The following is a 125,510-nucleotide window of genomic DNA, read 5'->3' as shown; positions in this document are numbered from 1 at the left end:
CATCCGACATCCAGACTACTGTTTGGGGCCTGTAGATGACTCCCAAGAGGGTCTTTTTACCCCTGGTATTTCGAAGCTCTATCCACACTGACTCTACATCTCCTGACTCTAGGTCCCCCCGCGCAAGGGACTGAATATCGTCCCTTACCAACAAGGCCACCCCACCCCCTCTGCCCGTCAGTCTGTCCTGATCTCAACTTCACTGAAAGATGAAGTGTAAGAGCATTAGGCCTTTTTGCTTTATTGTTCATTTGACAGTTGATGCTCTGTAAGTACTGACTACATTATGTCTATTTCCATTTTTTTGCTGCTGACTTAGAAACTGATCAGACAATTTCAGGCTGAAATGGATCATTTGGGCTTGACGTATTTTAACATTTAAGTTTACTTGACTGCGTGGTAGGAAAGAAACTGAACAATTTGGGAACAAAATGTGACCCTGTCACTTTCTGCTTTGAAATACACAATCATGCGTCAAAGTAGGTCAATGTTTTGAAATTTTGGTAGGAAGCTGATTCCATCAGCGTTATTCGATGGCATAAAATGTGTGACCATGATCGGTTTGGATAACTTCACAGTTATTGAGGATTGATAAAGGACAAGGCTAACCATAGAAAATTGTGTCGCTTATGCCTATTTTCTGCTGTCCAATCATAATCTTAAAATATTTAGGGAAATCGATGGAACTGCAGAACAGTGACGATGAACTCAAAGTCTGTCATATTGAAGGCGGCTAGTCAAGCTGTATAGCTTGCTCTATTAATTCTCATGTACATATGCTAAAAGCCAGTTTTGTACAGTGTTAACTAGGGTTTTATACAAACTTTCATTTCAATGCATGAATAGCTTGATTCAACTATTTTCAGGTCATACTACATTTCTATGACAGCCCCTTCCTCAACTAATTTTCTCCCTTTGCATGACTTGCAAAGTTCTTGTGCGTTCTTGCAAAAGGGCAAGTTCTTGTTTGAGATGAAAGCCTGCTTCCAGGCCACTGACAATTATTCTTTTAACCAAGATCTAGCAAGCAAACAAACTAAAATGTTTTTAAAGTTCTGGTGCGGAGTGCTGTACGGACTAGGCTTAACAATCCCCATCGTTGAAAGTAGACAATTTTATGATTCTATCATTCATCAACATGCCAGGCTTTACAATGGAGCTGCTGTGAACTTATTTGTGTGTTTGTGTCTCATCTGATTCAGTTTTGTTGAAATATGTTTCATTGGAATTAGGAATAGTTTCGATGGAGATTACAGAACTGACACTGTCACAGCCTAGAAGATATTCTCCTTTAGAAACCTTTAGCAGTTGTAGCCAGCCCATTACTCGCAATGGAAATTCAAAGATTCTTGCATCCGAGAACTTCCAACAACTTACAACTGATTAACCATACCAATAGCAGTGTGAAGTTCTCGAATCTTAGGTATTATAGCTTATAAGACTTTCACAATAAGAGGAGAGCTGCTGGCTGCACTACCTCAACAGGATGATTCCCCTTGGGTAACAATTAAATCAACAGTTGCTGTGAAATTTCTAAACAAAAATATATTCTGCAACTAATTCTTTTCATAACATAAAGAAGTGACTCAAGGTACATCTTTATGGAATATTAGTGTACAAGGACCTTTCCTCATACAGAATTTCCATGTCTTCAAAATTAGACTTTTTTTTTTATAAATAAGCTGATTTCACCACTTACTGGTCAATTGAGATTAGTACTGCAATGGTCCTATCAGTATTCTTTTGTTACTTGAGTGTAGGGTTAATGTTCTGAATATAGTGCTGCACACTAGATGTAAAGTCAAGCAACTTTACGGTTTTAAAGTGTATTTTAACATCTATGCATGAAGTGTTATACTGTGGATCATTGAATTTTACTTGCAGTTATGCTGTATCAACATGACCAAAGCAAATTAACTATTTTCATTCTGCTGGTTAGGGGTGCTTGTGTGTGCATATTGCCTGCTGTGTTCCCTATGGTGACTATATTTTGAAAGTATTTCACTGGCTTTAAAATATCTAGAGTTGATGAAAGCTTCGCTATCAGCTGAAGGTACAAAGATTAGATGTGAAAATTAAGGTTTTGGCTAAGAAATGCAGAGGGGATTGTTAAGGAAGAACGTTTAACCCAATGAATTAATGAACTGGCATTTGTTACTGATTAGGGTGATGGATTTACAGATGGTGAATTATTCCAAAATGGAATTGGACAGGCATTTGAGGAAATACATTTGCTGGGTTATATGAATGAAGTAGATGAATGGGACTGACTAGATTATTCCACAAAGAGCCTGCATAGAGTTAAAGGGCTGAACAGCTTTCTTCTATGCTCTACTAGTCTATGGACAGAATTTAATAGTTTCTCCTTTCTTCCCCCCGACTCCTGGACGATGGGGAAATGTTGTGTGATCAGATGGGAAAGTGTTGGAATGGCGATTAAGTCAGTGGTACTATAACTGGTATTTAACCATTGTTCACTGGGATCATACCTGCTTAGAATCCCCTGGCAGATTAGGCCTGAGACCTAGTGCCATGTACTCTGTAGTAAAAACAATGACTGCAGATGCTGGAAACCAGATTCTGGATCAATGGTGCTGGAAGAGCACAGCAGTTCAGGCAACATCCGAAGAGCTTCAGCAAAATCGACGTTTCGGGCAAAAGCCCTTCATCAGGAATAAAGGCAGAGATCCTGAAGCGTGGAGAGATAAGCTAGGGGAGGGTGGGGGTGGGGAGAGAGTAGCATAGAGTACAATGGGTGAGTGGGGGAGGAGATGAAGGTGATAGGTGAGGGAGGAGAGGGTGGAGTGGATAGGTGGAAAAGGAGCTAGGCAGGTCGGACAAGTCAAGGGGACTGGAAGTTTGAAACTAGGATGAAGTGGGGGAAGGGGAAATAAGGAAGCTGTTGAAGTCCACACTGATGCCCTGGGGTAGAAGTGTTCCGAGGCGGAAGATGAGGCGTTCTTCCTCCAGGTGTCTGGTAGTGAGGGAGCGGTGGTGAAGGAGGCCCAGGACCTCCATGTCCTCGGCAGAGTGGGAGGAGGAGTTGAAATGTTGGGCCACGGGGCGGTTTGGTTGATTGGTGCGGGTGTCTCGGAGATGTTCCCTAAAGCGCTCTGCTAGGAGGCGCCCAGTCTCCCCGATGTAGAGGAGACCGCATCGGGAGCAACGGATACAATAAATGATATTAGTGAATGTGCAGGTAAAATTTTGATGGATATGGAAGGCTCCTTTAGGGCCTTGGATAGAGGTGAGGGAGGAGGTGTACTCTGTGTCTGGTGAAGGTAACCACCAACAAAAGGTTGGTTCTGGAGTAAGATCAGGTGAAAGTGAGGACTGCAGATGCTGGAAATTAGAGTTGAGAGTATGGTGCTGGACAAAGAATCCTGATGAAGGGCTTTTGCCCAACACGTCAACTCTCCTGCTCCTCAGACGCTGCCTGACCTGCTGTGCTTTTCTAGCAACACGCTGTCGACTCTGGAGCAAGATCACCCCATCCTGCCTGTCTTCCTTGGTGCATCCTATCTGGTCCCGCTGAATCTGCCCTGAGTGCCATATCCCCGGGATTCCATTGCTGGTTCTTTGCCTACCTCACACTGCAGTACCAACCCCTGATCCCAATGATGTTGAAGATGCACCAGTGTGCTGCTGGCATTTGGTTGATCAGAAACTCTTGGAGGTGGGCTATCTGCTGTGTACAAGGATTTCTGGGGGAAAATACCCTAATAGAAGCCAAGAAACCTGATGCCAGGACCTAAGCCCATTGAAATGGCTACAGCAGGGCCTTCAAGATGTGTACATGGTCCCCCACCATAACTATTACATTCTATCCTATAGCTTTGTAAATGTAAGCCTTCCTTTTCTGTGGGAATTCACAAAAACAGAGATTTGAAACAAAAGGATTAATATTTCAATGAATGTTCACTTAAGCATGTTATAAATTATACAGTTAAAGCCAGCCCGGTGAATATTAAGTGTAAAAACACTGATAAATGTTCTATACAATTTACAAAGTGCAGAAGCAGTGTTCAGTGATTTTTATAACATGCCACATCTAAGTTAAGTAATGGTGCTCTTTGATAACACATAGGATCCAGTACTTAAAACCAAATCTATATAAAGTGCTTCTTTTAAATCTTTACTGTAATGTCTCATGTTTATTTCATGTTATTGATTAAATAATTTTGTTCTAGGACCTTTGCCTTTTTATCTTGTTGGCATAGTACGGGAAAAATACTTTTGATTTAAATGTTGCTATTGTTGTCTCCATTTATTTCTTCCCATTTAGACCACTTTATCCAAGGTTGGGTAAAATACTATATTATTGGGCTAGTAATCCAAAGGCCTGGATAATGATATGGAGACAACTCCAATCATAGCAGCTTATGAATCTATATTCAGTTTACTAAATAAATTTGGAATTAAAACAAAGAATAATGGCAAAAGCAATGTTCATGAAGCTATAGGATAATCATGAAACCCATCCCATTCACTAATGTCCTTTAGAAATGAACCTTTTATCCTTACCCACCCTGCTTACAAGGAATGACTGATCCAAAACAATATAGCTAACTCTGAATTGCTCTTGAAATGGCCTAGCTGGCCACTCCATTATATCAAACTGCTATGACAAAATATACTAAGCATCATGTGGATGGCAGTGTTTCGTGAAGGTGGCTCTGTGTGACTTTTTTGAGGGCAATTAAGGATAGACCATAAGTTACTTTGACAACCTGTGAATAAGTAAAAGAAGCAAAGTGAAATATTCTAAATAACAACCACTGAACATACTACTACAGTACATTTCTAGCTGAAATCAATAACATCCTTGCAAGCCAAGTTAAACTAAACTACCTCTCTCTCTGAAAGGCAAAATCCATTATCCAGAAGGAAAAAAGTGATCTCCAGTGCATTTATTTTATGGGTTTTAGGATTTGAAGTCTCTTGACTGCCACTAATCTGTGAAACCTTGTCAGAGCATTCTAAAGTAGCTTAATAGTGAAAGAATACACATATACAATATTAGATCTGCGTGCATGTCACATACAGAATTGAAGGACACAAGTAACTTGCAAATTCCATGATAATTTCTGTGAAATGCTCAATTGTGTTGTGCATTGGAAGGACTCTGTAATGAGTGTGACTTAAGCAATATGATGCTGCAGCAAGAGAATTATGTTAAATGCTGTTGCAGAAACCACCTTAGTCCTAGCTTTCTGTTTCACAAAGAGGCAGCTAACCCTCACTTTTTTTTTCAGTTGCATGGATTACCTTAGTGCACAGAATATTCTAAACAGTGATTTACAATTGTTGCATTTATATATTGCTATAACAACACAAACATCACAAATTGCTTCACACAAGGAATGACTTCAGAAGATTTGTGTTATGCAACTAAACATACCACCTTAAAATAGTTCTCAGTTACAAACAGCTTTAGTGAGAAATATTTCTTCTGTACATAATTTGTTTTTCTCTAAAATATTCTGTATGCCACAGCAGTAATAAACATGACTGCATACATATAAATACTTGTGTATAAAATAATTTGTTTTGGGTATAACACAATGATAAACTGTCGCATCAAGATAATGGATCATTGAGTGGATAGGAAAACTCTTCTCACGTTGGAAGGACTGAGAATGAAGGGTTCATAAGGTAATTCTCGAAAGAAGCAATGGGTGACATGAAATGTTCTCAAACAGCAAATGGTTAAGATCTGAAATTGCTGCCTGAGAGTATCGTGGAAGGAGGCTCAATTGAGGCATCAGGAGGGAACTGGTTTGTTAACTTGCAAGGCAGAATGTGCATGATTTATGGGGAGAAGTTGGGGGAATGGTAGTGGATGCATACTTATTCAGAGAGCTTATACTGAAGGAACAGACCTAATGGCCCCCTTCTATGCTGATTCTGTAGATGAGTCTGGAGTTAATTACATCAGATTTGGAGATTTGATCAACATAAAGAATTCTCTCTTCATTAGGGAATGCTTTACAAAGCACATGGGAAAGAATTATGTTTGCAGATACACAGACTTTTACGTGAGCATTTTACAAGTCCAAAAAAGATCACTGTTAACAGTGCAGAAAATATTTGAGCTTAAGGGAGATTCTAAGTATTAATTTGACTGTTCAGTGGGAATTTGGAAGAAAAATGAAAGGGAGCCAAACTTCATGTAACCTCTGGACTGACTCATTCTAGACAAGAATATGGATACCCATGTCAAGCACAATGTTCTGTTCTGGCACATCATAACAAGTATGAATGGTTAATAAAAGGTTAAAGGACTTTTTGACTCAGACACAGCTGGCTTAATTATGGAGAAAATTCATAGGAGTTCATTGTACATGGATATTTTATGCAGTGGTGTCATGATACATTGGGTGAAATTGTGATGAGACAAATTTGGATAACCTAAAATTCCAGTTGTCTTAAAGTTGTCAGCTGTTCCTGTCAGCAAAATAGCAATTGCGATAGAATATGTCTGTCATAAGCCAAAGTTTTGGAATGCTAACTCTGGATTAGACAAACTCCTGAAAACCTGTCATATGACTATATCAAACGTTCAGAACTGAATTGAATCAAGCTAGATCCTGAAATTATCAAACATTGGGCGAGCCATAATCTGACTTTGAAATCTCTTTGTGAGTATGGCCAGACCTGTGCGAAAGTTTAAACGTTTTGTCAACCAGAGAGAAATAAAGTTGATTTCAGCAAGCAGAAAACACTGGCCAAAAAACAGAGATTGCCCCAAGAAGTGGGAAGTCCTGCCATCAAGTTTGTCACCTATTGAAGCATAAAGCTCACTGGAGTACCAACAGTGAAGGCATGTTTCATTGCACTGATGACATGAAGGACACCATAAAATGCATCCAATAACAGCACGTTAAGCAGAAAAAGATTATTGAGTTTTTCCAAATCGAGCTCAAAACATTTTGCAATGTATTTTGCAAAATAAAGTCAGACAGTTGTGAGATGTGAACACATTGAGAATAAGGGTGCTTTCCCCCCATATTTGCTGTTTTACTGTGTTTTCATTTGCAACTTTTCTCTGCTACATAGCACATTTATTGGCAAATCCGGTTACATTGAGATCTTCTCAGTTACATCGAAGCTCCACTCAACATGAATTTGTGGCAGTTCCCCTGCAGTTCGAATCACACGTTCACTGTATTCGATGAAGCCTTGAGTTTTTGTTTTAATCTTGTAGCCAAAGATTTGCCAGAAAAACTAAAGGTTGCGGGTATGGCCTGGGTTTTAACACTCAGCCCAGTGGGAACATGACAGAATTGAGGTACAAATCAATCTATCCTCCTCTATTTCAGATCCTTTGATAATCCATAACTAGTGAAAAGCCTCAGAGAGAATACTCAAATTTAGACAGCAAAGATCAAAGCATAATAATGCCATTTGTATTTGAATGGAATGCTCGATTTTATATTTTGCATTTATATTTCAGCATTTGGAAGGGGAAGTTGGATGGCCCCAATTTAATGTTTAGCTCTGAAACACGATGCAGTTTCAATGCAATTTTACAATTTTGATCTGTAAACTGAACAGTTAAAATAAATCAAATACAAAGGTTTTAACATTTTTCTGTTAGTGTTTAAGCCCCTATATTTTCACAAACCTGAGGGCACTGTACAATTTATCCAAAATGGTACATAAACCCTGGATGCAGAAGTCTCACTTCCATTTCTGACAGATCCTGTTTTCCCTCAGTTAGGGGAGAAAGGACGTCACTCTCAGATGGGAGAGAATCCAAACAGCAGGACCATTTGAATTCATGGTTGATTCCAAGCAGACTATATTTTCACTGGAGTGAGGGTGTCATTCTACAGCGTATGTTACGTTTGTTTTTTAAGTACAAATATCTGCTCAGTGGAGGACGTTAGTGGAACTGTCAAGTAGTCAAGTTATTCAAATACTCAACCGTTTAAATTTTGAAAACGTCTCAGCCAAACTGTGTCTGAGAGTTGGAAAGAAAATGTGCTTGTTGACTTAACCAGAAGTGCTATCGTTGTAACATTATTACTACTTGACTGCTTCCACAAAGTACCATTATAACAGAATGGGGGAAGGGGTGTGGGCATAACTGCATAGTATGGTGGATAGCTCCAAATGGATTAGCTATCTTGTGCTTTATGCAGTATTCATAACTGAAGAAAAATATTTGTTCTTTTGAAAGGCTGAGGTGCTTGAAGGGATTTAAATGTATTGAATTTGTTTTTATGAATGGGAGTTTCTTTTAACATGGTGGGGTATGTGAGAGCAACGAGGGCTAGAGGACCGAATATTTAACAACACAGTTGGGTCAAAGACTCCGAAGACTGAGGCAGTCCTTTTAACCAGTTCGCCTAAGCACTCAGAAGTGGCTCCTCCAAAGAGTGCGGTCCCAACTCCAACAGCTACCTACACCTCACCACCAGGAATGATAGCCCTAACATTTGGGGCTGATCCTGAGGCAGATGTCGCAAGCCAGAAGATTTCTCAACTGTGCATCCACCTCAGGAGTGATAATCCACACTTCAGTTCCATCAGAGCTACATTGAGTATGAATGAAATGACTGGGAGCATATATATCAATACAATCGTTTTTGTGCTGGTGTCTAGCAAACCATAATATGCTTTAGCAGTGAATTTAGAAACATAAGATAAAACATCTCCTAAAAGCTTCAATCCCAATTATAATGATAATTTTAAAGCACAGCCACGAACATGTCTAAGGGTCACTCCAGGTACATGTTTCTCATTACAGATATCACTTTTATATGTCATGTTTGCCTCTAGTCAGGAAAGATTAGCAAATGGTTGTTGTACCTTGAATAAATAAAAACAAAACATGGATTTTGAGAAAATTGTGTGCTTCAGAGATACATGTCCTAAAGTTTTATGAAAATTTCATAATGTACATTAATTATATTCTGAAATATGCCTACATTGGTAAAGAATCTATGATTTGTATTCATTACTACAATGTTCTCTCCTTTCACATTTGATAGAAATCCACGTTGCAGTTACAAGGAACAAGAGTAAAAGAAAATTCTCAAAATGTCTAATGTTTGTGGCTAATGGTATGATCATTCTTTATGTTCAAGTGAAAGGTGCTCTCTTGGTTAAAGAATTGCTGTTTAAAAATGTACCTTTACACTTTTTTTTCCCTTTCATGGAATCTTGGGAAAATGGTGGAGGGATTCTGTGTTATAACAACCTGTTGAACCCTTTTATAAAATCTCATTCTAACAAGGGGACGTGGCGTAAAGGTAGCAGTGTTACCACTGTGCCACAAGACCCCCGTAAGAGTAACTGAAAAATAATTACACAGTTGTTATAAATATGTAACCAAATATTTTCAGAAACTGGCCAGTTTTAATTGGTCACGGGCTGAAAGAAGTTTTTTTAAACTTAACGGAAGTGCTACCACTTTGTACATGCCTTTCATATTTCTTGGCAGACTTCAAACCCAAAATATAATTTTTTATAAGCAAACTGAGTGATAATATCATTGAAGGTAGTGATAAAAATCTAATAGTCATCATCTTTCCAATAAAGTTGTTCTTGAAACTCAAGTCATCTAGCTAGTTTTCTTGTCGAAATGAGAGATTTGATTATATTAAGCCATTTCTGTGGATCCATTTAAGAGCTTGTTGCCCTAAACACATTCCTGTCTGTGAAGAGACATTGAACATTTAAAATATGCACAATAAAATTGTTTATGATCCACATGACAATCTTCAGTATTTTGGATTTCTGAAACAGCATTTGTCAACTGTTTATAATTGATCCGATGAAATGTTAGCGAGAAAACTTTACATGTAAGCAACCATTTCTTAAATTGCTTATTTTTGAACTAGCAAGTCCCTTTGCAAGAATGCAAAGATAAAAATCTTTGTTAAATTACCTTTTGTCATGTTATACAAAACTTTAGGGCTTTTCTTTTTCACAGATGAGAAATTAAATGATCTCCTATCCTTGATGAAGATGAACATTTCAAACAATCTTGATTGTTGTGTGCTTTCAAATCTATTTATGAAGCAGTACTTTGCAACGTAAAAGCCAATGCTTCTTCCCAAAATAAACCAGGTTAATGGATTAATTAAACCATCTTCTTTGTTGACAGCAGTCAGGCTTCAATGATATTTACAGAAGGCTTGTTCTTTGGAAACTGAATTTTAAAAAAAGAAGGATGAAATTGTTATTTAGAACAACATAATTTAAACTAGCAGCACTTCAGACCATATATTGTCAAGTCTGGCTGTATGAGCAGGGACACAATCTGTATGATCTCTGCTCATTAGAGAGTGCAAATGTCAAAGTTAACACACTTGGTTGGCATTCATCAACAAAATGTCAATCTGTCTTGGAATCTTAAACAGTTACAAGAATAGGTGGAGGCTGATTCAACCCATTGATTCTGTATCAGCTCTATTGAAGAATCAGCCTACTTCTCCTTTTGCAAGATTGGCTTTACTGTTTTAGTTTAGGTTTTCAACATTTGAGACATGTTTCTTTTAATTAAAAAAAACCCTTGCAAAGTTATATTATTCTCCCTTTGGTTAATAATGTTATTACTATTGCCACACTTTCTGTTTTTCTTGCTTAAATGTTTGGCCAATCTAGATCACACCCTATGCTTTGTTGAGAAGGTGTTGGTATCTGATTGCCAAGATTGGGTCTGAAATCACCTCCTGCTTGAAACTCTTCACCGTGTACACAAAACAGTTGGTCTGACTCTGTCAACGCATACTCTGATCTCGGGCACTGTTTACAAGCATTGAGAAATACAAATTAAATTTCCTGAGTACAAGTAGACTACACAAGTTACCACCTTTTTGAGAGCCATTTGAACACTTTCCGGTTCTCACTCAACTTTTTTGGGAGGGTGCGATGGGGGAAATGGAGGGGTGGAGTTGCATAGAGGGAGGAAGTGATAGTCATAAATTTAGCTATTTTGTGTTAATTCTAAACTGGGTACAACGTACATTGCCACATTCAAGCTGGCCATAAAATGATTCATTACCAAGAAACCCATATTAAACACCTTGAATGTTTACATGAATCCTGACTTCTGTTTGGTGACAAAGCGAATGCCTCTGACATCACTAGCATTATTTTGGCTGACACATTAGCAATAGCTATACAACCAGCATATTCTACAAGTTATCCATGTAGCCATTTGTCTTTAGTTGCAGTTAACATGGTATAATTTAATGCTTGGATCATGTAGATATTTGACATATGTCACTTTTTACCGTTTGCTTCAGACCAAGTGTGTTCCAAAATGAAAACAATCTTTTGGCTACCGCCATAGTTTCATCAGAATGCAGAACATGAATAAATATCTTGATCTAAATGATAAACTTGTTTTTTTCTTAAACTTCTGATGAAATACTTCCTAACTGTTTTAGCATTATTTGTTTATTTTGAATTTACAAATTGTTTGGTTTTTTGAGAAGCTTTGGGCCTTTTGATGTAAAAGCTCATGGCACTAACCCAAGGCAAAGTTGAAAAATACAACTTTTTAAATGGAAATATACTTACACCTAGACTTTCAAGGTGAGGTCCAACAGAAGGTTTGTTATCATATTACATTCTGTACCAATGCAGCAGGGTAAATCACGCAAGATGGAACATTTCTGAACATGAGTCGTACAAACTCGAAATGTTAACTCTGTTTCTCTCTACAGATGCCACAGACTTGTTTGAGTTTCTCCAGCATTCTCCTAAGTACTTGTACTGAAGAATCTGTACCTTAGTACCTTGTACCTAAGATGATGCCATAAATAGCAACTTGCAAACTTTTCACTGTATTCAGTGGGATTGGAGTATATGAAAATAAAGCTCATTCACTTCAATTCAATCCAAGTGTATTGGTACTTGTAAAGGCTCTCTCTACATATTTCAGAGGCACTGTGTAAATTGCAGAATTTTCCATGTAGAGGTATTGTAAGTATCCATAAATATTATTGCACAAAATGTAATTTGCCCATAATATATAAATAAAATCTATCTGGACATTCTTCCCTTTTGAGACAAAATAACCTCCAACTTAATACCTTTTCAGAATATCACAAAGTGAGCTCTTTTAAAACCTCATGAAGTTTGGATTTGAGAAAAAGGCATCAGTGCACTTTCCAAATTTGCAACCTGTGCCACCTAGATCATCAAGAGCAGCAGCACCTCTTGCAAATTGACCCAAATTGCACATCACCTGGACTTGGAAACATATTACCGCTCTTTCATTGTTGCTAGGCAAAATTCTGGGGAACTCCCTTCCCAGCAGCTCCAAGAGAGTTTGCAATTCATGAGCCAGTCATTCTGTGTCTGCTGTGTGGTGGTGAAGAATAACTGGAGAAGTAAGATTGATGAACAGCAAGTCCTGACAAGCAATGATCATCTTTAGTGAATTCTGTGGAAAGGGGGATTGCCTTCTTTGCTTTTCCCTTCACCCATAGCAACAACCTTTATTTTTGTCTGTACGTGTTTTTATAAGGAGTTTTAAGGGTTTAGAATTTTAACTAGTAGAGTTGGTGTCGATGATTCAAAGTTGTTTACCTCTAGATAGAATCCATTTATTTGCAGTAAATAGTATTTCTTAAGTATGAAAACCTAGTCTGTGTTTCCTGCCAACCTGGGTCTAAAAGACAGGTAAACTGGGGAATTTTACATACTGTGATAAAACATTTAGCTGCTGTAATGATTCTGAGAATAGTGGGGCTTTATTTCCAGTGTGCTAGCCCAGTGAGGCATGACAGCAATTTTTTAATCAAATGAATGTCACATGTTCCTGCAATATTCATACCTAACATAATGAATTCGGCAGTTTCTTTTTGATGTCAGCACTTGTTGCTTAGCACTCACAATATAAAAGCTACTTTAAATTAATTTGAGATTTTGTGCTCTTACACTACTTGGAGATCACTTCCATATGCTGATTAAGCTTCCAACCATCAGCCTTGTATTTATATTAAACTAATTTTGGCTTGCATCACCCTGTTCTACAATCACGATTTAGTCAGGAGCAATGGACTGAATGTACTTTTCCATGACATGTACAAAATAATAGTCAAAAAAACCTTAAAAATCAGGAATGAAGGTTACCTTTATTTTTAATTCACTGCAACTGCTAAGTAGTGTGCATGATTGCAAAGGCAAATTGTCCCCTCTTTTCCTTGTATAGGCTTAATAATAATTCTAATAACTTCAATACTGCAGGAATGTTTATGTCTTCTGCTTACACCAGCAGCCTGTGGAAACTTATTGCTATGACTAGCAATATGATCTACAATGCTTTGACTTGTGTAGAATGCATGGATTAACCTAATGTCCCCCTCATTCTGTTAGCAGACTGCAACAACTTGCATGTTTGACACCATCTTTAATGTAGGAAAATATCCTAAGGTGTTTCTCGGGAGGATTGTTTGCTTTTATTTACTTGTGGGATATAGGTGTTATATAGCTTTATGGCCTATCCATAATTGCCCTTGAGAAGTTGGTCGAAAAGTGTGGCACTGGAAAAGCACAGCAGGTCAGGCAGCATCTGAGGAGCAGGAGAGTTGATGTTTCGGGCATATGTCCTTCATCAGGAATGATAGATGGTGGTGAGCTAGCTTTTTGAACTGCTGCAGTCCATCAGGTTTCAGTAGACCCACAATTCTTTTGTGGTGTGGGGCGGGGAGAGGAGGGAGGGTGTGGTTGAAGTTTCAGGATTTTGACCCAATGGAAGTGAAGGAATGGTGGTATATTTCCAAGTCAGTGTTTTGAAGGGGAACTTGTAAATGTTGCTGTTACTCAAAACAAAATATGACACTGAGCAACATTAAGTTACATTAGGGTTGATGACCTTGTCTTAAGAGAGAGGTTCCCAGGAAAATATCGGAACATAAGATTTGAAAGCTGGTGTAGGCTATTCGGCCCATCATACCTGTCCTGCCATTCTAGAAGATCATGGCTGATCTGCCTCAGGCCTCAACTCGTCTTTTGTGTCAGCTCCTCATGGTCTTCAATTCCTTGATATTTTAAATATCTACCTCCTCTTTAAATAATTTCAGTGATCTAATCTTTGTAACCCTGGGATAGAGATCTGCAGGCATCTACTACCCTCTGAAACAAGAAATTCTTTTATATCTGTTTTAAATGCATTTCTTCTTATTCTGTCATCTAATTTGTGATTCCCCTGCTAGTGGAAACATCTTTTCAGCATCTGAGGCTCCCTCGGAATCTTGTATATTTCAGTAAGTTCACTAAAACCAAGAGGTTTAGAGATGGAATTCCATAATTTATAACCAAGTGACACAAGTTGTACATTATTGAATAGCAACAGAAGTTAGCTAAGAAAATTAGTTTCTTCATGAGTCATAACAATTATTACTGCCTTTGCCATTCACTTATACTTCACATATGCTGTTGGCAAATATAATGTCATCAATTTGTAAAGTGCTCAGGAGCTATGAGCATTTTTTTCCTCTATGGTTTCCTATATTGCTCCTTTTCAGTGTAATCACTAGTTGTTTCCCCAGTGGAATCAACTTCAGCATGAACTGTTGTGACAAAGTAAACATTGCAAAATGCTGCATTTATGTTTAATACCATGTCAACATTTCAGAATTTGTCAGGGACTGAACCTGCAGCATGTCTCCTGTTGTTCTGTCACTATGGCGACCCTCACTCAGGTCCCCATAACTGTTTTTTATGCTGAGTACCTCGAGTATCACTTCCTAAACCCCACTTTGATGTTCCATGAAATTTGCCAGATATTTATGGAGAGGATAAAAATGAGCTTTCTATGGTGATTCAGCATCATTAAGGATTCAGTGCAGAGTAATTCTCATTCAGTTATTAACAAAAACATTCTGGAGAATGTTCTATTCTGCACAACTATTCACAGTCAAATTGGATCAGGCCAGATAGATATTCAAGTCATTTACAAATACAAATGTTGCTGGAAAAGCTCAGCAGGTCTGCCAGCATCTGTGAAGAGAAATCAGAGTTAACATTTTGGGTCTGGTGACTCTCTCAACCAAGGTTCAGAACCAGATTCAAGCCATTTATCTTGATTGCCTATACTGAATAGGTGTTGATGAGACAACGCTGTGAGGTTTCGGATGGAACAATAGATCAGAGTTTTGGGACAATTGTTTTTTAGACAGTCTGGATTCTCACATCAGCTCAGCCTATAGGGAAATTACAATATCAAATATTGCCTTTGTACTGAAAACAAAAAGTGCCAGAAATCACAGCTGGCCAGGCAAGATCCCTGGAGAGAGAGCAAGCTAACGTTTTGAGTCTATCTTTTGTGTAGCACCTTTTCCTGGGACAGAGACTCATTCATATAGAGTAGTTGAATTTATGTGAATTACAGCGGCATGGTGGCTCAATGGTTAGCAATGCTGCCTCACGGCCAGGGACCCAGGTTCGATTCCACTCTTGGCCGACTGGCTGTGTGGAGTTTACACATTCTCCCCCGTGTCTGCGTGGGCCCTCTCTGGGTGCTCTTATTTCCTCCCACAGTCCAAAGATGTGCAGGTTTGGTCAATTCGCCATGCTAAATTACCCATAGGGATGTGTAGGTTAAGTGCATTAGTCAGGGGCAAATATAGGATAGGGAAATAGGTCTGGGTGGGTCACTCTTCCCAAGGGTTGGTGTGGACTTGTTGGGCCAAAGGGCCTGTTTCAACACTGTAGGGATTCTAAAAAAAAAGTTACATTGTTGTATCAAACTGCTGTAACTACACAGGAGAAATCTGCATGTTGGTTATCATGCCGACATAGGTACATGATCCTAAACAACTGTACTTGGGGATGGCTCAAAGACCTGTGTTTAAAGAGGCCGTTCTAATCAGAGGGTGGACGTTCCAGAAACAATGCCAGTGCAAGAAGCAGGAACCTTGAGAGAGAGAGAGAATAGCCTTAGCCTCCATTCGGCCAATTGTAACCAGGGTAGCATCAACGCCTTTAACATCCTGCGCTTCCAAAACAAATTTTAAACCAATGTCAGAACATAGTAGTTTTAGAACTGTAAGGTTACTTGGAAAGTTAGAGGGAAAAGTGGGTTTCACAGAATTGCTTGGATGTTTTCAATGATAATAAACCATGCCCCATGGTAAACCACATCTTATTACAAGTGTAAAACGAATACCACAGAATAAGTAAATCAGACGCATGCAAAAATAATGTTTACAGAGCTTCAGCTGGGCACAGTATGGGCTAACAGGATGGATGCTTCTCAGCATACCTGCTATTAAAATTCCAGTGCTCGCAGAAGGAATGCGTTTAGAAGTCACTAACTGACCACATAAGGTCCCCAATTGGCTCAAGAGCAGATGAACCACCCAATGCCTCCCCTGCTGCTAGTAAAGTACAAAGGGAGTGGGTTGGCAATGGGCATGAGATCACTATGACACCCAATTTTAGTGGCACTGCCCCTCTCCCCGAGGGTGGATGGGTGCCAATTTCATTTGCACCTAAATTGAAGGAAAATTGAAAGAACAAAAAATTGAAGCATAATGATCTTATTTTCAAAAAGCAGCAGCATTAAGACTTGGGCCTAGGAACTAGTTACTATTTTCTGCCTGAAATTAGATGTGATCTAATCCAATTTCTAAGTCATGATCTTTATATATTGGGGCACTGAAATGTGGTTAGTTAAATCCTTACGTCTGCAATGCTCTCATCTCCTGCACAGTAAAGGTCAGGGGTGCTATTATTTAACTTGAGTACAGACCGAACAGATGGAGCTGCCCTTTTACAGTCCTGTACAGTTCATTCACCATCCTTAAAAGCCAGCCTGAAGTTAGGTTTTCTGCAGATTATTAAATCTTCTCAGTTGCTCCCTAATCGATGTAATTATAGTGGAAAGGGCAGGAGAAATTTATTTCAAGGTCTTCCCAGATGCTGCTCTGAACCAGGCTGCTAGGAAGTGCAGGAGTCCAAGCTATTTATAACGGTCTTCCTAATTATCCTCTCATTAATGCTTGTGGAAAGGTATCTAACCTGTGTGCAGTGATGCAGTTGAGATAGAAACTCAACTGCATGGGGGAAAATTAAACCAGCGTGTTGTCAACATTTTGTTTCCTCGGTACTAAACTGTCAGCAACTTGTGTTAAATAATCAGAACTAGGCTTCACTCAAATAGATACCAAACTGCCTGTAATTACGTCTATAATAGATATAAATCTACTTATGAGTGATATTAAAAACATTTTAAGATAATTGGCAAAAGAACCTGGAGGGTCAGGAAAATACTTTATGTAATGAATAGTTCTGATATGGAATACATTGGCTGCAAGGTTAATAAACGTTAGCGACATTCACATCCCAAAAAAGAATTGAAAAGACGCATTAAAGATATGACTTCCAAACAAGAACTGGATGAAATCTTGAAGGGGAAATGATAGAGGTGCTGTGGGGCAAAGAGCAGAGAAGAGAAACCATTTTCACAGTTCACAATGGATCAGATGTAGTCCTTCTGTGCTACAATATTCTATGATTTTATAATAATTTTATATCAAGTTGAAACAATCAGAAAAAAAAATGTCATGGGCACAAAACGCCCTGATTAAAAAAGTAGCGCAGACTCATTGTAACAGAGCAACCTTTATAACTTCAGAAATGGTGCAATTCACACAGCGAGGTCACAACTGCATTAGGTAAATGCAGGCTGATGGCAAGCAGAAGAGTTAGGTATACTTAATCAGAAAGCATTAAATGACAAAAGCTACTCTATAGAAAGTGTTTGAAAATCTTTGCAAACAACTATTAATTTTCCATCAATATTGCCGGTCTCTGATTACAAAGCATGTTGTGACTGTCTTAGGCAATGCCATCCCCTATATTGCCATGCAAATCATCGCCAGGGTCAGGGACTCAGGTTCAATTCCAGCCTCGGGCGACTGTCTGGGTAGAGTTTGCACCCGGGTCTGCGTGGGTTTCCTCTGGGTACGCCGGGTTCCTCCCACAGTACAATACTGTACAGGTTAGGTGAATTGGCCATGTTAACTTGTCCATAGTATTTTGAGATGTGTAGGTTAGGTGCATTAGTTAGGGGTAAAGATAGGGTAGGGGGGAATGGGTCTGGGTGGATTACTCTTCGGAAGGTTGTTGTGGACTTGGGCTGAAGGGCCTGTATCCGCACTATAGGGATTCTATGATTCATCACTAATTTTAAAAAAGCATTGGCAAGGGCGGCTGATAACTCACTCTTTCTGCAGTTTGTTTCAATTAATGTCATACATGTCCCAGAGAAAACCTAAGATTTGATTACATACTTCAAACTTTGCAGCGTTTTCATGGGGGTCAAGTGATACATTGCTAAAACACTGGAACCTTACACAGTAATCGCAAGAATTCATTGCAATGGCAATGGTTCAGAATTAAAAATATTATTTCTTTATTTTTATCAGTAGCTTGGAGGTATCAAGCAGGAGCAGGCCTGAAACAGCAAATTTCTACTCTGACTTGGTTCAGGCCAGCAAGCCCAGCAAAAATACTTAAATGACCCTGAAGTTGGCTATAACTGCAGAATCAGTAGCACATTTTTTTTGGAGGGCAGAAATCTAACTGGAATGAAAGCAGGCTGCAATTCAGCAAAGAATGGGACACTTGGACCTGCGTGTTCATTCTTGAGGCTAGCAAGTAAAGGCTTTTGGTGGTGGTTTGAAAAGGAATGGCATTAATGCTGACAAAAAGGCAGATTATAACTCATGGTCAAGAAAGGAAAATTGGCTGTTTAGAAGCTGTTCAGAAGTGGGACACAAGAACAGGTGATGAGCCATACAGAGGAAATAAATCCTGTGAAGCCTTCACGGAGATGTGACATTGAACAGTCTGGAGGATGCAGCTCACGTAGGAGTAGCGGAGTGTTGTGCGCAGGAAATGCAACAATGGAGAAGTCAGAGCGAAACGCAACATAGGAAATGGGAGCAGGTGTAGGCCATTCAACCCATTGAGTCCACTCTGCCAATCAACATTCTCTATCTCAACATCTATTTCTTTCTTCAACATATTCAGTGACTTCATCCCCACAGCCTTACGTGGTAAAATAATTCCTCAGGTTTATGTCCCTCTGAGTGAAGACACTTCTCCCTATCTCAGTCTGAAATGGCCCATAGGGTATCCTGAAGCTGAGCCCTTGTTCTGGGTGCACTGGCCAAGGGAAATTGATTTTACATTCAAGATACTCCAAGCTGTTCTACATAGGATCAGCCATTCTTATAATTTTATTCCAGATTTTATTGAAGTTCATCTCCCTTCATAACATTCATTAAGTGTCATGGCGAGTTTCATTGATTGCATGATGGAAAACAGTGTGAACCATTATATAACTTATTGTCATCCTCGGCACATTTTCATTAAGTATGTGTGATGCTAAAGTGATTAATGATCTAGCCATATGCAATAGTTTGCAATATTAAGGGGAAGATACAGAGTTCGCCCCATTCAGAATTCATCCCCAGGGTCCTTGGCTTTGCAATAAAGAGCAATAAAAAATGATAGAGAATCACAGCCAAAGTGTGGGTTGATGTGTTCAGTGGAGACTGACTCACCACCCACACCACCAAGAAAGCTTTCAAGTTTGTGAGCCAACCAATTTGTTAGGGGCTGTCCCACAAGTTTCTCGGACCATCCCAGGCCTCCAAGTTTGTGTGCCACCTTGCCAGATACCAGCCACTCAGGGCCAGCAGCTTCATGGGATCCATCATCAAGAACAGAAGTGGCTTTCTTTTGCTTCTCAAAATGTGGGGCTCTGTGCGGTGAGATTGCAAGCAGGTCTGAAGCATGAGATGCGTAGATTAGCTTTTAGAGGTCATCCTCCTGGCCCCCAATATATGCCTCTGATCACCCCCAGACTGAAGCAAACATAAGCTTCCCTACCTCAACCTGGCAGGCAAATCACCCTGGTTACTCAGTCAGGAAAACAGCCACTTGGAGAAAGGTACTTAGTGGTTTATTAAGGCCTTTAATTTTCTATTAATTGACTGATTTAAGAGTCTTGTGTGTAGTGCTGGAAAAGCAAAACAATTCAGGCAGAAGAATTTACATTTTGGGCATAAGCCCTTCATCAGAATCCTGATGAAGGACTTATGCCCAAAACGTCGATTCCCCTGCTCCTTGGATACTGCCTGACCTGCTGTGCTTTTCCAGCACCACACTCTTGACTCTGATCTCCAGCATTTACAGACGTCAGTTTCTCCTGATTAAGGGCCTTAATTATTGGCAGGTTGAGAAAGTCTAAATGGAGCTTCTCAATCAGCAATTAATTTTCAAGGTGATGAGAAGGGGCTGAGTATCTCTTGAGGTCAACTAACCCAATTATTCCCCCCTTTATACTCCTGCTCTTTCTACCTCCAGGAAGGGGAAAGGTTTAGAAAGAATCTTCCTGTGGAACCAGAGGTGCAGGAAGTGCCTCAACTCCAAGTCTGGCCTAAACAAGAGAAGAGGAGAAAGTGAGGATGCTGGAGATCAGAGCTGAAAATGTGTTGCTGCAAAAGCGCAGTAGGTCAGGCAGCATCCAAGGAGCAGGAGAAATGACGTTTCGGGCATGAGCCCTTCTTCAGGAATGAGGAAAGTGTGTCCAGCAGGCTAAGATAAAAGGTAGGGAGGAGGGACTTGGGGAGGGGCGTTGGAAATGCAATAGGTGGAAGGAGGTTAAGGTGAGGGTGATAGGCTGGAGTGGGGGTGGGGCCGGAGAGGTCAGGAAGAAGATTGCAGGTTAGGAAGGTGGTGCTGAGTTTGAGGGGTGGGACTAAGACAAGATGGGGGGGAGGGGAAATGAGGAAACTGGAGAAATCTGAGTTTATCCCTTGTGGTTGGAGGGTTCCTAGGCGGAAGATGAGGCGCTCTTTCTCCAACCATCGTGTTGCTATGGTCTAGCGATGGAGGAGTCCAAGGACTTGCATGTCCTTGGTGGAGTGGGAGGGGGAGTTGAAGTATTGAGCCACGGGGTGGTTGGGTTGGTTAGTCCGGGTGTCTTCAATTTCCCCCCAGACGTGATCGACGATGCTCTCCACCGCATCTCCTCCACTTCCCACTCCTCCGCCCTTGAGCCCTGCCCCTCCAATCGCCACCAGGACAGAACCCCACTGGTCCTCACCTACCACCCCACCAACCTCCATATACATCGTATCGTCTGTCCTCATTTCCGCCACCTCCAAATGGACCCCACCACTAGGGATATATTTCCCTCCCCTCCCCTATCAGCGTTCCGAAAAGACCACTCCCTCCGTGACTCCCTCGTCAGGTCCACACCACCCACCAACCCAATCTCCACTTCCCCTGCAACCGCAAGAAATGCAAAACTTGCGCCCACACCTCCCCCCTTACTTCCCTCCAAGGCCCCAAGGGATCCTTCCATATCTGCTACAAATTCACCTGCACCTCCACACACATCATTTACTGCATCCGCTGCACCCGATGTGGCCTCCTCTATATTGGGGAGCCTAGCCGCCTACTTGCGGAACGTTTCAGATATCACCTCTGGGACACCCGGACCAACCAACCCAACCACCCCGTGGCTCAACACTTCAACTCCCCCTCCCACTCAACCAAGGACATGCAGGTCCTTGGACTCCTCCATCGCCAGACCATAGCAACACGACGGCTGAAGGAAGAGTGCCTCATCTTCTGCCTAGGAACCCTCCAATCACAAGGGATGAACTCAGATTTCTCCAGTTTCCTCAATTCCCCTCCCCCCCACCTTGTCTCAGTCCCGACCCTCGAACTCAGCACCACCTTCCTAACCTGCAATCTTCTTCCTGACCTCTCTGCCCCCACCCCACTCCGGCCTATCAACCTCACCTTAACCTCCTTCCACCTTCCTCCTTCCACCCATTTCCAATGCCCCTCCCCCAAGTCCCTCCTCCCTACCTTTTATCTTAGCCTGCTGGGCACACTTTCCTTATTCCTGAAGAAGGGCTCATGCCCAAAACGTCGATTCTCCTGCTCCTTGGATGCTGTCTGACCTGCTGCGCTTTTCCAGCAACACATTTTCAGCTCTAAACAAGAGAAAAGTAATATAGAGAATGAGGAGCCAGCAATGGGAGATGTTCCTTCAAAGCGGAAGTCTACAAGCTGGTACTATAATAAATAGAGTTCTTTTGTTCAAATATATGGTGAAGAAAACAATTTATGTGCATCTGAGTGTTATTTAACATGCAAACAAACGTTTCTTCATTTTATGTGAAATATTATGAATTCCTGAGAAATGCAAGTAATTAGAAATCCACAATTTTGCTACCTATCGGATTATGCATTCATTCAGCTATTGAAAGAATTTCTGTGCCTCTATACATCATGGAGTTTAGACACAGTTACTCTTTTTTTGTATGTCAGACAGTAGTTATCCTACCTTGCTGCGTAGTAGACCTCCTGTTGGGTGCTCTGGTGTGCTGTACTCTGAAGAGCTCTTGGCTTTGTCCTTATTATTGGTAGGTTCATTGTCCTTGATGATATCATATTGCCTACAAAATAATGCTATTACACCTGGCAGACAGATGAAAAAGGAATGATTCTTAATTGATATGGATAACGCTTCACTGTCTCAATAACTTGGTACCTGTAATGTAAATGTCCCAATGCATTTCCAAGAGGCAGAATGGGTAGTTGCTGCAGATGAATTAAAGGAGGAAAAGGAATGCAATGTTGTGGATATTGAGCAGTTTTTGAAGGTGTAGAAAGAATAAACAACATTAAACAGAATACCAGATGTATTGGCCTAGAAGTATAGAGGAGCTCACAGATGTAAAGCAATGATACAGTAGTGCCTCGACATACGAACGACCCCGTTCACGAGCAAATCGGTTTACGAACAGGATTGTACGTAAAATTTTGCTTCAACGTACATACGAAATTCAAGGCATGAATGAAGGTACGAACCCAAAAAGCCCGTGTGCGACCACGTGGTTTCATTGTTCTGCTTTGCTAAGCGCTTGTTGAACACAAAAGCTCTCGGGTCCTGCATAATCTCATTCAGTTCGTCTTTGGCCCATGCGCTGTGAACAGCGTTCGTTGCTACATCTAAGCATTCTTACGCTATCCGAACAATGGGAGAAATTGATTCTGTTCGCGAACTTTTTGGTTCGTGAACCGGGTCCCGGAATGGATTAAGTTCGTAAGTCGAGGCGCTACTGTATATTAAAGTGGTTGAGAATTCTGAGTTCAACCTATTCGAGATTTCTGAAGGTTGTTGAAAACAGGATTAATGGGAAACATCATGAAACACAGGCAATAGAATTTAAAGTTTCTGGCCAAATTTAAGGTAAATTGCATCATGGGGGACTGACCAGGACAATGTTTCAGAAGTGAAATTTAAAGGTGACAATGGAATAGATGAGAATTTTGTCAGAGAGGTGGAAGTTGTCAAGAAGGTATAGGGAAGAGTTAACAGTACTGAAAATGTGTTGCTGGAAAAGTGGAGCAGGTCAGGCAGCATCCAGGGAACAGGAGAATCGACGTTTCGGGCATAAGCCCTTCTTCAGGAATGAGGATGAGATTAGTTAGGATATCTAATCAGCATGCATGAGTTGGACCGAAAGGTCTGTTTCCATGCTGTACATTTCCTTGACTCTAAGTGATTTAGAGATGGAAATGTGTTGCTGGAAAAGCGCAGCAGGTCAGGCAGCATCCAGGGAACAGGAGAATCGACGTTTCGGGCATTAGCCCTTCTTCAGGAATGAGGAAAGTTGGTCCAGCAGGCTAAGATAAAAGATAGGGAGGAGGGACTTGGGGGAGGGGTGTCGGAAATGTGATAGGTGGAAAGAGGTCAAAGTGAGGGTGATAGGTCAGACTGGTGTGGGGGCAGAGAGGTCGGGAAGAAGATTGCAGGTTAGGAAGGCGGTGCTGAATTTGATGGATTTGACTGAGACAGGCTGGGGGGAGGGGAAATAAGGAAACTGGTGAAATCCGAGTTCATCCCTTGTGGTTGGAGGCTTCCTAGCCGGAAGATGAGGCGTTCTTCCTCCAACCGTCGTTTCGCTGTGGTCTGACGATGGAGGAGTCCAAAGACCTGCATATCCTTGGTGGAGTGGGAGGAGGAATTGAAATGTTGAGCTACAGGGTGGTTGGGTTGGTTGGTCCGGTAGTCCCAGAGGTGTTCCCTGAAACGCTCCGCAAGTAGGCGGCCCGTCTCCCCAATATAGAGGAGGCCACATCGGGTGCAGAGGATGCAATAGATGATATGTGTGGAGGTGCAGGTGAATCTGTGGCGGATATGGAGGTTTCCTTTGGGGCCTTGGAGGGAGGTGAGGGGGGAGGTGTGGGCGCAAGTCTTGCACCTCCTGCGGTTGCAGGGGAAGGTGCCGGGAGTGGAGGTTGGGTTGGTGGGGGGTGTGGACCTGACGAGGGAGTCACAGAGGGAGTGGTCTTTATGGAATGCTGATAGGGGAGGGGAGGGAAATATATCCTTGGTGGTGGGGTCCGTTTGGAGGTGGCGGAAATGACGGCGGATGATGCGCTGAACATGGAGATTGGTGGGGTGGTAGGTGAGGACCAGTGGGGTTCTGTCCTGGTGGCGGTTGGAGGGGCGGGGCTCAAGGGCGGAGGAGCGGGAAGTAGAAGAGATGCGGTGGAGAGCATCGTCGACCACGTTGGGGGGGAAATTGCGGTCCTTGAAGAAGGAGGCCATCTGGGTTGTGCGTTTTTGGAACTGGTCCTCCTGGGAGCAGATGCGGCGGAGTCGAAGGAATTGGGAGAATGGGATGGCGTTTTTACAGGGGGCAGGATGGGAGGAGGTGTAGTCCAGGTAGCTGTGGGAGTCGGTCGGTTTGTAGTAGATGTCCGTGTTGATTCGGTCACCTGAGATAGAAATAGAAAGGTCGAGGAAGGGGAGGGTGGAATCTGAGACTGTCCAGGTGAATTTGAGGTCGGGGTGGAAGGTGTTGAAGTGGATGAACTGTTCAACCTCCTCGTGGGAGCACGAGGCGGCGCCGATACAATCATCGATGTAGCAGAGGAAAAGGTGGGGGGTGAGGCCAGTGTAGTTGCGGAAGATGGATTGTTCCACATATCCTACGAAGAGGCAGGCATAGCTGGGGCCCATGCGGGTGCCCATGGCTACTCCTTTTGTTTGGAGGAAGTGGGAGGATTGGAAAGAGAAGTAGTTCAGGGTGAGGACCAGTTCAGTCAGTCGAAGGAGGGTGTCAGTGGAAGGGAACTGGTCGGTATGGCGGGAAAGAAAGAAGCGGAGGGCTTTGAGTCCTTCGTGATGGGGATGGAGGTGTACAGGGACTGGATGTCCATGGTGAAGATAAGGCGTTGGGGACCGGGGAAGCGAAAATCATGGAGCAGGTGGAGGGCATGGGTGGTGTCCCGAACGTAGGTGGGGACACCACCCAGCCCTCCACTCCCTCCGTTCCAACCCCAACCTCACTATCAAACCAGCAGACAAGGGAGGCGTGGTAGTAGTTTGGCGCACCGACCTCTACACCGCTGAGGCCAAACGCCAGCTCGCAGATACCTCCTCCTACTGCCCCCTTGACCATGACCCTACCCCCCACCACCAAACCATCATCTCCCAGACCGTCCATAACCTCATCACCTCGGGTGATCTCCCATCCACCGCCTCCAACCTCATAGTCCCACAACCCCGCACCGCCCGCTTCTACCTCCAGCCCAAAATCCACAAACCTGACTGCCCCGGCCGACCCATTGTCTCCGCCTGCTCCTGCCCCACCGAACTCATCTCCGCATACCTTGACACCGTCCTGTCCCCCTTAGTCCAAGAACTCCCCACCTATGTTCGGGACACCACCCATGCCCTCCACCTGCTCCATGATTTTCGCTTCCCCGGTCCCCAGCGCCTTATTTTCACCATGGACATCCAGTCCCTGTACACCTCCATCCCCCATCACGAAGGACTCAAAGCCCTCCGCTTCTTTCTTTCCCTTCGTACCGACCAGTTCCCTTCCACTGACACCCTCCTTCGACTGACTGAACTGGTCCTCACCCTGAACTACTTCTCTTTCCAATCCTCCCACTTCCTCCAAACAAAAGGAGTAGCCATGGGCACCCGCATGGGCCCCAGCTATGCCTGCCTCTTCGTAGGATATGTGGAACAATCCATCTTCCGCAACTACACTGGCCCCACCCCCCACCTTTTCCTCCGCTACATCGATGATTGTATCGGCGCCGCCTCGTGCTCCCATGAGGAGGTTGAACAGTTCATCCACTTCACCAACACCTTCCACCCCGACCTCAAATTCACCTGGACAGTCTCAGATTCCTCCCTCCCCTTCCTCGACCTTTCTATTTCTATCTCAGGCGACCGAATCAACACGGACATCTACTACAAACCGACCGACTCCCACAGCTACCTGGACTACACCTCCTCCCATCCTGCCCCCTGTAAAAACGCTATCCCATTCTCCCAATTCCTTCGACTCCGCCGCATCTGCTCCCAGGAGGACCAGTTCCAAAAACGCACAACCCAGATGGCCTCCTTCTTCAAGGACCGCAATTTCCCCCCCAACGTGGTCGACGATGCCCTCCACCGCATCTCTTCCACTTCCCGCTCCTCCGCCCTTGAGCCCCGCCCCTCCAACCGCCACCAGGACAGAACCCCACTGGTCCTCGCCTACCACCCCACCAATCTCCATGTTCAGCGCATCATCCGCCGTCATTTCCGCCACCTCCAAACGGACCCCACCATCAAGAATATATTTCCCTCCCCTCCCCTATCAGCATTCCGTAAAGACCACTCCCTCCGTGACTCCCTCGTCAGGTCCACACCCCCCACCAACCCAACCTCCACTCCTGGCACCTTCCCCTGTAACCGCAGGAGGTGCAAGACTTGCGCCCACACCTCCCCCCTCACCTCCCTCCAAGGCCCCAAAGGAAACTTCCATATCCGCCACAGATTCACCTGCACCTCCACACACATCATCTATTGCATCCTCTGCACCCGATGTGGCCTCTTCTATATTGGGGAGACAGGCCGGCTACTTGCGGAGCGTTTCAGAGAACACCTCTGGGACACCCGGACCAACCAACCCAACCACCCTGTGGCTCAACATTTCAATTCCCCCTCCCACTCCACCAAGGATATGCAGGTCTTTGGACTCCTCCATCGCCAGACCACAACAAAACGACGGTTGGAGGAAGAGCGCCTCATCTTCTGCCTAGGAACCCTCCAACCACAAGGGATGAACTCGGATTTCACCAGTTTCCTCATTTCCCCTCCCCCCACCTTGTCTCAGTCTAATCCATCGAATTCAGCACCGCCTTCCTAACCTGCAATCTTCTTCCCGACCTCTCTGCCCCCACCCCAGTCTGACCTATCACCCTCACCTTGACCTCTTTCCACCTATCACATTTCCGACGCCCCTCCCCCAAGTCCCTCCTCCCTACCTTTTATCTTAGCCTGCTGGGCACACTTTCCTCATTCCTGAAGAAGGGCTTATGCCCGAAACGTCGATTCTCCTTTTCCCTGGATGCTGCCTGGCCTGCTGCGCTTTTCCAGCAACACATTTTCAGCTCTGATCTCCAGCATCTGCAGACCTCACTTTCTCCTCAAAGTGTTAACAGTCGAACCTTGTAACCATCGAATAATAAATGATGCAACTAGCTAAAGCTAAAGGACTTGTTAATTGTTAGAGTTCAGACATAGCAGATAAAGAGTTGTGACCGTATGACCTTTAATTTGATCTGGAATACAGAAAGCTGTTACTTTTTCTTAACTGACAATAAAAGCTTATTAAATAGTGAATGAATAGGTTTTGTAGCATTGTTTGTAACATTCCCTAAATGTGCAAAAATGCTTCTTTTCAATTTGAAATGAAATCACAATATCTTCTTGCCTTGTCATTCTGAATGGCAGGTTAAACAAAACATATTTCGTCAAATTCAAAGACAAATGGTATAGAGCAAACACCCACCTGCCCACATGACGAGCACAACCAGAATAATGATCATCTCGCCCATCCTTAGTTGTGTATAATGTTGCTGAACCTCCTCTGTAAGACAGAGATCAAACAGCTCAGCCAGTGAGAAACATTGGATAACATTGCAAATCAGTGTGTAAAATTATAACGACTGACAAAATATCTATTACTTTAATAGGATGACTTATTTTACTGTTTCAATAAATAAATATTTAACAAACCTTTGAAAAACAAACATTGCCCATCAACTGCAGGAAAAGTACTTGAAATTGTTAAACACTGTTTATTAATTGTAGGTTGTGGCATTATAGAGAATAAACTATAGACACATTTCTATGTACGCAAGAAGAAAGATTTTGTCTGTGTAGGGTGGCACAGAATTGATAAATTATGTACTTGTAAACAGGTTGTTTTGCTATATTTGCAGCAACAGATGCAGCAAGTCTTCCTCTGTGGTTTGTATCACATTAATATGTCTCTCCCAACGTCTCAGCCTACTTGTCTCCTCTGTGTTCTTGTCCCTCACCATCTGCTTCTCTGTCCCTAACATCTTCTGCTTGCAACTTTGTTTCTATCTTTCTCACAGTGAGAATGAGTGAGCAAACACTAACAGAGCCAAGTTGGTACTGAGGTGAAACCTGCCTCTTTGGAATTTTGGGAGAGAGCTGGGAAATGGTAAGGATTTTAGTAAGAAACAATGGAACAGGATGGAATAACAGAGGGGAGGGAGTGGGAGGTTGGGGTCATATCATATTCTGTTTGATTATTTTATTGTAGATTTAGATATGTGTCCGGAATGGTGAAAGTGGGTGCCTGTAGACAAGTTGGTCAGTTTAATACTGCTCTGAAGGTTGTTTCAATAAAAGATACCTGAAATTAATAAAATCGTTTTAAAGAAAGACATTTTGCCATGTTGATCTTTTCTTAAAGAAATAGAAAGGGGATAATTTAATAGATTAAATAGATAATTTACTTAGTTCTAGACTTTCCTGACATTGGAGTTTAGTTTCTTAGCTTTTATTTAGTTGTATGCAGTGCAAGGAGCTGGAGCAATAGGAAATACAGCACCTTCCAGTCCAACTCGTCCATGCCAACCAGATATCTGAAATTAATCTAATCCTATTTGTCAGCATTTGGCCCATATCCCTGAGAAGACTTCCTATTAGTGTACCCATCCAGATGCCTTTTAAATGTTGTAATTTGTACTACTTCCTCTGGCAGTTCATTCTATATACACAACACCCCCTGCATGAAAACATTGCCCCCTAGGTCCCTTTTAAATCTTTCCCCTTTTACTTTAAATCTATGCCCTCTAGATCTGGACTCCCCTATTATGGGGAAAAGACCTTGACTATTCACCCTATCCATGCCCCTCATGATTTTATAAACCTCTATAAGGTCACATATCAGCCTCTGATGTTCCAGGGAAAATAGCCCCAGCCTATTCAACCTCTCCCTATAGCTCAAACCCCCCAACCTTGGTAACATCCTTATAAATTTTTTCTGAACCCTTTCAAGTTTCACAACATCCTTTGTCTAGCAGGGAGATCAGAATTGAATACAGTATTCCAAAGGTGGCCTGTTTCCATGTTGTACATCTCTATGACTGTATGACCACCTTTTGGCTTACTACTCTTAGTGTCCATTAACCTGAGCTTTCCCCTTTCCTGCCTTCAAGGCTTATCTGATACTGGTCTTGGCATCAATGCAAACCGATTTCAACAAGGGGTCAACCAGTGAGCTATAGGGTGTTGTCCCACCTGCCATCTTCATGGGAATACGACCTTAGGTGCAATTTGGAGGGGACATGGATGCATCGATGTTCAGAGGTGAAGGCTCGAGTCATACATTCCACATTGCGCCAGTTGTTGGTACAAAGCAAATTTCTCAGCCTTGATCTTGAATCTGGTGCAAAGCCATAGAGAATGCCTAATACATTAAAAATTCTATTTCTGCATGCACTTGCAGTCTTCAAAGCCATTGTCCTTGATATTACCTGCCTCTGTGGGTAGGGATATTGTGGGAAGGAATGGAATTTCATTCCCTCCCTATAAATATCAGAACTCCAATGTGATAGGTCATATGAAAGTGAATAATAAACTACAGCAGGCACATTAATATGGTCTAACAGTTGTGAGTTGGGTAAAGTATATTTCATCTTCAAATGATCAACACTGTTAATAGATATATATGAGATGCTGAGCAGCAATGCATCACTAACTTTGTTCTTCCAAATCAAAAATAACCTTGGTTTGTAACCATTGTGGGATAGTATGAAATATGAGATCACTTTCACAAATGAATGCATCAGTGACCACATGCGGTTTAATATTCAACACACACTACTTGTCAAAAACATTGCATCAAATGGGATAAACATTGAAATAGGTGATAAGTTGCTTGCCCTCCAATTTCTCCTCCCTCACTTGGACGGGAGATCTGATTTGTGCTTCAGCATTGCTGTGATAGGGAGGATTTTGACTCAGAGATTTGAAGCATCTTTCACTAACTGGGAGGACCTTGATACATGATTGGATTCATGGATGTGTAACAGTATTCCACTCCACATAAGCATTCCTGTGTGATGAGGCATAACCTGGATAATCTGATTTATGTGCGAGTTTTTGAATGCATCAATTCTGTTGAATTGCATTAGAAAGCTGTACAACTAAAAAGACACAATTGAAAAAAAACATTAATTCATGAATGAATATATAAATTATCTGTAGTGATAATAGCATAACAGTGTTTGTGTGCCAAACGACACAATGAGAAAAGAACTTTTCTCCAGCAAAATTTCATTGGAAAAGAACTGACAAGGGTGGAGCACAATCCATTGTATGTTGTTAAAGTGTTTGTATTCAGCCAACAAAAGATACAAACGAATATCGGACTACTATTTGAATGTTTTCATTAGGTTAGAAAATGCAGTGTGACTGTTTGATCTGAATATTTGATAACCTGAGCAAGACATAGCATTGATTTTTCAATTATCCAGATTTTGTAATGGTGGCAAAACTGTCAGCAATCACTAGAATTAGCCTGTGGAACTGACAATAACCTCCAGGGGCAGAGTTTCACAGCATCGGGAAGACTCTGTGGATCTTTAAAAAATGGTGGACGAGACCTGAAAGCAGAGATTCTAACCCAATTTTCTCCAGATCCTGTTTTTACTGGTGGATGAAGAAGGTGAATCGTGAATCGCACAGTTCAAAAACCCAAATTCAGCGGAGCCATCTGAAGTTAGTGCTGAGTTCAAACTGGTCTGATTTGGCTGCTCTGAGAGCTTTAACCTTAAAGTGTGGGAATCATAAATTTATGCAGAGAATGCAAATAGCCTTGAAGGGCGGAAGAAGTCAAAATATCCAGATTTAAGAAGATATTTTCCAATCTTTAAAAAAGAAATAAAAGGTCAAACTGTCACTAAGATTTAAAAACACCCCTACGAGAGTGATAAGCTGTCTAATGTGGGTTAGAAAAAAAATCATAAAATTATGCAGTTTCAAAAGATGTATTTGTCGACACTTCCTAAAGGCTATGATTATTGTATCATAATGAATGCTGGGGTGAGCTTCAAAAGTTGTAAATCTCAACAGGGAATTCTCAAATCACAGTTTTAGTGACAATTTAAAGAACCTATTAAAGGATTAGATGTCTTTAATTTAGGGTCTGATTAAAAGTTTGTTTCTTTTTATGAGCGATTGACTACTTGGAGAAGTTTAAAAGGTTTGAAAGGGTTTCTTGAATGGGAGTTCTTTTCACTAGAGAATGTGAGGACTGCAGATGCCGGAGATCAGAGTCGAGAGTGTGGTGCTGGAAAAGCACAGCAGGTCAGGCAACATCCAAGGAGCAGGAGAATTGACGTTTCAGGCATAAGCTGTTCATCAGTTCTTTTCACTGTCAAGTGGGCATGAATGATAGCTATTTTAAATTGTTAGCTTTTTTACTTTATCTCCATAAGACACCTTAGGTTGCCATATGGTAAGTAGTGGGCTATGGAGGTGGCACATTAATTAGCACGGAAGTGACACAGAAGTTATGAAACATCATGAGGTGAGTGGGTAGCATGAATTGGTGTAGGGGCAAGTGAATGGGAACTTGAGGTGACATGCATGTGACATAGGAGTATGAAAGGTCAAGAAATAGTATGAGAAGGGTGAGGACTAGATCGCTTGACAGCATTTAAAACAGCTAACATTCATTTGGCCACTTATCTCTCCTTCTTCTCGAGTTGACAGACCAATCTGATCCCGCCCGTTTTCCCGGGGTGAATATCAGATCTAATAGAGGCCTTTCAATTGAGGCAGGTCTGCCATGTCAGGACATTTCCCAATTTGATTCCGGAACTTAGGAGCAAAATCCTGGCCTGAAGTGTCTGTTACGGTCAGTGATTCACAAATTATAGTTAAGAGATGAATCCAAAAAGATAAATGTTAAAAAAAATGAATAAATCGGTCACTGAATTGTTTGTGACCAGTGGATTGTTTACCATGTTGAACACTGCGGCCAATGCAGTAGCATTGACGTTGGTAGTTTACCAGTCAATTTTAATAATGCTGGCTTTGTGGGCTAAAGGAAACTCTGTCCTGATTCCTTTTGTTATGAACTTGTGGGTGTACTGTAACTTTAAGAAAGTTAAAAGCTAGCAGAACTACTTGACAGGATCAAGTATTTTGAATAAGATACAGTGAAACCTCTTGGTCCAGCAGCTAGTGTAGCTGCTTGCCTGGAGACAAAAACAAATTTGAATTAGGCCAATCAGTTTAATTTTTACACCCCAAAACAACCAAACTCCAATCATGTTTGAATTCAGCATATTGACAATCTTAAAAGCCAATGACACAATCCAATGCTGTGGGGGTATAAGGCTGGGGAAAATTGAACAGTTGGGGGAGAACTGCCAAGCCACCAACACATGCAGACTGCCCAGCGAATAGTCTCTTAAAGGTACCTTTATCGATCAGTGACCTGTGAAACAGAAATCCTTAAGAAGAAGAAAAGAAGACAGAGCAAGATATAAAGAGCAGATTTGATAGCTGGCTGGTTTTGAAAGTTGCATTTTTCTTAAATCTTAATCAGGGGATTTTATCGGACTAGTATTGTAGAAGGGGAAGGTAAAATATAGGTTGGAGGAAGAGTTGTAATAGTTAGTTAATTATTCTCTGTTATACTTTAAGAAATAAAGTTGTTAATTTTTACTTTAAATAGTGACGTTTGGGATAGTTCTTGGCCTCTCGAATTTTCATAAATTACCGCATGGGGTAAATCTTTTCTGTGTGGCTGGTTTAAAATAGCAGTGGTGGTGATGGGGGTGGGTGGTGTTTAGTATTGTAACAGTTCCAACAGTGGGTTGCTGGTTAGTTGGCTTCCAACACTCAGGATGAGAGACGTGTATTTTCTTTTTACTTCCATTGCAGGTTTACTCAATGGCAGTTCTCAAGGTTGTGACATCAACAGTACACTAGTCCAAACATTAGGATGTCAGGCCATTATACATAAAGATAATCATTACTTTTGGTTTTAACCACGTCAACAAGAGGTAGTTTTCTGATGAGGTGGCAGTGGTGATGAGGTCTGGGGGTCGGGGTGGGGGGGTGGGTGTTGGGGAATAATTGCCGCCCCCCCCCCCCATAATATCTTCCTGTTAAGTTTCTTACTGTTTAAAACTTTCTTGACATACAGAAGCAGCATTCCAGAGGTCTCACAGTGGACTTTTCCAGACAGCACCTGCATTTTCATCCACAGTCATTTGTTAGTGGCAGATATCTTTTAAATAACATTAAAAGGCTAACAATGTCTATGGTACTTTGGGATTCTGATCTGTGAGCATGCCATTTCCTCTGCAGGACAAATGCAATGACATCCATTCTCAGTTCGTTACTAAAGAGAAAGTGAACAACAAATTGAACATAAAGCCCCCTCCCCCAACACTCACACAAAGTTCTGGGCAGGATGTCTGTGATCACAGATTTGATTTCCCAGCAATGTGGGTGATGTTTTAGTGGTACAATTGAAGGAACAAGCTCTAACAGAATAACCTGGCATTGTGTCTTAACCCTTTCCACAAAAGCTGATAGATTGTGGTCAGTATTGCTGTGGTCTCTTTGTATCCATTATGGACATATACTTTCAAAGTGATTGAGAGCCATTAGCAATCCAAAGGTTTCCTTCTCTACTGTGGAGCACAGTTCCTAACATTTGTTTAATTTTTTGGATAAGTACTGAATTGGTCTCTCCATTCCAGATTCATCTTCCTGAAGGAGGGCAGTTCCTGAAGGAGGGCAGCTTAACTTGGAGGTGCACGCAGCACAGGGTCAGTTCATACTGATTTTGCTTTGCCCAATGGTAAGTCTATCAGCATGGCTATTGTGCTAAGGTTTAGGACCACGGCACAAGAAAAGGTTTTCAACTGATGAAGTGCTTTTTACTACCCTTCTGATCATTTTAACTTCCCAGCTAATGGGCAACATTTCTCACTAAAAAATTTTGAACTCTTCGGCATTTGAGAATATGTCACTTGAGAAGCATGGCTAAAAACAACAAGTATTATCTTCCTGATATCTCCCAATATTGCAACTTTCAAACATAATGCTCCTTTCTAAACTTTTTTCAATGCTTTCTTTGCCTAAATAATTTATTCCACCTTGAGATTTTTTCAAAATTGTACTCAGCTGTAATATTTCAAAACTGACATCTGGCCTTGTTAGGGTGCCCAGCCAACTCAGCGATCCAATTAGACCTCCCGTCCTTCATTTCAGTTTTGGAAGCTGCTGCATCTTATTCTGACGTTCTATTAGACTAATAGCAATAGGGCTAATATTTTCCAAATGAGATTGCTGATGTAAAGTGACATTTGTTCCATCCCACTTGGTTTCCAAGCCAATGTACTTAAAAGCTCAGAAGTCTGACTTCCAAGTTTGAATTTGGCTTAAGTCCATTTGTCACAATGCTTGCAAATTCTCTGCTCCCACCCTGCAAAAAAAATCTTTATGAATCATAAAGATGTCTGGAAGTTGCAACTCAGTGTCAGTAAAACATAGAAGACAGCCCAATCTTAATAAGACAGACCTTAGTATGAATAAGCAAACTCGAGAGGCATCATTCAGGCCATATACACATTTCTTCAGATTCCAGAATGTCCTCAATGTATTTGGTGCCTCTTTTGGAGGGTGAAGAAAAACTTTCCTCTTAACTTGACCTCCCTACAGAAATGCAGCTTCAGCACCAATTGATCTAAGCCCCCAAACATTAGCTGCTGATAAAGCCAAGAAAATTTAAAAATTGCTTTTCCAACCATGAATGAATCTAATTTTATCTTGATCCCATTTACTTTGGTCTTATAATTCTCAACAGGAAATATCTATGCTGTGCATAGAATGTAGAACATTACAGCACTTCAGCCCACAATGTTGCACTGACCTGTGAAATCAATCTGAAGCCCATCTAACCAACATTATTCCATTTTCATCCATATGTTTATCTAATGACCATTTAAATACCCTTAAAGTTGGCGAGTCTACTACTGTTGCAGACAGTGCGTTCCATACCCCTACTACTCTCCAAGTAAAGAAACTATCTCTGATATCTGTCCTATGTCTATCTCCCCTCAGTTTAAAGCTATGTCCCCTCGTGCTAGCCATCACCATCTGAGGAAAAAAGCTCTCACTGTCTACTCTATCTAACCCTCTGGCTATCTTATATGTCTCAATTAAGTCACCTCTAAACCTTCTTTCCAATGAAAACAAGCCTCAAGTCCCTTAGCCTTTCTTCGTAAGACCTTCCCTCCATTCCAGGCAACATCCTAATAAATCTCCTTTGAACCCTTTCCAAAACTTCCACATCCTTCCTATAATGCAGTGACCAGAACTGTACGCAATACTCCAAGTGTGGCCGCACCAGAGTTCTGTACAGCTGCAGCATGACCTCATCATTCCAAAACTCAATCCCTCCAGTAATAAAAGCTAACACACCATATGCCTTCTCAACAACCCTATCAACCTGGGTAGCAAATTTCAAATATAGAAATGACAAACAGCAGTGGACCCAAAACAGATCCTTGTGGTACACCACTAGTAACTGAACTCCAAGATGAGCATTTCCCATCAACCACCATCCTCTGTCTTCTTTTAGCTGGCCAATTTCTGATTGAAACTGCTAAATCACCCTCAACCTCATGCCTCTGTATTTTGTGCAATAACCTACTGTGGGGAATCTTATTAAATGCCTTACTGAAGTCTATATACACCACATTGACTGCTTTATCCTCACTCACCTGTTTGGTCAACTTCTCATAGAAGTCAATAAGGTTTGTGAGGCACGACCGACCCTTAACAAAACTGTGTTGACTATCCCTAATCAACTTATTCCTTTCGAGATGATTATAAATCCTATCTCTTCTGCCCTTTTCCAACACTTTACCCACAACCGAAGTAAGGCTCACTGGTCTACAATTACCAGGGTTGTCTCTACTCCCCTTTTTGAACAAGGGAAAAACATTTGCTATCCTCAAGTCTTTTGGCACTATTGCTGTAGACAATGATGACATAAAGATCAAAGCCAATCTCCTCCCTGGCTTCCAAGAGAATCTTAGGATAAATCCTATCCAGCCTAGGGAACATATCTATTTTTACCCTTTCCAGAATTGCTAATACCTCCCCCTTGTGAACCTCAATTCCATCTAGTCTAAGAATCCTAAAGAAGGGCTTATGCCCGAAACGTCGATTCTCCTGTTCCCTGGATACTGCCTGACCTGCTGCGCTTTTCCAGCAACACATTTTCAGCTCTGATCTCCAGCATCTGCAGACCTCACTTTCTCCTCAATTCCATCTAGTCTAGTAGCTTGTATCTTAGTATTCTCCTTGACAACATTGTCTTTTTCTAGTGTGAATACTAATGAAAAACATTCATTTAGTGCTTCCCCTATCTCCTCTGACTCCATGCACAACTTCTCCGTATTATCCTTCATTGTCCCTAATCTTATTCTAGTCATTTTTTTATTCCTGATATCCCCATAGATATCAGTTTTAATGAGAGGGCTCTTTATCCCCTATTTTGCACCTCAGTGTACATCACTAACTTTCTCCAACTTTGTAGTTCTCATTGTTTGGCATCTTTCATTAACCCACCTTCTAGTTTATTCAAGGTTATAAACACTTCTTGACCTTCTGTTAAAAGGATTTCCTGTTAAAAGGATTTCTTGCAATGGTTTGTGATCTCCTTTCACAGGGAGTGTTCACTCATGGACCCATTTTGAGCCTGAGCTTTGTTTTCATCCCTCCAATTTGTATTTCATGTTTATTATAATAGAGGAAATGGAGACACCTGGAGAAGGTTATTGGTAAAGATGGAAAAATAATAATTCTGCAGCTAGGGAACCAAATTATTCAGATGCATTCTTCAAGGTTTCATGCTATGAATTAAAAATTTACAGTTTCTGAAAGAATTATAGAAAATAGAGAGGAGCGAGGTACCTCTCAGATCCATACGTTACACAGCTATGAGAATCAAACTGCCACAACTGACATGAATATTTCATGTTCCTGATCCGTGCTTCTGCCCCTCATTCAACTTTTATATATTCCAGTGGCCTTCCCCGTTCTACCTATAATTTCTGCATTGACTTATCCCTTCTAGTTAATATTTTACTTTATTATCCACTTTTGTTAGCTCTCCTTAGTGATCAATAACTGCATTGACTATGACAACTGATTTGTTCATCATCAGACAAACTGTGGCAGTTTGATCCTCATAGCTCTGTGCCATATGGATCTGAGAGGTACCTGGCTCCTCTTTATTTTCTATTACTGTGATGTGGGGATGCCGGAGTTGAACTGGGATAGACTCGGCCAAAAATCAAATGACACCAGGTTATAGTCAAACAGATTTATTTGAAATTGCAAGTTCAAATAAGACAGTTGGACTATAACCTGGTAACGTTTGATTTTTGACCTTTTCTATAACTCTTTCAGAACCTGTAAATTTTTAATTCATACCATGCAACATGGAAGAATGTCTAGTTGGTTCCTTTGCTGTCCACTTCTTATTTTTCCACCTTTACCCCTGACCTTCTCCTGGTCTCTTCATATAAGAAACCATATCGCCCAGATTGATGTGGGTTTCTGATGGCCTTGTTTGTTAACGCTTGCTGAATTCTGTGAGAATTTGGCTTTAATGATACCTGCATGCAGTGCGTTCAAATGCTCTGAAAAAGCAGAACTAATTGTAAAACCTTCCAGAGCTGGGATTGTTCACTTTTTACTGATGAAACTTAGGATTCCTACCACAAAATAACTGATACGGTCTGTATCCTCCCACCATCTGCAATGAATTATACAAACAAGGAGCAAAGGTAGGTCACTCTGCACTTCAATCCTGCTCTGCCATTCAATAAGATCATGGCTGATTTGATTTTAACTTCATTCTGCATCCTTGCATATCTTCGATAATGTTTCATCCATTTGGCAATCAAAAATCTATCCATCTTTACCTTTAAAAATATTTGAAGATGCTGCATCCATTGCCTTTTGAGATGGGGAATTCTCTCAACTCAGTAAATGTTTTTTCATCTCTGTCATAAATGGGTGACCCTTTCATACTTAGACCATGACCTCTAGTTCTAGTTTCTCTCACAAGAAAAAACTTCCTTTCGACATTCAGCTGGTGAGGAACCATTCAGGATCTCAAGACTTTTTAGTATATACATTTAAGCAAGGGCAGATGATAACTTCTTCAACCAAACTTTTACAAACCATTTTGTCTGTTACTGCATGGCTCCTTTCACATAACCCATTGTTAAAAGGGCTTTCTGCTGCTCCATTCATAATTATGTCCATATTCACACACCTTGCTTTGAAGTCTTCAATAGGAAACATCACATATTATCAGTGAGAAATCCAGTCAGTGAACATAGAACGTTACAGTGCAGTCCAGGCCCTTTGGCCCTCGATGTTGTGCTGACCTGTGAAATTAACCTGATGCTCACTTAACCTAGACCATTCCATTATTATCCATATGTATGTCCAATGCCCATTTAAATGCCTTTAATGTCGGCGAGTCTACTACTGTTGCAGGCAGGCCGTTTCATGCCCCTACTATTCTCTGGGTAAAGAAACAACTCCGATATCTGTCTTAAATCTATCACCCCTCAATTTAAAGCTATGTCTCCTCATGTTAGCCTTCATCATCCAAGGAAAAAGGCTCTCACTGTCCACCCTATCTAACCCTCTGATTATCTTATATGTCTTGATTTAGTCATCTCTCAACCTTCTTCTCTCCAATGAAAACAGCCTCAGCCCCTCAGCCTTTCCTCATAAGACCTTCCTTCCATACCACGCAACATCCTAGTAAATCTCCTCTGAACCCTTTCCAAAGCTTCCACATCCTGCCTATATTGTGGTGACCAGAACTGTACGCAATACTCCAAGTACGGCCTCACCAGTGTCTTGACCTCATGGCTCTGAAACACAATCCCTCTACCAATAAATGCCAACAGACCATAAGCCTTTTTAATAACCCTATCAACCTGTGTGGCAACTTTCAGGGATTTATGTAACTGGACACCGAGACCTCTATGCTCATCTACACTGCAAAGAATTTTACCATTAGCCCAGTACTCTGCACTCCTGTTACTTCTTCCAAAGTGAACTACCTCACACCTTTCCTCATTAAACTCCATTTGCCACTTCGCAGCCCAGCTCTGCATCTTATCTATGTCCCTGTGTAACCCACAACATCTTTCGGCACTATCCACGACTCTGCATACATTAGTGTCATTCCGCAAATTTACTAACCCATCCTTCTACATCCACCTCCAGATCATTTATAAAAATGACAAAAAGCACTGGCCCCAAAACAGATCCTTGCGGTACACCACTGGTAACTGAGCTCCAGTATGAACATTTCCCATCAGCCACCACCCTCTGTTTTCTTTCAGCTAGCCAATTTCTGATCCAATTCGCTAAATTACCCTCAATCCGATGCCTCTGTATTTTTGTGCAATATCCACCGTGTGGAACTTATCAAATGCCTTATTGAAGTCCATACACACCACGTCAATCACTTTACCTTCATCCATCTGTTTTGTCACCTTCTTGAAGAACTCAATAAGGTTAGTTAGGCACGACCTACCCTTCACAAAACTGTGTTGACTATCCCGAATCAAGTTATTCCTTTCCAGATGATTATAAATCCTATCTCTTATAACCTTTTCCAACACTTTACCCACAACCAAAGAAAGGCTCACTGGTCAGTAATTACCAGGTTATCGCTACTCCCCTTCTTGAATAAGGGAACAACATTTGCTATCCTCCAGTCTTCTGGCACTACCCCGTCAACAATGGTAACATAAAGATCAAAGCCAAAGGTTCTGGAATCTCCTCTCTGGCTTCCCAGAGAATCCTAGGATAAATCCCATCCAGCCCAGAGTCTTATCTATTTTCAGATCTTCCAAAATTGCAAAAATTCCTCTTTGTCAACCGCAATCCCATCTAATCTAATAGCCTGTATTTCCACATTCTCATTAACATTGCCCTTTTCCAATGTGAATTCTGATGGAAAGTATTCATTTAGCACTTCTCCTATGTCTTCAGATTCCACACACAACTTCCCACTACTATCTTTGATTGGCTGTAATCTAACTCTAGTCATTCTTTTATTCCTGATAAAGCTATAGAAGACTTAAGGTTTTCTTTGATCCTTTTCGCCAACAATTCTCATGTTCCCTCCTGGCTCTTCTCAGCCCTCTCCTTCGATCTTTTCTGGCTACCTCTTAACTCTCAATCCTCTTAACCGAGCCTTCACACCTTATCCTCACATAAGCCTTCTTCTTCCTCTTGACAAGATATTCAACTTCTTTAGTAAACCATGGCACTCTCTCTCGACAACTACCTCCTTGCCTGATAGGTATATACTTATCAAGGACCTGCAGTAGCTGTGATTTGGAGATGCCGGTATTGGAGTGGGGTGTACAAAGTTAAAAATCACACAACACCAGGTTATAGTCCAACAGGTTTAATTGGAAGCACACTAGCTTTCGCAGCGTCACTCCTTCATCAGGTGCTAACTGCAGTAACTTCTAATTGCAGTAGCTGTTCCTTGAATAAGCTCCACATTTCAAGTGTGTCCATCCCCTGCAGTTTCCTTCCTCATCCTATGCATCCTAAATCTTGCCTAATGGCATCATAATTGCCTTTCCCCCAGTTATACCTCTTTCCCTGAGGGAAATACCCATCCCTGCCCATTGCTATTGTAAACATAATCAAATTGTGGTCACTATTGCTCAAAGTGATCCAAGTCCAGTCCCTATGCACTTTTTCATTACCTTATCCACAAGTATTTTCTTATCATCCTAAATATTACTATTGAATGACAAAATGTGGTGGCTAAATCTATGAAATTATTTTATTTTACTTTATCCTGTACCTTTAAATCTACAGTCATTACTTTATTCAAATCTCTTTTTATAAGCTATGACAGTTTTTTTTGATGATTTTTAACAAAACCCACACCTATCACTTATCTCTTTCATAAGCTTATCATACTGCACATTCCGTATTCACACATCTATTACAGAAATGTTTATCTTTTAGAAGAAAGTTAGGCAAATTGCCTCTGTAATTTTCACAAAATTGACATTTTGTCCAATGAACCTCCACCCCCGACATTAAAAATACTTCTTTAGTTTCTTACTGGACAATTGGTGTTCCATTTAAGAAGTCCAGTAGTGTCTCAGTTGTGTAGATTGCAAATTTTCTGATTTTCCAAATAGATTAGCTTTGTCATTTTCCAAATCTACAAGTTATCACAAGTCAGCTAATAGAGTAGAATGACACTTGGATGCATGCTTACTATCATATACACATTTGCTTACTTGGCATTCTGTTATTTAACACCTACAAATTGTAATCAGCTAAGTATCCCTGGTGAAAATAATTAATTTTCTAAAGAGAAGATCTTGAGCAAGCGAATACCTGAGACAGTGAGCCTACTGTTGCTCCAAATGTGTATGTTTATCTAAAGAATATCCTTTTAAAAATAATCTCCTCTACTGTGTACAAGTCTCCTTCCTTTGCCAACTATTTCTGCTGCTTAGGGAGTCGGCAGCCGAGGGATAGTCTAAAAATTACAGCCAACATTCAGGAGTGAAAATACAAACACTTGCACACCCAAAGGCTGGTTGTAGTTTATAGTTTTCTTTCACAGATGGCAAATAATACAGTGAGTAAATAAAAAACAAAACATACTCTATATCTGTTAACTAAAGGTATACATTTTATAGGAAATGCTGGATTTTAATAGGTCAGCCATGACCTCACTGAATGGTAGACAAGCTCAGGGGGGCTAAATGGTCTATTTCTGTTTCTGTGCTCCTGGATAATAGATTAGATTAGATTAGATTAGATTACTTACAGTGTGGAAACAGGCCCTTCGGCCCAACAAGTCCACACCGACCCGCCGAAGCGCAACCCACCCATACCCCTACATTTACCCCTTTAACCTAACACCACGGGCAATTTAGCATGGCCAATTCACCTGACCCGCACATCTTTGTGACTGTGGGAGGAAACCGGAGCACCTGGAGGAAACCCACACAGACACGGGGAGAATGTGCAAACTCCACACAGTCAGTCGCCTAAGGCGGAATTGAACCCGGGTCTCTGGCGCTGTGAGGCAGCAGTGCTAACCACTGTGCCACCGTGCCGCCCACAAGGACTGAACCTGGTCTCTATAGTTTAGCACTATAGCACAATATTTGACAAAAGTTGAATCAGAACAGCTATTCGTGACATAGAGATGTGCAGCATGGAAACAGATCTTTCAATCCAATTTGTCCATACCAACCAGATATCCTAAATTAATCTAGTCTCATTTGCCAGTATTTGGCCTATATCCCTCTAAACCCTTCCCTTTCATATACACATCTAGATGCCTTTAAATACTGTAACTGTACCCCCCTCCACCACCTAATCTGGCAGCTGTTTGCATACAAACATCACTGTTCATTTGTATAATCTATTAAAGTTAAAGCAGTAACACAATTTTTGTATGGTGTTCACTTTTTAAAATAAAATGTGATTTGGATTCACTATAGTTAATGACTACAATACTCCTATCAGTTCACAATCGTCAAGACTATAAGGTTGCGAGTGGAATTTGAATTGGAACCTACGAGGTTGTCTGTATTGGTTGCATGCACATCGGATGTTTGAGATGTGAATAGCAGAAATTCTTTATTCTTTTTAAATAGTTTGAATGGATGCTGTAGGAAATCACTTCATGTTTAATTAATACTTTAGTTGAAATCCTGTTTATGTTCTGTTAAATTGTTTATAAGTAATGTCACTAATTAGATACAAAGTCAAAATTCATGAAAATGTTAAGGAGTTTTGCAGTAGTGTACACAGCATTATTTCAGAGCTTAAGGGTTCAATTAGGAGCATTAAACAAGATCCATACTTAGAGTACAGTCATTGTTTAGATTGCCTCTGTATTAACAACAATTACTATTTTATCATTAATCAATATTACTCTTAAATGAAGAGCCTCATTGTATCAAGGGTTTACTTTTTTAATGAAACCTGAAAGTTTTGCATTTCACAAAGTACTACTAGATCTATTTGAGGAACAATAGTGCAGGCAATTATGCAGGGATGAGATATACCTTATTGCTGATTTCATATTCTATATATTAAATTGTGATTACTTAAATGAATGTAAAGAAACAAAGAAACAAAGGAGATCTATAAAAAGTAGTAAAACATTTTACACTGCATTGAATGATAATGAAGTCTTCTTAATCTGTTCAATTCAGGATCACAATGTGACCATTTGATTGATTACTGTATTCATTCAGCTATAGTCTACCATCCTCAGGACATATTTTGTTTGATATCAGTATTTGTTTAATCATTCAGAAGGAACATAGAATACTCACAAGGTATATAAAATGTATGTAAGCCATGACTTTGTTGGTACTTTCTAAAGAAGTTGACAAACATGGCGGTGTAGCTAAACTCAGAATTAGGGCGGTACACAAGGAGGTGCTTGACAAGAACGTGCAGAAAGGGCTGCTGCCTGGCTTGCTGTGTTCTTCCAGCATCCTGCCTGTGTACTATGATTTTGTCAGTAGCTGTTCTGTCTTTGAGTCAGAAAGTTGTTATTTACCTACATCAAAACTGAGCAGAATAATCAAACTGAGATGCTCCAGTGCAGTACTGACGGAGTGCTGCACTGTTGAAGGTGTATGTCTTCTGGATGAGATGGTGAAGCCTCATCTGCTATCTCAGATGATATAAAAGATTCCACAGTACTATTTTGAAGCAGGGGAGTTATTGCTAGTGGCCTGGCTGATACTTATCCCTTAATCAACATTACAAGAACAGATTATCTGGCCACATTGTGGAAGTTTCCTTTGCACAAACTGGTTGCTGTGTTCCTACATTACATGAGTAACTGCATTGGAAAAGTATGTCAGGGCAGATTTAAACAACAGTAGAAATAATTCAATTTGGCCATTTTGCTTTTAGCTCTTCCTGTCAAAAGAAACTTTACTTTTTTTACAGTATCTCCTGGGTAGCAATTATTTATTTTACAAGAGTTTGCCATGGCAGCTAGATTATACACAATTATACTGTGCAACCCAATTAGATAAAAAATAAGTTCTGTACAATTCTTTATTGATAAGAATATGAAAATGTAGAGAGAAGAAAATGTGCAAAACAGTTACAGTAAGTGTGCTGCTGAAACATCAGTGCACCTCTTTTGACCAGTAATAAATCATCAGACTCCTTTATTGGAAATTCATTGCAGAACAGTTTCCCTATCACTAGTGCAGCTCTACATTAATGTAGCAGGATTGAGAGTAGGTAGGGTGAAACTATTCCCATTACTGGATGACACCAGAGAACATCAATATAAAGGTGATTGCCAAAAGCTTCAGAGGTGACATGAGATAAAATGTTTATGCTGCAATTGATTAGGATCTGGAATGCCCTGACTGACAATGTGCTAGATGAAGATTCAATCTGAAGGGAAAAAGAAAATTTTCAGGGCGTTTGGGAAAGGAATTAAAATGAGTGGGACTAACTGAGTTGCTCTCACAAACAGCTGGCATGGACACGATGAGTTGAATGGCATCCTTTTGTACTGTAATCATTCTATAATTTACAAAGCTATTGCAGTAAAGTGTCAACAGACAATCACAAAAGCAAGATATGTAAAACAGTGATCATCATCCCTGTAAATGGTGCCTGAGAATCATCACTGGGCTGGGTTTGGCAATAATAGATGAAGTTCAATATTTAATGTTAAACTAGAAAACGAATATTAAATTACAGCATGCTTGGGTGTTATGCAGAGTAGCATTGGAAGGCATGGTAGGCTATGAAAGTGGGTTTATTGGCAGTGGCCATCACAGTGGCCACCACAGGGGGTGCAGACAAGAACAGGGTGGACATCATTAAAGTGTATTATCAGGCTCAGAGGGCAGGGAGGATAGTTGGAGGCAGAAGTTTAATGTTGTGTCTCTACATGGATGGGTGGGAATAGGCTGTCAGAATGGTGCAAAGGAAAAGGGACACGGAGCTCATTGGGGGTGGGGGATGGGACAGAAGTGGGCAGGGGGAGGATGTTGTTGCTGATGGTAATCAGCTGTGCTCTCTGCTGACATTTGATGTTGTCTGGAACATGCCCAGGTTAGCCGGAGTCAGTGTCGCGTCATGTCTGCTAAACAAAGGGTGTTGAAGGGACAAATAGAGGCCACTTAAATTTGCAATAATTTCATTGTGTATTTGCAATGCATGCAGAGTGAAAGTGCCTCGAATTCAAATGCTAGTCAAAGGAAAATTGCCAGGGTCCTTACAAATTGAATGTTGACATTTCAGCGATGCAGAACTTAGTATCAAGGACTTAAAAAGAGACCAATGCTGGTCAAGAGTGAACCATGATTAATGTAAGTTCGAAGGGTGTTGTGAGAGAACATTGCTTCAGTATCTCTCATTCAAGTTTAACAATGTTCTGTGCTGAGTGCAATGAAAAATTGAACAATTGATGTGGGTCTGAGATGTGAATAGGATCAAAGCACAGCAGACACTCCCTTTTGCGGTAATGTGTTGATCTTTCAACTGACATGACACCTTCACCAAGTTGGTGCACATGTTGAGGCTGAATGGTAGAGACATGTCTGTCATTATCATGGTGCAGGATGTCTCACTGTATGCAGAAATGTGTACAGACCTTACTTGCAGTGCATGCCACTGATGGTCCTTCTAAAAGCTGCCTTTAACTCCTTGTGTTTACAACTTAGGCCATTTCCACTGATAATATGCTGAGCTGCTGGTGGGATGTTGGTCACATAGGTACCTTCTGAAGAAGTGAAAATGACTGCAGGACCAGAGCCGATGATAAGCTCAGGAACAGCCTCAGGCCACCACAGAAGCCATGTAGTATCCAGCTCAGGGATAAGTTGTAGCCAGGGCCCTCTCAAGGTCCACAGGAGTTCCAGAGATTTTGATTCTGTAATGGAACTGAGCTGGATGCTAGAGCAGGACCTGAGGGTTGCAGGCATGGGAGACCATCCTCTCTTGATGACTGTGAAGGTGACAGCCAGTCAGGTCACCTGTCAATCACTGGAAGGAGCAAGTCACAGAGGTTCTGTGTGGGCTGTCTCAGTTGTGCTCCTGCAAGTACATCAGGAGAGTGACTGGCATTGTGCAAGACCACACTAGGTCATTTTGTTTCCCAATAACATGGTCAGTGTTGCAGCCTGGGGGCAGTAACATTTGGAAATAGCTAGTTTTCTCTAGGAGTAGGGTGCAATTAACTACATACATGGCATTTCACAATGCTGCGGAATTCATCGTTAGGAAGGTGCTACATTTCATTAACATTCAGGTGATCTGTGATCCTTACTGCCACTTCTTGGAATTGTATGCCCACAGCCTTAGTAGTTGCCATGACTCCGACATCCTGAAGCACTCTCGTGAATCTGGGCATTTGAAGGTCCAGGTGCCTTACAAAGATGATAACTGAGAGAAAACGTTACCCATTGTGACCTTGCCTTATGACACATTGTGCAGCCCTCTGACTGGCGCAGAGTGCAGTACAATACTGCCCCTGCTACAATCAGGAAAAGTGCAGCAGGTCAGGCAGCATCCAAGGAGCAGGAGAATCGACGTTTCAGGAATTCCTGAAGAAGGGCTTATGCCCAAAACGTCGATTCTCCTGCTCCTTGGATGTTGCCTGACCTGCTGCGCTTTTCCAGCAACACATTTTCAGCTCTGATCTCCAGCATCTGCAGTCCTCACTTTCTCCTGCTAAAATCAGGGCCATGATGGAGCAAACACGGAGGCTGATAAAGATATGGATTCCACTGGGAGCATGACCTCCAGTATAGTCTGCATAGACTGGGTCACATCAATCTGGCAGGCTGTGCGGTGCACAATTGAAGCAGGCAATGAGACAATGTGCTGGATACTGAGGAACTGTGAGAACAGGAGCAGTGTTCTGAGGAGGAGGAGGATGAGGACAATGGGGAGGAGGAAGCTCTCCTTGTGCATGACAGAGCTCAGTTGCACTGCAAGTCAAATAAGACCTGACTGAGATACCCAGTTCCTGTGGATGAAAGCAGGGTGCAGCAAACTGTCATGAACTCCAGACCCATCCTTTGTCATTACAGCCCCAACATTTGGTTTGCACCATGGAGGGTGAACGGGAGCCTCGATTGGTTTGGTAAATAAAGGCTCATGTTTGCAGTGGTCTGTTTGGTTGCATGTATGGTGTAATGTTCCCCTTCTGGACAATGATAAAATGAGGACAGAGTAGCAGTGACTTAGAGAGAGTCTTTAAATGAGGTGCAGAGGTAAACCGTGTGGCCTGGTGCAGTGACAAGGGTGAGAGAATGGGGTTTACATTAGGGGTGTGTCATGAGCAGTGTGGCTTTGTGGCTGCTGTGGTATAGTGTTGCCTGTGAGAGGCAACCATAGGGGCAACAGTGGCTCAGTGGTTAGCACTGCTGCCTCACAGCACCAGGGACCCAGGTTCGATTCCATCCTCAGACAATAGTCTGTGTGGAGTTTGCACATTCTCCCCATGTCTGTGTGGGTTTCCTCCGGGTGCTTTAGTTTCCTCCCACAGTCCAAAGATGTGCAGATTAGGTGAATTGGTCATGCTAAATTGCCGTATTGTCCAAGGATGTGCAGGCTAGTTGGATAGGCCTTGAGAAATGCAGGGTGACAGGGATAAGGTTGGGGTGCAGGTATGGGTCTGGGTGGGATTCTCTTCAGCGTGTTGGTGTGGACTCGATGGGTTAAATAGCCTGCTTCCACACTGTGGGGATTCTATGATCTATGCACTTGTCTGGTTGAATGGTAGCCTTTCAAAGATAATGTGGGCACAAGGGATGCAATTGGGTGAGCAATGAGTTGTTCTGGGAATGACATTTAATAAGATGGGGTGAGAATTGAAAGTAGGGGATGCCATGGGGGAAAGGCTAATTAGACCTGTCTGGCATGAAATCTCACTGGCCCAAATGGTGAGAATTCCTCCGAGAAGCCTGACACAATTTACACTGAGCCAAAAATCACAAGATTCAGCCTCACAACTCTATTCTCACATTTGATGTGTTTGATGAGAAAATTTCTTTATTTGCTGATGATTCTTCAGTAATAAGGGCTATTAAAAAACACTTATGGTGATGTGGAGTTAATTATCAAAATGAATTCATAAAATATTTAATAGCACATACAGAATTACATTAAAAATATTTATAGGTTATTTAGAATTGCAATATTCACTTGCAGAATTCAACCAGGAACCAGATTCTATTCTGGAGTCAGTGTTATACAACATGGAAACAGACCCTTCAGTCCAACTCATCCATGCTGAGCAGATGTCCTAAATTAGTCTAGTCCCACTGGACAGCATTTGGCCCACATCCCTCTAAACCCTTTCTGTTCATATACCCATCCAGATGCCTTTTAAATGCTGTAATTGGAGCAGCTTCCACCAAATCCTCTGGCAGCTCATTCCATACATGCACTATCCTCTGCATGAAAAAACTGTCCCTTAGGTCCCTTTTAAATCTTTCCCCTCTCACCTTAAACCTATGCCGACTAGGTTTGAACTCCCCTACCCTGGGGAAAAGATCTTGGCTTTTCATCCTATCTGTGCCCCTCATGATTTTCTAAACCTCTATAAAGGTCACCCTCAGCCTCTGACACTCCAGGAAAAAAGTCATTCTATTATTCAGAAGCCATTCTATTAAAGCACTTCAATTTAGCATTACCTTTTGAAGCTGATTTCTCGGCTTCCTTTGGGGTCCAGAATGAGATAGGGTCACTAGCTGGGCTCACACCGCTCAGAGTAATTGACTGCACATGGACAATATACTCAGTATTCTCCTCTAAGTCCCACAATACACAGGAACGGGTTGTGGTATTCACTTCCTGAATAAGGCGTAGCATTCTCACATCCTTTTTCTAGAAATAGAAAGTACACTTGTTAAGCTTAAATGAAACAATTACATATTGAACACATAAGAAAATCCATTGATAATGCATTAATTTGTTGAGAACTTAGATACATTTCCTTAATACTAGTGAATACTATATCCATGAGGTTAAATCTCCGGGTAGATTGGGATTGCAGAATTAAATCAGTTTGTAAGATGAGGGGAGACCAGGAACAATGGGCTGAAAAGAAGAACAATGTTTTAACTTTCTCATTGTAAATATTTTTAAACTAAAGTCTGGTTGAGATCTCATAATATTCACTGATAAATAGAACATACATAGCCAAAAGTATTCTGCTGCATTTGTTTACGACTCTCACATAGATAGAGAGCTATCAGCAGCTGTATGCCAAATGAGAACTTGTCATTAAGGAAGTTTACTCCAAAGTGCTAGTTCTTTGTTTCATCTTAAAGAATGACTGCAACGTACAGCTGTCCCTTCAGTTATGCCAACAGCTTTCACCAACACCTTGCCCTACCTTGCCCTGTCAAATTTCAGGTCTTGTTTTTTCTTAACAAAATGACTCAGGCTGTTAAAATTCTCATGCAAAACCTTTCAGCATTACACACAGGGGGCATGAGACTCCTAAGATTACATTGTAACAGATAGTCATGAATATTCTAAAATGTCAAAAACTTATGACACACCAGTTAAATATTTGACTTCCACTAATTTTGATTGTGTTTGATTTCAGTTTCATGGAATATCATTGTTATCATCACACTCCAGAGGGGCTGGCAGCACAACTGAGATTGATTTCTTTGCATTTGTTTCCTGACTGTCTAATGCCTGTTCAGGTTGATACATAAAATAACCTCAAAAGGATACAGTTAGAGTATTAGGTATTAATTATCACCACATTCCTATTTACTCATTTAGATTTCCCTCCCACACAATTCAAGAAAATGAAGAAATCTTGCAGCTGCTTGCCTGATACACTAATGTTATCATATCACAAAATAGAATCCCAGGATATAGAGCTGATTAATTTTTAATCTTTATTAATGTCATGATTACATTTGAAGGAGGAAGAGACCAGATAATGGTGAGTATTTACATAATATTTGAATATTCTGGAGGATGAGTACTGTCAGATAGGCCGTGTTTGATGGCAATGTGTTTGGACTGATCTGAAGGTCATCACCATGAGGACATTCTCAGTGCCCCAATCTCTAGTGGGGAATAATTTTCATTTCTCAGGCATGCATTGGCATGGATGACTATTATAAATCAAGAAAGGAGAAGTCCAGATGTTGATTGGGCTTAGAATATTGAAATGATAGGGTCAAATGGAAGTCCCACTAGCAATCCAGATGTATTTTGAATTCTACAGGTAGATGTGTTCTCTTCAGGGTATCTCTGCCCCTTCAAATGCATTTCTACCTTTCAATGGCAGTCCTACCTGCAGCACTATTGATACTTCTCTCTTGGTGTTTCCCATTGGGAATAACCACCACAGTAGGGAGATGGGTTACTGCTGAGTCACATTTACAGTGATGCTATGAAGGGAGAATCATGATCTAAAATTATAAAGAGAAGCTAGAGAGGAGAAATTAAAATTCATGAAGAATGTGCAGATAAAAAAGTAAGCTTTTTGTTGCAGTGATGTTATGTACTTTATATGTATTTTTGTGAATGGAGAGACAGCTTGAAGCCTTTTGGAGTTAAGAAAAATTTTGCCGAGTTATACTTTCACTGTGTAATAAAAAAAAGAGCATAAATCATTTGGATAAATATGTGCACAGTTACTCAAACAGAACTGTATATAAAGTTAAAGGAAAAACCGAAAAAACTATGGATCCTGGAAATCAGAAACAAAAACAAAAACAGCAGTTGCTGCAAAACTCCAGCAGGTTTGGCAGTATCTGTGGAGAGAAATCAGAGTTAATGTTTCAGATCCCGCGACATTGAAGTTCTGAAGAAGGGTCACTGGACCTGAAACATTCAGTCTACTTTTTCTCCACAGATGCTGCCAGACCTGTTGAATTTTTCCAGCAATTTCTGTTTTGTTTTTGATAAAGTTAAAAGTCTATTCCAGGGAAAGCGGATTAAAGTTATTTATGTGAATGGTCAGTGTCTGGTATTATCACAGAGCATATCTTAAATTTCAACTTCTCTACAGAAATTATATGAACCTCCAATAGTCACCTTATTCTGTGTTCAAGATATTATAACAGATGTCACCATTATTTCAGAAGCTGTAATTGATTGATAAAGTATGTGTCATATTAAGTATATCACTCCATTGACAGCACTTATTGGAATGCTATCAAATATTATTAAAACACCCTCCTGGCAGGCAGTTATTTTACATTTCAATTCTTCAAGTTTCTGCATCTTTCTATTATATTCATTGCTTTTTCTATCTCCATGCCATCCATTTTCAAATAGGTGAACAAATTAATGTAGGATGTTCTCTGGTTATTGCTATCGTCACTTTATTATTTGACTTGAAATGTACTATGTGCAGCAAGGTGGATTCTAATTTTCTATTCCCCTCAATAATAATACTGCACCATCTTTTGGCTTGCTCAAGCTCTGGTAAAATTCATCCCCTGAATGTAACAGAAAAAGCATATTGTCAACCCTAGATTGAAAACTAATTTTTCTGAATAGGGTGTAAATTTACCTCACAAATGGCATACATTCGAATATAGACATTGGCAGTTTGCCTACAGTTGAGCTTGCCTCAGTGTTTAATGGCCATACGGCAGTTGTGAGTTGTACAGTCATAGAGATGTACAGCAGAGAAACAAACTTTTCAGTCCAACTCATTCATGCCGTCCAGATATCCTAAATTAATCCAGTCCCATTTGCCAGCATTTGGCCCATATCCCTCCAAACTCTTCCTATTTATATACCCATCCACATGCTTTATAAAATGTCGTTATTGTACTAGCCTCCACCACTTCCTCTGGCAGATCATTCCATACATGCACTACCCTCTGTGTAAACAAAGATGCCCCTTAGGTCCCTTTTAATCTTTCCCCTCTCACCCGAAACCTACAACATCTAGTTTTGGATTCCCCAGCTTGGGGAAAAGACCGTATCCCTACCTGTGCCCCTCATGATTTTATAAACCTCTATAAGGTCACCCCTCAACGTCTGACGCTCCAGGGAAAAATAGCCCCAGCCTATTCAACTTCTCCCAAAGGTCGAACCTTCTAACCCTGGAAAACCCTTCTAAATCTTTTCTGAACCCTTTTAAGTTTAATAACTCTTTTCTATCCTCATGAAGCTGTTTTATAGACTTTGCAATTATAAAACACATTTTGATATCAAACAGCAGCTTAAGTTTGAAACTAATATTAGCAATAACAACATTTCTAAGTCAAAGAAGGAAGATCAGAACAGAAAAGCTTTGTTCAAAAGCTTGAAAAAAATCAACTAAATTCATCTTATTAATATTAGTTACATTCCATCCAGGCTTGCCCACGAACGATATCCCTGATAACTTTGAAAATGTGATCATTCTTAAATAAAGCAGATCTATGGGGTTACCAAGTTCATCCATCATTTTTGCTGAGGTCCCCTAGTCTTGAGTTTGGGAACCATAAGTTGATTAATAGAACTTGTACACTGCAATGTATAAAAAGTCATAGCAATTTTATCGAAGCAATATTAAAATAGCAATTTTGAATACACTAGACACTTTACACATGCAGTGGCCTGCATACTGCAGATGATCCTCAATTACAATACACTTGCATTTTTTACTTAGGTTGTAATTTTAGTTTCTTATTAAATATTGCTAAAATGTGATGTATGTTGTGCTGTAACATTCTCAACATTAAGGATTCAGCTTACCATGGAGCACTATGTCTGGGTTTTATTAAATCAAAGCAAAATTCTTTTGTGGAATGAAAGTATTTCTTGTTCCTTTCACAGTGCAACCAAGACATTGATTAGATTAGATTCCCTACAGTGTGGAAACAGGCCCATTGGCCCAACCAGTCCACACCGATCCTCCGAAGAGTAACCCACCCAGACCCATTTCGCTCTGACTAATGCACCTAACATATGGGCAATTTAATGTGGCCAATTCACCTGACCTGGAAATCTTTGGACTGTAGGAGGAAACCAGAGCACCTGGAGGAAACCCACGCAGACACAAGGGGAATGTGCATACTCCACACAGATAGTCGCTCTAGGTTTGAATTGAACCTAGGACCCTGGTGCTGTGAGGCAGCAGTGCTAACCACTGAGCCACAGTCCCACCCCTTTCATTTCCTTTTTTCTTTTTTTTAAAATGGTTTTAAGACCAGTACAGAACAGTTATAGAGTCATACAGCACAGAAACACACCATTCAGATTAGATTAGATTCGATATTGAGGAACAAGTGCAATGCAATGGCAGAATTAGAATTAAAAATGACCAAATACAATAATACCTGCTGTGATATAGCATAGCCAATAACAGCATCTCCATCAGGAACCTCCCATGATACCACTGCCGAGTTGGCCTGCAGCTGTCGAACTGTGACATTGACGGGAGCTGCTGGTATGTCTACGATTGGAGAAAGGAATCAAATTAAAATAAATCTCTTCACATGTTTTACTTGAAATCTATTTTAAAAGCAATGGTTTTCCACCCACTGATCTCCAGAATTTTAATTTGCAAAACATCCATCTAACTTAAATTGAGTTTTGTTTATTTTTAAATTCTTGACAATTTGAGGAATGGCAGGTCTTGGGAAATAATCATTTCAACCGCAGGTATACTGCAATACAAACACATCACACACTCTCTTTGAACTTGGTCTTCGAGGAACACCTCAGCTGTGATAGTGTGACATTTCCATTTGTCACACTATCTGACTCAATGTAAAATTGCTAAGTCAGTGTCCTATTTGAAAGCAATTTTTATTTTACTTAGTCTTCCTAAGCACGTCTCATTTATCAATGGAAAACTGTATAAAATGATATATGTTTAGATTTCTTGTTGACAGTATCAAAATTACTTATAGATTATTATCTGATCAGTAATTTACAACTAAGTACTTGCGGTCCAAAGCAAACTGATATTTTCATGATAGGAAAATCAAAAAGTTTCAGACAATTTCTATTTGACCCTGGTAACTTAAGTCAGAATAGACTTTTTATTTTGAATAATATGTAAATGTTATAAATATTTGTGGGGCACCAATGCAACACAACCTAAAGTCCCCATTCAGCCGTGCACTGTTAAATTATTTACAACTTTCAATACTCCTTCATGAAATGTTACTTATTCAAGAACACCAAACAAAAAACACCTTACCAATGGCAGAAAACCAAACAAGATTGTATAAAAATGTACTTTTTAAAATGTTGAATGTATAGGGACTTTCTATTGGTAAATTAATTAAATCCTTCTACCAACCAGCAGACATGTCTATGCCATTGTGCCTTTGCAGAACCAATCACAACAATCTACTACTTGGGTAGAGTACTTCCACCAATCCTCCTTTCTATACTCTGTTCAAGGACCTGTTGGTTATGTTAGAACCTTTGCTGATTTTTCATTATTTTTATTTTATTATTTTATCAGTTTTGGATTGGACTTGTGAATGGGGAACTGTGAGCAAAATGTGACTTTAGACTGTAGGCAATGGCTTGTGTTAAAAGGAAAACAGACAAAACAAGCTTTTTGTTTATTCATGAGGTCAGGTCTGGGAGGTAATTGCAGGGTGTTTCCTGATCAAAGGTTCTGCAGATGCTTTGTCATCGGTGAACGGCATTATATTTTAATAGATAACAGATGTTGGCTATTAAAGAAGTTTAATACCTGAAAATTGGTTCCAGCAAGTCTGGAAAAGACCTTATGCTCACACAGATGACAGATGTTGAATGGTAACTGGGATGTTGTGGAGGAGATGATTAGTATGTCAGGGAGTGATCTAAGTCTCAATTGAATTTTGGACTGCTCTTTCTGTGAAAAAGAAAAGTGTCTGGGCAGGGAGCTTTCAAATCAACAGCCAATCTCCCTTGAGCAGCTCATGGAAGTTCAAAGAACTGAAAACTAAGTATTCCTGTCTTTATCTGAATGAATTGTGAAGGTGACAATGATCAACATCTTTCAGAAAGTCAACTAGAAAACCAAAATCTTTGCCTGTGGAACAACACTTCATGAAAACCATTGAAGTAATCTGGTCAGTTTTGTTATCTTCTTTCATTTATTGCCTAACTCTTTTGTTTGTTTGTCTGTCTTTTGTATGAACGGGGCTGAAAATAAAGGTCTTTAGGTTTATAGCATAAACCAATTAAATTATTTTTTGCTCTACTGAAGTTATTGTGCTGTTAATAAATTGCTAAGTCTTTTGTTTAAGATACAAATCAGTGATTGGAATTGATTATTTGCAAAGCCTAGGATTGGTTCTTCAAAAGTCATGTTCAGAATGATTGGGATCAATTTTGAGAGTCTTTAAAGGTTTTAGTTTTAACGTGTTATTAATGTGGAGGTTGAAAAGTTGGTTTGGTTCAGCTGTTTGTCTGTCTCCATTTCATAACAGTTAATAGTGGTAAAACAAAACGACTAGTGAATCTTGACAAGATGTCGTGACAACAGGATGTAATTTATTGTATGGTATCAAGAGCTACAAGTTACTTTGGTTTATTAGATTTAGTTATTAAGATTATATAGAGCAAGAGGTGACACATCTAACCCCCACTGACATGTCAAACTAGATTCCTCAATTCTTCACCCAAATCTCTGTCAGCACCAAGTTGGGTGGAGCTGACATTAACCCTTTCAGAACTTATACAACAGTGCATGCTTCATAGGATAGCCAGACGTCCTGTTTTAAGCTAGATTTTCTTTATGGTACAATAAAAAAATATTTTTCACTTGCTTCTATGTCACATGATGTGAAGGCTTTGGCTTTCAAGGCAAGTAAGGATAGTGATTAATTGTCTTCAGCAAAATAAATCTCAGAACTCAAACAAGATTACAGCCCTGCCTGTTTTTTTTCAATTTAGTGAAAACTGATACTTTTCATGTCCATAAAAATAGATGGATACTGATGTCTCTACTACCTCTTCTGGATGCTGATGTTGAAACTGTCACACATGGTGCATTGCTTTTCAAATTGTTTTTCAAATATATCTTGAGGAACTACAGAACCACTCTTTTGTACTTAGCTGTGTGCGGTGACTAAGCAACTGTAGCATCTCTCAGACACTTTCAATCACCTGTTTAAGACATTTACTGTTGGTTCTGAAACTGTCAAATACATTAACCAGTCACCGACTTCCAACCAAAATCGCCTTCTAGAATCGAACAGACTGCATATAAATAGACCCAGATTGCATATATTGTATGGCCTCCTGACTAATTTGTTTTTGTTATCTAGTCTCTCTTAACAGGGTAGTTATGTCTTAGCCATAAACTATCTCAACCAAACAAGAAAACATAACATTCCTAGCTCTTCAGCGGCACCACTATGCTGATTATCATTTGATAATAGCCCCTCTTTATATATTTACTGCATTCCAATCAAAAGGCTTAACTTCAGCTTGAAACATCCGGCACCTTGCACTTTCTGTCTGCCTGTGACTATTATCCATATGCTAGCTTCCTGCCAATCTCCTATTAAACCTTTACTCGCTTAAATCCTAATACCACACAGGGCAAAATTTTCCTGTGCCTCAAGCAACATGGGCAACAGAGAAATGTGAGAAAGTACAGCGAGAATGAAAAAAATCTGATTCTCGATGCGGAGAAGAAAAGGACTCCAATTTTCCCCTTAAGGTTTTCACAGCAAGCTCACAATCTCATTTATTTCCATGCATTTGCATCTTATTAGTAGCTAATCTTCCTCATTTATATGCAGCTCGTGGTTCTCCCATTCACTTTGAGGAAACTAGACGGCATCAATTCCTGACTGGAAAATGACACAGTTTGTCACTATCACTAGTTTATCGCTAGTGATCTAGTGATACAAATTGCCGTGTGCTTCTCTGGACCTCCATTTTAAGCTCTACTTACCAACATCTCATCACATACACCATGAACAGCATCTGCCTCCTCCCTTCTTCTAGGGAAGTCAACACCAACAAAACACTTGTTTCACCACATCTGACTAAACTCATAATATATACTTCAGCCCTTCACTAGTGCCCTTTGGAGCTCATGGAACTATAAATGTTCTTGCAGGACAATAGTGATGCACACCTATCTCATGCACTTGAGTAGGATGCATTTTATTGTTCTTAGCTTGCTTTCATACAGCTTAATCATTTTGAGCTTACTTGGAGGCTCACAAGATCTCTGGCATGCATTACTGTTTAGCAGATTGAGCTTCACTAAGAACTTACAGGCTTGTTGACATCTCTGGATTGCATTGCCCTTTAGTGCAGAGGGGAGGTTGGGCAGCCTGTCATTGCTACCATCACTGAACAGTCAAAGGAGTGGATATTGTTGCTTAATGGCACTGTGCTCTGTCTGTGTCACACATACAGTGTGTGCCATCAGTATGCACGTCAAACACCCTGCATGTGCTTCAACCAAATGGCCAAGTCTGAAGGTCTTGGAGAGAATGGCATTAATGGTTAGTCAGGGGGCATTGCCAAAGTCAGTCAAGCACTCACCTGATTGCAGTCCAGATGCTCGGTCTGACTCGGATTCCATTGCCTTGCAGTTCAGGATTTTACTTTGGTCAATTCTGCACATCAAGTCCAATCAGTCCAGTGTGGTATATTTGGTGGAGATACACATACAGTGCAGTTAGGGAGGAAGTTCCAGGAATCTGACTTAGTGACAGTGAAGGAATAGCAATATATTTCCAAGTCAGGATGCTGAGTGACTTGGAGAGGAACTTGCAAAGGTGGTATTTTTATGTATCTGATGCCATTGTCATTTTAGATGGTAGTGATTGCAGGTTTGGAAGGTGCTGTCTAAGGAACCTGAGTGAATTTCTGCAGAGCATCTTGTGGCTGTTACCCACTCTTGCTACTGGTGAACGGAGTGAATGTTTGTGGATGTTGTGCCAATCAAGTAGCTACTTTGTCTTAAAGGATGTCAAACTTCTTGAATGCTGTTGGCACTGCACCCATCCAGGCAAGTGGGGAGTATTCCATTTTTGATTAGATTAGATTAGATTCCCTACAGTATGGAAACTGGCCCTTTGGCCCAACAAGTCCACACCGAATCCTCTGAGGAGTAACCCATTCATACCCATTACCCTACCCTGCATTTTCCCCTGACTAATGCAACTAACACTATGGGCATTTGTGCCTTGCACATGGTGGACTGTCTTTTGGGGAGTCAGGAGATGAGTTACTCATTGCAGGATTCCTAGTCTCTGACCAGTTCTTGTAGCCACTGTATTTATATGGTTCCTTTAGTTTAGTTTCTGGCCAGTGGTAATCCCCAGATTGTTGATAATGGGGGGACCCAGTGATAGAAATGCCATTGAATGTCAAGGGGTCATCTGCTTTCTGTCCTTTAACTATATTAGGCATACAGCACCTAATAAAAAGTGACTCCTCAGATCCCCCCACAATAGCAAGTTCTATTCTGTACTCAAATATTTGTCTTTTCTGGGTTCTGAGATTAACTGCAATTCAATATCTGTCTGTTTATTTTGTTCTTCAGCTCGATAGCAGTCTAAATCACTTAGACTGCTAAATTACTACACTGGCCCCACCCCCCACCTTTTCCTCCGCTACATCGATGACTGTATCGGCGCCGCCTCGTGCTCCCACGAGGAGGTTGAACAGTTCATCCACTTCACCAACACCTTCCACCCCGACCTCAAATTCACCTGGACAGTCTCAGATTCCTCCCTCCCCTTCCTCGACCTTTCTATTTCTATCTCAGGCGACCGAATCAACACGGACATCTACTACAAACCAACCGACTCCCACAGCTACCTGGACTACACCTCCTCCCATCCTGCCCCCTGTAAAAACGCCATCCCATTCTCCCAATTCCTTCGACTCCGCCGCATCTGCTCCCAGGAGGACCAGTTCCAAAAACGCACATCCCAGATGGCCTCCTTCTTCAAGGACCGCAATTTCCCCCCCGACGTGGTCGACGATGCCCTCCACCGCATCTCTTCCACTTCCCGATCCTCCGCCCTTGAACCCCGCCCCTCCAACCGCCACCAGGACAGAACCCCACTGGTCCTCACCTATCACCCCACTAACCTCCATGTACAGCGCATCATCCGCCGCCATTTCCGCCACCTCCAAACGGACCCCACCACCAAGGATATATTTCCCTCCCCTCCCCTATCAGCATTCCGTAAAGACCACTCCCTCCGTGACTCCCTCGTCAGATCCACACCCCCCACCAACCCAACCTCCACTCCCAGCACCTTCCCCTGCAACCACAGGAGGTGCAAGACTTACGCCCACACCTCCCCCCTCACCTCCCTCCAAGGCCCCAAAGGAAACCTCCACATCCGCCACAGATTCACCTGTACCTCCACACATATCATCTATTGCATCCTTTGCACCCGATGTGGCCTCCTCTATATTGGGGAGACAGGCCGCCTACTTGCGGAGCGTTTCAGGGAACACCTCTGGGACACCCGGACCAACCAACCCAACCACCCTGTAGCTCAACATTTCAATTCCCCCTCCCACTCCACCAAGGGTATGCAGGTCTTTGGACTCTTCCATCGTCAGACCACAGCGAAACGACGGTTGGAGGAAGAACGCCTCATCTTCCGGCTAGGAACCCTCCAACCACAAGGGATGAACTCGGATTTCACCAGTTTCCTCATTTCCCCTCCCCCCAGCCTGTCTCAGTCAAATCCATCAAATTCAGCACCGCCTTCCTAACCTGCAATCTTCTTCCCGACCTCTCCGCCCCCACCCCAGTCTGACCTATCACCCTCACCTTGACCTCTTTCCACCTATCACATTTCCGACACCCCTCCCCCAAGTCCCTCCTCCCTACCTTTTATCTTAGCCTGCTGGACAAACTTTCCCCATTCCTGAAGAAGGGCTTATGCCCGAAACGTCGATTCTCCTGTTCCCTGGATGCTGCCTGACCTGCTGCGCTTTTTCAGCAACACATTTCCAGCTACCATTTTCATTAGGCTTATGAAAAGCTGCAAATGGATGTTAACCTGGTGATGCCATGGTTTAACAGTGTGTGATCACCACATGTTGCTGACTGATTTACCTTTAGTAACAGTGAACTCTAAACCTGAATATTACTTCTGTTAAAATTTGGCCAATGTCAAATGTAAGAGTTTAAAATGAGGTGAAATAACATAATGAACTGCTTGATGACTACAGGATTTATTCAATTGTAGAAAGACCAATGTTTTCAGGCCTGTATTGATATCTGCCTTCTTTGTCAAGAACAAGTTAAGAGAGATGAATTGATCCCCACCCCACCTTTTGAAATCCCTGGTTTGACTATAACAAAGATTTTTAATCCTTGTAGCATGCAGGTGTGCCATGCTTCAATTAAAACATGATACTAATCAGAACTAAAGTGACAATTACCAGGTTTTCTTGAGTGAAGAGGAATTTTATTATTTGCTGGTCACAAGAAAATTAATAAAATGCAAGTTCAACTACACACAAATACAGGTATGAAGTTTAAAAAGAGGTGAGAGTCTAAAACACAAAAAATTAAGAATTCCAGTCTCCCTGATATAGGAAACATATGTTGTGAAACTTGGAAGAATTCAGGAAAGACTTAGAAGCATATTGCTGGAGTTGGAGGGTTTGAGCTATAGGGAGAGGTTGAATATCTGGGGCTATTTTCCCTGGAGCATTGGAGGCTGATGGGTGATCTTATAGAGGTTTATAAAATCATGAGGGGCATGGATAGGGTGGATAGCCAAGGTCTTGTTCCCAGGGTGGGGGAATCCAAAGCTAGAGGGCATAGGTTTAAGGTGAGAGGGGAAAATTTTAAAGGGACCTAGGGGGCAACATTTTCACACAAAGGATGGTGCATGTATGGACTGAGCTGCCAGAGTAGGTGGTGGAGGCTGGTGCAATTACACACACTGTAGCACAGAGAAACTACACAGAGCAGAGGAGAATCACCTATACCGTGTATTCAAAAAGAATGGGTACCCAATGAACACAGTCCGCCGATTTCTCAGCAACAAACCCAAGCAAGCAGACAAAACACGTCCAGAAACCCTAGCCACTCTCCCCTACATCAAAGACATATCGGAAGTGACTGCCAGACTACTTAGCCCCCTTGGCCTCATGGTAGCCCACAAACCCACCAACACACTAAAACAGCAACTAATGAACTTGAAAGACCCGATACAGACAACAAGCAAAACTAATGTTATTTACAAAGTATCATGCAAGCACTGTAACAAACACTACATTGGACAAACAGGCAGAAAATTAGGCATCAGGATACATGAACATCAACCAGTATCCTTAAATACAGATATGGAAGGACACCACTTTGACTGGGATAACACATCCATCCTAGGACAATCCAAACAGAGACACACATGAGAATTCCTAGAAGTGTGGCATTCCAACTGGAACTCTATCAACCAACACATTGACTTGTATCCCATTTACCACCCCCTGAGCAAAAGAACAGGAAATTACATCACCATAGGAAATAACATCACCACATGGAATGACATCACCAACCCAAAGAAACCCAACATATAAATAGAAAGCAGGAATCATTAGCAGTGCTTTGTCTGGAGATGTTACCTAATATGTTGACAAAACATCTGAAAATGAACCTTCCAGCTCAGCGAGCAAACCTACATCCAGAACCTCAACCTGAGCTACAAAGCTTCTCAAACCTTGGCACAATTATGTTTAAAAGCCATCTGGATGGTACATGAATAGGAATGGTTTAGAGGCATATGGGGCAAATACTGGCAAATGGGACTAGATTAATTTAGGGTATCTGCTCAGCATGGACAAGTTGGACCAAACGGTCTGTTTCCATGCTGTAAAACTCTGATCTATAAAGGGAGTCAGTTTGAAACATCTTCAGGGACCTTGAGGTGTTAGATTTTAATCTGAGACCATAGTTATTTAATAGTTGTTTTATATCTTGAGCAGCAATGATTTATTGGTATCCTTGAGTTGGCAGTGAATGGATGTTTCCCTTATCTGCTTTTTCACCTGGCATTATTGCTTTGGAGAGGCTGAGAGAAAAACAGAGTAGGAAAACAAGTCTTCTTGCTCTGCAGTTACAAATCCATTTTTCTCTCTCTCTCTCTCCCTCTCTCCACCCTATGCCCCAAAGACTGAACTACTTTCCCTTTGTGTATTCCCATGTCTATCTTAATTGTTTATTTCCAAGCTGGATAATCTGTAGACAACTTGCATCCCAGTATGTGAAATTTCTAGAAAGGTCTAAGTCAAACAGGGAGACACTGATTTGGGTTAATGGATTCAATCATTGTGGTGACATATTATTGGTGTATTTTTGAACTGGGACAACTTGTGTTCATCTTAGATCAATGTTATTTCCTTCTTTAAAAAGGACCATGAAATGTCCCAGGTATTAATAATTGGATGATGAAAGTCGAAAATTGATTTTACTATTATTGGAACATCTCACAATGGTGCAAATTAAATTTATGTTGTAACTGTATTAGTCCTGAAGAAATCTGGATTTTACTTTCAGTCCCCTCGAGTGGATATAAACATTGCATGTATATTAATTCCACAATTTAGACTGTAAATTTCACACTATCTTGTAATTCATTCTCTGGGTCTCAATGCAGGTTGCATTTCAATGACTAACTGCTTCATTCCAAAATGATCATGGGAAATCATTTTGAAATATCCTAGCAATAGTTAAGCCAGGAATCATTGAAAATGAAGCATGTAAATCATCTAAATTCCATCTGCTATTTCTTTTAATTTCAGCTCATTTTAAATTACTGTGCTTTTATTCATTTTAAATATATTATTCTAAGAGAAATCAATATCAGACTTAAAACAGTTCAAGGCTTGCTGTGCTCGTCCAGCCTCCTGCTTGTCTATCTTGGATTCCAGCATCTGCAGTTTTTTTTCTCTAAAGAGAGAGAAGGATGGTTGGATAGACAAAGGAGTGGAAAGCGGTCAGCCTAAGAGAATGAATAGCTGCTAATGGGGACAATTAGTGGCTAACAATGGGTTGTGTGTAATAGCAGACCATGTGATAACAAGGCCTGGTATGTAAGGGTTGGGTCGGGACATGAGAGAAATTTCCTTAGGCCCTAAAATTGTTGAACTTGATATTGAATCCAGAAGGCTATAGAATTCCCAATGGACTCCCAAGTTCTGTTCTTCTCTCACTTTGCACTCTATTTCTGTTTATCATTTACTCCTTACCCCTTCCTCTCATCCGATCCTCTGCATAAAAAACAACTTTTTCATAGCTACCATCAGTTCTGAAGAAGGGTCACTGGACCTAAAATGTTAACTCTGATTTCTCTCCACAGGTGCTGCTGAACCTGCTGAGCTTTTCCAGCAATTGCTGTTTTTGTTTCTGATTTCCATCATCTGCCGTTCTTTCATTTTTCATATAGCATTTTTAAAAGGTATGGCCAGTACAGACTGGTTCTTTATTAGACAATTTTATCACAAGACAGATGGATACTAAAATACAGCTGTTAGTCAGTTAATTGCTAAAACAATTCTGCCACAAAACACAATCATTTCCCTAACTAATCATCATAATCATTTCAACTATGGATGCAATCAATCATACAGATGTATTTACATAATTATCAAGACACAAATGTTGATGTGTCTGTTTTGACACATTAACCCATCTTTTTCAATGCATCTCTGAAAAAAATTCTGAAAAATATTCTCTCCATTCAACACTGCTATTTAATGTGCCACTTTTAAAAAAGCTATTTCATAGATTTCTGTTATCTACACAAGCTGATACATTACGACAATCTGGTTATAGAAGTCCAGCCTTACTTGACCTTACAGGAAAATGAAATAAAACCACATACTACAAAATCTTTCTTAATTAACATAGGGTTAACATTCACAGTGCTATGACACTAATGTGCATCCTGCTTAAATTAAAATAAATGCAAGTCAACAGTAAGTTTTCAGAGATGGAACTCTCAGAATTGTGCTTGTTGGAGTGTCATTCACTTCACCAGGAAGAACTTCCAATTCAATTCTGAAGGAGGACAAGGTCAAAACAGTAATAGGAACAAAAACAATTCAATAGAAATGTCATTTCTATTTTTCTGATGTTTTCTGAGCACTTGCCTTCTCTATTCTATATCCCATGTTGACAGCAACAACTTATTCATGGCTGTTTGATGTGGGCTTACAAATAGAAAGAGCCAGAGCTGTTAAGTTGCATAGGATTTGAGGCATGAAGTCTTTGTCAGACTGGTATCAAACAATGTCAGGAATTCCTTGAGTCCGGGGGACAAATGGAAGCTTTTCAAAAGCTATTAAATGTACATTGCATTCAATTTTCAGGCTGATCATGGAACCTATTAATTTTATTTTGTCTAAAACCCCAAGGTTCTATGAGTTTGTGAATGTATCACTAATGACTACCAACATAGATGAGACCTAATCAGAATTTATTCTGAATTAGCCAAATTAGTCTGGAGAATACAATAGTGCCATAGTTTCAAATTCTTGTAGTTTTCATCGTTTCTTAGGTAATGCAAGTCCATCTCTATCCTTTGGGTCCTTTTAATCTTTGTTTTTCTCTGAACCTCGAGGGGTCCCTGCAGATATTTCAAAAAGTTATTCCTCTTAACTAAGTGCTAACTACAGCTGTCTCAGCAAAGTCTGCATCCTCCCAAGTTCTCCTTAAGTGACAGTGGATTGGATTTATCCATTATCCAGTGTCAGAAGATTGTAGATGGGGCAGTGGCTCTGTGGATTGCATTGCTGCCTCACAGTGCCAGGCACTCGGGTCAATTCTACCCTTGGGCGACTGTCTGTGTGAAATTTGCACGTTTTCCCCCATGTCTGCTTGGGTTTACACCAGGTGCTCTGGTTTCCCCCCACAATCCAAAGACGTGCAGGTTAGATGGTTATGCTGAATTGCCCATAGTGTTCAGGAATGTGCAGGCTAGGGAAATGCAGGGTTACAGGGATGGGGTGGGTCTGGGTGGGATGATCATCAGATGGTCAGCTTGAATTTGATTGGCCGAATGACCTGCTTCCACACTCGAGGGATCCTGTGATTATTTTTACTTTTAGTGTAGCAGTCTGAAGTCTGGTCTATGGGCATTATTTTAGGAGGTCCTTGACATAAGCTGGGATCATTCAATATGTAATATGAAAATAAGGCAATACATTGAAAGCATTGTTATAGGACTGTGAATATAACAAACCAATAACAATGTGAGAGGTTCTTTAACAAAGATTAAAATGAACAACGTACTTTGTCATATTGTACATAGATTAGTGATAAATATTTTCTTAACTCAGCTACCTTCAATTGCAAAAGAAGACAAGAAATTTGGAGGATTCCTTTATGATTTGGTTCCCATTTGCATGCCTCTACCTTCCTCCTTATGTTCCAAATGTTCAACCACTTCCTCCATTACAAAAATCTCTGACGTCAAACTTTGTGTTTTTTCATTCTTGCAGCTCTTTCAGATTCAGCACTGGCATTGGAAAACATCCTGAACTATTTCCAACTCTCTATTCTCATCTCATTTATCTGTGGATAATACTGTAGTCACTGTTTCTTTCATAGTTAGAAAATGCTCACAATGGACTGGTCAAGCATTTTGGATTAAAACGATTCACAATGTTTTTATCCTTTACCCGTGGCCTATATGTGTTTCACAAAATCAAAATGTTCTATTTTTTCTTTGTTTCATGCCATTTCACTGACAAAAACTAGGGTGGAATTTATTGTTGGTAATGGGGGTGTCGCATGTCATATCACTTTTTTGTGGGAGACATGATGCAGATATTAGGCAATTAAGTGCTCGCCCAGACAAAGTTATAATTCCCATCAGATTCAGTTCCTGGTAGGGTGGAAATGCTGCCTGTAGAGTTGGCAAATGATCAGAAAACCAGCAGATCTCAAGTATCAGCAGCACCACCAGGAATGTTGGCTGCTGTTGTTGCATAGCATTAGGGTTGCACGCTGGAAGTCAAGCCCTCTTACTCCCAGAGTCTTCACAAAAGTTAAAGGCTTTGCAAAACACACAAAGGTCCCCTAATTTGCCTTATCCACAGACACAGATTGACAGAAAACACGTGCCAGGTTTCTATACATAACCAGCATTGCTACTTATTACAAATTAATAAACACAAGTTACAGGTAAACAGTTATGAGCATCATCAAATAAGCCTACTAATTAAAACTCTAACCAATTTATAAACTCCCTCTGCACACATCCACACCCACTGCACTGGCTCAGACACAAAAACACATGTATTATGGGTGGCAGGAAGGTTGGGAAGGCAGTTCACTGATCTCCGTCCACATGGCTTACTGAGATGATCCTTTTACTGATCAGAAAGCCACTTCTCAATCTTCCTTTTCCAGATGCTTCCACTTGATTGCAGGAGTCACAGGGTGATTGGTTCACACTTACAAAGAGTTTTGATTTATTTATTTATTTTTTTTTAATTTTTTTTTTATTTTTTTTTACCCCCACACTACCGCCTAAGTGCGGTAGTGCTTATTTTATCCCCAGCACCCATGGTGTGTGTGTGCAGGTGTGAGACACAGTGAAAGACACAAAGTGCACCAATCTTTATTCAATTTCCACCACCAGGAAGATAGGAAAACACCCGGGTGGCCAGTGACAAGCACTGCCCTTCACATCAAAGGGCAGTGCTGTGTGATCAAAACAGTGAAGGGGAGGGTAGGGACTAAATCAAAATAGAATTGGAGGGAAGAATTTTGATTTATTGATTAAAACTCATAGCTGACAGCAGCTGGAAAGTGGGAAATAAACAGGCTATCGTCAGGCTTCAGATGCTTTTTACTGCAGAGATCCAATGGTTGTTGCAAAAGCATTCACACCCTCAGCTGTTTACTACCCAGGAGCCAATGCATTGTTGTTACCAAGCAGAAGGTCGTTGTCATCATTAGCTGTTGTTAGGTAACCTTGTTTTAAAACGTGTAGTAATCCTTCAACAATCATTTATTTTTTCAAAATAGGTTTTTGTTCCATTTCTGTTCATAATCATGAAATGATTATTACTGCTGGTAATTCAGAGACATTCAGCAAGAATCCTCACTGGATCTTTAATAAAGGAGAAATGAGAAAAAAATGCAGGTGTAGGGAGGGGATTGCTTATGGGGGAGGGAGAAGACGGGTTTGAAGTAAGAGCAAAAGGGTGGTTTGTAGCTGGTACCCTTCCTGCTTCCCTCAATCAGGCACTGAGGGCTTCTATTATGAAGCTGGTAAACCCATGAGGGTTTGGTGGACAGGATTCTATACACATGGGAGACCTGTGAAATCATCAGTTGATTCCTGAGTGATCATTAAATCTCGGGGATTAGTAATCATTAACAAGCTAATTGACTTCCTGGTGCTTGTAGTTCACTTCCCCTCATTGGCTTCTTTCCAATGCACACTTAAGGCGAGAGTCTCTGCCAGGAGTTGGACTCTCAGCCTTCTGTGCGATTGCCTGAATTCGCCCATTCCAGCAGGTTGCATTTAGTAGAAATCAAGAATATACATGTCAACAGAATTTACTTATAAATCCAATAACTTGCATTAAAAAAAGATGTTACGATTGGACAATATAATTGTGCACTTACAAAATTTCAAGCTAAGATGAATGTTACGATTGCAGACAATAGAAAATGTCAGAAGGGGAGGTAATAGATTTGATTTTCAACAGTTTGTGCAACAGGGTTTTAAGCAGTTGTAATTTAATCTTATTTTCTTTTTTTTAAAAAAGCATAAAAGGTGAGTAAAAAAATGTGTAGCTTTTATTGCAACTTAGTTTTTCCTGTATCCATTTGCTTGTGTTTAGACAGTCTATAATTAATTTGTCCAGATATTTATTTGATGCTCCTGTGCTTTTCTTTGTAATCAATGAGTGCATTTTACTTTGCAGAAAGTTATATTTATCCTTATGCATATTTAAGAGTAGATAGAATGTGGAAGATGCTGTAGTTGCATTTAATGTCTGAAAAACTCTATATTCACCAAGGATAAAATCTAGCCCCATGTCTCAGCAGCATACCGCACTAACAAATCTGTTCCTACCTATCAAACGTCGTGCTATCTGTAATTAATTCAATATTCATCACCAAGATATCAAGAATCAGCCTCAACATGCATCTAATTAAAATAAAGCTCCTAGAGTGTGTATTTTATAAGACAATAGCTATGTTAAAAATATCATTTATAATGGATTATTACTGCTTTATCAAGCAAGTATGTGTAGCGCACAGTGGGTCATTGAACCTTGCACAGTAATAAGTTTTCCAGATAACTCCAGCTCAGTTTAGTAGACTTCATTTAGGATGGAATAGGAGCAATGAACCTGATTAGGAATGGACTAAATTAGAAATAGTTTCTTGAATGCAAATAAATGACGCTTATGGTATGTGTTAACATGAACGTATGTGTATGAATATATGTGTGTATGTTTCGATGTATATAATGGCACAGGGTGATCACTTATCTGTGAAGTCTTTCAAGGCTGAACAAAATGCAGATGTTCATTGGTTAGCTTCTTAAATGAAGAATAATGACTCCATGGTAGTTCTTAAAGCAATTCAGCTCCAGCAAATATATTATTGGTCTCTCTCCCGCCTGCTCCAGAGCTGTGTAATAATATCTCTGAACAGGGTAATTAGAAAATATCTTGTCTCTTATGCCGGAAGGGTTCCTGTGGTGCAGTGCTAGAGCCCTTATCTCTGAGCTAGGAAGTCTGGGTTCAAATCCAGAAGTTAGTAATAATGTTTATGAAGAGCTTGATTAGAAATTATTTACCATTATATTTATCGAGAGAAAAATGAAGCAGAAAATTAAATATTACAAATTGGAGCATTTGTTCCAATTTTCAATGGAAGCACTCTAGACTTCTAGGTCAGATATAATTTAGCCAGTTTACATTCTCTGCTTAAATATTTGAGTTCAGCCTCACTTGAAGTGCCCTCCTAGTTATTAAACAGCTTTACGTTGTGTTGATTATCACATACAATATAAAATCAATGCCAGCTCATTTGAAGTGGATTTGGATATGTTTTTATTAGTTCTAGACCAACGTTATCAGCAATTTTTGCTACTGGTATGAATTTTAGCACCATACTATTAAAAATTTTCTTGTTGTCAGTTAAAAGGCTGTCATCTGTGGCTGGAATCAAATCAAAGTTACATTTCTTAAAACATGATACTTGTCTGTGGCAGGTTGTATATTCAGAATTTACTGGTCGATGAAATACATGCATAGTTTTTGTGAAAGCAGTGTGATTCTTCTGTGAAAGAACATTTAATTCTAACCCTGAACATTTATTTCTAGCCAGTGAGAAGAGCATAAACAGTGGCAGTATGATGGCTCAGTGGTCAGCACTGCTGCCTTACAGTGCCAGGGAACTGGGTTTGATTCCACCCTCGGGTGACTGTGTGGAGTTTGCATATTGTCCCTGTGTCTGTGAGCTTCCTCATGCAGATTGACTGGATTGGCCATCTAAATTGCTTATGGTGTCCAGGGATGTGCTGGCTAGGTGGATTAGCCATGGGAAATACAGGGTTACAAGGAGGTGTGGTATGATGCTCTTCAGAGGGTCAGTGTGGGCTTGATGGGCCGAATGGTTGGCTTCCACACTGTAGGGATTCTAGAAAATTAAATGAATCGAATACAGCCTAACCTTTGCCTGAATCTTAAATCCTGTATCAAAACCAAAAGAACTGCAGATACTGCAAATCAGAAACAAAACCAGAAGTTGCTGGAGAAGCTGGCAACATCTGTGAAGAGAAACCAGAGTTAATGTTTTGGGTCTGGCCACCCTTCCTCAGAACTTCTCCAGCAATTTTTGTATCTTAAATCCTGTTTTTTTTTGTTTTTTTTTCACCTTGAACTGTCATGAGGAGAATGGACAGATTTCAATACTGACGAGGATCAGGGAGACCAATGTTAAATCTGGACCTGTTAGGTTGTACACGGTAATGAAGAGGTACATGCCTCATGACCTCAGCCTGCTTATGAAAGCTGCTATCAAGCTGTGAGTGCCAGATCAAGTGTAGTGGGAAAAGCTTGAACTCAGCATGAAGAACTTTTTCTCGATGCTGACAGGGAATGTGAAAATGTATTCAGGATTTACTTGATTATTCACAGAATTAATTTCACACAATTGAAGTTGGTGTAAAAGCACTGTAGGAAATCAACAGAGTTCAAATGGTGAGAAAGTATGGTGTAAGTTATGGAGTTAGTCAAATATAAGTCCTTTCAGGGGAAGGATGTAGCAATGATGTAGCACCATCCTTGTAAAATTCATTGTTTGGAGGAACTCAAGCAGCTGGAGGAGTAAATATCCATTTACAAGGTTTAAAAGACTTGGAGAAGGAATATTTGGCCTACGTTATTATGCAAAGAAAAATGGATAATAAATGTAATAGGATCTTTGCTCAATGTTTACATTTACATTAGTGTTTTTAATGCTGTCACAATTCACGTTGAGGTGGGGGTATTGAGGTTTGTGGAGGTGGGAGAGGGACAAGTCATGAGTGGTGAGGTAAAACTAACTCAAACACAGAAACATGATCTAGCTCAGTTAGTTATGGTTTATTGTGGTAATCTTCTGGCTGATTTGAAAAACAGTATCTGAGGGAGGGAGCCAAACAATGTATTTGAATACAAACATGCTTTGTTCAAAGATATTTGTTTAGTAACCCCATTTAGTGTTTAGAAGAGAATTTTTTTACATACTGCAATCCTGTTCACTATATTTCAATGTTATTATGCCTAAACTTTTCAAATTAGTGTTTGAAGATACATAACAAATTAACTAAATTTAAAAAATCAACATATTTAAAATATCATGGCAGTAAAAGTCAAACTGTGAAGATGAAAAAAAAATGTAATCATAATTCATAATAGTCATGAACAAACAGTTAAACAAAATCCTGCTGAGGGGCTTTGGTCAGCCAGCTAACATCTGTTGTTGGTGAGAAAAGGAATTGACAATTTGAAGATAAAAAGAAATGTAATTGTTTAGCTGCACAGAATTTAAATATTGATAAATGAAATACAAAACCTGAGCTTCCAGTTACTTGCCACTACAATACACCACCTTGTTGATTTACCAACATTTCTGTCTCAGGCTTGCTGCAGTTCTCCAGTGAAGCTCAGCACAAGCTAGAAGAACAGCACCTCATTTTCCACATGGAGACCCTGCAGTCCTCTGGACTCAATATCAAGTTCAACAATTTTAGGGCTTGAGACACCTTCTCCCATGACCTTACCCTAACCCCCACATACCAGGGCCTTGTTATCATATGATCTGCTATTACACACTACCCATTGTTAGCCACTAATATTCCCCATTAGTAGCCATTCATTCTCCCAGGCTGACCATTATCCACTCTTTGTCTGTTCTTCTCTCTCTTTGGGCTCTTTCTCCACCTATCGTTTACTGCTTACCCCTCCCTGTCCTCTGCATAAAAAAACAACTTTATCCAAGCTACCATCAGTTCTGAAAAAGGGTCACTGGACCCGAAACATTAATTCTGCTTTCACTCTACAGATGCTACCAGACCTGCTGAGATTTTCTAGCAATTTCTGTTTTTGTTTCTGATTTCCAGAATCTGCAGTTCCTTCTGTTTTTTTTAAAATGGTCAGGGCATTGTCCTGGGGAATGCTTCAGGGATTGGCAGAATCTGTAAACCTTTTCTCAAAGAAAGTCATCATGCAATGTATGTACAAATCCTTCCAAGATTACAGAACAAGGTCCTAACACATGCAACGAAACACTGCGAGCCAAACAAATAATGTAAATTGGTTTCAGAAGTAATTCTTAGTACAGTCTGGATTATTTAGCAGATGTTGTTTAATCACATTATTGCATCTAGTGTTGTGCCCTATGTTCTGAGCTTTAAAAGGCATCTGGATGGGTATATGAACAGGAAGGGCTGAAAATGTGTTGCTGGAAAAGTGCAGCAGGTCAGGCAGCATCCAGGGAACAGGAGAATCGACGTTTCGGGCATAAGCCCTTCTTCAGGAATGAACAGGAAGGGTTTGTTGGGCCAAATACTGGCAAATGGGACTAGACTTATTTAGGATATCTGGTCAGCATGGACGAGTTGGACTGTCTGTTTCTGTACTTGAGTCTCCATGACTCTGATTGACCTGAATGGCTTTAGAGCACAGGATTAGTTTCACGTAAGAGAATTTTGGAAAGATAAGACAACAGATGGCAGAGAAACACAAAGTGATGCTGACTGGCAATTGGATAATTGGGAAATGCTAGCACAGAGTTTGACTAAGATGCAGCAGCAAAGATTTATTTTTAGATAAAGAAATCCTTAAGCTCCTTGAACTTGCAGTAATATTACTGCAATATTTGTTACTTTTCAATCATGCTTACTCTGTGCTGGATAAATATAGGTGAATGATACTTGAGAAAGTGTACTGACAAACATGGCTGACCCCCTTTTGATAACTTTTAATGCCATCCATGGGTATCAGTCATTTGTTTAATAATTAACTTGTTATGTAGCAGTTGGTTATCTTACATTAACGTACATGAACATGACTGGATTATTACTGGATATGGATCTTACTGATGAGTAACTTAATTGAGAGTGACATGTATACACACGAACAGATAAATTAGAAGCAGGAGTAGTCGTTTTGCCCCTCAAGCCTGCTCCACTATTTGACTGATCTAATTTTGACCTGAACTGCAATCAACCTCCATACCCATTGACTCACTTGTTAGTCAAGAATCTGTCTAATTATTCCTTAAAAATATTCAATGATCCTGCTTTCACCATTCTCTTGGGAAGAAAGTTCCACAGATTCATGATAGTCAAAAAAAAAGTCTCATCTCCATCTTCAATCAGAGACTCCTTAGTTTTAAACTGTGGCCCTGTGTTCCGGTCTCTCCTGTAAGAAGAACCATCCCTTCATCATAAATCCTGTCAAGTCCCCTTAGCACTGGGCACTTCTTGGCCAAGAGATAAGACGACATCAGATCCTCTTGTTCTTTGAGTCATATATTATAGTACTTCAGGCACTGAATACAGGTTTTGGGGAGCTTTATACTAGTATTGAATAGATTTCAACATACCTTCAGATCTTCAAATATCTGAAAAAAATAACATCTTACCATATGCCTCTTATGGCCCTCAAGATGAAGGCTCAGAAAAGAAAGTTATCTTTACTGGCCTGAAAAATGGTGATGTGGCTAATCCTTTCAGTGATGCTACTGAATTCCACTGAAGCTGAAAGATGCCTCTCTTTGAAATGTTGATTGACTCTTTAAATGGGCAGCACATTCAACTTAAGAGCTGTAATCACTGGCAATGTATAGGAGCCAGAGGCCACCCAGCATGGCTCAATTAAGGTCCATGTATCCAACTATTGGGGGCCTCAGATTAATGTTTTCAAGTAGATGATACAATTGTCATAAATACCACTTGGTCAAAATCAACTTATACTTAAAAACTGACCCCATTATGTACAATTGTGGTCACCCCACAGGGTACACAATATAAAGGTCCTGGGGAGGGCTCAATTGATAAAATCATTAATTGTAGTCATTAAGCAGGCTTAGAGAGTTAATGCTTTAGATTCTAGAAAAAAAGATGTACAAGAGATTTGATCGAATCCTTTAAAATAATTGCAAAGTTCATTTCAGTATATGTGAACAAAATCTGATTGTTAGACAGGTTGGCAGGCAAACATAAATTAGATACTGTCAGTGATTCTTCTTTCTTTTCACAGGAGGGTTTTGAAAGAAGTTCTTGACTCATGCAGTGAGTTAGTTTTTACTGTAACTGAACATTGCAACATTCAAAAGATAAATGGGACATTGAGTGAGTGCTCACTGGTCATTGTAATCTTTGGAAACTTGTTGAATGACCCCAAACTCCCAACTTCTTTCTCACATTGTCCCAAACTTTCATTTCCTTTTTTTCTGAGCCCATTGTGGTTGGCCGGCGTACAATGCTGGCTGGCACTGTATTTGCACATGGTCAATGGACTAGCTGGTCCCACCCTGTCATTTTTGTGTGCTTGTATGCTAACATTTACTGGAGAAGTAAATTCATTCCTATATGATTCATTCACCTATAGATAGGAGAACATCATAAATGAACATTTTATATTTAAGTAAAATTCATGTCTTATTTTGTGTGAACAACAGAATGAATGAGCAAATATACATTGGGGAGCATAATAAGTTAAATCATTTATCAACTAGAGTAAAAGCTCCAAGGTTCAGGCTGAGTTCAGTTTCCGGGATTTGAACATTTTGTCTCAGTCAGGTGCAGCCCATCAGTTCCTCACTGGGATGCTATATGATAGTCTGGCAAAGGATTTTTTCTTTGCAAGTGCGAGGAAATATAAACTCCAGTCACTGGAATAGGATTTATACCAAATATTAAACACAGACTTTCCATAGGCTGTGAAAGCGGAATGGATTTTGTTGATTCAGGAGGTGTTTCACTCCAAATATAAATAATAAAGGAAGAATATTAGCCTGCTCACCAACAGTGAGAGACAAAAAAAAACCTGCTGGTGCTGGAATCCAAAGAAGACAAGCAGCAAGCTGGAAGAACACAGCAAGCCAGGCGGCATCAGGAGGTGGAGAAGTCAACATTTCGGGTCTAACCATCATTTGTGGACATATTTTATGAGAAGGACTACAGAAAGTGGGGCAGACTGTTGATTGCAGAGTGGAGCTGCTCAGTAAATGAATTATTTTCACTTTATTCAATATATCAAAATAGCTTTTTACTATTTTAATAAAAACAAAATCTTTTTGAAAATGAATTTATGGTAAACTGTACCTGAGTAGATTGGGTGTAAATAATGTACAATTAAAATTAACCCCTTCAGAACCATTACCTTATATGATTGACACTGTGGGTCAGTCGTCCAACAATTCTTTAATAATACATGGGCTAAAACTCGAGCAGTGATATTGAAACATAAAGATTATGAAAGGAAATTAGGGAGGTTTATAATGGTCATTGGCAAGGTAGTTACAACATTTGTCATGCCTCAGAGAAATAGAAGTTTATGTCGCAGAAAATTAGAGTCTTGAAAAAATGGCAATTGTTCTGGGGGAGAAGGAAAGAAAATGTTAAGGAAGAATTATACAATGAGACATCACTGACATTTGTGTGATATTAAGAAAACTATAAACATAAATCACTAAAGTTAGTGATGGGTTAATAAGGCCAGTCACAAAAAAAAAGCACAGGGTTCATTTGAGATAGAATTGAAAATGTAGAGGCTATGCTAAACACGTACAGAACTTTGTTAAACTTGTGCAGAACCTTGGTTAAACAGTAAATGGTTCTGGATTTCACATTACGCATAAAAAAGAGATAAAAAGACACTGGTGAAGATCCAAACACGGTTTAGAAGGATAATACCAGAATTAGGAAGTTTACGCATTAGGAAACATTGAACAGACTAGTCCTACCAGAAAGTTTTGAGATCTTTGGACATTGTTTAACAACGTTTCCATTTGATAGCTTTCATCCATATTCAAAAAAACAATCTTTCAGGCATCATGTGAATTTAATTGGCAATAAAATGTTATATTCCAGCCATCATTTGATATCAATTGCACAGAAGACCAATCAGAAGGCTATAAACTGGCAAGCCAGATGTTTATCGATTGGTATCATTGTTATTATTTGACATAGGATGCCTCATTTCCTGAGAAAATGGAAGGCTGAGGGGTTAGATTTATTAAGATTATCAAAAGATTTGACAGAGTAGTTGTACAGAAGGTGTTTCTAATGATAGGGAATCTAAAATCAGGACCCATAATTCCAGGAATTCTAAAGAGACATCTCCATCCAGAGATTGGTTAGAATGGGAAACTTGTTAAGCACAAGAAGCAGTTGATACAAATAGCATAGAATTACTCAAATGGCAGCTGGATACACACCCAAGTGAGAAAGGAAAAGGTTATGCCAAAAGGATTAGCTAAAGAAAGTTAGGATGAGGACATATGGAGCACAAAGAGCATTCTGGACAATCAAACCAATGGTTTCTTTCTGTGCTTAATATGTAAAAAATGAGTCAGTGATTTGTAGGAGTATACAAAATGCAAGCAGTTAAATAAAAGGCAATCAATTGGTTTACTCAAGATGAGTAATTATGCTGTATAATTCCTTAAATAGTGGAAGGAGTTGTATTTGAGAGAGTCAAGAAAATGTAATTAATTATATGGTCTGGTTATTAAAGGAAGGTAAGGTAAATGATGTTATGAGGTGGCTTGATAGCATTATGAAAGAGGGTGATAAGGACCCTGAGCATTTCTCATTTAGGATTAACTGCATCAGCAGCAGGTCCTTGATAGTCCTAAAAATACTTCACTGTGATTCTGAAGCTATTTGACAGATGAACAAAATAATCACATGTGGATATTAGTCAGAATTTTATTGGTAGGCTGGGAGTCTCCAAAGTGGAGCAACATGAGAGCCCCAAATTTGCACAGGCAAAGATCAGGACCATGTTGATAATTTTCTATTAATCCATTAATAAATGGCTGCCTCATGTGGTCACTAGTCTGCCTCTGTAATCTGCCCACCCAAAAGCAGCTATTGGGATAGCCACCTTGATATAGTTGGCCATCTCCAACATGCTTTATAATCAACCTGTTCATAAATTTATGACATAACTCTGGAACAGTTGGGACTTGACTTCAGGTCTCCAGGCCCAGATATAGGGAGATTATATGCCACAAGAACACATTCTGACATCAGCAAAATGACAATATCCTGGCAATAATGACCTTCAATAAGGCAATTAAATCTTTTAATGAGTCATCAGCCTCTGATTAGTGGGCAAGTGATCTGCTGCTGATTCTCTCCTGACAGTGGGAAAGTGTTGAGCTTCCCTTCCTACTACTTGGCGTGCACTGCTATTTTACCTGATCTCCCACCCATAATCCACCTCTAAAAGGGCTGATAAAATTCTGACCAATGGCACAGGATTACGAAAACATTGAGCAGGTTAACTTCAGAAGGACCTCACTGAAAAGGAGAACTGAAACTAATGAAAAGCATTTGGATGAGGACAGTGCAAGTACAATTTTGTGGAATCTCCCTGCACAAAATAAAGGGGGCAGTTTCCCAGTTCCCTGGACCAGAACATGTTCCTAAAGATGGTGAGAGGGCATGAGTGTGAAGCTTTTCTTTCCACAAATGTTTCCCAATTTAAGAACATCTCCAGCAATTTCTGTTTTTGCTTTAACTTTCCATCATCTACAATATTTTGCTTGCTGCTGCAGTTCAGTACAAAGGCACCAGAAGGCATCTAATCCCCTACTGAGTTTACTCAAATCCTCTTTGTTGCTTTCGATAGTCACTGCCAGTTCCCAAAGTTCTGTTCTGTAAACTTGCTGGTCACACTAAGACCGGGATTCAGCATAAGACTAAAAACAACGAACTGCAATGTTGGAAACCTGAAACAACATCGGAAAGTACTGGAGAAACTCCGCAGGTCTGGCAAAATATGTAGGGAGAAACACAGAGCTAATGTTGAGTCCAGTGACTCTTGTTAGTCTGATTATTTGGGAGTCATGATGTGGTGGTGCCGGCATTAGACTGGAGTGGACAAAGTTAAAAATCATACAATACCAGGACTATAACCTGGTGCTGTGTCATTTTGGAACAGGCTGGATTGGAAGATGGAGTGTTAGTGACAAAGATATTAGCAACAGGTAACCTGTTAGCTCATTAAAAGAGCCTAATTTAAAAAAAGGCCATCCTTTCAATATTGACTGGAATTTTTCAGTCACCATGCTTGCTCAGACTGCTGATGTGACATCAGCTGCCTCAATTTCTCCACCCAGTCCAATCTCACCCCCTCCAAACATGCAGCACTCCACTTGCTCAGCAACAGTCCCCGGTTCATCATCAAACCCACTGACAAAGGCCGGGTGGTGGTGGGTTGGAGAACAAACCCCTTTGTCACAGAGGGCGAACTCCAACTCTCTGACACCATGTCCTACCTCCCCCCTGCCCATGATCTCACCGTGACCCATCAGGCCAAAATCACCCGCATTGTCTGTGCCCTCATTGCCTCTGGTGAATTCCCCTGCACTGCCTCCAAACTCATGGTTCCCTAGCCCCATACTGCCCAGTTCTGTCTGCTCCCCAAGATCCACATGCCCAACTACCCCAGCCAACCTATCGTCTTGGCATGCTCCTGCCCCACCAAACTCATTTCGTCCAACCTTGACTCCATCTTCTCCCCTTAGTTCAGACACTTCCCATCTAGATTTGTGATACTAACCATGCCCTCTACCTTTCAGTAGCTTCCAGTTCCTCGGCCCCCAGTGCTTTATCTTCACTATGGATGTGCAGTCCTTATACACGTCCACACCCCACAATGATGGCCTCTAGGCCCTCCGCTTCTTCCTCTCCAACAGACCCATCTGGTCCCCCTCCACTGATACCAACTTCCGCCTCGCCGGACTGGTGCTCACTCTCAATAAATTTTCCTTTAACTCCTCCCATTTCCGCCAAATCCAGGGGGTGGCTATGGGAACCTAGATGGCTCCAGCTACACCTGCCTCTCTATTGGCTATATCGAACAGTCCCTCTTCAGTACCTACACAGGCACTGTGCCCAACTCTTCCACCAATACATCAATGACTGCATCGGAGCAGTGTCCTGCACCCAGGCTGAACCAGAGCGGTTCAGTTCATCGACTTTGCCCACAACTTGCACCCCACCCTCAAATCCACTTGGTTCATCTCGGACACCTCCCACACTTTTCTTGGCCTCACCATTTCCATCTCCAGCAACAGTCTCCAGACGGACATTTACTATAAACCCACAGACTCCCATAACTCCTGGACTACACGTCCTTCCACCCAGTATCCTGCAAGAACTCCATCCCCTTCTCCTAATTCCTCTGCCTCTGCCGCATCTGCTTGGATGAGGAGGTATTCCACTCGTGAGCATCCCAGATGTCCACCTATTTTTAACAGAGTGCTTTTCCTCCCTCTGTCATTCAAACAGCCCTTTGCTGCACCATTTCTATTCCCTGTTCCACTGCTCTAAATCCCTGCCCAACACTATGAAGACAGAGTCCCCCTTGTCCTCACCTACCACCCCACCAGTCTCCACACTCAACACTTCATCCTTAAACATTTCTGCCAACTCCAACTAGACCCCATCACCAAGAACATCTTCCCCTGCCCCACTCCTCTCTGCCTTCTGCAAAGATCATTCCCTTTGACAGTCCTTGGTTTGCGTCACTCTCCCCACCAACCCCCCTGAACCCCCAGGTACCTTCCTGTGCAACTGGCAAAGATGCAAACCCCCTCCCCTCCATCCAGGGCCCCAAACAGTCCTTCCAGGTGAGACAGAGGTTCACCTGCCTCTCTTCCAACCTAATTTACTGCATCAGGTGCTCCTGATGTGGTCTTCTCTACATCAGGGAGACAAAACGCAAACTTAGGGAACAATTCGCGGAGCATCTCAGCCAGGCCTGCAGTGGCTGACCGGACATCCCAGTCACCGCCCATTTTAATTCTCCTTCCCACTCCCTTTCCGACATGTCCCTTTCTTGCCTTCCTCCATTGCCACAACAGATCACACTGCAAATTGGAGGAACAACACCTCAACTTCAGCCCAGGCAGGCTACAGCCCGGAGGACTCCACATTGAGTTCTCCAATTTCAAACAACCCCCCTTCCCATCCCCGACTCCACTCCCAGCTCCTCCGCATCACTTCTACTCCTCCCTGCCATCAACCGGATTCATTCCTCCTGTTGACCAACCAGGTCAGCCCCTCTACCTGCCTTCACCTATCCCCACCTCACCACCCTGCCCCACCACCCCCTTTATTTGCAGCTCCCTCCACACCCACCCCCAGTCTAGAAGAAGGGTTACATCTGAAATGTTGACTTCTGCACTTCCTGATGCTGCCTGGCTTGCTGTGTTCTTCCAGCCTCCTGCCTGTCTACTAAAGCCAAAATGCAGTCAAGGGATAGAGGCAGCTTTGTGAATGGCTGCATACTCCTATATCAGCTGGAGCCATAAAGTTGCAGCTCAGTCATCTGAATGAGCGACCCCCACGCTACTTCATGAGGGCAACCTTGCAGTTAAGATCTCTTAATTGTTTTAAATTCATAGATGTTTACAGAGGCTTCCCTCTCCTCATACCAACGTTACTAGGTCCGACAGTGGGGATGCCAATTTTTTTAGTACTGTCTGTCGTTTTGTTTAGCTCCATTTCATTATATTCTAGGTTTTACATAAATATGTGTTGTTGTTGAAGCTGCTCCTGCACTGCGCTGGAATTACTGTGCCCATACTATCTTGCCTTCCCAGCTGGAGAATGATGTGCGATGATGAGCAGTTTGTAAAGGGAGAAAACCAATTTAAATAAAACAAAATTGACTCTGCATTGCTTCAAAAAGAAAGAAGCCAAAATCGCTAAGCCAGCAGAATACTATGAGCTCCAGCCAAAACAAAATTAACAATTGTTTCCATGTGTTCACTGCTTTCTGAAAAGTAACGTTTCCTGAACCTACACGTTGCAAATGAAATTGGTTTCAATTTTAATTAAAAATTATAGTATAAAAGAGAGTGTAAGTGCAAAAGAAAGTCAAAGATGGAAATTGCCATGTATAAACCAGCAAGTATTATGCAGAGGAAGTAAAATATTACATTTATCAATAGACTTTTCACACTTGAAGATAGCTAATAAAACAGATTATGACCTAATGCAATTAATGCTAATTTAGTTAAAACAATTAAGGGATAATCAGGCATTTGGATCTGTAACTTGATATGCGAATCGATGCATGTGCACCCAATTTTAAAGTTTTTTTTAATCACTAAGATATTTTAATACTTTCTAACAGAGAAATAAGCCTTTCTGTGTGTAAGTGTTCCCTGGGAAATTCTTCACAGCTCTGCAGTTAAATATTAAGATTAATTTGCAACCGGCTGGAAAGAGAAAAGATGTTTTGCATGCATAAAATGTTTTTATGGTCATCAGATGCCTCTGAGAGGTCTTGTAGCCAATGGAGTACTTTTAAGACCATAAGACCATAGGATATAGGAGCGGAAGTAAGGCCATTCGGCCCATCGAGTCCACTCTGCCATTTAATCATGGCTGATGGGCATTTCAACTCCACTTACCCGCATTCTCCCTGTAGCCCTTAATTCCTTGTGACAGCAAGAATTTATCAATCTCTGCCTTGAAGACCTTTAGCATCCCAGCCCCCACTGCACTCTGCGGCAATGAATTCCATAGGCCCACCACTCTCTGGCTGAAGAAATGTCTCCGCATTTCTGTTCTGAATTTACCCCCTCTCATTCTAAGGCTGTGTCCACGGGTCCTAGTCTCCTCGCCTAACGGAAACAATTTCCTAGCGTACACCCTCTCCAAGCCATGTATTATCTTGTAAGTTTCTATTAGATCTCCCCTTAATCTTCTAAACTCCAATGAATACAATCCCAGGATCCTCAGCTGTTCCTCATATTTTGAATTGTAATCACTGTTACATTTGTCATGACCATGGATCATCACCATGGATCACCTTCAGACATATTGAATTTTAATTCTGCTTTTGAAAAGCTGACTGACACGGAGTAAATAACTGCAGATGTAAATTCTCCCACTGTCTGGAGAAAGATACTCTGGAATGTCATACCTGACAAGGTGCCAAGGAAGCTTCAAAAGGAACAATGCACTACAAACTGAATCTCTGTGAGTTTTGTCAGAAAGTGAACATGATGGAAAAGAAAGGCAGCAATCTGAGCAAGTGACAGAGTCATACAGCGTGGAAACAGACCCTGCACTCCAACTCGTCCATACCGACCAAGTTTCTGAAACTAAACTGGTCCCACTTGCCTGTGTTTGGACAATATCTCTTTAAACCTTTCCTATTCATGTGCTTGTCCAAATATCTTTTAAATGTTATAACTGTACCTGTATCTACTACTTCCTCTGGCAGTTCATTTCACATGCGAACCACCTCTGTGTGAAAAAGTTGTCCCTCAGATCCCTTTTAAATATTTCTCCTCTCACTTTAAAAATATGTCCCCAGTTTTAAACTCTCCCACTCTAGGGCAAAGACCTTTGCTATTCACCTATCTATGCCCCTCATGATTTTATAAATCTCTGTAAGGTCACCCCTCAACCTCCTACCTCCAGTGAAAAAAGTCCCAACCAATCCAGCCTCTCCTTTTAACTCAAACTCTCTGGTCCTGGCAACATTCTGGTAAATTTTTTCTGAACATTCTCCAGTTTACTAATATCCTTCCTTAGCAGGGCGATCAGAACTGTACACAGTACGCCAATGTCCATACAACATCAACATGATGTTTCAACTTGACTTCCAGCATCTTACAGTCCTTACTGTCTCCTATACTGAATGGTCTGAGCAATGAAAGCAGGTGTGTTAAGCACCTTCTGTCTACCTGTGATGCAACTTACAAAGAACTATGTACCCGAACGCCTAAGTCTGTCTGTTTGATGACTCTATCCAGGGGCCTACCATTAACTGTATAAGTCCTGCCCTTGATAATTTTACCAAAATTATCCAAATTAAGCTCCATCTGCCCATTGGCCTAATTGATTAAGATCTGTTTGAACATTGAGATAACCTTCTTCACTGTCCACAATACCACCAATTTTGGAGTCATCCACAAATTTGCTAACCATATCTCCTATATTGTTATCCAAATAATTTTTAAATGACAAACAAAAGTGGATCTGATACCAATCCTTGTGGAACACCACTGGTCACCACCCTCCAGTCCTAAAACAATCCTGCACCATGAGCTACTGTCTCCTACTGTCAACTAATTTTGTATTCAATTGGTAAGCTCTCCCTGAATCCCATGTGATCTAACTTTATTGATCAGTCTACCTTGTTTTGTGCCTTTCCTTTCAAGAATATAGAAGAATAAGGGTTAGAAAAGTTAGTTCAACCCAGGTCTGTGTGCGCTAATGGAAGATGTGCCAGTGGACGCAGGTGCCTGGACAGAGGTTCGATTGTTAGCATGGCGTGAAGGACATAATCGAAGAACCTGAAGAAGGGCTTATGCCCGAAACGTCGATTCTCCTGCTCCTTGGATGCTGCCTGACCTGCTGCGCTTTTCCAGCAACACAGTTTCAGCTCTGATCTCCAGCATGTGCAGTCCTCACTTTCTCCCCATAATTGAAGAACCACCCACTAGTCACTCTGGTGCTGTATTAATTCTAGAAGTAAGAATGACAATGAAAAGGAAATGCGGACTCTCACTCTGAGTCCTGCCTGGCATCAAAAGGAAAGAATTTCAAATAACCTGCAAAGCCTAGAATCCTGAAATCGACAGTTTAACCATCAATAAAAATAAATCCGCAGATGCTGGAAATCAGAAACAAGAACAGAAATTGCTGAAAAAACGCAGCAGGTCTGGTAGCAACTGTGGAGAGAAATCAGAGTTAACGTTTCAGATCCAGTAACCTTTCTTCAGCATTCTTCAGAAGGGTCACTGGAGCCAAAACGTTAACTGTGGTTTCTCTCCACAGATGCTGCTAGATCTGCTGAGTTTTCCTAGCAGTTTCTCAATGTTCTACTATCCACTGCTCATGAGCAATCCATGAAGACTGATCTGTATATCCTTTCACTTTTATCTTCTTCTTGGACTCACTTATCATTTATAACCTGTGTCTGTGTGTGTTGGTGTGATTATAACTTCTCACATTTAGTAACTAATAAACTCATGAAACTTGGTTAAATTTGGCTCCTTTCAAAACACAAATTAACTTGGTCTGGGAGAAAGGTATCCCCAAGGGAAGGGATACTTTGTAAATTAAGCTTGTTATGCTCCACCAAAGATAAGGTGAATAAAAAATAAAGGGGAGACCATTCATCCTGCCTCACTCAGGGCTGAACAATTTGGATATCCTGTCTGAAGTCGTCATAACTTGAGGAACCTTGACACAGGCTTAGAATTAATGTGATGCAGGAAATGTAGTAATTAATTTGCAGACAGAACCTCCCAAAACAGCTATGTGATAATGACAACATAATCTGATTATATAATGCTAATTTATAATAAATATTAGCCAGAACTCCAGGGAAAACTGCCCTGCTTAAATCTCTCAATTTTATATAATCTTCAAGGCATGCAAGTAGCTAATACTCTTCCAAAATCTGGCAAGTTGTCCAAAGTTGACAACTGCTGATAAAAAGTATATATAAAGTTAGTCCTTCCCATTGGATTGCTTAATATAACATTTGGGAAGAAATGGACTTTGGGCTAAATCTTACATTTTTTGGCAATGTGCAAGTTGAGTCAAGTTTATTTTTGGAGGGATCCTTGCCATGTGGACTGGCAAGATTTCCAACTGAATCTTACCAAACATAACTCATTAAAGCCTACTCCATCATGTAGTATCCCTCAAGTCTGATTCTATCCCCATCTTACTTAGTGCCAATTTTGGAACAACTAACCACTCAGCGGATATCTGCCAGCGGATATTACCTTGTGCTCGTGTCATCTTAAAAAAGGCAGCTGTGTACCCAGACAAGTGTTGGTGATCTGCTGTTGCCCCTCACCTGCAATATGATGGCAGAACAGCAGCCATGAGGTCACACGTCTCACTGCTCGTAGGTACTTTGGCACATTCAAGCCCACCCGCCATCTGTGTCACTGTTTAATCACCAGGTCACACAATAACTGAATTCCTGAAGAAGGCCTTATGCCCAAAACGTCGATTCTCCTGTTCCCTGGATGCTGCCTGACCTGCTGCGCTTTTCCAGCAACACATTTCCAGCTCTGATCTCCAGCATCTGCAGACCTCACTTTCTCCACACAATAACCTGTCCTTGGATACTGCCTGTCTAAGCATCCTAACTAAGTCAGTGCTACTCTGTCCTCAGTGCCCACTGTAGACCTATGTCTTGTCATTCCTGTATTCTTGATGAAGGGCTTTCACCCGAAATATCGATTTTCCTGCTCCTTGGATGCTGCCTGAACTGCTGTGCTTTTCCAGCACCACTCTAATCCAGAATGTGTCTTGTCATTGTCGAGTAGGGAACATCACATCAAGGCAAGCAGTTAGACAATTCCAAGTGTGTGCTTTTATTTACAGCCACCAAAAGGGGTACACACAAAACTAATGGAGATTGCAGTTTATCCCCACTAGACAAACTGGCATGGTGACTGATTAGAATCTTACAGTCCATGATGGTCTACTGCACCCAGCTCCCCATCTACAAATGTGAATCAGGTCCTGTCCTGCATCTAATGCACTCACCTCTGTGATGCACAAGAACATCCTCCATCCCAGTGACTGACTCCTTCTCCTCTTGATCCCATTTTCCCAATTCTTCAGCATCTAACAAGTTGCCCGCTACAGCTGGGTAGAGCACAACATACCAGGATAACGTGGAACACACTGTCTGAACTACACTGGATGGTGCCCCCAGCCCCCACCAGCCCAAGCAGTGAAACTGCAAGGTCAGCAGCCCAGTCTACTCCACTATGGATCTGGTCAAAGTATAGGCAGCATTATATTTGTGCTCCACATCAGGCAGGGGGCTTGTGCAATGGTGTCATTAGTTTTGGTCACAGTGGGTTGCTGTTGTGCCCCAGTGACCAGCTTTGTAATGCATCTTGACACTTAAACACTCTGGGTACATGAGAGTGCTCAGGATGTTGGAGTTGTGACAGCTGTCAGAATAGCAGGAAGTGATCACCTGCATATTAATGAAATAGAATCGCTTCCTATTGATAAATTCTGCAGCATTAGGAGTTAACCCTCAGTGCCATGTGTGTGCATCCTGCAGCTAGAGGAAACCAGCTAAAATTCTGAATCCTACTGCCCGGGCTGAAGAACAGACTTTGGCATGGGGAATGACATAAACTGGAGTGATCTTGCACAGAAAGCATCAGTCACTGTCCAGATGCATTTACGGTTGCACAACTGAGAGATCTCATTGCTCCTTGGAGGACCAGTTGCATGGAAGTTCAATGCAATTTCACAGCCACCTATAAAGGGAGCAAAAGTGAGTACTGCTGGAAATCAGAGTCCAGATTAGAGTGGTGCTGGAAAAGCACAACAGGTCAGGCAGCATCCGTGGAGCAGGAAAATCGATGTTTCAGGCAAAAGCCCATCATCAGGAATGAAGCAGCCTCCCACTCCTGCAGGCCTCAGATCCAACTCCAGTATCTGGCACTGTTAAAGTGTCCCGGGACACATGGAGCCTGCATTACCAGATGACAAAGTGATGGTCTACACCTCCCATCACACCCTTGCAACTTGTTTTATTAATTGTTTTTTGACTTGAGCAAGCATTTGCCTTTTTAAAGTTACTGCTGCTAACTTCAGCATCAGTTAGATGCTAATTTCCAATTTTCTCAAACCAAAAGCATGATGCAAATCACTTCTGATCATATTTAAACCTTAAGCACCTTCACGCTGCTTGCGTTGCAAATGGACAATGAAGTGATTGCAAATTAAATGTAGCTGTAGTTTTTTAAATGCCTGCTTCGAGTATTGATTTGTTTAATGTCCTATAGTACACCAGACATTGATCTTTTGCTTTTTCCCATCAAAATGGCATTGACTCTGTCCAGCTTGGGCATTGTCCTAGCCATGAGAATGGTAAGTGATATCAGGGAATGTAACTTGTGGTGGATACTGTCAGCACTGGGCTTTGGTCACCAGGTCACCCCCTGTAACCGCCTTGCCCCCTGTTATCCTACCAGCCCATTTACAGCCATTATCCAATCTGGAGTGCTACCAGTTAACACCACCTCCAATTACACCCACTCCCCCAAGTCCTGGTAAAACTACTTAAAGATACCAACCATGCTCCTCTGTATTCCCCCTGTGGAGGCAATGCTGCTGGTGGTCACTGCCAATAAGCTCCCATCCATTGCCTACCTTGACCCTGGTGCCATTTCACCCACATCCTCATACATCTTGAATACCTGCCCCAAACCCGATCAGTGTTCTTGTCCCCTGCTTGTTCAAATACCCCTTTTCACAGCTCATCTTGACTACCCCACCCTCTCACAGTGCTCTCCGAATGATTGATGGACCCAGGACTGTATTCACACCAGACTTCTGACCGACATCAACATGCAGTCTCTAAACATGACTGGCCAGGCTCCTGAATGCTGTCTTTGCAGCTTCCTGATCAACAATACAAGACTCTCCTGACTACTAGTGCTGGTCCTACAGGACTGACTGTTGGTCACTCCCTGGACTTCTATCAGAAATATCCCTTGGTTGTAAGTAACCCAAATGGATTACTGATTGCGGCCAACCCTGGATTGAGCATGCGTTGTGCCTGTGACTGACAGCATTGGGACCCCCGAACCGATAGCAGTCCACCCTTGACTGGGTTCAGGATTAGCCCCTACCAACTTTCTGACATGGCCATTTAGTTGAATAAAGTGCATTTTTTGCCTCAGAGGCAGCTGGCACACACTGCAGATGTTATATTGATGTCTACATGTGCCATAAAGCACGCCATTTCCCCTCTTTCCCCCAAAACGAATCCTGCAGACAAACTAGACAAGCAGCCTGTCTGTGTTCTGTGCTAAGGAGCACTTCAATACAGTGGTACTGTTCACATTGTGGCACTTCAGCTAGAGCCAAAGACTAACAGGCATAGCACAGCAAAGCATGGATGCAGTGAAGATGCAGGTAGGTGCTAAGTGAGCAATCGCGAAGGCAACAAGCAAGTATCCCTGAGGTAATGCTTGGTCCAATCTATGAGCTGTGTGCCTGCCCCTTTGTACCAAGTATCCTTGCAGCAAACTTTCAGCACTAATTGTTAGGACACTCCTGAAACGCAGGTCTGTGCTTCCACAATGACCTTCTCTGAATCAAGGAAGTGCCTCCAGGATTATGAGGGCTTGGTAAGCATTGGATACCAATGTTCATTGATGAGGGTAACATATGGATTATGTCCTGAGATTCTGAGCAACATGGAGTTGGTTGTAGCCAGCATTGAGCTAAAGCGGCCAAGTATCTGCTCAGAATTCAAAACTAGATTTCTTGATGTCTAGTTTGTTCTGTGCTTTTGGTAAAATGGGAGACTGAATCTTAATGGGGAGAGTGTGGCATCAAAGCAGCATTTAACAAACTATAGTTTCTTTGCTCTCCTGAATAAGAAACTCACCTCTCTGCTCCACAGAAGCACAAAAGCATCTTCACTGCATCCATGCTTTGCTGTGCTATGTCTGTTAGTCTTTGGCTCTAGCTGAAGTGCCACAACTTTTTTATTCACTCGTATTATGTTGGTATCACTAGCTGGCTAACATTTACTGCCTGTTCCTATTTGCCCTTGAGAAGGTGGTGAGGAGCTGCCTTCATGAAATGTTGCAGTCCTGGTGCTGTAGATAGCCAGACAATGCCCTCAGGGAGGTAATTCCAGGATTTTGAACCAGTGACACTGAAGAAATGGTAATAGATTTCCATGTCAGAATGGTGAGTGGCTTGGAGCTGAACTTGCAAGTGATGGTGTTCGCATGTATCTGCTGCCCTTATCTTTTAGATAGAAATGGTTGTGGATTTGGAAGGTGCATTCTAATGATCTTTGGTGAATTTCTGCAGTGCATCTTGTAGACGATACACACTGCTGCTACTGAATGTCAGTGGGGGAGGGAGTGGATGCTTTTGGATGTGGTGCCAATCAAGCGGGCTGCTTTGTCCTTGATGGTGTTAAGTTTTTGAGTGTTGTTGGAGCTACATCTATCCAGACAAGTGGAGAGTATTCAATCACACTCCTGAATTGTACTTTGAAGATTGTTGGCGGGCTTTGGGTTAATCACTACAATATTCGTGGCCTCTGACTTGGTCTTATAGCCACCATATTTATATAGGTGATTTTAGTTGAGTTTCTAGTCAATTGTAACCCCAAGAATGTTGATAGTAAGGGATTCAGTGACAGTCACACCACTGAATGTCAAGGGGTGGCAGTTGGATTGTCTCAGATAAATTTAGAGACAGATTTCAATTCACTGCATATAATGAGAATTAGTTGTTGGACTGGTTTTACTAGATCAGAAAATCATTACCTCAACATTAAAGTTCCCAGTTGTTGAATTCTATAATGAATTTTAAAAAATTTAAAAATTAAAACAGTAAAGAATAAGAAAGGTCAATTACCCCATTAAAGCTGGATTCCCTGGAACCCAAGTTCATTCTCCTGGCCTTCCATTTCCCTGAATATTAAAATGTATCTTTGTTTCTGCCGCCACGTCTATGAAATTGTTTTAAACATTTAACATGTATAAAATAATCGCTTTCCAATATATGTTTTCAATTTACTTTTCACGATTATAAATGGATTTCTCCTGATTCGACTAATCATAGTAATTTGTAATAATTAGTTCTATCATTAAATATTTTATAAGCCTTGACTTTTACAAGGCTATTCCCTTAACCATTTTCATTATGTACTGTACAGCTTGAACATCTCCAATATTTCCTCATTAACTTAGTCCTATTACCCTTGAGATCATACTTGTTGGTTTTATTTGCTTGCATGCTCCTTACAGAAAATATTCCTTACATTAATTTCCATACTGAGTTCAAATGATGACTTTCTATATGAATATGTTTTGGCCTTAGTGAACTATTAGAGTTTAGAAACTGTGTAAAATAATAACAGGCTCTTAATTCTATGATGTTGTTTATAACCACACTGATGCTGAGATAACAACATTCCTTTGGTAAGTTTTGTTTTCTACAAGCATTTTTCTGTGAATGAAGTTCTACTCGTCACAGCAATCCTGATTGCGTGAGAACTATTCATGTGTCAAAAAGAAAAGTGTAACAAGCAGGGAAAGCCTTTTAATGTGGGTCAGTCATTACAGATGATAGTTCTGTCTACATCTTAGTTGTTTTGTGATCAATGCAAGGGAGCAGGATATCTGTTTCAGGAATTTTGTTTACCTTGTCAGGATTAAGAGAAGGCCATTTTGCAATTTATATCAGGGTACTCAGGAAGGCTGATACAAGGTGACCTGACTAACCTTTAGAAAATAAAGTTTACTGGATTCATTATTTTGATTGAGGTTGTCATTGAGTAAAATGAGAGCAAGATCATTCATTACCGTCTTGAGTTCAATTTATCTTGTCACCTTTCATTATATCTAATAATGAGCTCAGCTTCTAACCACATATCAGTTCAACCACTAAGACCACTTACTTTAACCTCAAACACCCTTCTTCTCTCCTGTCTCTGTTCACCTCCAGCTGAAAATCTGATCAGCCTCCTATCTTCTATTTTGCTGCAAAAGGTGCTAATCTTTGGTGTGAAATTTGTTGACATCTTTACATGTCAAAAATACTTATTCTCCATAATACAATGATTTGATTTGTGGTGTAGAGCATTATTCTTCTCTCACACAGAACATTGAAATCCATCTCAGACAATCCATCATCTGTGCTGAAAATGTGTTGCTGGAAAAGCGCAGCAGGTCTGGCAGCATCCAAGGAACAGGAGAATCGACGTTTCGGGCATAAGCCCTTCTTCAAGAATTAATCCATCATCTGGGTTTGCTAACTTAAACTGGTTCCTCGTCTGGCAAATTGTCTATTGTAAAACATTTGCCTTGTTTCAAATCTTTCCATAGTCTCAGCACTCCCTGTCTCTGTAACTGCATTCAGCCCTCCATGATCACTGCAGTCCTTCAATTTTGGCTTCAAAGTCACTTAAGATGCCCCTTAAAATGAACATCATTGGCTAGGTTTTTTTATAACTTATGACCATGCAATGAATCTGTGAACGTGGAGCAGATTTCCAGGGAGTTGGTTTACAGCTCATTGCATTTTGATCAAAGAAACAGTGACTTTCATTCTGCTGACATCTTTGAGTTGAGCTCTTTACTTAACTCCTTGATTAGGTTGGATATCTTCATTAGCCCTCTGGATTCCTTTCTGATGAATTAGACATTTTCACATTCTCAGTTGTATTGCTGGACGAGAGCAGCTCATTCATCATAACCTCAGCGATTGGTACTGACAATTCTACATTGTAAGACAATAGATTGGAATGCACTTCAGTTATAATAGGAATAGGAAATATTCCCACCAGTTCTGTAAAATCTGTAAATGCTTTCATATTTACAGTATGAATAATTATCTTATGCAAATATAGATAACTAATTTGATTCTTTCTTCTGTTTAGGCTCTGTCATAAGTCTAGGAAGCCCAGTGCAATCTTCTACTAGTTGCCCTTTGACTGGTTGGTTGACAAAAGTTTGTTTGGCCATTAGCTCTTGGGGAATTTCATGTGTTGCTGCTATATGAAATCTTTCCTCATTTTATTAAAATTCAGCTCTTTCAATTTTCATGTCAAAACATATAACGCCATTTTACCCACATTATATTCCATCTGCCAATTTTTGTCCACTCGCTTAACCAGTCTATATTCCCCCTGTAGACACTATGTCATCCTTTCTACTTGCTTTCTCACCATATTTTTGTGTCATTTCCAATCTTGGCAATAAAACATTCATTTTTGTTACCTGAGTCATGAATGTTTATTGTATATAATTATGGTCACAGCACCGATTCTTGTGGCAGCCCATCCCGGAAATGTCCCTTTATGCCAACTTTCCATTTTCTATTAGTTACCCAGTTCTCTCTCTATACTAATATACTATTTTCAACGCCAAGGGCTGATATTAAGTCGTTTTATATACAATACCTCATCAGCACCTTCTGGAAATCTAAATATATTACATCTACTAGTTCTCCTTCATCTATCCTGCTTGTTATTTCAATTAATTACAATAGATTTGTCAGGAAGTTTTCTAAATCATCTATTATTTCATCCTTTATACTATATTCAAACATTTTCTCAAGGACGTTGGTTAATCTTTAGTTACCCATCTTATTTTCCTCTCTCTCTTTTTGAATAAAGGTGCCACAGTGGCAGTTTTCCAATCTTCTGGGATTTTACCAGAATCTAAGGATTCATGGAAAATGACTATCAGAGCATCCACTATCTCTGCAGTACTTCCTTGAAAATCCTAGGACACAACCCATCAGGTCCAGGGGACTAATAATGCTTACACCCCATTTATTTCCCCAGTACGTTTTCTCTAGTGATAACTATTTTGTGTATTTCCTCTCCACCTATTCCCCCCTTGTCTGTTTTTCCTTATTTATTTAGTACTTTTGAAGTACTATTCTGTCCTCTACAATGTAGTCTGATGCAAAATATTTATTTAGCTAATCTGCCATTTTCTGATTCCCCATTATTATTCCTTCAGCCTCATCCTCTAGAGGACCTATGTTACTTTGGCCTGTTTTGCCCTTTATATGATTTTGTTTTTATACTACTTCCTTGCTAGGTTGTCCTCATGGTTATTTACTCCTATTATTTTATTGGTCACATCATGTGAGCTTTTATAACTTTCCCAGTTTTCTGATTGCCACTAATCTTTACCACATATGGTTTATTGCTTTCAAGTTGTTACTATCCTTAACTTCCTTGGTTGACTATGGTTGGCATTCCTGAAGAAGGGCTTATGCCCGAAACGTCGATTCTCCTGTTCCTTTGATGCTGCCTGACCTGCTGCACTTTTCCAGCAACACATTTTTAAGCTGTGATCTCCAGCATCTGCAGTCCTCACTTTTTTCCTATGGTTGGTGTAGTCCTATGCTAAAGTCTTTCTTCCTCATTAGGATGTATCTTTGTTCTGAGTCATAAACTAATTTCCTAAATGTCTATGATTGTTCCTCAAACATCCTTTCTGTTAAATAACTTTCCCAGTCCACTCCAGCCCTCTTCCCTTTGTAGTTACCCTTCCTTAAGTTTAGCACAGTTGTTTGTAACCATGTTTCTCACTCATAAACTGAACGCTAAATTCTACAAGTTTATAGTCACCCTGTTCCTAGGAATCTTTTACCTCAAGATCAATTATTAAACCTGTCTCACTATACATTACCAGGTCCAGATTAGTATGATTCCCTGATCCAGGAAACTGCCCCAAATGCACTGTATGAAGTCTCCCTAATGGCTACCTTTGCCAGGTTAATTTTCCCAATCTACATAAAGATTAAAGTCCCTCATAATTAATCTACTGCCTTTTTTATATAACCTCATAATCTCTTGATTTATTGTCTGTCTTACAGAGCAGCTACTGTTAGGGAGATGTTAACTTACACCCACCAGTGCATTCTTCCCCTTGTTATATCCACCAATATGAATTGTACATAAGCAGATCCCAGATAATTTCTTACTATCTTAGTCCAACTCATAGTAACAAAGTTTCTTCACCACAATTCATTTCCTCACCACAGTTCAATAAAAAGGTCACATACCTCTGACTGTATAGTTGCCAGCTTTGATCTCCTTGTAACTCTGTCTTTGTAATGACTATAATATCATGTCCATTAATCCCTTTGGGCCACAAAATTAATTTATTTTGTTCTGAATACAAAATAATGCATTTAATTAACGAGTATTATGTTGCCTTTTTACCATGTTATCCCTCTTTGACCATGTCTGCTGTTTTGTAAAAAATGCTGGTCCACTATCCCTTCTAATCCCACTCTTGATAGCATTATCAAAACATTGCTTGTAGGTCACCTGCTATCAAGGCCAGTGTATTTTTGATTTGTAAACCTACATATCCGCCCTCCTGAACCCTTACCTCTCCAAATAGTTTAATGCCCTCTCTAGATCTGAGTTATTTGATTTGCCAGGTCACTGGTCCCAGCATGTTTCAAAGTGAAGCCCACCCAGTGGAACAGCTCCCTACTACCCCTTTGCTCATGCCTGTGTCCCATGAATTGAATCCGTTTTTTTCCACACCAATCTTTAAACTATGCATTTCTTGACTTGATTTACCCTATAAGTGTTTGCACGTGGCTCCAGGAGTAACCCTGATATTACTACCATGGAAGTTCTCACTTTCAATGTAGTTCCAAACTGTTAAAATCTTCTAGCAGAACCTCCTGTCCAGTTCTATTAATGTTGTTAGTACCAATGTGGATGTTGACAAGTGGATCCCTCTCCTCCCATTCCAAATTCCTCTCCAATCCTGAGTAGATGTCCTTAATCCTAGCATCAGGCAAGCAACACAGTCTTTGGGCCATGGGCTCATGGTTGCAGGAAATGGTATCTATTCCCTAATTATACTGTTCATGCCACTATTATTTTCCTATTTCCTCCCACTACTTGAATGGTTCCCATACCTACTCAACATTCATTCATGTTAGCAGTGTTAAAATCATGCCTTTTGTAAGAAAGTCTACGAAATTTGCTTTTCTAATTGCTTGCTGTACCTGCACGTCAACTTTGTATGATTTACATTTAAGGAGACCTGAATCCCCATGAACACCAAAATTTTCCAATATCACTAATTAAAAATATTCTGAGAGAGAAATAGCAAAGCAAATTTTAAAAGCCTCATATTTTATATTCCATCTGTCCTACTGTCCTCTCTTTGTAACCTATTTATACCCTTATGCAGTGTCTTTGTATTCTCTTTACACATTACTTTCACTCCAACTATGTATTATCAATAAGCTTGAATATTTTGTACTCAAACTCATTAATACAGTTTATAAATGAAACTCAAACACTGATCCTAGCAGTAACCTGAGATTTACAGCAAGCCAACCTGAAAATAACCTGTTTATTGTTCATTAAGCAATCAGTCAAAACTCTAAAATGTCTGCCTTAAATCCATGTTGACTCTGCACAATAATATTATGATTTTCCAAGTGCTCTGTTATTTGACCTTAATAATAACTGAGCTATAGATTTGTAATTTTCTATTTTTTCTCTCTTTTCTTGAACTGTGGAGTGATTTTGTTGATTGCAAAAATATACTTTACTTATAGATTATCTGTGCACATACACAGGTATTAAAGCAGTTCTCTGCAATAGAGTCTTAGAGTCATAGAGATGTACAGCATGGAAACAGACCCTTTGGTCCAACCTGTCCATGCCGACCAGATATCCCAACCCAATCTAGTCCCACCTGCCAGCACCCGGCCCATATCCCTCCAAATCCTTCCTATTCATATACCCATCCAACTGCCTCTTAAATGCTGCAATTGTACCAGCCTCCACCACATCCTCTGGCAGCTCATTCCATACGCGTACCACCCTCTGCATGAAAAAGTTGCCCCTTAGGTCCCTTTTATATTTTTCCCCTCTCACCCTAAACCTATGCCCTCTGGTTCTGGACTCCCTGACCCCAGGGAAAAGACTTTGTCTATTTATCCTATCCATGCCCCTCATGATTTTGTAAACCTCTATAAGGTTACCCCTCAGCCTCCGACGCTCCAGGGAAAACAGCCCCAGCCTGTTCAACCTCTCCCTATAGCTCAAATCCTCCAACCCTGGCAACATCCTTTGAGGTAAAGCGAAGGTCTGATAGCTGAACATACCCTTGTTGTACTTTGGCAGAAAGACCATTGTCTTCCCTCATTGCACTTTGGCACAGCTGATCCACACTTTAGTGTGCTCCTCAGCACGTAGCCCTGGACATGTAATGCACCAGTCTGCAATATTTGGTAAGGTCAACTCTTTGCATTGGAAGACCAACAAATTCGGAGACCAAAGGGCATTGTTCACTGAGTTGATGGTCTTCCAAGTGCAGTAAATGTTTGTTTTGGTGTGCGTCCTGGGTAATAGACCATAAAACACAGTCTTGTGTCATGGAGCTGTTTGGGACAAACCTCGACAAAAATCATTGCTGACCTTCTTTGCAAGGGCATATTCTAGAATGGGATGTATAACAGTCTCGTCTTCCCAAAAGCTGCTTCGAGAGCAGTGTGACGTTTTGCAGAGAATCCAGGCATATATGAAGAATCTCCTCACCTCCAGCCAAGCTAGGTCTTGGTGCTTGTTAGAGTTATATTTGTTACTTTCCAATCCAAGGGGACAGTCCCAGGATCTATAGGATTCTGGAAGATCAAAATCAATGCCTAGCTGGTTAACTCAAAGAGATCACATTGCTGTGGCAACATACACATAGTTATTGTAATTCAGAGATATTGTAGTGTCATGCACATGGCACTGCTGTGAACATTTTTAATGTAATTTCAAAGTGTATGTTTTTAAAGGATGACTCATATGGCCAAAATTAGCAATGAATGCAAATTAGCTGGCTGGCTAGAGAGAGAGAGAGAGAAACCCGCGCAATATCACATCGACTGATGCAAAGGTAACTTCAAACAACACGCTCTTCAAAAGTGGGAAACAAGCAAGTCAAACAGACTAAACAGTGATTTCACCTGATCGACTAGGAATCCCTCCTGGTTTTAGTGGATAGATTTCAGGTTGTTACTCTGTCTGGTTCATTGCATTGTGAATGCATCTTCCATGTTCATCAGTTTTGTGGAAGGACTCAAACTCTGTTGCTAACTCTTTTATAACCCTAGGATATGGGCCATCAGGTCTCAGGGATTAGTCAGCTTTTAGTTCTATTAATATCTCTTTTTTTTTGATAATAATAATTTATTTAAATTCCTCAATCTAACAAGACACTTGTTTCCTCACTTCACCTGGCTTTTCTTTGTTTTTCTCCTCCCCCTCCTCCCCCACCATGAAATCAGTAAAAAAGCATTCATTTAGTGATTCTGCCATATACTTATCCTCCATTATATTTTTGGTCATCTTTGCCTTCTTCACTAATCTCTTCCTTTCTCTTACAATCAGTGTTGAAGTAATTTGTTAGTTTGCTCTTATTTCATGTTCTCTTTCTTTACCAATTTATTGCTTGTCATTTTCTGAATTTCTATAATTCTCTCAGTCCTTTAGCTTACTAAATATTTTGGGCAATATTGTAATCTCTTCTTTTAATGTAATATTTATTTAAACAATACATTCACTATGTAATGAATAATCATTGTGAATTATTAATTGAATGATCAACTTTTATTCATTTCTCAATTAACCATATGCCTTTCTCGACTATTTAGTTGCTCTCGTTTTAATCTCAACTAAGTCGATCTTAAACTCAATGTAAAATTCAATCATTTAACAAACGCACATAAACAATTGTTCCTTCACTAAGAAGTTATTAATTCATTATTTTTCATTGTACAATAAGTTAGCTAGTCTTTAACTGGTTCCAAACATATCTGATCTAAATAATTATGCAGAATGCACTTCCTAAGCAAATTCTCCATTTTCTTCCTGCATGCTTAGTTTGTCAAGTCCATATGAAGATTAAATTTCCCCATGATCCCTGTAGAAACCTTGTTGCATTCACCTTTTAATTTCCTGACTTAGACAATGTCCATGACGGGGCACTTAGCTCTGTTGGCTAGACTTCTAATGTATAGTACAAAATGATATTAATATTGTGGGTTTATTCCTTCTCTGGTGGAGGTAAACTTGAGACCTATGTCCTCACTCTCCCTCTGAAATTTGAAGGCAATGGAAAGTCTTCTGTAACAAAAACCACCAAAGAAAATGGTTCAGGATGAAACATCAGCTGACATGAGCTGAAGTGCATTCCCCGGAGTGGAAGCGTCCATAACTAGAGAGCATATGGTTAAGGTGAGAGGGGAAAGGTTTAAAAAGGGACCTAAGGGACAACCTTTTCACACAAAGGGTGGTGTACGCCTGGAATGAGCTGCCAGAGGAAGTGGTAGAGGATAGTACAATTACCCATTTAAAAGGTGTCTGGATGGGTATATGAATAGGAAGGGTTTACAGGGATATGGGCAAAATGCTGGCATATGGGATTAGATTAATTCAGGATAGCTGGTCCACATGGACGAATTGGACTAAAGAGCCTGTTTACCACTCTTACTCAATGACCTGCATGGGGCACAGCGGTCACAGACTCTGTCCAACACTACAACTTTCATTAATGGCCTTATAAATTACTCCCATTAGTATTTGGCAGCATTGTTGACTATTTGTTTCACCCAAACTGCCTTGGTATTCTAAGCCAAGAACTTTGCTGTCATCATCCTATCCTTTATTATCAGGGTACCCACTTCTCCTTTTAAATTTCACTTTTCTCTTCCAAAAGAGAAGTGGCCAGGAGTATTAGTTCCCAATCTTGGTCATTCTGCAAACATATCTGCATTTGGATGTAGGTTTGCTCGCTGACCTGGGAGGTTCATTTTCAGACACTTCGTCACCATTCTAGATAACATCTTCAGTGAGCCTCTGGACAAAGCACTGCTGATGTTTCCTGCTTTCTATTTATATGTCTGGGTTTCTTTATGTTGGTGATGTCATTTCCTGTGGCGATGTAACTTCCTATGGTGATGTTATGTCCTGTTCTTTTTCTCAGGGGTGGTAAATCAGGTCCAAGTCCATGTGTTTGTTGATAGACTTCCGGTTGGAATGCCATGCTTCTAGGAATTCTCGTGCATGTCTCTGTGTGGCTTATCCTAGGATGGATGTGCTGTCCCAGTTGAAATGGTGTCATTCCTCATCTGTATTTAAGGATACTAGTGAGAGTGGGTCATATCCTTTTGTGGCTAGTTGGGGTTCATGTATCCTGGTGGCCAGTTTTCTGCCTGTTTGTCCAACGTAGTTTTTGTTACAGTCCTTGCATGGTACGTTGTAAATGGCATTAATTTTGATGTCAGGGATCTCTGATATCAGGGTTCTTAGCAGAAACAGTAATGCAGAGACTCAAACAAATAGCTCTGCCAACCATGTAACCCAAACTTTGGGTCCGCTATGTGGATGACACCTTTGTCATCACTAAATGAAACAAATTAGAGGAAACCTTCAAGACCATCAATAATACCCTTACTGGCATAAAACTCACTAAAGAGGAGGAAAACAACAACAAACTGCCATTCCTAGATGTTCACAGTAAAGCGAACAGCCAATGGGCAACTTCAAATCAGTGTCTACAGGAAAACAACATATACGGACCAAATATTGAACTACAGAAGCAATCATTCCAACATCCACAAATGAAGCTGCTTTAGAACATTATTCCAATGAGCCACTACACACTGCTGCACAGAGGAACTATGCAGAGCAGAGGAAAATCACCTATACAGTGTATTCAAAAAGAACGGGTACCCAATGAACACAGTCCGCAGATTTCTCAGCAACAATCCCAAACAAGCAGACAAAATGTCCAGAAACTCTAAGCACTCTCCCCTATATCAAAGACATCTTGGAAATGATTGCCAGACTACTCAGCCCCCTTGGCATCATGGTGGCTTGCAAACCCACCAACACACTAAAACAGCAGCTGATGAATTTGAAAGCCCCTATACAAACAACAAGCAAAACTAATGTCATTTACAAAATACCATACAAGGACTGTAACAAACACTACATTGGACAAACAGGCAGAAAACTAGCCACCAGGATACATGAACATCAACTAGCCACAAAACAACATGACCTTCTCTCACTAGTATTCTTAAATACAGATGAGGAAGGACACCACTTCTACTGGGACAACACATCCATCCTAGGACAAGCCGAACAGAGACATGCACAAGAATTCCTCAAAGCTTGGCATTCCAACAAACACATGGACTTGGACCCGATTTACCACCCCCGAGAGAAAGAACAGGAAATGATATCGCCATAGGAAATGACATCACCACAGGAAATGACATCACCAACACACAGAAACCCAGACAAATAAATAGAAAGCAGGAGTCATCAGCAGTACTTCATTCGGAGGCTCACTGAAGATGTTACCTAGTAAGGTGACGAAACGTTTGAAAATGAACCTTCCAGCTGAGTGAGCAAACCTATATCCAGAACCTCAACCTGAAGTTACAAATCTTCTCAAAACTCGCTAATGTCTTCATTTGTCTCACCCATTCACATATAGCCCTTAACTTTTTTTTCTCTTTTCCTAATGTCATTTTAGTCCCAATGCCATATTATTTTTGTTAAGCTGTCTATCTGTTCTTAACCCATTCTGCTTACTTTTATCAAAATTATTGCACTGTTTAAGCTCTTTGATAGCCCTTGAATGTACAATGACCTGGACTCACCCAGGCTTACTTCATTTGTCTAATTTAATTTGGGGGCCATGATGTGGAGGTGTTGGTGTTGGACTGGGGTAGACAAAATTAAGAATCATACAACACCAGGTTAGAGTTCAACAGGTTTATTTGGAAGTACAAGCTACCTGATGAAATAAACCTGTTGAACTATAACCTGGTGATGTGTGATTTTTAACTTAAGTTGGGAGGGTAGCTATGTGCAGTTTGATCGCACACCAGTTCAAAAATGTGAACCCAATAAACATTGAGTGACTTTATTTCAGTTATAATTTGTCATCTATAATTTCTGTGGACTATGAAGTAAAATAGAGGTCATCTTAATGCCTATTATAGCTAATCTAACCTTTGTGCGCTAATGCTGTCAAGGCTGTACGTGCTGATATACCTGATTTACACACCTGGAGTTAATGAGCCTGCGAGAGTTCTCACCCACTGTGGGCAACTTCTGACAGTTCTATTTGGGGAGTGGGGGTGGGGAACAAACTTGATGGAATTAAGTACCAATCGGGCACTTTTACAGTCATTGTTGGACTTTCTTCTGAATTAAAGACCGCAGAAATGGAAATCCAGTCAATTAGAAACCAGCCTCTCCTCATCAATGTCAGCACCACTGGGATTAAGCTTTAGATGGCGTCCACCATCCACTTTGGGCTGCATTCACAAGCAACCCAATTGTGAGATGACACTAAGCTGATGAGCTGTGGGTTGCCACCGGCCTCACACCATCCCCGGGCTAAGCCTCGATCAGGAGGACTTGGGAGCTGTGGCACTGGTTGGATACCCAATAGCTGGAGGCTTGAGATCAATGAGGGACTCCATGACTAAGATGAGTGAGGCAGGATGGAAATCATGGGAGAGGGCTAGGTGGTTTGGAGGCAAAGGCAGGGAATTGGCTTTCAGTGAATGCCATTTCTCTGATGCCAAATACTTGGCAACAAGGGACTGCACCACCAGAAGGCCAGTAAGACTTTTACAAGAGTTTACGAGACTGCTTTTAGACATGAGGGAAGGCAGTGCAACTGTCATTTAACCCTAAACCACTACTAATTACCATGATTCCACTGCCATTTAATGTCAATTGGCTGTTAATGGCTGTATTTCTTATAATCATAGAATCACTACAGTGTGGAAGCAGGCTATTCAGTCCAATGCGTCCACAGCCTCCGAAGGACATCCCACATAGAACCTCTCCCCTACCCTATCCCTGAACCCTGCATTTCCCATGGTTAATCCACCTAGCCTGCACATCTTTGCATACTATAGACAATTTAGCATGGCCAACCCACCCTAAACTGCACATCTTTGGACTGTGGGAGGAAACCAGAGCACCTGGAGGAAACCCACATGGACACGTGGAGAATGTGCAAACTCCACACAGACAATTATCGGAAGGTGGAATTGAACCTGGGTACCTGGCACTGTGAGGCAGCTGTGTTAACATGCCACCATGTACCCCTGCCAGCAGTTGGGATTTCCAGGTCAGGTTATTCCTTCCCTCAAATTAATTTGGGATAATTCCTTAGTGCTGGGAATGCAGCGGAGGTAGTCATGTCCAACTCTCCCATCAATCAGTCCCTAACCTCATCTCCCCCATTGTCATGCCCACTCTGGTTCAATTAATTTCACCCAATGGTTTTGAGAGAAACAAAATCATAGTTGCCAGATTCTCTGTGACATCTCATGTTATAGTTAATTAGAGAGGTTAAATAGATATTCAGTAACTGAACTTTGTCTGTGCTTCGGTACCCTATAAAAAGACTGGATAGATAATATCACTAACTGTCATCATAGAGATGGGCTCTTCAACTCATCTGTATCAGATGATTTGTATCTGGATTTGAATGTTCACTGAAAAGGAACAGCTATGTTTCACATCACTAACCAATTCCATCATTAACCAACTCAGCACATTATAGAGAGAATAAATACTTTCAACATGCAAATGCTTCATCAAAACATCACAGTAAAGATGAATAAACAATTAATATATTACACATATTTCCTATTATTACTTTTATGATCAATTTCCATGAATTGAAACAATTTTAATGCATTTTGAAAATAAGCTGCTAATTTTATTCACATCTATCTAAACTGAACAGAGTGTTGCCAAATTTGGCGTTTTACATTAAGCACCCAATTAAATTAATGAGATCCATCATTACGCGTTTCATGAAGGAATTAGTTGTAAATTTAGTTCATAAAAATCCACTCATAAATGCTCACAAAGCAAATCTGTTGTGCACCCTTTCAGCACTGATGTAATTCGGAGTCTATTTACAAAACCATGTGACTTTCCGGATCTTACACACAATCGCTCAAAGAAAATAAATGCTATATTATTGTTGTTTCATTTCACTGTCTAATTAATTTGTCGATAGATCATACTTCAAAATCAGCTTGAAACACTAATTTACTTAATGCTTTAAACTCTACTCCCATGGCCTTATCAATAAAATTAATTTAGACAGAAGTATAAAGTTGATAGATCTCTTGTTTACTCTTTTGGAAAATGATTAACACACTAATTACAGTATTCTAAGTTTTCATTTACTCAACACTGTGATTGAAGTGCCAATCACATCATTTGTTGTACCACTTCTTTTTTATTTTGGAGAATAAGAATTAAATTCTTATTTCAGAATTACTGGATGAATGTAAACTGTTTGGAATAAATATTCTGAAGCTTTCAGAGGTAATTCAAGAAGTTCTGCACTGCTTATTATTTCTTTGAAGATTAAGTTATTGCATCTGCCAATCAAGTACGCTGATGCTTTTCTTAACATGGTGAATTGAATTTAACATTAAATGAGCAATGCCAAGAAAAGCTTATGAACAATACAATATCCAACAACTGCAAATCAGAGATAAAGTATACTCAAATGAGCTTTGACAAATTCCTTGGTGAAATAGTCCTCTTTCAATTTAAAAGTTCCTAGCTGTTATTATAATACAGAGAGTACCACAAACTATCAAAACAATAGATTGTGAACGTTTCAGCCAGTTTCAGTTAAAAACAGTAAAACTAGATGCATGCAATGCTGTTTGAATGGTATAATACTGTACAGTAAAGATCATTGTATTGACAGAATCCCTTCAACTGATATTTCACTGTTAATTCATAGAGATTTCCTCTATGACAAAAGCATGTTAGATTCAAGAAATGAACAACGGCACTTCTGTATATCATGCGATCTCAAACTGGTGGTAAAGCACACTAGTGCCATGGTAAATTAGTATAATGTATTAACCATATGAAAGTGCATGCGAAATATACCTAAGAAGTACAAAATGAGATAAAGCTGAGCTATATCACCTCTTCAATTTAATATTTAAATTTCATTAATAACATTGATGCACTTGGGAAATTTTAATAGCTTCTACATCAAAGTTGCATTTTAATTTTCAATTGCACATAAATATAGCTTTCTTGGTCTATAGCGTGTTGAGGTCATATGGCATCAGAGATATCATCCCAGATTAAAACTAATCACATAAAAAAATCTTATATCAACACTGCTTCACAGAAATGGTGAATACCCAAAATCAATGTCATTAAAGTATTATTTCCCTAAAAATAAAAATTAAATTTATGAACAAGTATAGACATTGAACTCTGTGCATATTGTTGGTATTCATGCAAATTGATAATTCATGACATTTATTTTTGAAGTTAAAACATGCCTAGTTATTCATATGTTGCCATACTGTAATCATTGTTATCACTGGAAATATTTTTACTGTTAAGTTTGTGATGAATTTGAGTGCATTATAAGAAAGTTTATTTCGTCAATAAATTATCAAACTCTATGTATTTTTAAAATCAACCTGTTGAGGTGTATTAGACACATCTTTGGGGCAGGTGGGACTTGAATCCAGGAATTATCTGATTCAATTTAAAAATATCACAAATAGGAAGGAGATTGACTTGCAGATATTTCAGAAGTAAAGTGTGCTTTCTGTAAACTGAATGAGCAATCATGATTCTGTAAATATACTCGTGGGGCAATGAGGGAGCTTAATAGCAAAAGTCTGAATTTTACAGGTAAATCACTGACACTTTAGCATAGAGTCATAGAGCCATAGAGATGCATAGCATGGAAACAGACCCTTCGGTCCAACCCGTCCATGCCGACCAGATATCCCAATCTAGTCCCACCTGCCAGCACCCAGCCCATATCCCACCAAACCCTTCCTATTCATATACCCATCCAAATGCCTCTTAAATGTTGCAATTGTATCAGCCTCCACCACTTCCTCTGTCAGCTCATTCCATACACGTACCACCCTCGGTGTGAAAACGTTTGCCCTTAGGTCTCTTTTATATCTTTCCCCTCTCACCCTAAACCTATGCCCTCTAGTTCTGGACTCCCTGACCCCAGGGAAAAGACTTTGTCTATTTATCCTATCCATGCCCCTCATAATTTTGTAAACCACTATAAGGTCACCCCTCAGCCTCCGATGCTCCAGGGAAAACAGCCCCACCCTGTTCAGCCTCTCCCTGTAGCTCAGACCCTCCAACCCTGGCAACATCCTTGTAAATCTTTTCTGAACCCTTTCAAGTTTCACAACATCTTTCCGATAGGAAGGAGACCAGAATTGCACACAATATTCCAACAGTGGCCTAACCAATGTCTTGTACAGCCGCAACATGACCTCCCAACTCCTGTACTCAATACTCTGACCAATAAAGCAATGCTCATTATCTTCATTGTTCCTTTCATATGGGGATATTTTTCAATTGAATGTATATCATCGAGTTATAGAACGGTGTAGACCCTTCAGTCTGACTCATTCATGCCGAGCAGATATCCTAAATTTATATGGTCCCATTTGCCAGCAATTGGTCCATATTCCTCTAAACCCTTTCTATTCATATATCCATTCGGATGCTTTTTAACTGCTGTAATTTTGCCAGCCTTCACCATTTCCTCTGATAGCTCATTTCATACGTGCACCACTCTTTGTGTGAAAACATTGCCCCCGGAGACTGGTTAGCAAGGTTAGATCTCATGGAATACAGGGAGAAATTGCCATTTGGATACAGAACTGGCTCAGCGGCACGGTGGCACAGTGGTTAGCACTGCTGCCTCACAGCGCCTGAGACCCGGGTTCAATTCCCACCTCAGGCGACTGACTGTGTGGAGTTTGCACGTTCTCCCCGTGTCTGCGTGGGTTTCCTCCGGGTGCTCCGGTTTCCTCCCACAGTCCAAAGATGTGCAGGGTCAGGTGAATTGGCCATGCTAAATTGCCCGTAGTGTTAGGTAAGGGGTAAATGTAGGGGTATGGGTGGGTTTCGCTTCGGCAGGTCGGTGTGGACTTGTTGGGCCGAAGGGCCTGTTTCCACACTGTAATGTAATGTAAAAAATGTAAAAAAAAAGTAGAAGACATAGGGTGGCAGTAGAGGTATGTTTTAGAGACAGGAGGCCTGTGACCAGTGGAGTGCCACTAGGGTCGGAGCTGGTCCATTACTTTTCATCATTTATATGAATGAGTTGGATGTGAGCATAAGAGGTATAGTTAGTAAGTTTGCAGATGACGCCAACATTGAGGTGGATTGGAGAGCAAGGAAGGTTACCTCAGATTGCAACAGGATCTTGATCAGATGGGCCAATGGGCTGAGAAGTGGCGGATAAAGTTAATTTAGATAAATGTGAGGTGTTGCATTTTGGGAAAGCAAATCTTAGCAGGACTTATACTCTTAATGGTAAGGTCCTAGGGAGCGTTGCTGAACAAAGAGACCTTGCAGTTCAGGTTCATAGCTCCTTGAAAGTGGAGTCGCAGTTATATAGGATAGTGAAGAAGGCATTTGGTATGCTTTCCTTTATTGGTCAGGGGTTGGGAGGTCACGTTGCGGCTGTACAGAATGTTGGTTATGCCACTTTTGGAATATTGTGTACAATTCTGTTCTCCTTCCTATTGGAAGAATGTTGTGAAACTTGAAAGGGTTCAGAAAAGATTTACAAGGATGTTGCTAGGGTTGGAGGATTTGAGCTTTAGGGAGAGATTGTGTAGGCTGGCGCTGTTTTCCCTGGAGTGTCAGAGACTGAGGGGTGACCTTATAGAGGTTTATAAAATCATGAGAGGCATGGATAGGATAAATAGACAAAGTCTTTTCCCTGGGGTGGGGGAGTCCAGAACTAGAGGTTTAGGGTGAGAGGGGAAAGATATAAAAGAGACCTAAGGGGCAACTTTTTCATGCAAGGGTGGTATGTGTATGGAATGAGCTGCTAGAAGAAATGGAGGAGGCTAGTACGATTGCAACATTTAAAAGGCATCTGGATGGGTATATGAATAGGGGTGGCATGGTGGATCACGCTGCCTCACAGCGCCAGGGACCCAGGTTCGATTCCAGCCTTGGCTGACTGTCTGTGTGGAGTTTGCACAATCTCCCTGTGTCTGTGTAGGTTTCCTCCGGGTGCTCCGGTTTCCTCCCACAGTCCAAAGATGTGCAGGTCAGGTGAATTGGCCATTCTAAATTGCCCAGAGTGTTAGGTGCTTTAGTCAGAGGGAAATGGATCTGGGGGGGTTACTCTTCAGAGGGTTGGTGTGGACTTGTTGGGCCGAAGGGTCTGTTTCTACACTGTAGGGAATCTAATCTAATCTAGGAAGGGTTTGGAGGGATATGGGCTGTGTGCTGGCAGGTGGGACTAGATTGGGTTGGGATATCCAGTCAGTATGGATGGGTTGGACCGAAGGGTCTATTTTCGTGCTGTATATTTCTAAAACTTGGGTCCATTTTATATCTATCCCCTCTCACCTTAAACCTAGTTTTAGACTCCTCTACTCTAGGAAAAAAAGACATTGTCTATTCAACCTATCCAGGTCAATCATGATTTTATAAACTTCTATAAGTTCACCCTTCAGCCTGCTCCAGGAAAATAGCCCTAACCTATTCAGCCTCTCCCTACAGCTCAATCCCTGCAACTTTGGCAACATCCTTCTGTATCTTTTCTGAACCCTTTCAAGTTTCACAACATCTTTCAATAGCAGGGAGACCAGAAATCCTCCAGTAACTACATCAGTATTCAAAGCTAGCCACTATTGATACTGGTCTTAGAAGTATCAGCCTCCCCACCAGCAACATTTATTGATTAAGATTAAGGCCTCTTGATTCTGATGTATAAAACTTGACTATTTAATTATTTTCCAATATGAAGTAAACATTGCAAGCAATGATATTTATTATATATGTGCATGCACATGCAAATAAAACATACTTTGAACCATTATATAGTAAATTTAATAAGCTATGATTCCAAGTATTTCCATTTTTGATTTATATTAATTTGCATTATAAACAATCCATGTAGCTTCATTTACCATCATACATAATCACACTTAAAAAAAATTAATAAAATCCAATGGGTTATAATTCTTGGCTTGCTTTTAAAATGGTGTGATTACTACTTAAACTAAATATTGTTCTTAGAAGTGTGAGCTGACAGGCATATGTATATCATGAACCATCAATGTTTCAGGAAAAATGCCAGTGCATGTTTGGTAACAAAATACATTTTTCCATAATAACAACATGTTTTGAATATTGAACCTTTATATTTCTAGATAAGTATTTATAAAGTGAATGATTAGATGTTTGATAAAGTAAAGCAATGAGTACCTGATCGTATCACCCCTCTTCCTTTGCGTTTCTTACTTGCATATCCAAACACGTTACTTACGCTAAGTTGATAACCCTGCCCTTTACTATTTAGCGACTAACAATGTAATGGAAATAAGAAGCAGACGTTGCTCCATTGATTTATCCTTCATTATAATGCAACAACCTCCACCACTAGTCATCAACTCGAAGCTGCATTTTAGGTTGGTTTAAAACTGTGCAACATGCTGCAATTGGCAGTACTGTGGATAATCTTCTTACATTGCTTCCCTTTATGTTGTCAGAATGCACCAGTGCTGCATCTCATACTTTAAATGTTAAAATACAGGAAATGCAAATACAATATCATATCCAGACAAGTTATAAAAAATGAATCAATTTTCAGGTACGACTTTAAAAAAAAACTGATATTTCCTTCTAAAAGCTTCATGTTGAATTTTGAGTGCATCTCACTCTAGTGTACATGTGTTTAAGTTACAAGGACCATGTCGCCAAACCCGTTCGGTTCTGGATATTATTTGCAGTTTCCTGGCATTTGAACAAACGATCATGCAGGTGGAAACTACGCTGCGCTGTTGCAAGATGAAGCTACACAAGCAAAAGGAAGCGTGGCATTTTTTTTCCGTGTAAATGCCAGAGAAAAAAAATCCCGCTCCGCGTAAAATCAAGTCAGATATTTTGCCTTGGCGCAACATCCGTAGCTGTGAACCTTGTAGGGTTAAAAGAAAAACAAATCCAGGCCAGTTAGTTTCACAGCTCTGCTTCTCAACAAAGGGTATTACACAACCTAGATTTACAACTGACCAAGTGTGGGTGACAGTTTTGCTAAGATTTTATTCATTTTTAGTCGGTTGGCCAAATGACATACAATATGAAACCGAAAAAAGGCTAATTTGTCGGTGCAACTCCTTTTAAGACGAATACAACTAACTGGAAAGACTTTGAATAAGGCTTGGTTCAAGAAATAGGATTGATACTAATCTTCATATGACAGGATATCTCGTGGTACATTTTGACTGTTGACCACATACCTGATCCAAGCTTAATATTCTAGTACAGCTATTCCTATTGTATTTCTTGGGAGAATCTCTCAGGGAAGCTAAACCATGGTCGCGAATCGAACAGAAGAATTCTTGACAAACTCACTGCGGGGGCGCAGGAACAGCAGCAGACGCTGTTTGACTTACCCGCTGTGATCAGGCAGATGTTAAAATAGCTGAAAAACAGTAGCACAGTTGATCTCAGGTATACCAGAAAACGGCCCATTCCGTCAAATCCTGCCACGCATACTTGGAGCAAAAGAAAGCCCCCTCGACATCAGGGGTGTAGATCTTCACGTCCCATTGCGCTATAAACTGCAATGTAACTTCTCAGCGGCGAAGCCCATAGTATCCACCTCGGAGGAGCAAGACTACATTTCAGCACCTTGGACAGATCAACACTCGCCCCTCAAATGCTAATTCCAGATGTCGGTTTGGCGGCAAAGTTTTCCCTCAAATGCCCGGATCCTTGACAGGAGTAGGAACAAATGCAGCAATCTATCACCCACCCACAGCCAGTGCAGTCTTATCCCTGGAAGCGATCAGATTCCTGTCCCCAGCGCAGATGATCCGCCGCCGTGTTGCTGCGTTTGTGTCTTATTCACGGAGAGCGTAGAGTGCCAGCTACCGAGGAATGCAGGAAACAACAGGCTAATAGACTTCCCCAGCGTCCCAGCTGCCTCTCGGGTGCAGGGCTGCTCCCAACTTTGCAATGCCGACTGCACGTTTGGCGAGAATTTGCATATTAGGTACCGCACTTGGCAAAACAACGATTTATTTGTAAATAAAGATTCAAGAGTGATAAAATGTTTGTTCTCAGGTACATCTCATTGCAACAGCGGCTCTCAGTAATCGCGATTACACGGGGAGTTTGGCAGATTTCTCCAGTTTTAGTATCTTGGTCAGTTTTAGTATCTTGGTTATTCCCAGAAATAACCTTGAAAAGAGATTGCAAAAGTCAAGTGCCTGAGTTCGGCGAGTAAAAAAAAAACTCAATTAAAGGCGTCGCTTCAACTTCAGTAGGTAGCCGTTCCAGTCAGATTCTGTTTAAACCAGAACAGATTTGATCACGGTAAAGGTGAGCTTCGGCCCACGAGAAGTTTCCTACCTGGTACAAAACCTTCAGGAAATCTATCACGAAACGCTGCTGTCCTTGCAAACCAGCGGAAATCCATCATTCTTTCAACCCGAGTGCATTGTGAAGGAAGCACCACTGAGCTCTGAAATCCCAGCAACAGCAGGATTGTGAAACTAACCGGTTTAACAAGTATGCTAAGTAGCTATTCAACTAAAAAACAACTTCATTGTGTTACCTCAACTAAAAACCAACTTCATTTTCACAATGTTACTTGTACAGAAAGATGTAACATTGTAGGAGGCTATCACTGTCTAACCAGAGCGAAAAACGGAGGTTATGAGTAACACAATGGGTCAGTTGGTGGTAATGATGGCAAAATGGGTTAGTCACCTTAGTACCAACTCAATACATTAATACGGACATTTCCAGGTTGAAAGGAACCCGCCAGTGTTTGTCCAAAATGTCCACTTGATTCAAGCGATAGGTTTTCATTAAGATGTAGGATTGTCGTCGAACAACATAAATGCCAGGGTTAGTTGTGAATCTAGTAGGGGTTCGCTGGACACCACACATTATTTTTCTGAGCTGCAGCCGTTCGTCCTTGATCATGAACCCAAAGAACTGAGCTATTAATCACTTGCAAGTCAGTTTCCACCTTAAAACTGAAAACATTTGTTTCAAATCCAGAACGTTACTACTTTAAAAAAAAACATGGATTTGAGTATGATACAGTGAACGGATGGAACAGATCCATTTCTATCTCATTACTTGCAGAGAGAAAGAAGCTTCCAAGAACTTCAATTCAATAACCAGAGGCTCTAAAGACCAATTGAAGAGGAAAGGGCATGACTAAGAGGCAAAGAGATGAGCAGAGGACCTGTCCTGAGGGGCATCAGTATTACAGAGAGAAGCTGGGATGTTATGATGGCATATGAAAGCCTTGCAGAAAATGAAGATTTTGAAGAGGTTTCTCATAAATTGGAGAGGGGCCATTGCCAGCAGCATAATGACCAAAAAGTAGCATCTGATGATGGATGGAGGAAGCTGAGATGAATGGATGTTGGATGTTGGCCAAAAGGAAGATCACAAAGTAGGTTGTAAAGCAACAAGGCAGCAGCAAAATGCCTAATAACCATGGGAAATGATGCACTGATGATGTATGTATCACATGATTGTGTAGAGTCATCTGGAATACAACAACAGAAGCTGTACCAGATTCCCAGAGGAATGTGTGTGTCTACTAGACTAGGGAGATTTAAGTGCCTGCTGGACATGCACATGCACAGCACTGAATTGAGGGGTGCGTAGGTAAGGTTATTATATTTTACATTAGGATTAATCCTCTGCACAACATTGTAGGCCGAAGGGCTGAATGTTTCTATGTTCTATGTTCCATCTATGTTCTATGTAAATAGACTTTTAAAGAAAGTACCTTGGACTCAAGAAGCAGTACTTGGGAGCCTAAAGTCAGTCAGACAATGTGTACTCAATCAAACAGCAGAGAGGGGTAGAGCTATACAACGATATGAAAACTAGAGTGAGTATTTCAAGGTATCTGAACACAGCCAGAGAGGCAGCGATAGGGTCAATGGGAAAATGAGATTAGTAATGCAATAATTTGTCACATTTATACATTTTGTGAATAACATCTGAAAAAAAACAATGACACTAATTTGTTCAAAGAAGCTGTCAATAGATTGATGAGGTCCTGTGATGTGGATGTTGTGAGAGCTGGAATGCTGACACTAGTTATTAGGAATTACTAGAAATCAGATCAGTACAGCAATAAGACAAATAAACAGAAACTGGAAGAAATTGCACTGATAAGGTGGTGCAGTGCAGAGATATAGGAATTTATGATGGCAGATAGTTTGGAGAGGTGGAGTGGGTTTGACTCCACAGGGCAGAGCAAATGAGAGCCTAGAAAAAGTGAATTGAGCTGGATAGAAAGAAAGGATGCAATTTTTAGACTTGTTTTGCTTCAGTTTGCCATTGTTGCTGTACATTAGTGGTATTGATTTGTTATCTTGTCACTGAAGTGTAGTCATTGGAAACATATCAGTAGTTTTTGTGTTGAACATGTAGTACAGAAATTCTTGCACGAAACAATGCTTTCACACTGGGCTTATTGAACTGTGAATGGGGTCCTGATAATGAAAAGCTTTAATTCAGGCAACATGTCAATTGTATGCAGTTGCTCCACACAAAATAAAACTTTATTTACATAGCAAATGATTGATCTTCATGCGTCTCTTCTTTCTGTGTCTCTATATCATAGCTCTGCCAACAGTCAAACAGGAATGTTGATACTGACTGTTGGAATCAAATGGAGAAACGTTTTGGCATGAAGTTGAAATAAAAATAAAATCAATCCATATCATGGGGTTTATGGATCCAATGCTAAAATAGGAGCCAGAATTATATGTGTACACTGTGGGTTCTGACAGTGATAGGAGGATGTTGGTCTTCTCTCCTGGTGCCTTCTGCCACCATTTTACTCGGCCTCTCACCTCTTATTCTAGCACTAGAGGGCTGATAAAATGCCAAATAGGGAAACATATAAACTTAAAATGTAAAAGCGTAGTGAAACACAACTTCCTTAAGAGGGCTATGAAAAGATAACTGGGTGCAGTGACACAATAGATCCAGTAGAGATCCTTTTCGTCTGAATTCAATGTAGCTTCATTCCAGTTTGATGTTGAAACAGGGGTGCCTGTGTTATATTGGACCATAAAATAGATCCAAAATTTTAATATAGCTAATTTGTAACAATGTACAGCTGTTTAATGGTTTCTGTGAGGGTATAGTGAATATTGGAGCATTTTTCAAGGTGCAGTAGGAAACAGACCAATGATTATGTCATACACAATTGAAAAGGTTGCTATGCCATTCTTATTACATTTTACAAAAATATGCCAGTGTTTCACTAACAATGGGAATAATGCCTGCCTGCAGGGATGTATAATTGGTGGTAATGGACCAGTTATATAATGTGTAATGTTCCAGGGTATATAGCATGCAATTGACCTAATACAGTTTTGCTTCCCTGATTCATTTTTACATTCACCCTCATGCATTCCTTTGTAAGTAGCTATATACTATAAACAAATGTAGTGATAACTTGTTGACCGAGAAACTTCATATTGTTAGAGAGGTGTCTTCTGGGCTTAAATATTTATGGCCAGATGGAATTTCTGTTCAATATGTTATCCAAAGGAATATACTTCCAACAGTGCAGCTCTCCCTTGACCTAGATTATGGTATTAGTTCTTGATGTTGAGCTTGAACCCAAGGCCTTTTATTTCCGATGCAAGAATGCTGTGATCAGCTAATTCTGCCAAATCCAGTAACAGTATACAGTATCTTAAATTACTGTGAAGCCTGTTTGATTTCCTGATTTAGCCTAAAGGCTGCACCATTCATGCCATTGTCGTATAAAATTCTCTTTACTATCCTTTCTTTCTGTGTAAGGAATTTTGAACATTTCTTTTGATTGTATTAATTCTGATTCAAGGTGAAGTGCACAAGGTTTAGGCAGGATGTTAGGAAGTATTTTGTTCACCCAGAGGGTGGCGTGAATCTGGAACTTACTGCCCGTAAGGGTGCTAGAGGCAGAAAACCTCACAACATTTAAGAAGTAATTAGATGTGCACTTGAAATACCAAAGCATACAAAACCATGGACCGAGTGCTGGAATATAAGACTAGAGCAGTGAGGTGTTAATGATTGGTACAGACTCAATAGGCCAAAGGCCTTTTTCTCTGTGTTGTAGCTCTCTATGCCTCTATGATTGGATGATGTGTGACAACCTATCTCAATAACTGGGACACTAACTATAAAATACATCCTACAATAAAGTTATTTTGGTCCCAACAACAGTACACTACATTAAAACAAAAACTGGTGTATTCTCAACTAACAATTAGCAAAGGGCAGGATTGGAGAAATTCCAACATGAACCTATTATAGGTTAATCTCAAAAGGATTCACTTTAAATCTGTATTATTAAATATCTTTGGCACAATCATTTTATCATGACCTTCCCTCCATTGGAGGTGGGTATGTTTGCTAACAGTTGCACATTGTTCAGCATCATTTGCAAATCCTCAGACACTGAAACAGTTTGTGGCCACTAACAACAGTGATGAACAACAGCATGAACAACAGTGAGACTTGGGCTAATATGTGACAAGTAATATTTATCCACATGACTGCCAGGTAAAGACCATCTCCATCCAATCTAAGTATCAGTCAATGATTGTAAATGGTATTATAATTGCTGAATCTCCCACTATTAACATCCTGGGACAGCCATTTAATTATTGTGATTGCAAAAGAGAGTCAGAGGTTAGGAACTTTGTGGGAAGTAACCCACCACCTGACACCCCACAGTCTTGTCCACCATCCATAAGGCACAAGTCTGGAGTGTGGCGTAATACTCTCCACTTGCCTAAAGGCATGTAACTCCAATAGCATTCCACATTCTCGGCATCATCCAAGGCAAAGTTTGCCTTGCACCTTAAACATTCAGCCCTTTCCCCAGCAATTTCCATCGCAACTGTGTGCATCATCTACAAGGTGCACTGCAATAACTCACCAAGTCTCTTTAACAGCTCCTTCCAAACACATTACCTCTTCCAGCTAGAAAGACAAAGTAGCAGAAGCATTGGAACACAGCAGTTGGAAGTTCCCCTCTAAGCTACAGACTATCCTGACTTAAACTTATGTCACTGTTAATTTGTTTTTGAATCAAAGTCCTGGATGTACCTCCCTTACAGCATCCTGGATATACCTACACCACATGGCTTGCACTTTTTCATAAAAACAGCTAGCCATCACATTCACAAGGGCAATTATGGATGGGCAATAGATGTTGGTTTTGCTGGTGATATTTGAATCCCATTAATGATTTAAAAACTACATGTTGTGAGCAATTCTTAAAGCTGAGTTGGAAAATTGTTGACTGTTACAAAACAGTATGTACATTTGTAAGCATTGTTATCCACCATTCATGATAAATGTTCTATTGCAATGGATCACCACTTCAATTACTTATTCTGAAGAAGGGTCACTGGACCTGAAATGTCAACTTTCTTTCTCTCCACAGATGCTGCCAGGCCTACTGAGTTTCTTCAGCAATTTCTGTTCTTGTTTTAATTCAATGAACTGCATTTACTGACTAAAAGTTAACCATATTGGTCTGAAGAAAGTCTGTGCAGCAAATAATTTTTTTCACAAATACCTCGAAGCTGATGAGATACCAATGGATATTTAATCATGAATATCAGTTTAATGGCATTTGCCATCTTGGTGGGTTACTGCAGTATAAATCATGCTGTTCTTTATCCTTAAGCTGTCATTGTATCCAGAAGTAAGAAATAAATTTGAAGAGACTCCAGGAAAATGGTTTCTAAATTTGCTCGTCACCGTTTTTGTTTATCTATCTTTGTTTACTTGGATATTTTTAACCTTATTGTTGTACTTGCTTGAAATTATCCTTCCTTATTTGTTTCACCACCTCAGGTTTGAGGAGAAAAATGGACAAAGATGAATTCTGGCATATTAATATTTCGTATGGAGAAATCAGTCTTCACAATATGAAGGTGTTCTCATTTATGAATCAGTTCAGGGCTAACATAACAACATTATAATTAATGAATGCTTAAATGTTTGCTTAATGACTGGGTGGGTTCTGCTAATTCAAGCAGTTTTGAGCTCAACCCTCAGCCAGAGATTGATATTTATTGATACAGATTTCAGAGTGGGGTGGGGGATAATCAGGAAATCCAGAAGCACAGTTTTCCCAGAGTGTCACATTTTAAGAAAGAGATACCTCTTCTACCCTTGACAGAAGCCTCCTTGACTGGCAAACCTCAATCCCTGTCAGATAGCAAAATCCAATGGTAAAAGGAAAGAGGACAATGTGGATCATGGTTGGGAAGTTCGAAAGCCTTTGGCAAAGATTCGAAGAGGGTCGGCAATTGGAAGGAGAACTGCGATAAGGTGGAGATCAGGATCAAAGATGTATGTGTTCAGGGTCATGGCAGGGTCCTGGAAATCATGGGAACTTTAGAAGTTACATTATTGGGTGTGAAGGCAATACTGCTTCTGGCTCACAAACAGTGCATTAAAAAATACTTGCTTGATCGATCCAGCCTTTCTCATTTCCCAAAGCCTGGAAATCACAAATTGCTGTGGATAAAATTAGAAACACTACTGGAATGAAGACACACAGCTTCATTTTAGTGACTGACTCACCACATGAGAAAGAATGAGCCATTGCCTTTTCTCCTGTGTCCCTTAGTTGGTGGAATCCAGGTGTTTCTAAGTTTAAACATTTGCATTTCCAATCAGACAGGGTTTTGGGGATTTTAAAAGTAACTGCAAAAAAGGGTTTTGAGTTGGGAGAAGGCAGATTTTATTAAGTTAAGGCAGAATCTAGCCAAAGTAGACTGGGAACAGTTTTTCTGGGCAAATCTACAATGTGACCATGGGGAGTGCTTAAAAATGAATTGGGGAGATGTACATGTTCCCTTTAGGGTGAAATATAGAAGCAACTAACTGGGAAAAACATGGGTGTTTAGGAATAATCAGAAACCAGATGAGAGGAAAAACAGGCACAAAGGGAACAAATCAATAGAAGCCCTAGTAGCAGATAGAAAGGATGGGGGTGCAGTGGGGAACTTGAAAACACAATTAGATGAGGAAAGAGGGAGCATGATAAAACCGGTGGGTAAGATTAGAGAGAATTCCAAGATATTCTGTGTCCAGTGGTTTACCACAGGGATCAGTGCTGGGTCTCTATTTCTCATGATAAATATCAATGATATAGAAAAATATGTGTATTGGGGGGAATGATAAGCACATTGACAGATGATATGGCATAAAGATTAGCCAGGTGGTTGACAGTGAGGAAGAAGTTCTCAGGATACAGGAGGATATAAACAGATCAGTCAGATGGGAGGTTCAGTGAGAGAATGTAACCCTTAAGTATGAGATGATGCATTTTTGAAGAAGTAACAAGACAAGGAAGTACTCAATGAATGGCAGGACACTAAGAAGTTCAGAATAACAGAGGGATCTTGGGGTGATTGTCCACAATCCCTGAAGTTGGCAGGACCGGATAATAGGGTACCTTTACCAATCATGGCACAGATTATGAGCAGGGAGGTTATGTTGGAGTTGATTAAAACTTTGATTAGGTAATAGCTATAGGAAGGATATGATTTGCGCTAGAGGGGATGCAGAGGAGATTCACCAGGATGGAGCAGTTAACTATGAAGAGATTTAGACCAGGGAAGGCTGAAGGAGGAACCTGATTGAGATGTATAAGATGGACGGTCATAGATAGGGTGGATGGAAATAAGCTGTTCCCCTGAGTTGAAGGGCCAATAACGACGTAGCACAACTTTAAGCTGAAAAGCAGGAAGCTTAAAGGGGATTTGAAGATTTTTTCAAAAACATCTTCACCCAGAGGGTGGTGGATCTGGAATGCACTACCTGGAACGATAGTTGAGTACTTGGATGAGAACTTGAAATGTCATAACTTTCAAGGCTATTGGCCAATTAGTGAAAATTAGGGTGAGGGTAGTTTTGAAGTAGCATAATCAGTGCAGGCTTGAGAGGGCTCTTCTGTATTGTATGATTCTAAGATTAACAGAACATTAGAATTCGAATGTTTATTTCTATTTCTTCAGCAATACCTTCAGTACAATTAGCAAGTTTCCCAGTTGTGGAATTAAGTTATGATATTCTTATCAGTTTCTGAGGGTGGCAGCAGCAGCATATTCCATGGCATGATAAAGGCAAAGGTCAGAGGTCCTCATTTTTCTTTTGATGCTGAACAAAGAAGATTATATGGAGAAAGTCTGGGTGGGTCATATGCATGAAAATCTGTAAAAATGATTGTAGCGTCAGAGGCTGAGAGATGACCTTGTAGAGGTTTACAAAATTATGAGGGGCATGGATAGGGTAAATAGGCATAGTCTTTTCCCTGGAGTCGGGCATAGGTTTAGGGTGAGAGGGGAAAGATATAAAAGAGACCTAAGGGGCAACGTTTTTTACGCAGACGGTAGTACGTGTATGGAATGAGCTGCCAGAGGAAGTGGTGGAGGCTGGTACAATTGCAACATTTAAGAGGCATCTGGATGGGTTTATGAATAGGAAGGGTTTGGAGGGAAATGGGCCGGGTGCTGGCAGGTGGGACTGGATTGAGTTGGGATATCTGGTCAGCGTGGACGGGTTGGACTGAAGGGTCTGTTTCCGTGCTGTACATCTCTTTGACTCTATAACTTGTGGAAAGAGGTAGCACGTTTTACATTCTGAGGGTAGCAGAGCTGGCGTGTAAAAAGACTGAAGCGTCTTTGGACTTATCCACATTCATTTCAAGTAATCTGTAAGACTGACTAGATTCTTTGCTCAAAGAGTTGTGTTTGTGAAAAGAAATTTCAACTGATGGTGTTCACAGAAGCAAGCTGAGATCATTAACCAAACTTGCACAATGTTGCAACCTGAGAAGTCACTGCTAAAGTCGCCTCAAGACTGTGTGAGAAACCAATGTAAACACTTGTTGCTGCTGTCCACCATTAGTCTATATATCTATGGGAAAGAGTGACTAGGATGATGCAGAATGGTAAAAGGATATCCATTCTAAAACAAAAAAAGAGGTTGTTCACAAGATATGGGAGAAGAACAGCACACAACTCACTGATGGGCCACTAACCTCTCTGTTTGCCAAGCTGAAGAATTGGCCATTTCACATAGAAGCTGTATTATTAACATTAAAGTTGTCTAGGCTGCCAGCTGTAAAACTTGGCATTTTAATGTAGTTTAAACCAATTAGTTAATATTTTTAAAATCTTGGCTTATCTAATCTCTGATTATCTGTTAATGAGCAAAAAGAGTTTCTTAAACCCTGTGAGTTCAATGACTTGACAAAGGTTGACTAGATAAGAGATTTGCTCCTTTTTATTTTAATAACAAAACCAGTTTTTATCATTCACTCTGTGCAGTGGTTACATGGCTCTCTAGCTAGTCCACCTAAACCCGCATTGAATACCACCCTCAAAAACCTTTCTTGCATTCAACTCCATATACCTCCATCCTCTCATGTAATAGAACCCGTCAATCACTTGTCCTTCCTATTATAACACCTAACCACTGACTCCAGGAGACAGCTCTCAGAGTTTTATTTCCACCCAATTATTTTGATATTGTTCACCTTGATCCAGCAGAAAAAGACAGACAGATTCAACGTATGAAAAACATCAGTTTGTCTCTCCCTTCAAGGCTTTTCAGTGATTTGCTGAGTGTTTCGTATACTTTTTAATTTTATTACAACATCTATAATGCTTGCTCAATGGAATTTCAATGTTGTCATGTATACAAAATGGTTCATAAAAGGTCAATATATAAAATTATTCAACAGGGCACTCAAGAAAAGAAACAGCAGAAGTTCACAATCACAGCACACTGCGAAAGGTGCCAATACCATGGAATTGAATGCCTGCTGGTTAGCTTAGTGGGTGTTTGATTACTTCAAGAAATCTTGTACATCACTCTTTAAAAGAGCCCTGCTGGGAATCAGAAAATAGATTTCTTAGAGTAGGAATTTAAGGTTGTTTGAGATTTTATTTGGCGGCTGGGTAGTTTTCAAATTTTTAAACCTAAAACTTAAGTGATGTTTGCAATACAGGAGACAATTGGACCCATTGTCTTGTCAGCTCTTACCCAAAGCATTCCAAAATGACTGTACTCTTCCTGCTTTGTAGAATGTAATTAATTTGTTCTGTTATTCGTTATGTCCCTGTGAATAAAGTCCAAGGTGGTGTTAATTGTGTGCACTGGAATTGAATGAATTATATATAATGCTTGTGTGGCTCTTTGTCTCTCAACACTTTTCAGCATCTTTCCTTTAAGTTCTTACTTTTATTTTTTTCTGATCAGAATGTCGATATATCACTTTCTATGGATTAGATTTTTTAAAAAATCTGTTTGCCTCTTCTTTTAACTTATTTTTATGCTCCCAAATCTTCAAGAGTGCACTCACCATTTCCCAAACCTTCACTTTTGTGTCTCAAGCAAATTTCAATATTGAGCTCTCAATGAATGTGCAAGGTAAAATATCTCTGTATATGAAAGGACAAAATGATATCCAGCACTGATTCTGAGCATACAAATTTTCCTGCAAGCTCACTTGTGTAGTGTTAGTGTCTCTGGACTAGAAGGTCCAAGTTCAAGTCCCATCTACTTAAAGGTGTGCCATTACTGTTCTGAAGAGATCATATTGGACTCAATTCTTTTTTTTATTATTTCTTAAAATATTTTTTTCCGAAGAATTTGTACTCAAATCTGTATCTATGATGGCACTGTAAGTGACGACTTGTAAACTTTTTATCATACTGATGTGAATATATTGGCAATAAAGCTAATTCAGTTAAATCCACTCTCCACAGATGCAACCAGACTTGTTGAGTTTCTGCAGCACTTTCCACATTTGTGTCATAACATGCCTGAACAGGTTGATTTAAGGGGGAGACAAACTGATGTTTTTCATACGTTGAATCTGTCTGTCTTTTTCTGCTGGATCAAGATGAACAATATCAATGTTCCTTCAAGGTGAAAGTGAGTACTGCAGATGCTGGAGATTAGAGTAGAGAGTGTGGTGCTGGAAACACACAGCAGGTCAGGCAGCATCAGAGGAGCAGAAAAATCAAAGTTTTGGGCAAAAGCCCTTCATCAGGAAGGGCTTATCAAACTGTTCATTGAAACTAAGCATGTCATCTTTCATTTCCACTCCTGGAAAAACAGGCTGTCTCTTTATTACTCAAAATAAACTGATTTTTCTTTTCTCTTTAACTATATGTTTATAATTTTGCAATAAATGACAAACAGGTGGTAAAAATTTTTAAAGAATAGGTAGTGTCACCATTGCCCTAGTGGACCATAGGGCTGCTCTCTCATTAGAGAGAGAACTGTTAGTGTGATGACCTTCAAGTTAAATGCATCAGGCAAGGGGAGAGGTTTATGGTCACCTAACTCCATGCAGGAATTGAACCCACGTTGTTGGCATTACTCCACATTGCAAACTTGCCAATTGAGCTAACTGACTCCTAACAGTCATGATTTGGAGATGCTGGTTTTGGACTGGGGTGTACAACGTTAAAAATCACGCAACACCAGGTTATAGTCCAACAGGTTTAATTGGAAGCACTAGCTTCCAATTGTTCACAACCACCTGATGAAGGAGCAGCATTCAGAAAGCTAATGCTTCCAATTAAACCTGTTGGACCATAACCTGGTGTTGTGTGATTTTTAACTTTGGACTCCTAACAGGAGGACATCTTACCTCTCTACTGATTTAAGATTGTTGAAGTGAAAATGCCTCTCAAAAGGAAACAAAGTAAGTCACGTCCTCAAGGGTTACATGCTTAGATTATAGAAAGTACCAAGGACTCACTGTGAACATTCTTTTCTATGCAAAACAATGCTGTCAGTGATATGGGTAATCAGATCTATTCTCCATCACTTGAATGTTAGTATTTTGGCCACGCGTGGCTACGAGAAAGAAAAAAAAATGAATATGCAAGTTTGAATGATTTTCTTTGTGGTGGGAGGAATGGAGAGTAGACAGGACAATCTTACATAATTAGTACAATTCTGACGGAAATAATTTAACAGCTGCAAACAAGGAATAATTTATAGCTGTTTGCCAATTGTGGTAAATGAAATGATGGGATAAAGGTATTTCAGTTTCCAAAGTAACATCAGCTTTATAAGACAGCGACTGAAAAGCATTGGAATAGTTGAACTGAGCAGAGCTCAGTTGTCACTAGGACCTCTACAGGGGCTCCTTCAGACAGATGCTGCGAATTTATCATCTCACATCTCTTGCCAAAAGATGTCAGACCCAGTCATCTCTGGCAAATTATAATAGGATGAAAAGGAACAAGATCAATTGAATAGTGAAGACTGGAACTGTGTCAGGGAATTGCCAACACATTGTGGGCAGGCTGATAAGAGTGTGCTTTAGAAATTTGCTTGGCAGATGTCATTGTGAGCATACTTCACAGGAAGTGATTTTTATGAAGTTTTACATGCACATGTACACTAAGTTACAAACTCAGATGTCAATGTTCAAAAGTGACTTTAGATTCAATAAGGATGTTAACAACACACAATTTGTTTTACAATTGCTGAATTTTTGTCCCATAAATTATAAACTTGCTTTACAATTATGTCAAAGGATATTCAGCATTGAATATAATGTTTCCAGATCTCTCTGCCGATTACGTTGCATGCTACTTTAGTGGGCCAGTGGTGCAATGTATAATGCATCTGACTACAGATCAGAAGATTCCAGGTTCGACTCCTCGCTGGCTCAAAACTCTGGGTGACTTAGTGATTAGCACTGCTGCCTCACAGCACCAGGGACCTTGGTTCAATTCCCGCCTTGGGCAACTGTCTATGTGGAGTTTGCACATTCTCCCAGTGTCTGCGTGGGTTTGCTCCAGTTTCCTCCCACAGTCCAAAGATGTGCAGGTTAGGTGAATTAGTCATGCTAAATTGCCCGTAGTGTTAGGTGCATTAGTCAGGGGTAAATGTAGGGGAATGGGCCTGGGTGGGTTGCTCTTTGGAGAGTCGGTGTGGACTTTTTGGGCTGAAGGACCTGTTTCCACACTGTAGGGAATCTAATCTAATCTTGAGCTACTCTCCAATCAAATCAATGAGGCTGATCCCAATTCCCAACTGATGTTGTCCTTTTCTTTCCAATGTTAATCAAAGGGAACAATTTCAGAAGTGGTAAAATAAGCCCTCCAACTTTCTACCTTGCTTTTCTGAAAGTTCGGCTTTTGGCGGGGAGTACATTTGAAGGTTGGTAGTCCCTCTAATCACTAACCCAAGTGATTGATTGTCATATGCTAACACTGAGGGAGGGGACATCTTTGTTGTACCTGAAATGCAGCTGGAGGTCAACTTGGTCATTGTCATAGTTGGGGGTGGGGGGCGGAATGGTGGTGGAGGAAATCCATAATTCAGGAGTTCCCCACACACCATGGAGCCTCATTTCAGAGGAAGCATTGGGGCTATAAAAAAACAAGCGAGGACGTGAGCAAGAGTGTGGGGCTAGCTGTTTTTGGAGCAGAAATTGAAGTGTGAAATTTCAGGAACTCATAAGTTCATTGGAAGTGGTTATTGCTGAAACTCAGGGAATGGAGCTTCTTATGGCATTCCTCACACTGGAACCAGGAGAAAAGATAAATCAGGACAGAACAGTTTGAGCTATCATTTCCAAGCTAGCACAGGCAAAGAAAGAATTTTAGAGACACAGAAGATACTGATTTGTCAATGAACACAGGGAATTTCTACTTACCACTAATTTCCCATTTACAGTAAATAGCAGAGAGCAAACCTAAAGTCATTCAAAGTAAGATTATGGTATGGCAGGGCAGGACAGCTTGGCCAAGTGGAATGGCTAATCTGTGGAAAGTGTCACCATTTGTAGAAGTTTAAACTCTGGGTTTTGGAGCTGGAGTGTTGGCTGGACTCACTGAGCATTTGCAAGGCAGAATGGTGGAGCAGACTTGATGGGCTGAATGGCCTAACTTCTGCTCCTGCGTCTTGTGGTCTAAAACTACACTCACTGAGGTTGTCACGCTACAAATTATGGACAAACAGGCAAATAATGCAATATGACTGCTAGACAGTCCAAACCAAGCAGGCAGCTAGTTCAGGAGACCCTAGCTGCCCCTCTCACTAACCAGTTTTCCATTCTCAACATCAGAGAGGATTCTGCTTCACTGGAGGAATGCAAAAGTGGTCAGGTTTGAGACACCACCAGGGGCCCAGCTGTCCAGGAAGGATAGAAGAAGAGTGAAATGACAGTACTGACAGGGGAATTTCATTAGTTAGGAATTTCTGTAGCCATCAAAATGACTCCAGATGGTATATTGACTTCCTGGTGCTAGGACTGAGGATCTCACAGAGCTGCTGCTGGGAGGCCTTCTGGGAAGGGGAACAGTCACATTTCATGGTCCTTTATTGATACTGGCTGCATCAGTAGAAAAAGGGATATGGTCCCCTAATCATCCTTTAAAGAGCTAGGCAGAAAATTTACAAACTGGACCTCAAAGGAAGTAATTGTTGGAATACTCCCAGTGCCATGTGCGAATGAGTACAGAAATAGGAAGATAAGACAGATGGATGTGGGTTGGAAAAATGGTGCAGGAGGGCAAAGATTCCTGGCACACTGGGACTGGCTCTGGGAGATGGCACCTGTACAAGTTGGTGGGTTGCACCTGAGCAGAGCGGGGACTGGGATCCTTGCAGTGTATGCTGCTAGTCCCGTTGGTGAGGAATTGAAACTGATTTGGCAGGGATGTGGGAACGAGGAGAGAATATCAGAGTAATATTAATGTGCACAAAATGCTGGGAGATGTAGGTAGCACTAGAATTTAGATGGAGTCAGAATAAGGAAGAAAGTAATGAAGCCTAAATTTGGGTTATGCCATGTATGTGAATGCCTGGAATGTAATTAAGATCAGGAAGGTAAAGGTATACTTAACTACGTGGGAATATGAAATTGCTGCAGTAACGAAAACCAGTGTAAGGAAGGACAGGACTGATGTTAAATATTCCTGGGAATATTCAGAAAAGAAGTACTAGGATGGAGGAACATTATTTTCCACAGCGTTCAAGTAGAAAATCAGTTTGGTTCGTGTTCAGGAACAAAAATGGTGCAGTTAAATCACTTGGTGTAATGTATATGCCACAACTAGTGGGACAGACCCAGATGAACAAATCTGCAAGGAAAAATGAAAACATCATGGAATATTATAATAGGGGACTTTAATTATCTGAATACAGATAGGAATAGGAGTGTCTTTTAGGTTAAGAGAAACAAAAGTTCTTGGATTGTTTTCGGGAAAATTTCTTACAAAAATGTGTGTCTACTCGAACAGGAAAGAAGGCACTGCTAGACCTGGTTCTTGGGAATGAGGTAGGAAAAATAGATCAAATGTCAGTGAGGAAACATGTAAGGTCAGTGATCGTCATATCAAGATGGTTCAGATGATGATGGAGAATGTCAATCTCGAGTAAGAATATCCGGTTGCCAGACAGCTGGCATCAATGGAACAAGACTATGGCTCTGGAAAAGCTGTAGCTGAATAATGGGTGATCTTCAAAGAGGAGATGATTTGTATACAGGCAAGCTCTATTCCCTCAAAAGGAAAAGGTAGAATAAACTAATCCCTGGGTAATGAGATAAAGACGAAAGTTGAAAAAAAAGTGTGATTTTGACTAATGTTAAGCAGAAAATATTACTGAGAACCAAGTTAGAAACAAAAGATTCAGAAGGGAAGTGAGAAAGCAAATAAAAGAAGCAAAGAAGGATTTTGAGCAATACCTAGCA

The 125,510-nt window shown here is 40.7% G+C and overlaps 1 protein-coding gene across 1 annotated transcript; it reads right to left on the bottom strand.

The window, feature by feature from the left end:
* Positions 1 to 3,860: 3,860 nt before the first annotated feature.
* fndc5a (fibronectin type III domain containing 5a) lies at positions 3,861 to 110,776 on the bottom strand. Its single transcript, XM_043717634.2, has 6 exons — positions 109,168 to 110,776; positions 53,767 to 53,882; positions 49,150 to 49,342; positions 27,864 to 27,941; positions 22,343 to 22,476; positions 3,861 to 10,162 (listed from the first exon to the last, which is right to left on the bottom strand). Exons 1-6 carry the CDS (start codon positions 109,244 to 109,246, stop codon positions 10,121 to 10,123), a joined length of 642 nt encoding a protein of 213 aa, XP_043573569.1. The 5' UTR covers positions 109,247 to 110,776; the 3' UTR covers positions 3,861 to 10,120.
* Positions 110,777 to 125,510: the final 14,734 nt, after the last annotated feature.

Source organism: Chiloscyllium plagiosum, unplaced genomic scaffold, assembly GCF_037043375.1.
Source record: "Chiloscyllium plagiosum isolate Xiang-an unplaced genomic scaffold, Cpla_swu_hap1 HiC_scaffold_30, whole genome shotgun sequence".
NCBI lineage: Eukaryota > Metazoa > Chordata > Chondrichthyes > Orectolobiformes > Hemiscylliidae > Chiloscyllium > Chiloscyllium plagiosum.
Note: the sequence above shows the minus strand (reverse complement) of the source record. Positions and strands in the feature narration are given on the sequence as shown.

Coding starts and splice junctions, on each gene's coding strand:
- fndc5a (XM_043717634.2), bottom strand. CDS start 109,246: ATGGGCCGTTTTCTGGTATACCTGAGATCAACTGTGCTACTGTTTTTC. Junction 49,343..53,766: donor GCTATGCTATATCACAGCAG/GTATTATTGTAT, acceptor TTCTATTTCTAG/AAAAAGGATGTGAGAATGCT. Junction 10,163..22,342: donor GAGGTCTACTACGCAGCAAG/GTAGGATAACTA, acceptor TTTAAAATTCAG/TTTCCAAAGAACAAGCCTTC.